Source organism: Chiloscyllium plagiosum, unplaced genomic scaffold, assembly GCF_037043375.1.
Source record: "Chiloscyllium plagiosum isolate Xiang-an unplaced genomic scaffold, Cpla_swu_hap1 HiC_scaffold_6, whole genome shotgun sequence".
Taxonomy (NCBI): domain Eukaryota; kingdom Metazoa; phylum Chordata; class Chondrichthyes; order Orectolobiformes; family Hemiscylliidae; genus Chiloscyllium; species Chiloscyllium plagiosum.
This window is the reverse complement of record NW_028270144.1, coordinates 115953015-116097193: the sequence shown is the minus strand read 5'-3', so window position 1 is coordinate 116097193 and position 144179 is coordinate 115953015. Positions and strand designations below refer to the sequence as shown.

General features: G+C 42.6%; 1 protein-coding gene across 1 annotated transcript; it reads left to right on the top strand.

Annotated features, from left to right (window-relative positions):
• Positions 1–40250: 40250 nt before the first annotated feature.
• LOC122551079 (cytokine receptor common subunit gamma-like) lies at positions 40251–100512 on the top strand. The gene is made up of 10 exons (XM_087988557.1): positions 40251–40443; positions 51864–51981; positions 59421–59587; positions 65021–65156; positions 65534–65718; positions 72583–72728; positions 76215–76374; positions 77383–77476; positions 90010–90094; positions 99805–100512. The coding sequence occupies exons 1-10, from the start codon at positions 40251–40253 to the stop codon at positions 100090–100092; spliced, it is 1572 nt and encodes a 523-aa protein (XP_087844683.1). The 3' UTR covers positions 100093–100512.
• Positions 100513–144179: the final 43667 nt, after the last annotated feature.

Here is a 144179-nt window from a genome sequence, read left to right as displayed (position 1 = left end):
CATCCAAGAAGTCCAATGAGGTCTATCTCTACATTAGGAGCAGTTTGACACAGCTTTTAACTAAGATCTAGATATCAAGGTGAAATTTTTCTTACTCTTTCTTTTTTAACCCCTACACTACCATCTAACTGCAGTAGTACTTATATTTTCCCCAGCACCCACGTGTGTGTGCAGGCAGGTGAAATTTTCCCTTTTTTTTCTTTTTTTTTCTAATTTCTCTAAGAGCAAGTTATTAGATAGGCAGTTGCTCTCCCTCTAAATTTTAAAATACTGGGTTTCTTTTTTTTTCTCTATAAAACCTCCAAACTGCTGCCTAACTGCGGTAGTGCTTATATTTTCCCCAGCACCCATGTTGTGTGTGTGCAAGAAAGTGAAATTTTCATTGGGCAGATTGCTCATTAAAGAGGATTGTTACTTGTTAATGACCTTATTAATTGCATCTCACCTCATTAACATGTATGTTCCTAGCCGTATTCTTGTGTTATGGACCAGGCCAGCCCCCTCAAAACATTTCAGCAAGGTAGCCCAGACCCTAACATTATTAGTTGTTTTAAGCAAGTGTCCAGTGGATATGCCAAAAGAGAATCAGCTGGTCAAATCACTTCGTTTTAAACAAAACAGAATTTATTTACAAGATTAATGAATGAAACACAAAGAACAGAAAACAGAATACTGACTAACCTATCCTATCCAAAAACCCAACAGACTACCCTGACTTAATGATGCTGTCCCAAAATACTTCCAACAATTCCCATATATACCCCTTGGCATAAAAGGTAAAATCAAACAAGTTCATACAGGGTAGAAGTCAGAGAGAGAGAACCAGCCTCAGCTCACTTCCAGCAACACCAGGTTATAGCCGTTTTAATTGGAAACACTAGCTTTTGGAGCGCTACTCCTTCATCAGGTAGTTTGGGTATAAGATTGTAAGGCACAGAGTTTATAGCAAAAGTTTATAGAGTGATGCGACTTAAATCACACTGTAAACTTTTGCTATAAATTTTGTGTCTTACAATCTTACACTCCACAAACAGCTGATGAAGGAGCAGCACTCCAAAAGTTAATGTTTCCAAATAAACCTGTTGGACTATAACCTGGTGTTGTGTGATTTTTAACTTTGTCCAGCCCAGTTCAACAACGGCATCTCCAAATCATTGCTTCCGGCAGCTTTTCTTCATGGCTACTAAAACCAAACTGGAGATTAGCTGAGCTGGGAGACCTGGCCACCACCCTTTCATTATACAAGTTTTTTTCTTTAAAACCTGAAAGCTTTCTGCCTGAGACAGTATCTGTTAGCTATCAAATTGGGCTCAAAACCCATTCAAACTCAGACTTTTCGGAACCTGTTTTTTTACAACCTCCTGAAGAAAAAACCAAGGAGAACCTAACCTTGTTAAAGGAGCTGCTTCATCATACCTTCCTGCTAAAAAATGAGCCATCAATATCCAAAGATGGCTTCATTTTAAAACCCCTTAAAAGGTAGTTAGTACTCGAAAACACTCGAATACATTATACTGACCATAAACATGCAAACATGCGCAACTACATTCCACCTCAGCCTGTTGCATTCCCACCACTGAACGCCTCTGTTTCTCATTCGTGTCTCAACAATGCATTGGCAATCACATTAACTCGTGCTGCCACATGCACAATTTTCACATTGACTGGCTGTATCAACCAGCTCCACTGAAACAGTCTGGCATTTTTGTCCTTAAATTTCTACAGAAATTTCAATGGGTCATGATCAGTATATATGATTGTCTCAGATACATCACTGGTATCATAAACACTGAAATGTTGTAATGCCAACACCAGCTCAAAGTCTCCTTCTCAACTGTCGAATATTTCAGCTGTTGAATGTTCATTTTCCTGGAGAAATACCTGATAGGTCTTTCCGTCTTCTCATGATCTTCCTGCAGGAGCACAGCACCGACATCCATATCACTCTAATCGATAGCCACTTTGAAAGGCTTTGTGTAATTAGGTGTGGCTAATACCAGGGCAATGATTCACGCAGCTTTCAGGCTGTTGAATACCTTCGGACAGACCGCTCCCCGCTGACACTTCATGCCTTTCTTTCGCAATTCAGTGAGTGGAGCAGCCACACTGCTAAAATTCAGCACAAATTTTGATAAAATCCTCTCAATCACTGCTCTTTTTGTTGACGGTATGGGAAACTCCCCAACTACCTTTGCTTTTGCATCCTGTGGGGCCATTTGTCTATGTCCAATAACATGGCCCAGGAAGGTGACTTCAGCTTTGGAAAATTCACTTTTAACCCAGGCTTATCACCAAGCCTGCCTTCCAAATTCGATCAAACAAATCTGATAAATGCTGTAAATTTCTTTTCTATGTGTGACTAAAAATTACCAGGTCATCGATATAAATGACACAGTTGGGTAGTCCGACAATGACCTTATTGGTTAGTCTCTGAAATGTGTCTGGCACATTTTCATACCAAATGGCATGACTTCAAACTGATACAGTCCATTTGGTATTACAAAAGCTGAAATTGCCTTTGCTGTTTCTGACAAAAATACCTGCCAGTAACCTCTGAGCAAGTCCTCTTAGAAATAAAAGTTGCTTGTCCCACATTCTCAACACAATCATCCTAACATGGAATCGGATATGCATCAGTCTTTGTAACTGTGATAGTCCACACATAACCGTTGGTACCATCTGGTTCTGGCATCATTACTATGGGTGAGCTCCAGTCACTGTAACTCACTTCAATTATGCCACCCTGGAGCAGGCGTTCAATCTCCTTTTGAACCTGTGCCAACTTTAAAGGGTTATGCCTGTAAGGATGTTGCTTAATTGGAACAGAATCTCCTATATCTACATCCTGCATAATTAGGTTCGTACTTACCAGCTTATTTCCACATATCTCCCTATGTGATAGTAATAACTCTTTCAGGTCATTTCGATTTTCCTCAGGAAGGTAACTCAATACGTTATCAAAATTTTTGACAACTTCCTCACTGTGCAATTTGATTTGAGGAATGTCCAGCTCAGAATCCTCTGAACTTGGTTCTTCCTTCTGTGCTGTAATCAATGATACCTTCTCCTCTTGCTTTCCTTCCCTGTCAAAGTACCTTTTAAGCATATTTACATGACTCACTGTGATTTCTTTCTGTCTGCAGTCCGTATCAAGTAGTTCACCTCACTCAATTTCCTTTCAACTTGAACTCCTGTAAAAGGTTCCTCAAATGCAGGAATAGGTATTAAAGGTGTATGTTTTCTTACCGCCTGTGGTCTTCCAATTACCTAACATGTATGACATAGAGTCACAGAGTCATAGAGATGTACAGCACAGAAACAGAACAGCACAGGTCCAACCCATCCATGCCGACCAGATATCCCAACCCAATCTAGTCCCACCTGCCAGCACCCGGCCCATATCCCTCCAAATTCTTCGTATTCATATACCCATCCAGATGCCTTTTAAATGTTGCAAATGTACAAGCCTCCACCACTTCCTCTGGCAGCTCATTCCAAACACATACCACCCTGTGTGTGAAAAAGCTGCCCCTTAGGTCTCTTTTATATCTTTCCCCTCTCACCCTAAATCTATGCCCTCTAGTTCTGGACTCCCCCACCCAGGGAAAAGACTTTGTCTATTTATCCTATCCATGCCCCTCATGATTTTATAAACTCATATAAGGTCACCCCTCAGCCTCCAATGCTCGAGGGAAAACAGCCCACTGCCTATTCAACCTCTCCCGATAGCTCAAATCCTCCAACCCTGGCAACGTCCTTGTAAATCTTTTCTGAATTATTTCAAGTTTCATAACATCTTTACGATAGGAAGGAGACCAGAGTTGCATGCAATATTCCAACAGTGGCTTAACCAATGTCCTGTACAGCCGCAACATGACCTCTCAACTCCTATACTCAATATTCTGACCAATAAAAGAAAGCATACCAAACACCTTCTTCACTATTCTATCTACCTGTAATGCCACTTTCAAGGAGCTATAAACCTGCACTCCAAGGTCTCTTTGTTTAGCAACACTCCCGAGGACCTTACTATTAAGTATATAAGTCCTGCTAAGATTTGCTTTCCCAAAATGCAGCACCTCACATTTATCTAACTCCCATTTGCCACTTCTCAGTCCATTGGCCATCTGATCAAGATCCTGTTGTAATCTGAGGTAATGTTCTTTGCTGTCCACTACACCTCCAATTTTGGTGTCATCTGCAAACTTATTAACTATACTTCTTATGCTCACATCTAAATCATTTATGTAAATGATGAAAAGTAGTGGACCCAGCACCGATTCTTGTGACACTCTACTGGTCACAAGCCTCCAGTCTGAAAAACAACCCTTCACCACCATCCTCTGTCTTCTACCTCTGAGCCAATTCTGTATCCAAATGGCTAGTTCTCCCTGTATTCCATGAGATCTAACCTTGCTAATCAGTCTCCCATGGGAAACCTTGTCGAACGCCTTACTGAAATCCATATAGATCACATTTACCGCTCTGCCCTCATCAATCATCTTTGTTACTTCTTCAAAAAACTCAATCAAGTTTGTGAGACATGATTTCCCATGCACAAAGCCATAAATGTTGACTATCCCTAATTAGTCCTTGCCTTTCCAAATACATATACATCCTGTCCCTCAAGATTCCCTCCAACAACTTGCCCACCACCAACGTCAGGCTCATTGGTCTATTGTTCCCTGGCTTGTACTTATAATCTTTCTTAAACAGTGGCACCACGTTAGCCAACCTCCGGCACCTCACCTGTGACTATCCAGGGAGAGTTACCTGGACGCTTTGTTTCAGGAGGCAGTCACACCCTATTTATCCTCTTTACCTGGGAGATTAAGTAATTCACATTCAGTTAGTGATCAGGGACATCAGAGTGTGACTGTAAGTGAGGCAGGCAGGGGGAACTTGAGTTCAGGAGTGCAGGAGCCTCAACCCTTGACCTTGTCCAACAGATATGAGATTCTTGCTCCCTATACGGATGAGGAAAAGGGCTCTGGACAGGATGAGCCAGCTGACCACGGCACCATGGTGCAGAAGGCCATTCAAGAGGGGAGAGCAAAAAGACAAGTAGTTGTTATAGGGGATTCTATAATTAGGGGGACAGATAGTATCCTTTGCAAGCCGGATCGGGAGGCTCACATGGTGTGTTACCAACCCGGTGCCAGGGTGCGGGACATCTCCGACCAGCTTGAAAGGACATTGGAGTGGGAGGGGGAGGATCCAGTTGTTGTGGTCCACGTTGGAACTAACAACATAGGCAAAGCTAGGGTGGAGGACCTGTTTGGGGATTATCAAGCACTAGGAAGGAAATTGAAGTACAGGTCCTCAAGGGTCATAATCTCTGGATTACTGCCCGAGCCATGTGCCAATTGGCATAGGGATAAGAAAATTAGGGAAGTAAACATGTAGCTAAGGGATTGGTGTGGGAAAGAGGGATTCCATTTCATGGGGCATTGGCATCAGTTTTGGAACCGGGGGGATCTGTACCGTTGGGACGGTCTCCACCTGAACAGATCTGGTACCAATGTTCTAGCGAAGAGGGTACATAGTGTGGTCAGTAGGACTGTAAACTTCTGAGTTGGGGGGAAGGGAAAGTGAAAGCGACAGGGAGTATGGAGATAAATGGAAAGATAAGCAGGAGGATAGCATGTGTGCAGGTGGATTTAACCTTGAGGCAGACTAGGAATGCAACAAAAAGGAAGGATAACTTAGGACATCTTATCACTTTCAATATCTCTAATGAAAAGAATGTTAGCATTAAGGCACTTTACCTGAATGCTCGTAGCATTCATAACAAAGTAGATGAACTAACGGCACAGATCATCGTGAATGATTATGATGTGGTAGGCATCACAGAGACGTGGTTACATGGGGGTCAGGACTGGCAGTTAAACATCCAAGGATTTACAACTTATCGAAAAGACAGGGAGGTGGGCAGATGGGGCGGGGTGACCTTGTTAGTTAAGAACAAAATTAAATCTATGGCACTGAATGACATAGCGTCAGATGATGTGGAGTCTGTGTGGGTGGAATTGAGGAACCACAAAGGCAAAAAAAACAGAATGGGAGTTATGTACAGACCTCCTAACAGTGGTCATGACCAGAGGCTCAACATGTACCAGGAAATAGAAAAGGCATGTCAGAAAGTCAAGGTCATGGTGATCATGGGAGACTTCAATATGCAGGTGGACTGGGTAAATAACATTGCCAGTGGATCCAAAGAAAAGGAATTCTTGGAATGCTTACAGGATGGCTTTTTGGAACAGTTTTTCATGGAGCCCACAAGGGAGCAGGCTATTTTGGACCCAGTGCTATGTAATGAACCAGACTTTATAAAAGATCTTAAAGTAAGGGAACACTTAGGAAGCAGTGATCATAATATGATAGAGTTCAGTCTGCACTTTGAAAGAGAGAAGGCAAAATCGGATGTAATGGTGTTAGAGTTAAATAAAGGTAATTATGAGGGCATGAGAGAGGAACTGACGAAAATAGACTGGAAGCAGAGCCTAGCGGGGAAGACAGTAGAGCAAAAATGGCAGGAGTTTGTAGGTATAATTGAGGACACTGTACAGAGGTTCATCCCCAAGAAAAGAAAGATTATCCGGGGAGGGATTAGACAGCCATGGCTGACAAAGGAAGTCAGGAAATGTATTAAAGAAAAAGAGAGATCCTATAAAGTGGCCAAGAGCCACTGGGAAATCAGAAGATTGGGAAGGCTACAAAAACAAACAGAGGATAACAAAGAGAGAAGTAAGGAAGGAGAGGATCAACTATGAAGCTAGGCTAGCCAGTAATATTAGAAATGATAGTAAAAGTTTCTTTCAATACATAAGAAACAAACGACAGGCAAAAGTAGACATTGGGCCACTTCAAACTGATACTGGAAGCCTAGTGATGGGAGATAAGGAAATAGCTGGAGAACTTAATAAGTACTTTGCGTACATGAGTAATATCCCAACAATGAAAGGGAATCAGGGGGCTGAATTGAATATGGTTGCCATTACAAAAGAGAAAGTGCTAGAAAAGCTAAAAGATCTTAAAATTGACAAATCTCCTGGCCCTGATGGGCTACATCCTAGAGTTCTGAGGGAGGTGGCTGAGGAAATAGCGGAGGCATTGGTTGAGATCTTTCAAAAGTCACTGGAGTCAGGGAAAGTCCAGGATGATTGGAAGACCGCTGTTGTAACCCCCTTGTTTAAGAAAGGATCTAGACAAAAGAGCGAAAATTTTCGGCCAATTAGCCTAACCTCGGTTGTTGGTAAAATTCTAGAATCCATCATTAAGGATGAGGTTTCTAAATTCTTGGAAGAGCAGGGTCGGATTAGAACAAGTCAACATGGATTTAGTAAGGGGAGGTCACTGTTAGAATTCTTTAAAGAGGTGACAAGTAGGTTAGACCAGGGAAACCCAATGGATGTGGTCTATCTATACTTCCAAAAGGCCTTTGATAAGGTGCCACACGGGAGGCTGCTGAGTAAGGTGTGGGCCAAGGTGTTCGAGGTGAGCTACTGGTATGAATTGAGGATTGGCTGTCTGCAGAAGGCAGAGAGTTGGGATAAGAGGTTCTTTTTTGGAATGGCAGCCGGTGACAAGCGGTATCCCGCAGGGTTCAGTATTGGGGCCGCAGCTGTTCATGTTATATATTAATGATCTGTATGAAGGGACTGGAGGCATTCTAGCGAAGTTTGCCGATGATACGAAGATAGGTGGACAGGCAGGTAGTACTGAGGAAGTGGGGAGGCTGCAGAAGGATCTAGACAGTTTGGGAGAGTGGTCCAGGAAATGGCTGATAAAGTTCAATGTGAGCAAATGCGAGGTCTTGCACTTTGGAAAAAAGAATACACGCATGGACTACTTTCTAAACGGTGAGAAAATTCATAAAGCCAAAGTACAGAGGGATCTGGGAGTGCTAGTCGAGGATTCTCTAAAGGTAAACATGCAGGTTGAATCCGTGATTAAGAAAGCGAATGCAATGTTGTCATTTATCTCAAGAGGGTTGGAATATAAAAGCACTGTTGTGCTACTGAGACTTTATAAAGCTCTGGGTAGGCCCCATTTGGAGAACTGTGTCCAGTTTTGGGCCCCACACCTCAGAAGGGACATACTGGCACTGGAGCGTGTCCAGCGGAGATTCACACGCATGATCCCTGGAATGGTAGGTCTAACATACGAGGAATGGCTGAGGATCCTGAGGTTGTATTCATCAGAGTTTAGAAGGTTAAGGGGAGATCTAATAGAAACTTACAAGATAATACATGGCTTGGAAAGGGTGGATGCTAAGAAATTGTTTCCGTTAGGTGGGGAGACTAGGACCCGTGGGCACAGCCTTAAAATTAGAGGGGGTCAATTCAGAACAGAAATACGGAGACATTTCTTCAGCCAGAGAGTGGTGGGCCTGTGGAATTCATTGCCGCAGAGTGCAGTGGAGGCTGGGACGCTAAATGTCTTCAAGGCAGAGATTGATAAATTCTTGATGTCACAAGGAATTAAGGGCTACGGGGAGAATGCTGGTAAGTGGAGTTGAAATGCCCATCAGCCATGATTAAATGGCGGAGTGGACTTGATGGGCCGAATGGCCTTATTTCCACTCTTATGTCTTATGGTCTAACTATATCAGCAAGAAGCCTACCATTCACTTCACTAGCTTCCCACAGAGTTCTAGGGTACACCTGAATAGGTCCTGGGAATTTATCCACTTTTATGCATTTCAAGATATCCAGTACTTCCTACTCTGTAATATGGACATTTTGCAAGGTGTCACCATCTATTTCCCTACATTCTATATCTTCCACGTCCTTTTCCACAGTAAATACTGATGCAAAATGCTTGTTTAGTATATCTCCCCCATTTTCTGTGGCTCTACACAAAGGCCATCTTGCTGATTCTTGAGGGGCCCTATCCTCTCCCTAGTTACCCTTTTGTCCTTAATATATTTGTGAAAATCCTTTGGATTCTGCTTAACTCTATTTGCCAAAGCTATCTCATATCCCCTTTTTGCCCTCTTGATTTCTCTCTACTGCCTTTATACTCTTCTAAGGATCCACTCAATCTATCCTGTCTATACCTGACATATGCTTCCTTCTTTTTCTTAACCAAACCCTCAATTTCTTTAGTCATCCAGCATTCACTATACCTATCAGCCTTTCCTTTCACCCTAACAGGAATATACTTTCTCTGGACTTTCATTATCACATGTCTGGCAAAATTCAACTACATCCTTGTGCAGTCCCGGCCAGTGAAGATGTTTTTGTATTTTAGCTTATGTTTTCCTCACTTGTTAATGATCCTCAAGTGGTAACTCATGCGCCACTTGCAATACCTCCTTTCTATAACCCTCCTTTCTATAACCCAATACAATTTGATAAATATCTGCCCATTTATCATCTGCCTGAATATGTGATGGCATACATTTCCTTATTAAGACATAACTTTTAAGCTAATAACTTTCAGGGATACATTCTGATTCTTTTTCTGTGTATGCATTTGATATAATTACTTTAAATTTTCATCTTTCTGCTCTAACTCAGTTAATTTATTCGAACTAAAGATGTCTGCATTGTCATCTATCTGCTCCTGCTTTGTCTCCACTATCTGATCAATGGGGTCTCTTGCTAATTCCACTTCAACTTCCTTATCTGTACTCTTGGATCTTCCCTGTTTCAACAAGGGTTTCCTTTTGACCCTGTGGTAAGTTTTCTTTATGACCTTCATCGAGATGTACCTTTCCCTTTCAGCATGAGGATTTCTGTTTTCCCCAATTACTATCCCTCATGGATTGAAATTGATTTTGGAAGCCAAACTTTGCTTTATTGTCCAACTCATAATCATCAGCCACTTCAGCTGCTAATCTTGCCGTTTTAACTTTCTGTTCTTCCACATGAGTTCTCATTCCTCCTGGAAGTGAATTCTTGAACTCCTCAAATAATTGTCTCTCTAGGAGTGTCATGGGTTTGCTTTATTTTTAATGCTCTTATGCACCTTCAAAATTACTTTGTTTGATCCTTTCAAACTCAGGAGAAAGTGAGGACTGCAGATGCTGGGGATCAGAGCTTAAAACTGTGTTGCTGGAAAAGCGCAGCAGGTCAGGCAGCATCAAAGGAGAAGGAGAATCGACGTTTCGGGCATAAGCCCTTCTTCAGGAATTCCTGAAGAAGGGCTTATGCCCGAAATGTCGATTCTCCCTTTCTTTTGATGCTGCCTGACCTGCTGTGCTTTTCCAGCAACACATTTTTAAGCCTTTAAAACTCAGTGTAGGCTTGACCAAGGTCCCTCCTTAGATTCCTGAAACATTGTCTGTAGGCTTCTGGCACAAGTTCATATGCACTTAAGATGGCTTTCTTCACTCCTCATACTCCCCAACGATATTCTCTGACAGAAATGAAATACCTTCAGCTTTAGCTGCAAGTTTTGTTTGGATCAATAAAGCCCACACGGTCACTGGCCACTGCATTTGTTTAGACACTTTTTCAAATGAGATGAAAAAGGTTTCCACATCCTTCTTATCAAATTTAGGCAATGCTTGAGTATATTTAAAAAGATCCCCACCAGGCCTTTGGCTGCCATGGATTTGCTCACCCTCACTCTCTTCCTCACTCAGCTTACCTTCAGCCTTCACCTCCATCAATTTGAAGGTGACTTTCCTGTCTAAGTGCCAATTTCTGAAGTTCAAATACTCTCTCTTTTTCTCTCTCTTCTGCTTTTAATTGTAATTCAAACTGTTTCATTTCTGTTGCCCTTTCCCAGGCTTTTGCCTTTAACTCAAGCTGCCTCATTTTCAGTTGAACTTTAGCCATCTCGAAAGATTCTGATGGTGTTTCCAGTAAATGTAAATGCTGAGCTATTGCTGTAATTATCTCCCCTTTCCTCATTGAAGAAGGCAGCTCCAGCCTGTCCACTAACTCCAGCAGTTTGGCCTTAATCAGCTTTTATAAAACCCCCAAAGTCACTTATTCCACCCCCAGAAAACTCTTGGTGACTGAAAGAGCCATTGCTATCCCAAACACTGTTTGAACCAACCACATTCAACATCCGGAACAAAAGAACCAAAAACCTACAACTCGATGCCTTCATGCCCAGCAACCCGAATCCCAATTTGGAACTACAAAATAATTCCCGCAAAGAGCCCCCAATGTGTTATGGACCAGGCCAGACCCCTCAAAACATTACAAGAAGGTAGCCCAGACCCTAACATTGCTAGCTGTTTTAAGCAAGTGTCCAGTGGAAATTCCAGGAGAGAATCAGCTGGTAAAACCATTTCATTTTAAACAAAACAGAATTTATTTACAAGATTAATGAATAGAACACAAAGAACAGAAAACAGAATACCAAACAAGTTATCCTATCCAAAAACCCAACAGACAATGCCAACTTAATGATGCTGTTCCAAAATACGAGCAACCATCCCCATAAACACCCCTTGGCACAAAAGGTAAAATCAAACAAGTTCTTACAGGATGGAAATCAGAGAGAGAGAACCAGCCTGAGCTTGCTTCCAGCAGCTTTTCTTCACAACCACTAAAATCAAACTAAACCAGAGATAACGGAGCTGGGAGACCTGGCCACTCCCCTTTCATTATACAAGCTTTTTTTTTAACTTGAAAGCTTGCTGCCTGAGACAGTATCTGTTGGCTATTATCAAATTGGCCTGAAAACCCATCCAAACTCAGACTTGTCAGAACCTGTGTTTTTATGACCTCCTGAAGAAAAAACTAAGGACACCCTAACCTAGTTAGAGGAACATCTTTGTCACAATTATAAATACCAAGAATTCTCAATATGGGCAGCTGCCTGGAAACTTCAGCTTGGCATTGGCTGTGAGGCATCTTCATGTTGCTCCGCATGAAACAACATCTCAGGGCACAGTCCATGGGCACCAGCTGCATGCACTGGTCCTTGACAGACATTGCCATCTGACATTCCCAACCCCTTTTGCAATTGTCATGGTACCTCTCCAATCCACTTGCTGAATGATTTGGAAGGTGAGGGCGTTCCAGCAACCAGCATTGAAAGGCAGCTAAGGACACATTGTGCTCAGGGGCAGGTATCCTTAGATACTAAAGTAGACCATGTCCAAATACAGCAAGACCTGGATGTGTTCTCCCCTACATCGGGGACACAGGATGTCAACTCGCAGAGCATTTCAGTGAACATCTCTGGAAGACACACACCAAACAACCCTACCACCCTGTGGCTGAACATTTCAACTCCCTCTCTTATTCCACCAAGGACGTGCAAGTTCTGGGCCTCCTCCACAGCCAAATCAAAACATGGCTTGAGAACGCCTCATCTTCGACCTCAGGACCCTCCAGCCACATGGCATCAACATCGACTTCACCAGTTTCTAAATCTCCTCTCCCCCACCTCATCCCAGATCCAAACGTCCAACTCAGCACCACCCTCTTGACCTGTCCGTCCTGTTCATCTTCCCTCCCACTTATCCACTCCACCCTCTGACCTATCATAATCATCCCCTCACCTTCATCCACCTATCGCCTTCCCAACCACTTTCTCCCCAGCTCCTCCCCTACCCCCTATTTATCTCCACCACCTTCCCCCCACCATATTCCTGATGAAGGGCTTATGCCCGAAACATCAACTTCCCTGCTTCTCAGGTGCTGCCTGACCTGCAGTGCTTTTCTAGCACCACCCTTTTCAACTCTGACTCTCCAACATCTGCAGCCCTCACTTTCTCCAAGACCTGGGCAATTCTCAGCCTTGGACTGACAAATGGCAAGGAACAATTGTGCCACACAATTGCCAGGCAATGGCTATCTGCACAAGAGTAAATCTAATCATTGCCCCTTGACATTTAACAGCATTACCATCATTTTACCATGTTTCTCATGTCCCAGCTTGTCTCCAGAGGGTTGCAGCTATTAGTGCAATAAGTGGGGAAATGTGTTTCAGAAATCTATGTTCTGTCTCACCCTTTGCAGCATATTGTTATTGCCAGGGGTTAGTGTACATCTTGTTGAAGCTATAATTTGTGAAGTAGCTTATAGGAATGCGTGTTCTCCAGCTTAGTAACAGGCTGACATGTTGTTATGCATTTACAGATATTCCTGCTCCTCAGATACTGCCTGAACTGCTGTGCTTTTCAAGCACCACGCTAATCCAGAATCTGGTTTCCAGCATCTGCAGTCATTGTTTTTACCTGTTAGGGGCTTTGGACTGTCATAAGAGTTACTATATAAATGCAAGTCTTTTCTTCATTAATCACCATTTAAATCAGGACAGATGTAAAAATAGGCCGATGATTTGCTGTCACAAAAAACAAGTCACAGCGGAAATCTGGAAATTTTATCAGAAAGTGATGGAGAAACTCAACAGCCTAGGCAGCATCTGTGGACGGAGAAACAGAGTTAAGGTTTCAGTTTGGTGACCATCTTTCACAACTGATGGATGATTTGCTTTCATTTGCTTTACCGCCAAATTAAACCCCAGCATGATTTTGCAATTTGACCTTCAAAGATGAGACCAAGGTTGTTTTGCTTATTCAGGCTTATTCAGGTGTTGCACCTTCAGTTTTCCCAGAGATTGATCAGTCTGCGGGAGAATTGGCCCCAGTCAGTGATATTTTAATCAGGGAATCCCAACAGTGTGGAAACAGGCCATTTGGCCCAGCAAGTCCCCACTGACGCTCTGAAAAGTAACTCACCCAGATCCATTCCCCATTACTCTGCAGTTACACCTGACTAATGCACCTAACCTACACATCCCTGAACACTGTGGGCAATTTAGCATGGCTAATTCACCTAACCTGCACATCTTTGGAGTGTGGGAGGAAACTAGAGCACCCAGAGGAAACCCACACAGACACAGGGAGAATGTGCAAACTCCACACACATTGAATTGAATTGAACCTTGGTCCCTGGAGTTGTGAGGTAGCAGTGCTAACCATGAGCCACCGTGCTGTTTCTTTAATCAGGTAAGCAAATTATTTCAGGATGGCCTTAAGAACATCAGAAATTGGAGCAGGCCATTAGGGCCCTCAATCCTGTCTTACCATTCAAAAAGATCATAGCTGATTTGCCCTGGGCCTCAATTCCTATTTTATTCCAGTTCCTTATAGTCTTCACCCAGAAATTTCAAAATGTATCTACCTCCTCTAAATATTTCCAGTGAGCAACCTAGCCTCCACAGCTCTCTGGGGTTGAGAAGACCAGACATTCACTACACTCTGGGAGAAGAAATTTCTTCAACCACCGGGTTAATTCAATGTCCCTTTATTCTGTAACTATGTCCCTAATTCAAGATACCCTTCACTATGGGAAATCACTCAGCATTTTTGATTTAGATATAAGTGTTTTGTTCATGTGTACTCAAGTACAGGATACAAGTCTACAGTGAAAAATGTACCAAGTCGCCGTTTCAATGCCATCTTAGGTACAAAATCTTAGGTACTAAGTAGACAGAAAAAAAAGAAATAAAGTTACAAGTTCAACATGACAGCTTAACCATGCTGGCCTCACAATCCCTACAAGGATTCGATCTCCTCCACATTGGCCTCCCTCTCCCCCTGCTAGCTCGATCTCCCCATGCTCAACGTTGTTTTTTATTCAGCAACATGATGAGGGTGTCTCTGGCTAGGAATCATTTATTGCCCATCCTTAATTGCCCAGAGAGCAGTTAAAAATCAACCACTTTGTTGTGGGCCTGGAGTCACATGTAGGTCAGACCAGGTAAGGATGGCACTTTCTTTCACTAAAGGACATTAGTGAAGCAGATGGGTATTCCAACAATTAGCAATGGATTTATAGTAGTCATTAGATCCTTAATTCCGGATATTTATTGAATTCAAATTCCACCATCTCCCATGGTGGGATTCAAACAGGGATCCCCAGGACATTCCTTGGGTCTCAGGATTGACAGTCTAGTGATAATACCACAAGGCCATCGCCTCCTCTATGTTGCTGGGACACCTGTGGTTACCTGTTCTTGCCACCACTGCAGATGTCAGGGGACCTCTCTCGCTGCCAAACTGGCTTGATCTCCTCTGTGCTGCACAAACTCGCTCTCCACATCAAGTAAGTAGATTACAGTACGAAAGTAAAAAAGGTGAAAGAAGGAAAAAAAAGTACGAGCAGTCGGAGTAGATGAGCTCAGGACAGGAGCCTACGCACTGCACTGCTGCTCTGCCGCCATCTTTAATTAGATAGAAACAAAAGACTTGTCTGCCCATGAAGATTAGCTTGGCTTACAAAGAAAGTTATCTTTCTTGATATCATTGTGGGAAAAGGTATTCCTTCATCTAGTAGTCATCTTCTTTGACTGACCTGGTGAACGAAAGGCTTTCTGCAATTCAAATCAACATCACAAATCTAGAGAGGAAGAAGGTAAAGCAGAATTTGCTGGAGAAACTCAGCAGGTCTAGCAGCATCTGTGGAAAGAAGGCAGAGTTAACACTGTTAACAAAGCGAGGACTGCAGATGCTGGAGATCAGAGTCAAAAAGTGTGGCGCTGGAAAAGCACAGCTGGTCAGGCAGCATACCAAGGAGCAGAAGGTTCGATGTTTTGAACATAAGCTCTTCATCAGGAATGTTGGGGAGGGGGCCAAGGGGACTGAGAGATAAATGGGAGAGTGGTGGGGCTGGGGGAAGGTAGCTGGGAATGCAATAGGTAGATGAAGATGGGAGTGAAGGTGATAGGTCGGAGTGGAGGGTGGAGTGGATAGGTAGGAAGGAAGATGGAGAGGTAGGACAGTTCAAGACGGTGGTGCTGAGTTGGAGGGTTAGATCTGGGATAAGGTGGGGGGAGGGGAGATCAGGAAACTGGTGAAATTGACATTGATCTGTGTGGTTGGAGGGTACAAAGGCGGAAAGTGAGGTGTTCTTGGTCCAGGAGTCGGGTGGCTAGAATTTGGTGGTGGAGGAGGCCCAGGACTTGTATATCTTTGGCAAAGTGGGAGGGGGAGTTGAAATGTTTGGCCACAGTGCGTGTGTCCTGGAGATGTTCTCTGAAATGTTCTGCAAGTTGGCATCCTGTCTCCCCAATGTAGAGGAGACCACATCGAGAGCAATGGACATAGTAGATGAGGTGTTTGGAGGTGCAGGAAAATCTCTGCCAATCCACTGTACACAATATCACTCCCTCCTTCACTGCTACAGAGAGGCATCTGGGTACACCATCTATAAGATGCACCGTAGCAAATCACCAAGGCTCCTCTGATCACACCTTTCAAACTCTTGACCTCCAGCTCTTAGAACATGGAAAGCAGCGGATGCACCAGCCATGAATCAGTCCCCCACCAAGTCACATATTATCCTGACTTGGAAATATATCACCCTTCTTTCAATGGACTGTTAAAGTTCTGCAACTCCCTTCCTCACTGCATTGCAAGCACATTGCATCGTTACACACTGCAGCAAGTCAAGCAGGTGGCCTACCATCACCTTCTCAAGAGAATGTCTTTTACTTTTTCTTGCATATTCCTTGCATGATCACAAATCTAAGTCCCAAAGGTGGACAACCATCTCACAGCTGTGTGTGTGTGTGGTTGGACCACCTTCACTCCTGCAGTAAGTTGTCCGCCGACATTTGCACAGGGTCTGATCTATCTGACTACAGGAGGGGTGATGCCCCCACGTGGAGAGTGCAGATCTCCTTGAGTGTTCTGGGAGGCTGAACCCTGGATACTGAAGTGCTAAATGATTCATCAGATCTGTATTTCCGATATTGGTGTCGGAACCTTTGCCCTTTTGGTTAAATTGCAACATTGAGCTCCAGAAAGCTTTGGATGTTTTTGTTTAGGCTTAGTTAAAGTCATAGAATGATAGAGATGCACACAGTCTAACTTGTCCATGCCGACCAGATATCCTAAATTAATCTAGTCCCATTTGCCAGCACTTGGCCCATATCCCTCTAAACCCTTCCTATTCATATACCCATCCAAATGCCTTTTAAATGTTATTGCACCAGCCTCCTCTGGCAGCTCATTCCATACATGCCCCACCCTCTACATTAACAAGTTGCCTCTCAGCTCCCTTTTAAATCTTTCCCCTCTAGTGTTGGACTCCTCTACTCTGGGAAAAAAAGACTTTGACTATTCACCCTGTCCATGTCCCTCCTGATTTAATAAACTTCTATAAGGTCACCTCTCTGCCTTTGATGCTCCAGGGTAAATAGACTCAGCTTATTCGGCCTCTCCCTATAGTTCAAACCCTGCAACCCTGGCAACGTCCTTGTAAATCTTTTCTGAACCCTTTCAAGTTTCACAACATCTTTCCTATTGCAGGGAGAGCAGAATTGAACACAGTATTCCAATAGTGGCCTCATGCTCTTTGGTTTCAATGCAGTCATTGGCATGGGAGATGACATTTTTCATGTGATCCACCACATATTCAGGCCATAGGTGAAAGTGTGGACTGCAGATGGTAGAGATTAGAGTCAAGATTAGAGTGGAGCTGGAAAAACAGGCAGCATCCGAGGAGCAGGAAAATCAATGTTTCGGCCTATTCCACCACAGAACACACCAGATGGCCTCCTTCTTTAAAGACAGTAATATCCCCTCCCACACAGTTGAAGATGCTCTCCAACGCATCTCATCAATGTCCCACACCTCTGCCCTCAATCCCCACCCTCCAACCTCAAAAGGACAGAACCCCTCCCACCCCCACCCCCTGCCTCAGTCCTCACCTTCCATCCCACCAACCTCTGCATAAACTGTATCATCCACAGACATTTCCGGCAACTACAAATGGACCCCACCACTAGAGATATATATCCCTCCCCACCCCATCCACTTTCTGCAAAGACTGTTCCCTCCGTGACTACCTGTCAGGTCCACACTCCCCAACAACCCACCCTCCCCTCCTCACACCTTCCCCTGCCACCGCAGGAATTGTAAAACCTGCGCCCTCCCACCTCACCTCCATCCAAGACCCCAAAGAGCCTTCCACATCCATCAAGGTTTTACCTGCACTTCCACAAATGACATTTATTGCATCTGTTGCTCCCGATACGGTCTCCTTTACATTGGAGTGACTGAACACCTTCTCGCAGAGCGCTTCAGGGAACATCTCCAGGACACCCGCACCAATCAACCCCACCACCCTGTGGCCGAACATTTCAACTGACCCCCCCCCCCACCGACTCTGCCGAAGACATTCAGGTCTTGGGCTTCCTCTACCACCGTTCCCTCACCACCCGATGCCTGGAGGAAAAACGCCTCATCTTCCACCTCGGAACCCTTCAACCCCCCCAGGGCATCAATGTGGACTTCCCCAGTTTCCTCATTTCCCCTTCCCCCACCTCACCCCAGTTCCAAACTTCCAGCTCAGCACCATCCTCATGACTTGTTCCACCTGCCTATCTTCCTCCCCCCATCCCCCCGTCTGCTCCACCCTCCTCTCTGACCTATCACCTTTACCCCCTCGTCCATCCACCTATTGCACTCTCAACTACCTTCTCCTCAGCCCTACCCCATCCCATTTATCTCTCCACCCCGAGGTTTCCAGCCTCATCCTGATGAAGGGCTCCTGCGCGAACATCGATTTTCCTGCTCCTCGGATGCTGCCTGACCTGCTGTCAACACTTCAATACATGCAACTCAAGAACAATAACGAATGGTTCATAAGTGCTGGCTTAGCCAGCAAAATCCATAGTCCAACAGATAATAAGTTACAAAAAACATTTTGGGATAGCATGGTGGCTCAGTGGTTAGCACTGTTGCCTCACAGCGCCAGGATCCCAGGTTTGATTCCAGCCTCGGGCGACTGTGTGTGTGGAGTTTGCACTTTCTCCTCTTGTCTGCTTGGATTTCCTTCGCGTGCTCTGGTTTCCTCCCACACTCCAAAGATGTGCAGGTTAGGTGAATTGGCCATGCTAAATTGCCCATAGTGTTAGGTGCATTAGTCAGAGGGAAATTGGTCTGGGAGGGTTACTTTTTAGAGTGTTGGTGTGGACTTGTTGGGCTGAAGGGCTTGGTTCCACACTGTAGGTAATCTAATCAATATGGTAAAACCAAGGACTGCAGATGCTGGAAACCCGAGTCTGGATTAGAGTGGTGCTGGAAAAGGTCAGGCTGCATCCAAGGAGCAGGAAAATCGACGTTTTGGGCAAAAGCCCTTCATCAGGAATAGAGGCAGGGAGCCTGCAGGGTGGAGAGATAAATGAAAGGGGATGGGGGTGGGGAGAAAGTAGCATAGAGTACAATAGGTGAATGGGGGTGGGGATGGAGGTGATAGGTCAGAAAGGAGGGTGGAGTGAATCGATGGAAAGGAAGATAGGCAGGTAGGACAGGTCATGGGGACGGTGCTAAGCTGGAAGACTGGAGCTGGGGTGAGGTGGGGGGAGGGAAAATGAGGAAACTGGTGAAGTCCACCTTGATGCCCTGGGGTTGAAATGTTCCGAGGCGGAAGATGAGGCGCTCTTCCTCCAGGCGTCGGGTGGTGAGGAAGCGATGGTGGAGGCTATAACAAGTTGGCATTAGAGGATTTCCAGTATTAACATGAGGCAAACTTTCAGGGGAGCAAGAAAGATCGCAACGCATATTACAGCCTGAATGAGGTCTGGTAGTAAATGGAACATCAAAATCAAGTCATTGAACTGAAATGGAAATTATGACCGGAAAATTATTTTCTCAGATGTTATGACTGGAAATTATTCATGTCATGTGAATGAGATTTTATCAAGATCTGGGAGACTTAATATCATAACTTCTTTGAGTCACAAAGTTCAAAATAATAAATGGGTAGTTACAATGAGGATCGAAAGTCCAAACTTCAAGGCTGATAAAGAGAAATGCAGCTAATATTATTCTTATAAATATTGAAATCTGGCTCAGCCTCAGCTATGTTTCTCATAGGTCTCTAAAGTGATTTTAACAGCTTATTCAAAATTATGTCAGTCAATTGGCAGCCACAGTGCTCTGGGAGCTCAGCTTCCCAGCTATGACAAACAAACCCATTTATCTTGGGTGAACTAGAAGTTTCAATGTAAAACCGGACACAAGTTCGTAAAATGGTGTCAAAAACCTGAAAACAGAGGTGCATATACATCCTGTGCAGGTTGGGTGATAAAAGAAACTACGCTGAATTGTTGATTGAAGGCATAAAATATCACATCAGGTACTGAAAACTGTCAAAAGTTCTAAATTGAAGCATTCACAATGAGTCCCAATTGTGAAACAAGGCCGAAACAAATCTTTGCTACTTATCTGAGTTGAACTGATTTATCAATGTGGCTGGCTGTTTTAAAAGTATCTAAATAGCTTTAGATTGGGAAGGTGAAGATAAATATAATGCTTGATTGAAAATGGTTAAAAATCACACAACACCAGGTTATAGTCCAATCGGTTTATTTGGAAGTACGAACTTTCGGAGTACTGCTCCATCATCAGGTACTTCGGAAATAGAAGCAGTCTGACTCAGGATTGGGAGACAGGCAGACTCTAACCTTTTCCCTTTAATGCATTATTAGAGATGAGATGTCACCTTTTTTTATAAAACCTTATGTTATCTCGAGAATATGACATGAAAGAAGTTCTGGGATTTACATATTAATGAACCAAAACCTGCAACCCATTCTAAAAGATGAAAGACTTAACAGCAATTTAGTTATGTTCAATATATCGTATCAGTTACATGACACTGTAATCTTTTGCTATAAATTCTGTGGCCTATGATCGTGCTCCACAACTACCTGATGAAGGAGCAGCACTTTGAAAGCTAGTATTGCCAAATAAACCTGTTGGACTATAACCTGGTATTGTGTGATTTTTAACTTTGTCCACTCCAGTCCATCATGAGGTAACATCATGATAATGTCACTGGCCTTGTATTCCTGATCTAATCCTCTACCGCCATCAGGCCCCTGGGGAATTCAGTTCAATTACTTATTAACTCTGAAATAAAACACTAACCTCATTGTGAAGCTACCAGATTTTTTAAAAATCTCATCTGTCTCACTGATGAACTTTAAGAGGGGAGGCATGCTGGGTTTATGTGGTATGAACTACATATGATTCCAGTCCCATAGCAATATGGTTAACTGCCTTCTGAAATGGTCTCACAGACAAGCCACAAAGTATATCAAGCCACCGGAAATGAAAGCATTGTGAATGTCTACACCACACAGAGTGCAGCATTTCGAGAGCATGGGCATTTACTTCATCCAACACATCTTTCTGTGGGATGTGAGTATCCCATGCACAACCTGCATTTGCTCTCCATTACTAATTGCCCTTGAACTAAACAGATTGCTGTGCAATTTCAGAAGGCAGTTATAAATCAACACATTGCCGTGGATTTGGAGTCACGTAGACAGACCATGTAAGGACAACAGACTTCCTTCCTTGTCTTTCAACGACAATCAATAATGGTCAGTATTAGAATAGAGTCACACAGCATAGAAACACATCCTTCAGTCCAACACTTCCACGCTGACCAAGTTTCCCAAACTAAACTAGTCCCATTTGCCTGTTTCTAGCCCATATCCCTCTAAATCTTTCTTAATCATGTATCTGTACAAATACCTTTTAAATATTTTAACTGTACCTGCATCTACCACTTCCTCGGATGTTTATTCCACATATGCACCACACTCTGTGTGAAAAAGTTGTACCTCAGGTCCCTTTCAAATCTTTCCCCAATCACTTTAAACCTATGCCCTCTAGTTTTGAACTCCCCTAACATAGGGAAAATACCTTTTCTATTCACCTTATCTATACCCTCATGATTTTATAAACCTCCATACATTCATCCCTGAATGTCCTCCACTCCAGGGAAAGAAGTCCGTTATAACTGAAACCGTCCAGTACCGATGACATCCTTGTAAATCTTTTTTGCACTGTTTTCAATTTACCAATACTAACACTCCCCAGAGCTCCTCCATTAACTTTGTAAGTCCTGACCCAGTTTGCCTGACCAAAATGCAACACTTCACATCTATATAAATTAAACTCCATTGGCCGCTCTTCGACCTAGTGTCCCAGCTGATCGAGATTCTATGGTACTCTTAGATAACTTTCTTAACTGTCCACCTAAGCATCAATTTTGGTGTTATCCAAAAAAGTACTAACCACAGTTCCGATAATTCTCATCAAAATCATTTGTATGAATTATAATCAATGGTGGAGCCAGCATTGATTCCTGCAGAACACCACTGGTCACAGGCTTTCAGTGTGATAAGGAACCCTCTACCAGCATCCTTGGACTCCAACCATCAAGCCCATTTGGTATCCAATTGGCTAGCTGATCCTGGAGTCCACGTGATCTAACTTTACTAACCAGTCTACCATGTGGAACTTTGTTAAAGGTCTTACTAAAGTCTATGTAAACAATATCTACCACCCTACACTCATCTATCTTCTTGGTTACAAGTCTTTCAATGGATGAGGTAGGTGGCAGCAAGACCAGTGCTTGTTACCCAGGTGATATACTGAGCTAGGTCAGAGGGTAACTAAAGGTCAACCACATTACTGTGAGTTTGGAGTCACATTTAGGCCAGACCAGATCAGAACGGCAGTTTCATTTCCATGAAGGCTTTACTGCACCGGGTGGCTTTTTACGATAATCAATGATAGTTTCATGGTTACGAAAATAAATGCTGCTGAGCCCAATCATAGGAGAGCAACGTATTTCCCTGTAGTCTGTTGCTAGAAGGGACAGAACAAGAATAAATGCAAAGACAATGAGAAGGAAACCTTCTGTGACGGGCAGGGCAGAGGTCGTGGGGGTGTGGGGGTTGGTGAGGGGGTAGGGTGGGGTGGGAAAAATTCACGAGTTCTGACCAAATGACAAAAACTCTCCACTGATCATTTCAGCAAAGGATGCTGCCTGGACTGGAGGGCTTTCCTTATGAAGAAAGGCTGAATAAGCTCGGACGTTTCTCTCTGGCAAGTAGCACAACTTACACTTAACTTTGAGAAAGTTTATCTGTATTCCTGGCATGCTGCTTTCACTGTACGCAAGAAACCTGGCATTGATGATTCAACAGATTGCGACCTCATTTTGAGATTTATTTCATAATGTCCCTGGTTTACTCCTCTATCCTGTCAATCAGCTCAGCAAAGGCACAGCTTACAACAAGAAACAAAATAGAAGTGAATTATTTAATGATCTCAGGTCTCAATGAAGGTTGATTGAATTGCAGTAAGTGCAGCGCTATCCTTTCCCTGATAGAAATTACTATCTTGTAGACATGAAAAAAATTGTGATTCCCAAATGAAATTATGTCAAAGATTAAGCACTTCTCTAAAGGGTGGCATCTGCGCCCCATTACTGGCAGCTCTGCCAATGCTGCACTCATCGGTTTACACACCCATCCTTTCTCTGCAGGTTGCTTCATCGAGTTGCTCCCTTGAAGATATTGCAGCAGAAATCGCATGTATGTGTGCTCTCTGGTGTGCTGGTGCCTGTGCTACCATTTTCCCCAGATCTGACTTCATAACATTCATGCCCTGGGATTTATCACAAGCATTCATTGTCTTTAAGATACCCTTCAAATACAGTCAGTATCAGTCGGAGGCTGGTAGCTACAAACTTGAGAGAAACTGATAAAATCTTTTCAACATCTTCCTGCTTTTTCACCTCTTCCTGTTCCACCATTCCCTCACCAGGTTATAGCGCTTCAGATTAGAAAAGGAGAAAGGTGCAAGGGGAGGGTTGTGGTGAGGAGTAAATTGGAGAGGAGGTTCACTGGAAGAGCGCATAATCCTTTAACCACAGGCATCTTGCAAATCAGAGAAGTTTGAGGTACAAGGGGTAAGTGGGATGTGACAATGAGGATTAGGCAGGTATATGCCATCACCTTCAATTCTCGCAGTCCCAGTACAAGTCACCATCTTCGTCTTAGACACTCAAATGATGACGAGCACTTCCTTAGGGGTAAGGACAAGCAATTATATCTGTCTCCTACCAAGTAGCAGCTGCTGCCTCTGGGTGTGTAGCACTATGTCCTACAAGAGAGTGAGGCAAGTGTGTCAGTTGTAGTGTAAAGGGAATGCATATTCCAATGATGGTGATGTTGGAGCATGATGTTACTTTGACATCAACAGAACACAATTTAGAAAAACAGATGAGACAGAAGTATGCGAAGGAGCTGGTGTTAGAAACTCTATGAGGAGCTATAGTCAGGAACTTGCATTGCTGTATATATAGCTTAAGACCATTAGATTGAGGAGCAAATGCTGTTGAATGAGACCATGGTTGATCTGATCATTTTCTCCTTCACTTTTCTGCCCTTTCCTCAAAACCCTTGATTCCCTTACTGATTAAAAATTTGTCTGTCACAGTTTTGAATATACTTATTATCCAGCTTTTACAGCCCTCTGCAGTCAAGAATTCCATACAGTCACTAGCTTCCTCATCTCTATCTTAAATAGGCAACCCCTTATTCTGAGATGATGTTCTCTGGCCCTAGAGGTCCCAGGGTGACATCTACCATGCCAAGTCCTTTAAGAAACTTACTTGTTTCAAAAAGTTTGATTGTCTTTTTTTAAAAAAAGCTCCAGTGAGTACAAGCCCCACCCATTCAACCTTTTCTCATAAGACAATGTCCTTGTGGCATCATTGCGAGACCATTAATCTTGAGACCCAAGTAATATTCCAGGGACCTGTGTTTGAATTCTGTCGTAGCAAATGGTGGAATTTGAATCTTGGAATTAAGAGTCTAAAGCTGTGCATGAAAAGCATTGTCAGGAAAAATCCCTGCGGCTTCACTAATGTTCTTCAGGGAAGGAAATGTGCCATCCTCATCTGGCCTGGCCGACATGCAACTCAAGACCTACAGCAATGTGATTGATTCTTAACTGCACTCTTGGCAATTAGGGACGGGCAGCAACATGCCACATTCCATGGACGATATTTTTAAAATCCCTCCAGAATGGTGATCAACCGAGTGAACTTTCTTTAGTCTGTCTCCAATGCCAGTGCCTCCTTCCTTAGAAAAGGTGTGCAAAACTATTCACAGCACAATCATTTCTTCCATAGTGTGATAGTCACAATCCTGTGTGACCCCACACTATACAAGAATCATATAATACAAATAACACTTAAAACGTTGACGATGCCATCGCGCTATAGACAACACATGTTTTACAAGCTTGCCCTTTGGAAACAGCATCCCCTATTCGTCAATCGCATTAGTGAATTTGCACTGACAAAGCATGCGTTATAGCAAAATGACCTGTCTTTCAGCTCAGACTAGTGCCATGTGCAATTGCAGAAAAACCTCTCTATTTTCATACTCCTTTTCCTTTGAAGTGAGTTATATCTGATCATAAAGAGTCTACAGTACTAAAGAGACTAAGATATTGTGACTCTTAAGGATAAGGATGGTCAGGGTGAAACGATGTGCAAACATGGATGGTCTGGTCCCAGAACAAAGGTTGGCCGCCAGCAGGTTAGAAGTCGACCCCAAAGCCATCATTTCCTGTGGGTGGGTTAATTGACCTCCCAGTGGGACATTTACCCCTCATCGGGAGGCAGTCAACTGATTGGCTGGCAGCTCTAGACGTCCCAATAGCATCACACCATGGTTATGGTCACTGCTGGAACCGCAAGGAGCCCGATCAATTATTTATTTGAGGCAGGTTCTGTGACTTTGGGCTGAGGGTTATTGACAACTCAAGAAATGATGATGGTGGGTGGGGGGCGGGGTTGTGGAAGGATGGGTTTCAATGGATTTGTGGTTAAGAAGGGGGAGGGTGTGCAACCTCCTTGGGGATGTTCCCCCAATGGGCAAGGCATACTCCCTTCCTTCCTGCTGCTTAAAGACCACAGAAAAAAAGCTCAAGCCAACTGTAATATTAGCATAATATTGTGATCAATTGAGCTTTTAAAGAGCATGTTTGATCCTAATATTTTAATTACAACATAATGGGTGGGCTGCCAATTCTAGTGCATGCCCAGCCTCTGTATTATGGGGGTGCGGGTTGGGGTTGGATGGGCTAGGCTCCTGAACTGTGATATATTTCCCTTCCACCCAACACATGTCCGGTGGGGGCATGAAATATCTGGCCTTAAGAAGAATGCCAGCCTCGTAAGAAGGTAGCAGCCTCAGACAGTGAATGTGTAAGTACAGAACAGAAATTGCTGGAGGAACTCAGCAGGTCTGGCCGAATCTGTGCAAAGAAAATAGAGTTAACATTTCCAGTCCAGTGACCCTCCTTCAGAACCCTCTGAACCCTGTTTATCTTTCAGATTTCCAGCATCTGCGATGCTTTGGTTTGTAAGTGTTGGTGCAATGTGAGTCTCATGAAGCGTGCTGGAAACAATAATCATTTTGTGGTAACAAGGGAGACATCAAAACCATTGAATGAAAATGAGATTGCACTCCACTTGAGCACTGCAGAGTAGACAGCATCAAGGCTCCTGAGCCCGGGCTTGTTCCTTCGTCCACTTTTTCTTTTTCTTTTCCCTTTCTCCCCTTCCTTTCTTCTCAGTTTTAGTTTTCATTCAAACTGAGACTATAAGACATTCAAGTAGACATTAGGCCAGTCGGCCCATTGAGTCTGCTCTTCCAATCAATCACGGCTTCGAGGTTTTTAATCCCATTCTCCTGCTACCTCCTCAAAACTCTTGATGTCCTGGGCAATCAAGAACTTAAAGATACTCAATGACCTGGCCTCCCCAGCCTTCTGTGGCAGTGAATTCCACAGATTCACCATGCCAACCTGATAATGAGAGCTCTTCAGAAAGAAGGAAGCTGTGATGGGTTCTGGAGCAGCGGCATTGTATTCAGTGGGAGTGTGGCTCCGGAGTCATCTGGCCTGTGAAGCTGGAGCGTGGCTATAGAGTCATCCAGCCTGTGAAGCCTGGAGCGTGGCTACAGAATCATCCGGCCTGTGAAGCTGGAGCGTGGCTACAGAATCATCCGGCCTGTGAAGCTGGAGCGTGGCTACAGAGAGTCATCCGGCCTGTGAAGCCTGGAGCGTGGCTACAGAGTCGACCAGCCTGTGCAGCATGGAGCGTGGCGACAGAATCATCCGGCCTGTGAAGCCTGGAGTGTGGCTACAGAATCATCCAGCCTGTGCAGCCTGGAGCATGGCGACAGAATCATCCGGCCTGTGAAGCCTGGAGCGGGACTCTAGTGGTGGCATGGCATGAGCTGGGAAGACAGGAGCGGGCATGAAGCAGCGGAGAAGGATAAATTGGACTCTCTTAAGTTATTTTCTTTATTTTTTACTTAAGTTAACATGAATGGCACCTATGCAGATCGACATTACACTTTTCACTTACATTGAATACACAATAAATTATTCGGAAGGCTTGAGAATAAAAAGGAAAGGCTCCGAGGGATGGAGCAGACTCTTGGCAGACTTTGAAGGCAAAATAGCACAACAGGACATCTCCAGAAATCAGATAGACAATTGAAAAACTGTGAGCAAAGAAAGGAAAAGCTTCAAGCCCAGTGTAGTAATATAATCTATCAGAATGGCAGCTCCAGTCGAGACATTACAGTGGTTTGAAAATGTTGAGGGCCCACTAACAGTTCAGAAGTGGGAACTCAGGCAGTAGCCATTGCAGATCTGGGATTACATCAGGGTTGCATCTAAAGGGACAAAGACATGAGGTCAAGACATTCCTGAACCCAGTTGGGCCTACAAAAGGTGAAGTTCTCATAAGGCAGGGTGCCACAGAAAGTACTCCAGGCTTTAAAGCTGTTTTTGAGGCACTCAATACTTACCTTAGTCCAAGCAAAAGGCTGGTCATAGAATCACTGAGATTTAATTAATGGTTCCAGCATCAAGGAGAATGGATTGAACCGTTTTTTTCTTAATCCAATTTATACAGTATAGTAACGTGCTGCAGAACTGGAGACTTAAAAGGCAAGGTAATAACAAATTGCATCATTGTAGGCATCAAGATGAAAAGTTATCTGGTTTTCTTCAGTGAAACAAAGTGTTCACATGAAACAAATGACTGAACAGACTAATTAAGCTGAGATCTAGATCCATTCCTTGAATAAATGCTGCGGTTCCATCCAATTCACTCAGACAGGAGAGCCTCAAAATGCTGCCGTCACTTGGCCAAACACTGGGCAGAATGCCAAAAGATCCAGAAATAACATCATTGCTCAAATTCACACTTGCAAGGCTTACTGTAAGGTAACACCATAAGCATCAGGAGTGCCATTCAGGTAAACGGAGTGATATCAATGTAAATCTCTCAAAAACTGCCACAGCTCAGCAGTTCTTTCACAACAAGAGAACCAGTCGAGCATTCACACCTCGGGAGAAAATCCTGACAGATGTGAACCATTTAGAAGGGAAAAGATCCAACAGATCAAGGATGAAGATTGTCAAAGTAATCAATATTTCTAGGTGAAGATATCTTCATTGTTGGCCTAGGAGTGGTGGAGTGCCCACAGAGGTCTGGACTATTGTCTTACAAGTAGAAAGATTTTACACAGAATTTAAACTTGATCGAGGGGCAACAATGACTATTATGACAACTTGCCATGATTAAAGTCAGAGAATGCTCTACCTGTAAATATCAATCTGCAAGGTCCAGGGAGCACAGACCTTCAGGTACTTGATCAATGCACCATGGTCAATTTGGTGGTGGCATGGTGGCTCAGTGGTTAGCACTTCTACCTCACAGCACCAGGGACCAGGTTCGATTCCCATCTTGGGCAACTTCTGCGTGGAGTTTGTACATTCTCCTCGCATCTGCATGGGTTTCGTTTGGATGCTCCGGTTTCCTCCCACAATCCAAAGGTACGCAGGTCACGTGAATTGGCCATGCTAAATTGTCCATCGTGTAGGTTATTTGTCAGGAGTAAATGTAGGGGAATGGGTCTGGGTGGGTTACTCTTCGGAGGGTCGGTGTGGACTTGTTGGGCCGAAGGACCTGCTTCCATACTGTAGGGAATCTAATCTAATCCATCACCAAACCCAGTCATTAATGTTGAGAAATCAATTACAGTCTTGACATATTGAAGAACCAGTACACATCATTACTAAGTAGGAATGAAGGCTTTCAGCTAGATCTCTTCAAGCCAGTGGACATAGTGCTGCAGGATGAAAATTTTGTCAGGTGTTTTCAATATTATTCAGAGGCTTAAACGAACTAAACAGGGCAATATCTTTCATCCTGATGGCTACAATGATGTAATTTCTTATTCATTGAATCCCTACAGTGTAGAAGCAGGTCATTCAGCCCATCGAGTCCACACCAACCCGCCAAAGAACATCCCACCCAAATCTACACCCTCTACCCTATTCCCATAACCCTGCATTTCCCATGGCTAATCCACCTAAACATCCCTGGAAACCATGGACAATTTAGTGTCACCATTCCACACACCCTGCACAAAGAAATGCTGAGCCCATGTAACCATATACTCCCTGAAGAGTCCTTCAGTCACTATTTAAATAAATAATGGCTCAGCCATGACACAAAGATAGATGGAGGAACAAGTTGTGTTGAGGAAGCGTGAAGGCTGCAGAAGGATTTGGCTAAGCTAGGAGAATAGACTTGCCGTAGGGATAAAGCAGAAACCGGGCAAAAACAATATAACGAGCATCCTGCCCCACCAATGCCCCACCCACCTCTTCCCATAACCATCTTCTGCACCAAGTGTGGCAGAGTCTGCAGAAGTCGCATCGGTCTGTACATCCACCTACAAACTCAGCCTGAGAGTGGAAGAGAGGCATTCTCGTTTGCGAGGGACCACCAGTGACAATGATTGCATGTATATAATGTAAAAATAACTTACATAAACATAGAACCCAGACAACATGCAAGAATGAGATGTCATATTAGCGTACATAGTTAGTTGTCAATACACTTCTAGGTCGAGAGTGTGGTGTTGGAAAAGCACAGCAGGTCAAGCAGCATCTGAAGAGCAGGTGAATCATTGTTTCGGGCATAAGCCCTTCATCATGCCCGAAATGTCGATTCTCCTGCTCCTCGGATGCTGCCTGACTTGCTGTGCTTTTCCAGCACCACACTCTTGACTCTGACCTCCAGCATCTGCAGTTTTCACTTTCTCCTAATACATTTCTAGGTATCCATCTCAATACGAACCTGAGATTTTATGGATATTCTACATGGGTTTACATTTAGAGAACAATATATCAAGGTGGTCACCTTAAGTAAGATTATAACTCATTAGTAGACAAAGGTTATTTGAAAATTATTCATGGAATGTTAACCTTCATCTCTAAAGGGTGAACATACAAAGGATAGAATTCATGATACAACTATATAGAGCTCTTTTGCAAGCACAACTGCATTAATTTCAGGACATTCTACTTCAGGGGGAGTATATTGGCCGAGGAGTGGTGGATTGGAGGTTCACCAGAATTGTCCTGGGGCATAAAGTGTTAATCTAGACCGGAATATTCATCCTTTGAATATAACTTAAGCAATAAACTAACTGATGTGGTTAAGGTGATTAAAAAAATTGGGCAGGGTATGTAGAAATTAACAATACTGTTCTTCCAGGATAAGAAGTCACAGTCTTAACATTACAACCAGACCATCTAGGAAACATGGATTTCATTCAAAGCATAGTGGGAGCCTGGAGCCCTTTCTCTCAAAATGGTTTTGAGGCTGGGGTTCCTCTTGACACTGCGATTGTTGTGTGTTCGTTAGACAAAAATGTTATTAGCTACGGACCAAGGGGGCAAATTAGAGCTAGGATATAGATCAGCAATGAAGTAATGGAATAGCTCAAAGGGCTGAATGGCCAACGCATGTGGCTATGTTCCTGTGTAGCTATCCAGGGTACCCCAATGGACAGTCTCCATTAAAATTTCCATGACAGCGTGGAAATATTTATCGAAGGACCCAGGCATCTGAGCACATCAAGCATTAGACAGAGAGGTTAATCTTCATTAAGAGGAATCCTGCTATCTTAGTTACCTGTGAGACATGAACAGAGAGTTGACTGTTCAGTTGCATGCAGAACGTTTAGTTAATGTACCATTAAACAAGGATTCAAATGGTTCTATAAATATAAATTATAATATAAATATGTTAAATGATGCAAAATTACAGTAATTCATCAAATGATTTACCTCCCGGGGCAAGTTAAATTAAAGCCATGATGAAATTATTTCCTTACAAAGGCTTCAAGATTGTGTTCCAGATGTTTGCTGTTACTATAAAAGCATTCAGTTGAATTCTCTGGTAATAGCTGTTAGGTGGTTTCTGTACTGAATCAGTTCCATGCCTGTTTGATTCCAAGGAATTGGTTTGATTTGCATAAAACATACAATAGAGAAAAGTTGGAATGCATAGTTGTAACATAATCAAAGGCTGGAGCTGATATTTCAAGTTGACATGAGTGAAGCTATAGTGATTTACTAGTGTTGTCTAAAATCCTGAAATTGAATTGTGACCTTTAATTCAATCTGAAGTGTTGTTAAGTCAGGAAACTACGAACACGTATTTGAATATTTTATGTCCTAAAGCTATTTGTGATTGAATGGTTTGTGAGTTGAGTTTATTACTGGCTGAGTTTATTACCATTTAAATAAATGAACTAACAAAGATAGAGATCTAAGTAAGGATGGAATTGACCATTTCCCCCTGCATTCCACGCCCCCACCTCCTGCAAGTCCAGCAACCCTTCTCACTTTTGCTTAAGATGCTTCCTCTAGCTACAGTTATGATCCCATTCACAAATAGAAACATTGAACCAGAGAAATATAGAAAATAAGAGCAGGATTAGGTCATTTTTGTTCTTCAAGCCTGCACCACCATTCAATAAGATCATGGTCAATCATGAAATGTCACCATCCCATTTCCACTTTCTCTCCATACCCCTTTAGCCGAAAGAGCTATGTCCAGCTGTCTCTTGAATATATCTAATGAACTGGCCCCAACCTATTCCTGTGAGAATGAATTCCACAGGTTCACAATTCTCTGAGTGAAGGAATTCTTCCTTCTCTGAATGGCTTGCTCATTATTCTGAGACTGTGACTCTTAGTTCTGGACATCCCCAATATCGGGAATATTCCTCCCTCATCTAATCTGTCTAGTCCCATCAGGTTTTTCTATGTTTCTATGAGAGCATTCCCCTTTCTTCTAATTCCAGTGAGTACAAGACCAGTCGATCCTGTTGATATAATCCGAGTGATCTAATTTGCTGGCAAGCACTTTTAAAAAAAGATTTGCATTTACGTAGCCTCTTTTGAGGCAGCCCAAATATTGATACAGCCATTTGAGTTCTTTTGATTTCTTCAGTTCATCTGATAATGACATATATCCTGACCTCTGATACTCCTTCCCACCTTACAATCCACTGAATCCAAGATAGGATTATGACACTCAGTCAAATAGACTGACTGATGCAAGGCTCATTGAAAGAACAGTTCGTGTTTGGAAGAACAAGAGGGGCTGATTGAGTGACAAACTCATCAGATTTTTATCATTAGCACTTTCCAAATCTTTGATCTCTACCAGCCAGAAGGAAGGGGCAACAGATACATGGGAGCACCACCACCTACTAGCTCCCCTTCAAGTCACAGATTATCTTAATTTGGAGCTATGTCGTCTTCCCTTCGTTGTCACTGGGTCAAAATCCTGAAACATTTTCTCAGGCAGCATTGTGGTGATACCTCAGAACGTGGACTGCAGTGATTCAAAGAAACAGTTCACCACCACCATCTCCAGGGTAATGAGGATAGGCAATGAACACTGGCTTAGCCAATGAAACCCAAATATCCTGCGAGTTACTTAAAAATACAAACGCAAAATAGCTAATCCGGTTTGCAAATTCCAAGAAAAAGGGAGACTGACATTCATTTAGTATTATTTCATTACCACTGGATCTCTCAAAGAGAGATTTGTTTTTGGACAATGAGACCCATTTTGAACTTTGGTCACTATTATAATGTTGGAAATGTAGCTGTTAATTATGCACACAACAAACTCCCATGAATGGCAATGTGAGAATGGGAAGTTAATTTGTTTTGGTCATGTTTATTGGAGGATAACTATCGACTAGGACAACAGGAAGAACTCAACTGGTGTTCTCTGGACATTCTTGATGAAGGGCTTTTGCCCAAAACATCGATTCTCCTGCTCCTTGGATGCTGCCTGACCTGCTGCGCTTTTCCAGCGCCACATTCTCAACTCTGGTGTCCTTCAAATTTGTAACTCAGGATCTTTTGTACTAAATCATGCAAGCACTTGGGGTTTCCTTTGAACATCTTATTCAAAAGACAGAATCCCTAACAATGACACACTCTCTTACTACAATCTGTCATTCATCCAGATTTTTGATCTTGTGCTCTGGAGTGGAGAGTTGATCCTGGAATCCTGTCACTTAGAGGTGAAAGTGATGATGGCTGATCTATTGAAAAGCACTTTCATGTAGTGAAGTGAGTTCTGGAGTGCATTATTTAAACAGGAAATGGGAGCAGATTCAATGGTAACTTTCAAAGGCAAATTTGATAGATACTTGAAAAGGAAAAATATGCTGGTCAATAGGAGAAGATGATGTGGAGGTGCTGGTGTTGGACTGGGGTTGACAAAGTTAAAAATCCCACAACACCAGGTTATAGTCCAACAAGTTTATTTGGAAGAACAAGCTTTTAGGGCGCTGCTCTGTCATCAGGTAGCTAGTGGGGCAGGATCACAAGACATAGAGTTTATTGCAAAAGATGAAAGTGTCATGGAACTGATGTGATGTATTTTACAAACCTAGATTTCTGTTAAGTCTTTAATCACTTAGAATGGGTTGCAGATTTCAATTCATTAATATGTAAATCCCAGGACTTCTTTCAAGTCACATTCCTGAGATAATTTAAGATTTTATGAAAAAAGGTGACAGCTTAGCTCAGACAATGCTTTAAAAGGTGTGAGGTTAGATTCTGCATCTGGTTATGATCTCAGCAAAGAACAAGTACTTTTTATATTAGATGATTTGAAAAATACCAGTTATTTACAAAGAAGTCTTCAAGATTTCATGGTTTAAAAGAAGAACAAAAACAAATATTAAATACAATGTATATTAAACTCGAACATCCAGAATTAGCATGAGTTAAATATGAATTATGTAATTTACACTTAATTGTAAATCATGATATTCAGATTTTTAGTGGGAGATACTGTAAGACAAATCCTATGAATTATTTTAGAAGACCACACAAATCTTGATCACTCTAACACTCAGTCATGAAGTCCATTTAATTTTGTCTTTGTCATGCAGAATTTTAGCTCCTCTGCATCTCAGAGCTAGTGTGATCCCAGCTGAGATCAGCACACAACCAGATTGAGTTCTGCAGGCATGGGCTTCACCACAAATAGTACAAATCTACAAAATGTGTTCAGTTTGTTATCAAAAGCATAGATTCACCAAAAGTAACAACAGAAGCAGTGAGAGAAGTTTATTTTGGGCTTTGGAATCTGAACTTCCATTTCTTCAACTTGCTTATTCTGAACTCATGAGCTTATACTGCTGCCACCTACAAAATGCGTTGTTGAAACTCAGACTCCTTTGACCGCACCTTTCAAAGCCGAGCCCTTTACCACTTTGAAGGGCAGGGGCAGCAGAAACGTGGGAACACCAAGTGCTGAACATGTACTCATAAGCTTCACAGCACCCTGACTTGAAGCCATTTCTTCATTGTCTGAGGGATGAGTACTTGGGGGTCCCGATCTTCCAGGGCAAAATCCATCAACTCAACAAACAACTTTTTGGTTTCATATCTGATATTTAAAAATCAGAATTTGCAAAACTCCAGTTGGAGAACTCATTTGCTGTTCAAAATCCATGCCTTCATTTTGGCTGCCTCCAGAAACCCCACATTGCCGCCGTCATTACCCAAGTGGAAACGTTCCAGTCCAAAGCTACTTCCGGGTCAAGTGCCACTTCCAGTTCCAAGTTGGTACCCCAGTTTTTGTGACCACCTACCGGAATCCCCAAGTACTCACCATTTCTTTATTGTGGTTGAATAAAACCCTGGAACTTCCTCCCTAACAGCACATTAGGTATAAGCTTCCCACGGACTGCAGCAGTTCAAGGTGGCAACTCATCACCCGCTTCCAAAGGGCAAATGTGGATGAGCAATAAGTCTTGCCTTAGTCAGCAATGCCCACATTCTATCTTGAAGGCAATGTGTTCATAAGAAAAATAATTTGTTCATACTGTGTCTGTCAGTTTCTGAACCAGGAGATTATTCCAGACAAGAGATGACAATATTAGAAACATTCAAAGGAGAGAAGAACAAGTGGAGTGAGCACATGACCATCATAGAATCACTACAACATGGAAGCCGGCCCATTTGGCCCATCCAGTTCACACTGACCCTCCAAACAGCATCCCATCCAGACCCACCCCCTACCCTATTTCTATAACACTGCATTTCCCATGCTAACCCACCTAGCCTACACATTTTGGACTTTGGAAGAAAACCCGGAGCACCCGGAGGAAATCCATGCAGACACAGGAGAGAATGTGCAAACTCCACACAGACAGTTGCCCGAGGGTGGAATCAAACCTGGTTCCCTGGTGCTGTGAGGCAGCAGTGCTAACCACTGAGCCACCGTATTGCTCCTTAATGTATTTCACCTGGTGCAGGGTAGCATTGGTTCCATGCATGAGAGTCTGATAGTCCTGAGTATTCATGCTGATGTCTGCTGCAACTTCAAAGACACTCACTCCATCAAGATACATCTGGGGAATGACTCCTCTTGTTTCATTAGGAGCAAGGTGTTTATCAGGTGCCCAGTCAGCTATACCCAGCACTGGGCCACCATAAGGAACCCATCGATAGCTGTGCTATCTTATCTACTTCAACTCATGACAACTCTCTACCACCTGACCACCCAAGGACAACAGAAAAGAAAAAGATTCATGGAAACAAATATAGGTCCCTTACAATCAGAAACAGAGGAATTTATAATAGAGAACGGACAGGTGGAAGATCATTTAAATGCATGTTTGGGTTCTATCTTCACAAAGGAAGACATAAATAACATCCCAGAAAGATTTGGAAACACAGGGTGTAGTGAGAGAGAGGAACTGAAAGAAATCAGTAACAGTAGGGCAATGGTGTTGGGGAAATTGATAGGATTCAAAGTTAATAAATTCCTAAGGCCCAATAATCTATACCCCAGAGTACTTAAGGAAGTGGCTCTGAAAATAGTGGTCATCTTTCAAGATTCTATTGACAATGGATCATTTCCCATAGAAGAAGGACAGCTAATGTAACCCCACTATTTAGAAAAAGTAGAGAGAACAAAGGAAATTATAGGCCAGTTAGCCTGAAATTTGTAATGAGGAAAATGGTACAGTCCATTATAAAAGTGTTAATTGCAGAGAATTTGAGAAACAGTGACAAGATCAAACAGAATCAGCATGGTTTTATGAAAGGGAAATCTTGCTTGACAAATCTACTGGAATTTTTTAAGGATATAACGAGGAGAGTTGATAAGAGGGAGACAGTAGATATGATGTACTTGAACATTCAGAAAGTTTTCAATAAGTTCCAAAATAAGAGATTAGCATGTAAAGTTAAAGTGCATGGCATTGGGCTAGTGCACTGGCATGGATAGAGAATCAGTTGGCAGACAAGAAACAGAGTATAATACATTTGTTATTTTCCAAGGAGCAAGCAGGGCATCACAAGAATCAGTGCTTGGACCCCAGCTTGTTATTTATAGTCATAATATATTTTAATGATTTAGATGAAGGAAATAAATGTAACTTCTTGAGGTTTTCAAATGATGCAACGCTGGGTGGGAGGGTGAACTGAGAGGACAATACAGAGATGCTTTGGTGTGATTTGGATAAGTACATTTAGAACATAGAACATAGAACATTACAGTGCAGTACAGGCCCTTCGGCCCTTGATGTTGCGCCGACCTGTCATACCAATCTGAAGTCCATCTGGGCTCATGCATGGCAGATGAAGTATTAAATAGATGAATATTAGGTTATCCACTTTGGTAAGATGAAATAGGAGCAGATTATTATCTCAATGGTAATAGATTGGGAAAGAGGGAGGAGCAATGAAACATAGGTCACTGAATGTAAGCGTGCAAGTGCAGCAATGGATGAAGAAGGCAAATGGTAGATTGGCCTTCATAGAGTCCTAGAGTCAGAGAGCATGGAAACAGACACTTGGTCCAACCAAGCCATGCCAAACATAATCCCAAACTAAACTAGTCCCACCTGCCTGCTCCTGGACCATATCCCTCCAAACCTGTCCTATTCATGTCTTCTAAACCTTGTAATTGTGCCCACAGTCACCACTTCTTCAGGAAGTTTATCCCACATGCAAACCATCTTCTGTATAAAAAAAATGCCCCTCATGTCTTTTTTAAATCTCTCTCCTTTCACCTTAAAAGTGTACTCCCTAATCTTGAAGTCTCCCATCCTAGGGAAACGACACCTAACATGAACCTTTCTACACCCCTCATGATTTTACAAACTTCTATAAGGTCACCTCTCAACCTCCTATACTCCAGTGAAAAATGTCCCAGCCTATCCAGCCTTCTTGTATAACTCAAATCTTTCAAACCCAGCAAAATCCTGGTATATCTCTTCTGAACTCTCTCCAGCTTAATAATATCCTTCCTGTAACAGGGTGACCAATGTCCAACATAACTACAACATGACTATTCAACTTCTATACTAAAAGAACTGAATAAGGACGATTTGGGTGCTAAACACCTTTTTAACCATCCTGTCTACATGAGACACAAACTTCAAAGAATTATGAACCCTGGGTCCCTCTATTTTACAACACTGCCATTAATTGTACAAGCTCTACCACTGTTTGTGGTATCAATATGCAATACCTCACATTTGACAAGATTGAACTTAGTGAGAGGATTCGATCCAAGAGTGATATTCCTGAAGATGAGGAAATTTCAGAACAAGGGGTTATATTCTAAGGCCATTTTGGACTGGGATGACGTGAAATATTTTCACCCAGGGAGTGGTGAGCCTTTGGAGCTCACTACCACAGTAAGTTGTTAAGGCCAAAACATGGAAAGTTTTCCAGAAGAACTTAGATATAGCTTAAAGGGAACAAAGGATAGGGGGAAGGAAGCAGGAGTAGGAGCCTGAGTTGGATGATCAGCCATCATCATGCTGAATGGTGAAGTAAGCTCAAAGGGCCAAAGGGCCTACTCCTGTTCCTATATCCTATGTTTCTAAGTGACATGTCAAGAAGTAAGACACATCCAACCACTAGGAATATTCTAGCTTACTCACAGTGACTAGGTTTGAACAATCAACTGCATCGGTCATGTTGGCAGTACTATTCAGTCATTGTTTAAGTTAAAAACGTATCCTGTAATTGGTACTTTTTGGACAATCTTGGGAATTAAGCCAGTTACAAATAGTAAACCAAGATTTTCCATGCAGGCATTTGAAACGAACGTATGCCGTAACTAAAGCTTGGAAACACAATTGTTCAATTGAGGGCAAAGGCCCTTTCCTTAATTGAGTCTCACTCATTTCATGCACTTGATTTTTAATAATGTATTGATGGTCTGTACAGATGAGCAATTGAGGGCTTTGAAAGGGTAAACCCTAATTGCTAACAATTGGAGTCCTCGTTTATGAAGTGTTGACTTTAGCTGGTACACTATTGATTTTGATCTTTACAGAATGAGCACAATGACAGTGGTTTGAAGTGGACTTTTTTAACTTTGTCATCTGTGCCATCCAGTAAGCACCTCCTCTGAGCAAGTTGATTGTATCTCTTAGATAACTAAGATGACAAAAATGCAGAGGTACGCTTCTCTCAGCTGGTTGCATTCTGAGTCACTGGCTGAATTTTAAAAGTCAGAATTAGGTGGAGTGAGCTTGGCTCAGGTGCTAACACTTAAAAAATCTGAACCTGACTCAATACCTCCAACTTCCAGACTTCACCGAAGAAAATGCGACTAACCATTTCTCATTACTATGACCATCATTATAAAGGTTTTGTTCAAATATACTTAGCACGCTGACTATCTTCGAGCAGTTCAATAAATTTTGGTGCTTGGTTTACTGATTTTAAGGAAAAATTAGGTGTTCAGGAAGTTCAGTAAGAAGCCTTGCTAACTTGCTGTATTGTTTCCTGCATTGTTTGATGTCTATAAGATGCACTGCAGCAACAAAGCAAGGCTTTTTGTTTTGACCCTAACTCCTTCACCAGTGTTCTCCACCACTTAGAAGATCATGGTAGTTTGTGTTTAGGAATGATATCACCTCCAAGCTCTCCTCCCATTCACACACCATCCTTACTTGGTCCTATTCTCCTCCTTCATTGTCTCTGAGTCAAATTCTTGGGAGTTCCTATTTGGAACTCAGTACATTTCAACAGAATGCATGCTGCAAATTTTCTGAAAGATCTAATAAGATGCATAATAGCATCTGTAACATTTTCTTCTTTGTTCTTGTCTGCTTCCAGGCAATGCGATTCTTTGCAGTGGTAGATAATCTGAACTAAGTCTGCAAAAAAAAAGGCCCATGCAATTTGTTTTTTTTTTTAAAAAGAAACAATTATCATAGAATCCCTACAGCGTGGAAGCGGGCTATCCAGCCCATACCAATCCTCCGGAGAGCATCCCACCCAGCTGAGCATCCCATTCCTGTAAGCCTGCATTTCCCATGGCTAATCCACTTCATCTCTGGACAAATAAGCAAAGCCAATCCACCTAACCTGTACATCTTTGGATTGTGGGAGGAAACACATGCTGACACAGGGAAAATGTCACCCGAGGGTGGAATCGAACCCAAGTGCCTGGTGCTGGGAGGCAACAGTGCTAACCATTGAACCACTGTTTGATGTTCAGATTCATTCATTCATTCTTCCATTCATTGCAACATTTTGGAACCTAATTTCAAAGTTCCTATCCTAGCAACAACAAGTTAATCTGTCAGATTTTCAAGATGGGCAGTGCAGGTTTGTTTGACTTTAACTGCTTGAGAGGGACAGTAATGTAGTTAATGGAGCTAGTGCTCTGGGGACCAAGAACCCAGCAGTTGGTGGGATTTAAATTCAATTAATAAATTTGGAAGCCAGCCTCAATTATGGTGAACATTGTTGTAAAACCTCATCTGATTGAGGAAGGAAATCTGTTGTCATTTCCTTGTCTGGTCTACCCTGTGTCTGCACCCATGACAAAATGGCTGACCTTTAACAGCCTTCATATGATGACAAGATGGTGGTATGGGCAAAGTAGGCTGCGTTCAGGCTGCTGGGCTGGTCTGCTCCAGGCGGTCACTTCCTCTTTTCTTTCTTCAAACTTTTTGTCTCCTTTCCTTTTCTTTCTCTTCCTCCTCTTCCTGTCAGCGGCAGAGGAGGGGATGGCATTGTGGAGGGCAGCAGCTGGAGCAAGACTCTTGGCAAGGTGATGGCCTGGCCTGGCAATGGAACCAGTGACTCCCTAGTTGTGGTGGGCTCAGAGTGTGGATTCCAGGCATCAGTGATGCAGCAGCTCCTGGTTGTGGTGGGATCAGAGTGGGGACTCCAGGCATCAGTGATGCAGCAGCTCCTGGTTGTGGTGGGCCAGGAGCTGAGAGCTCCTGACTGTGGGGCAAGTGAAGGTCTGGTGTGGAATCCGGCATAGGCAGCCCCTTAGCAGGGTGGGCCCAGTGACAAAAAGATGGGGCCTGAAAGGTGGCAACTCCGACGTCGGTGGATCTAGCACAGGTGGTGGCACAGGTGGCACTGGTCAGCTGACTCAGGGCTCGAGATGCACGGTGGAGGCAGCGGAGTGAAGATGGACTTTCAACTTTGTCTTTTTATTCTTGATGTATTTGGATGTTGCTGAATTGTGGCGACAATTGAAGCTTTTCACTGTATTTGTCATTTGCACTCAGTACAAGTGACAATAAGCCAGATTCATTCACAGATAGTTGAACAGGCAAGGGCAATTAGAGATGGACAGCAAATGTTGGCTTGGCCATTGATGCCCACATTCCATGAACAAATACAGAAAAATGTCCCCTGCATTTAGTTAAATCCTGAGGACAATTTGTGAATCAACAATGGGGAGTAGAGACGATTTGAATTAGCTGAGCTAACCTGTAGGGGACGTGTTTGTAGCCCCATAACCTGGGCTAATGGATGTTTGTGGAGGTCTGGGAGTGGTTTCTGGGAATGCTGAACAAATTCATGGACTGGATATTCCAAGGATTGGCAATCACACTCAGCTCGTTTTTATGATAAGAAAGAGATCTGCATTTCTCAGAGGAGATTCCGATCCGAGGTCCTTCAGAAATGCGGAGGCATACTTTAGTTCTGAGAGGTCCTTTCTAATACAAGATAAATGGGAGCTGGGGTAGGTGGTAATGGCAAACATCATCCCTACTTCACATCAGCCACTTGCCATGCTTTGTGAGTGAAAGGTCCAGCAGCACAGATAGACAGTTTGATAGCTCCTGTGAACGGGTAAGTATCTAATGTAAGAGTGAGATCAGGGTGCCAAATGAGTCGGCTGCCAGAAGGCTAAATAAGTGATGGAGAGTTTAGGGCAGGTCAGGTTTGATGGGAGATATTGGATCTGGTGGCTGGGGAGGTGAATGCTCCCTTGGGGGATGGGGCTGTTTGTTCCTGTGAAGACAGGAGGAGGCAAGTGCCTAGTGGTATTATCACTAGATTGTCAATCCAGAGACCCAGGTAATATTTGGGGGTACTTGCTTCAAATCCCACCATGACAGATGGTGGAATTTGAATTCAATAAATATTCGGAATTAAGAGTCTAATGGTGACCATGAATTATCGATTGTCAGAAAAATCCACTTGGTTCCCAAATGTCCTTTAGGGAAGGAAATCTGCCATTCTTACCTGGTCTGGCCGACATGTGACTCCAGAACCATAACAATGTGGTTGTCTCTTAACTGCCCTCTGGGCAATTAGGAATGGGCAATAAATGTCCTCATTCCATGAATGAAAAAAATGTGTCCAGCAGTGAGGAAGAGAGTATGAAGTCCTGAATAGAGAGGGTGATGTTGTATCCTATGGACAGGGTTTCAGATCCAGAGATGGAAGGTCTATGGGCTGTTGGAGGGGACTGAGGTGCTGGGCAGAAGAGGTTGGTTGAGTGTGTAAATGAGAAGAAGCATTATATTCTGGGCAGAGATTGTATTGTCAGATGGGATTGTGCTTCTACCATGTTGTTTGAAATCTTTCAAATTGCATTATATGTAAAGATTTTGGTTTATTCTACCTTCACTCCATTTGTTATGTGCAATAAATTTCTCTTTTATTGTTAAACCTAAATCTGCAATAATGTGTGCTTGTGTTCCAGTGAAAGACCACCTTGTTATGGAATCATAGAGATATACAGCACGGAAACAGACCCTTTGGTCCAACTCATCCATTGTAATCAGGCGGCCTAAATTAATCTAGTCCCATTTACCAACATTTAGCTCATATCCCTCTAAACTCTTCCTTATCATGTACCCATCTAGGTGCCTTTTAATTGTTATAATTGTACCAACCTCCACTACTTCATTTGGCAGCTCATTCCATATATGCACGTGCCCCTTAAGTCCATTTTAAATCTTTCCCCTTTCACCTCAAACCTCTGCCCTCTAGTTTTAGACTCTCCAACCCTGAGGAAAAGTTCTTGTCTATTTACCCTATCCATGCCCCTCATAATTTTATGAACCTCAGTAAGCCTCTGACAATCCTAGGAAAATAACCCCAACCTATTCAACCTCTCCCTATGGCTCAAACTCTCCAACCCTGGCAACATCATTATAAATCTTTTCTGAATCCTTTCAAGTTTCCCAATATCTTTCCTATACCAGGGAGACCAGAATTGCACACAAGTTTCCAATAGTGGCCTAAACAATGTCCTGTACAGCTGCAACATTGCCTCCCAACGTCTATGCTAAGTGCACTGACAAATAGCAACAAGCATACCAAACGCCTTCTGAAATAAAAGCAAATATTAAAAAACAAGCTATCAAGTCAGATTTCAGCTTGAGATCTGAAATGATCTCTCGTCCTGTAATAACTTGATCTAGGATTATAATGGCTTCCAAATGCTTTGATTTAGAATGATACTTCAGAGAGTTAGAGGCATTAATGAGTTGCTCATTGGAATCTGCAATTTCCCAGGTAATCTCCTTGGAGTTTGTTAGTCAGGGATTCCACAGGATCCTGATGTGCTACTCCCAAAAATCTGTTCATCAGAAAATCATGACCCATATATCCAGTAAATCAAATATATATGATAAAAATTACATTCAAATAAAATGAGACCTACCAAAACAGACAGCAGATTTGGTAATAAAATCTGTTTGAGAATGTTAAAGTGAAGTTATAGAATGTGACAGCAATAATTAACATGAAGACACATTTTTATCAAATTCCTGTTAAATTTTAATGATGGTACCATTGGTTTAAGATGACTGAATTCATAAAATAGCAGATATTTTGTCTGACTGTGGTCAAAAGTTTGTTATCACCAACCCACAGGGTAATTGCAAGACATTTGTGTTAGTTTCTACATTTGTCTCTTCCTTAATTTTGAGAGCATTTAGTAATATTGACAGCACCAAGTACATATAATAGCAAACAAAATAAAATATATGGTGCTCTTTGCAGCCTCAGGACATCCCAAGGTACTTTGCAGCCAATGAAACACATTTGAAGTGTAATGTAGGAAAATAGGAGCCAATCTGTGAAGAACAAGCTCCCAAAACTCTCAGTGAGATAATCAAATAATCTATTTGCAATCTTGGTTGAGGGATGGACAATGACGTGCTCATCAACTCTAAGTCACATAATCTTCTTTAAAATAATGCCATGGAATCTTTTATTTGTCCAACAGGACCTTAATTTATTGTCTGATCTGAAAGATGATACCCCTGTGTATCACCCCTGTGTGTCAGTGTAGCACCTCCGCAGGACCGCACAAAAATATCAGCCTTGATTTTTGAACCCAAGTGTTAGACTAAGACTCAAATCCACAATCCACAAGCTGAAGTGTGGTAATGTTACCCATGGAGCCACAGCTGATATCAATAATCTGGTCAGCTACATTGGTGTTGAAAGAGGGAGCTGTTGTGGTACAGTGGTACAATGTCGCGACAGATGCTGCCAGATCTAACTTTAAGTTTAATAATTCCAACCTAATTCTAAGCATGGAGAAAGTGAGGGCTGCAGATGCTGGAGATCAGAGCTGAAAATGTGTTGCTGGAAAAGCGCAGCAGGTCAGGCAGCATCCAAGGAACAGGAGAATCGACGTTTCGGGCATGAGCCCTTCTTCAGGAATTCTAAGCATGTCAACTTAACAAGTAACCTTGCCATCTGCAATTTCAAAGGTCTGATGCTGTTATCTCCAATTTTAACTCGATTGAATTCTATTCTAACGTTCACCCTTATAATATTTTCACTTGCCTCACTTTTCAGCTTTATTCCTGATGAAGGGCTTTTGCCCGAAACGTCGATTTCGAAGCTCCTTGGATGCTGCCTTAACTGCTGTGCTCTTCCAGCACCACTAATCCAGAATCACTTTTTCATCTGTTTCATGAACACAATCCAAATGAAACCAGCATAAAGATTGCAAAACTTCAAGTCTAAGATACATATATCAAGTGCAAATTTTGTTTCTGTTATCTTCAATGTTGTTTTTAAAAAAAAAATCACTCAAGTACAAGCAAAACATTGCAGACATTGGAAATCTGAAACAAATTCAGAGAATGTTGGAGAAACCTATCAGGTCTAGCATCATTTGTGGTGAGCGAAATAGTGCTAACGTTTCGATTACGGTATGATTCTTTAGACCTTCAGACTCTTATGAACAAGAGTCTTATCAGACTTGAAACATTAAATCTATTTCTTTCTCCATAGATGGAGCCAGACCTACTAGGCTTCTTCAGCATTCTCTGTGTCCAACTCACCAAAGCGGTCTCCATGCAGATAAAAAACAAAAAAAATCAAGTTTCCGCTAATTATAAGCAAAAATATTTGTGAGCTATGATTTGAGTCAAGTATCATAAAAAGACAAAACCATTCAGACGAAAAGTTAGTGTGTAGATTCAGTCAGAGAGAAAAGACACTGTTGGTTAAGCAGTCTCCAAAAATAGCCCTGAGTTGCCTAAGAGAAATACATACAGAAATGCAATGAGTCTACAGCTGTCATTACCAAACAATGGATGCTGAGGTACAAAACCAGTAAGAAGAGCGGCCAGAAAACTGATAGAAGGTGAATGTGTGGAAAACCCATGAGTTTGTTCCGCAAGTGCTTTGAAGTCATTAAGAAGAAAGCTTCAGAAACCAATTATATCATGCCAGCTGAATGAGGTATTTTAGCCTGAGAGCCTCAGCAGACATTTATATGTTTCTTACATTGTTGTTGAAGTGATTAATCTTTATTTCTGATATTTGTAAGACTGTTTCAAATAGTTCTTGTATAATATATAGTTTGTGGGTTTTTTTTTCTTTTTTGTACAATAAACTTTTAGGTTCTTTTATTGAAAGTACAATGGCAGTCTCTTGTGAATATGTTCAGTGACTAGAATAACACATTGCAAAGATAAAACCTATGGTTTATCAAGACAGATTTCATTCTGGGACCTGACTTGTCCAGTTTGTCAGCTTGAATCAAAACAACAAATGAAGTTTCAAAGGCAATTGCAGAGCAACTTTAGGCTTCACATTAGAATTCATAGGACTGTAGGAGATGTTCCCATTTTGTACATGTCTAGGAGATTAGGCCCAAAGTTACTCTGAAAAATTAAGTCAGTTTCTCTCCACAGATACTACCCTACCTACTGAGTTTTTCCAGTTTATTTTGATTCTATTTCTGATTTGGGCACCTGCAGTATTTTGCTTATGTAATACTGAAAGATGTTCATGATCTTATTCTCCACAACCACCTGATGAAGGAGTGGCACTTGAAAGCTAGTACTTCCAAATAAACCTGTTGGACTATAACCTGGTATTGTATGGTTTTTAACTTTGTCCACCCCAGTCCAACAGCAGCACCTCTAAGTCATTCTAATACTGTTCCTTTTAACTTAAAAGCTCTTGCACATACCATAAATGGTTATTTTCAATATTACACATTTTAATTTAGAACTTAACAAATGTGTTGCATTTGATGTACATGATACGGAGATGCTGGTGTTGGCCTGGGGTGGACAAAGTTAAAAATCACACAACATCAGGTTATTGTCCAACAGATTTATTTGGTAGTCTTAGCTTTCAGAGCGCTGCTTCTTCATCAGGTAGCTCGTGGAGCAATATGACAAGACACAGAAATTATAGCAAAAGATCATTTGCATTTGATGGAGCAAGCACAAGCTTTTAGAAACCACAGTAAAAATCCGAAATAAGATACTTTATTTGATTAAAGTGACGAGTTTGTAAAACAGGAAATGAGTTCAGGAAGCATGACAAAGTCAACATTTATCATTTAAGGATATAATGATAAGCCACAAGCTCCTCCATGCTAAACCACTAGCAGATGAATGAATTAAGTGAAGAGTGTAGTGGCAATCCATGTAGAACTAGACTTGAAAATCATTTCACTTTTCAAAAATGGCTTTGATGTTTCCTCTTTGTGTGGCTTTCCTTGTCAGTTTGCAACAAATGGGTGCTCAGTCCACCAAGAAAGGTAAGTACTGAATGATTTTTTCTATGGGATGAAGGTAGGACAGTTTGGACAAAGGTAAGGTGATTTGGTATTTGCCGTTGTAATTAATGTTTTTTTTAATGACATTGCTTTGAAGTCATGTCATATTTATTGATTAAAGAAAAATCCAGAGTCAAGCGATGTATGTCTACAACTTTCACATTATCACCATACACACTCTGGAGAGAAAGTGGACAGATCTTTGATTCCAAAATGCTTGAGTAGACATCCCTGAAACCTAGACATAGTAGAACATGCCTTGTTCAGCTTGGGTTCATCAGTAAGGAGAAAGTTGAACTCAATGACCTTTCACAAATTAACCGAGGAATGTGGATAGGTGGGAAACATGGTATGCCAATGCTTTATTGCCATCCCTGGGAGGTGCTGGTACAGTGGTAATGTCACTCAATTCGCAATGCAGAGTCCCCAGGACAATGTTGTGGGGACAAAGGCTCAAATCACACCATGGCAGTTGGCAAAATCGGTATCCAATACAAAAAAAAACTGCAATAAAGAGTTGGTTAATTGTGGCTATTGTTAATTAGCATAGAAACCCTCCTGGTTCACTAATGTCCTTTAGAGAACAAAATCTGTTGTTAACCGTCTGTATAACATTTAACTCCAGACCAATGACAATGTGGTTGACTCTTTATTGCCCTCTGGGTAATTAAGGATGGGGAACAAATGCTGACCTAGCCAGTGATGCCCAGATTCTGTGAAAGAATAAAAGAAAATTGTATTGTTGGTAATATTTATATTTTATGTTAATTTAGTGTAGCAAGTGAAATAAAAGTCATATGCTATTGGTATTTTTTTTCTCTATTTTACCCAATGTCCAGATACATCACTAAACTTTGGCTCAAAAAATAACTCTTTTAACAAACTCAAGACAAGCATGGCCCTTATTTAGAAATGGAATTCTCTAGAGCTGTCACAGTGGCACAGTGGCTCAGTGGTTATCACTGCTGCCTCACAGTACCAGGGACCCCATTTTGATTTCAGCCTCGGGTAACTGTCTATGTGGAGTTTGCATATTGTCCCCGTGTCTGCGTGGGTTTTCTCCCGGGTGCTCTGGTTTCCTCCCACAATCCAAAGATGTGCAGGTCAGGTGAATTGGCTGTGCTAAAGAGTAACACCTATAGTGTTAGGTGCACTAGCTAGTGATAAATGTAGGGGGGTGGGTTACTCTTCAGAGATGAGGACTTGTTGGGCCAAATGGTCTGTTTCCACACTGTAGGGAATCTAATCTAATCAAAACATTAACTCTGTTTCTCTGTCCACCGAAGCTACTGGACCTGGTGAGTTTATTCAACAATTTCTATTTTTGTTTCAGATTTCCAGCTTCTGCAATATTTTGTCTTTATTCTATGATAACATCGTTCTCTCTCAATACTGTGCTGGTGTGTGAAGGGATGACGTAGACAATCCCAACAGTGTGGATGCAGACCATTCAGCCTAACATGTTCACACCAACCCTCTGAAGAACACTCCACCCAGACCCATGTCCCAATCCTATAGCCCTACATTTTCCCATGGTTAATCCACCTGGTTTGCACAACCGTTGACATTATGGGGCGATTCACCATGGTTAATCTATCTAACCTGCACAGCTTTGGACCATGGGAGGGAACTGAAGTGTCCACCGGAAACCCACACAGACACAGGAAGAATGTGTAAACTTCACACAGACAGTGGCCAGAGGCTGGAATTAAACCTGGGTCCCTGGCATTGTGAGGCAGCAGTGCCACTAATGTCTGATGCATTAGTTAGTCTTTATGATGATAGTTGATTTAATGTTCTTTGCGTTTTTATTTTCACAATGCTTTAAGACCAAATCAGTTTTGTTTTATTATGTACCTGACATATGGAGCAATAGAGATAGTGAATTACTTTCTAGGTAATCTGATAATATTCTGCACATATAATTCATATATATTGCTCAGAAATTTCCATTGCAGACTAATGCACATCAAGGTGTGAATCATTGGTTTCTTGCTAATCCTTCCCCTGTTTGGAGGTTAAAATCAATGAAGTTTCTTTTTTCAATAGAAACCATCGTTGCGTGGAGACTATTGAATATTGCTAGATAAATTGTGGTGTTTCAGAATATCACGAAATGTTATATAGGCACTTTTATGAAGTGTTTACTTTTACGTCAGCAACATTTAATGTCAAAAACCTGTGAAGAGCTGTGAATGCTGGAAAGCAGAAACAAAACCAGAAACTGCTGGAAAACTCTGCTAGCATTTGTGGAGAAAAAGCAGAGTTAACATTTCAGATCCAGTGACTCTTCTTCAAACTCTATTTGCCCTCCCCAGTACCCACTGAGCTTGGGGGTTGCTTTCTGTGGTTCATGCACAAGGAAGCCCAAACCCCTGTGTGCTGCGCTCCCTGCAGTCACCATTTAAATAATATTCAGCTCCTCTATTCTTCCTGCCAATGTGCACAATCTAACATTTCCCCACATTATAGTTCATCTGATAAGCTTTATTTTCCCACTGTGTTAACCTGCTTATAACCTTCTGTAAACTCTTTGGGGTCATCCTCACTACATGCCTTCCTACATATGTTTGTGTTAACTCCAAACTTAGATGATGACAAATTCACTTCCCACATTGAGGTCATTAATTTTGTTTGTAAATAATTGTAGCTTCAACACTAATCCCTGTGGCATGCCATTTGTTAAGGCTACCATCCTGAAAATGGCCCCTTATCTCAACTCTCTGTCTTCTATTAGTTAGTCCATGTTAATATACTACCTCCCACACCTTGGGCCTTGTTATTATTAAGTAGCTTTATCTACAGTACCTTAACAAACAACTTTGAGAAATCCAAATATATTGCACCTACTAGCTCCCCTTTTTCTATCCTGCTCACTTTCTCTTCAAAACAAATTGATTACATTTGTCAGGCATGAAGCCATGCTAATTCTACTCAATACTATCATGTGTTTCTAAATGCCCTGCTATTACGTCCCATACAACAGACTCTAATACTTTCCCAATGATAAGTGTTATGCTAAATGGCTTATCTATACTTTTTTTTCTTAGCACTCTCCCTTTTTGAAGAAGAGTATTACATTTACAGTTTCCTAGTCTGCTGGGACATTACAAAACTCTAAGGGTCTATTGGAAATTGAAAAATTGCTAATACTACATTCACCATCTCTGTAGCTATTTCCTTTAAGATCATAACCAGCTACCATGATAAAACTTGCATCAGTGCATTCAGGGCATATGTGATTAAGACATTTGCCTGGGACTCTCGGCAATTGGTCAGTAGCAACGCCACGATACCACCATCTCCACTTTGGTCTTATGGTCAGGTTTTTGGTACATTTAAAGGGAAAAAAAAAGTGGGTTAAGGAGATGGAGATGTTAAAGGAGAGAATTCCAAGTCTTAAACCTTGGCATATTGTCCATTGTCAGAAAAGGATCCGAAAGAGACTAGAAATAGAGCAGTACAGGTTGGATCAGAGAGCACATAGGTAATATGGATAGGGCTTAGTGTTAGTCAGGACCTCAGCAATCATTGACCTTGCAGTTATGGAAGATAATCAGCCAAGAATACACTGGAATTGTCAAATCCAGAGGGAACAAAGGCACGGATTATGGTTCCATCAGCAGTTTTAACAACACTTCCAGTAGAAATGGATGATCTCATTAACAAGTGTTCAGCTGACAGTTCAAACTTGTATAAAAGGATTTTTTTTAAGCAGGGCTCTGTATTGACAGTTGGAGACAGCTGTTGAAAGACCTTTGCTTGCCTGTTGTATTTTCGTCAATATAATGCATTGTTCTTCCAGTGATCTCTTATGTCATTGTCTCAATGTTCATTTACACAAGGTCAAAAGTTATGAAGTGCTTGAAGTCTCTGTTGTTAATACTTTAATAGTCTGTCTGATTGGCTTTTACAGAAGTTGTGTGAACAGCAGTTTTCTTAAAGAAGATTTGTGAATGAGCATTTCATTTCTGAACAGCTCCACACTCATCAGTGTTACTTCTTGGAGGGCAGGTTCCTAGCTCCTTGAAAATAGAGTCACAGGTAGATAGGATAGTAAAGAAGACGTTTGGTATGCTTCCCTTTACTGGTCAGAGTATTGAGCATAGGAGTTGAGAGATCATGTTGCGGCTATACAGGACATTGATTAGGCTTCTTTTGGAATATTGCATCCAGTTCTGGTCTCCTTTCTATCGGAAGGATATTGTGAAATGTGAAAGGATGAAGAAAAGATTTACAAGGATGTTGCCAGGATTGCAGGATTTGAGCTATAGGTAGAGGTTGAAAAGGCTGGGGCTATTTTCCCTGGAATGTCAGAAGCTGAGGGGTGACCTTATAGAGGTTTATAAAATCATGAGGGACCATGGATAGTGTAAATAGACAAGGTCTTTTCTCTGGGGTCGGTGAATCTAGAACTAGGCGGCATGGGTTTAGAGTGAGAGAGAAAAGATATTAAAGGGACCTAAGGGGCAACATTTTCACGCAGAGGGTGGTACGTGTATGGAATGAGCTGCCAGAGGAAGTGGTGGAGGCTGATACAATTACAACACTTAAAAGGCATCTGGATGGGTATCTGAATAAGAATGGCTTAGAGGGGTATGAGCCAAGTGCTGGCAGATGGCACTCAATGAGGTTGGGATATGTAGTTGGCAAGGACGAGTTGGACCGAAGGGTCTGTTTCCATGCTGTACATCTCTCTGACTTTATAACTCCATGATTTCACGCATACTGTATGTTCAGTGAATAGGCCTGGAAAAGAAAGGAGAGGCATGGACAGGATGTGGAGCTATGGGAGTGCTTGTAGGAAAGAATTGGCATGTGTTGACAAGGTAGCTGTAAGGATCCATGAGATTAAAAAGGAACGTGAGTTAGTGTGGAGATGACAGAAGGAAGGGGTATTATGGTGAGAGCTAGAGGGCCAAACAGCCTTTACTACAACTGTGATTGTATCTCAGAGAACTCAGGTGGTCCTCCTAACCAGTCTATCCAGTATGCATCTACCCTGTGGCTCTGCTTTTGGCTTTTGCAAGCCATACCTCATCACACACTTACCCCTCTCTATTTAACCCCTCCACTCCTTTCATAAAGATCATGAAATTCAAAGGCTTGTCAACTCAGACTGTCAGACTTGGTTATTGAAAATCTGGTCTGTGCTGCCAGTTCTGTATTGACCTAGTTTTAATGCCATTTCACACCAGCAGAAGACTGGTCGAGTCTAAGCGGGAATATGTAATCCAGGAAAACGTTCTTAAAACCAATATTTCGAAATGAATCAACAAAAGAGAACTGTTATGAAACTTTTTTTAATCTTGTGTGTACTGCATTCCTGTCATATTTCAAATAATGCTTTATATCTGCCTAAACTGCTTATAGGAGAAAGTCTGATTGCTAAGCAGGTCAATTGTATTTATCACAATATGGAGTATGTAAACTGCACATGGAAATTGAAGGAAGGGACTGCACCTGATGTTAATAACACATTTTATTATGGGTGAGTAGCAGTCTTGATTAAATGTATTAAAATTTAAAATGTTCATATTTATCTCTTTCTTACACCTAGTATCTCTGTTGCAATCCTCGATAGCATACAACAGAAACTTTCTTCAAAAGACAATTCTTCTCTCATGTTCAATTTGTCTTTGTGACAGAATTTGACCCCATTTAACTCTTCATGTCATGGTCCATGTTCTTTTCATTTTCTCTCCTTGTTCATTCTTTGTTTAAAATTTGCTCCTTCTGCTCCCTGTGTCACTGCAGTGTTGAAATCCAGAATAATTGCTTGGTCCTTTATTTGGAATCATCTTATTCCAAAGAGTTGCTCACATCAACTGATGACCTCAATTCTGTCAAAATTCTATAAATTCCATTTCAAAAGAAACCATCAGTAAAAACTACAACAGCCATTCCTAGAAGTAGGATTGCTGTTTCATAAGAGAACGAGCAATAGAATAGAAAATAGTACTGAATCCTTGAATGGAAATCTAAAAGCATTTAGATCAAGTTCTGTTTTTGTTTCTGATCCTGTTGTCAAAACTTCTCCAAAAGGCATCATGTGAATTGATATGAATATCGAGAAATGTTACATAGAAGAACATTTAGTTCATTTTTTTTCCTGTGTAGCCCCTGAAAACCTAATTATTTCTATTCCTCTGGCTCTTGGAACATAGAACACTAAAGCGCAGTACAGGTCCTACCGGCCCTCGATGTTGCGTCACCCTGTAAAACCAATCTGAAGCCCATCTCACCTACACTGTTCCATACTTGTCCATATGCCTATCCAATGACCATTTAAATGCCCTTAAAGTTGGCTAGTGTACTACTATTGCAGTTAGTGTGTTCTACGCCCCTACTACTCTCTGAGTAAAGAAACTACCTCTGACATCTGTCCTATATATATATATATATCACCCCTAAACTTAAATATTCATCCCCTCATGCTAGCTATCACCATCTGAGGAAAAAGGCTATCACTGTCCAAACTATCTAACCTCTGATTATCCTATATGTCTCAATTAAGTCATTTCTTTACCTTCTTCTCTCTAACGAAAGCAGTCTCAAGTCCCACAGCCTTTCCTTCTAAGGCCTTCCGTCCATACCAGGCAACATCCTAGTAAATCTCCACTGAACTCTTTCCAAAGCTTCCACATCCTTCCTATGATGTGGTGACCAGAACTGTACACAATACTCCAAATGTAGCTGCACCAGAGTTTTGTACAGCTGCAGCATGATCTCATGGTTCCGAAGCTCAATCACTCTATCAATAAAAGCTAACACACCATATGCCTCTTAACAACCCTGTCAATCTGGGTGGCAAATTTCAAGGATCAATGTACCTGGACACTGAGATCTCTCTGCTCATCTACACTATCAAGAGTTTTACCATTAGCCCAGTACTCTGCATTCCTGTTACTCCTTTTAAAGTGACTCACCTCACATTTTTCCACATTAAACTCCATTTGTCACATTTTAACCTAGCTCTGCAGCTTATCTATGTCCCTCTGTAACTCACAACATCCTTCATCACTATCCACAACTCTGCCGACCTTAGTGTCATCCACAAGTTTACTAACCCATCCTTCTAAGCCCTCATCCAGGTCATTTATAAAAATGACAAATAACAGTGGACCCAAAACAGATCCTTGTGGTACACCACTAGTAACTGAAATCCAGGATGAATATTTCCCATCAACCAACGCCCTCTGTCTTCTTTTAGCTAGCCAATTTCTAATCCAAACCGCTAAACTACCCTCAATCCCATGCCTCTGTATTTTGTACAATAGCCTCCCGTGGGGATCAAACACCTTATCAAACACCTTACTGAAATCCGTATACACCACATCAACCACTTTACCCTCATCCATCTGTTTGGTCACCATCTCAAAGAACTCAAGAAAGTTTGTGAGGCACGATCTACCATTCACAAAACCGTGTTGACTATCCCTAATCGACTTATTCCTTTCTAGATGATTATAAATCCTATCTCTTATAACCCTTTCCAACACTTTACCCACTACAGAAGTAAGGCTACCAGGTCTATAATTTCCAAGATTGTCTCTACTCCCCTTCCTGAACAAAGGAACAACATTTGCTATCCTCCAGCCTTCTGGCACTATTCCTGTAGACAATGATGACATAAAGAACAAAGCCAAAAGCTCAGCAATCTCCTCCCTGGCTCCCCAGAGAATCCTAGGATAATTCCCATCTGGCCCGGGGACTTATCTATTTTTACACTTTCCAGAATCACTAACATCTCCTCGCGGTGAACCTCAATCCCATCTAGTCTAGTAGCCTGTATCTTAGTATCCTCCTCGACCACATTATCTTTTTCTGGTGTGAATACTGACAAAATTTATTCATTTAGCACTTCAGCTATTTCCTCTGACTCCACACACAATGTCCCACTACTATGCTTGATTGGCCCTAATCTTACTGTAGTCATTCTTTGATTCCTAATTTCCCTATAGAAAGCCTTAGAGTTTTTCTTGATCCTATCCTCCAACAACTTCTCATGTCCGCTCCTGGCTCTTCTTAGCTTTCTCTTTCGGTCTTTCCTGGCTAACTTATAACTCTCAAGCACCCTAACTGAGCTATCACATCTCATCCTAACATGAGCCTTCTTCTTCCTCTTTACAAGAGATTCAACTTCCTTAGGAAACCACAGCTCCCACACTCGACAACTTCCTCCCTGTCTGACTGGTACATACTTATCAAGGACACACAGTAGCTGGTCCTTGAATAAGCTCCACATTTCAACTGTGCCCATCCTCAGCAGTTTCCTTCCCCATCCTATGCATCCTAAATCTTGCCTAATCACATTGTAATTGCCTTTCCCCCAGTGGGTGGCATGGTGGCTCAGTAGTTAGTACTGCTGCCTCACACTGCCAGGGATCCAGGTTCGATTCAACCTCAGGTGACTGTCTGTGTGGAGCTTGCACCTTCCCCCTGTGTCTGTGTGGGTTTCCTTTGGGTGCTTTGGTTTCCTCCCACAATCCAAAAAGGTGCAGGTCAGGTAAATTGGCCATGCTAAATTGCCTGTAGTGTTAGGTGCATTAGTCAGGGGTAAATAGAGGGCAGGGGAATGGGTCTGGGTGTCTTACCCTTTGGAGGGTTGGTGTGGACCTGTTGGGCTGAGGGGCCTGTTTCTATATTCTAAGTAACCTATATATTTTGCCCCATGATATATACCTATTCCTTTCATCACTAAAGTAAACATAATCAAATTGTGGTCACTATTACCAAAGTGTTCACCTACCTCCAAATTTAACACCTGGCTGGATTCATTACCCAGTACCAAATCTAATGTGGCCTTGCCCCTTGTTGTCCTGTTTACATACTGTGTCAGGATACCCCCCAACACACATTTGACAAGTACTTGAACTATAGTATTCCCAGTGAATATTTGGAAAGTTAAAGATCCCCATAACAACTACCCTGTCACTCTTGTTCCTACCGAGGGTCATGTTTGCTATCCTATCCTGTACATCTCTGGAACTGTTTGGCCCTTTTGAAAACTCCCAGCAGGAGTTTCCTGTTTCTAATCTCCGCCCATACTACCTCAGTAGACGAGTCCTCAAACGCCCTTTCTGTAACTGTAATACATTCCTTGACTAACAATGCCACACCACCCCCTCTTTTACTATTTTCTCTGTTCTTACTGAAAAATCTAAATCCCGGAACCTGCAACAACCATTCCTGTACCTGCTCTATCCATGTCTCTGAAGTGGCCATAACATCGAAGTCCAAGGTACCAACCCATGCCGCAAGTTAACCCACCTTATTCCAGATGTTCCTGGCATTGAGGTCGACACACTTCAAACCAATTTCTTGCTTGCTAGTGCCTTCTTGCGATCTTGAAATCTTAGTTCTGTCTTCATTACTCTCAAACTCCATATACTCGAACTACAATTTTGGTTCTCATCCCCCTGTTGAATCAGTTTAAACCCACCTGAAGAGCATTAGCAAATTCCCCTCCAGCCCAGGATATTGGTACCCCTCTGGGTCTGGTGGAGACCATCCTGTTTGTAGAGGTCCCCACCTACTCCAGAAAGAGCCCCAATTATCCAGGAATCCAAAACCCTCCCTCCTGCACCATCCCTGTAGCCACGTGTTCAACTCCTCTCTCTCCCTATTCCTCACCTCACTAGCATGACAGCTAGCTCTTTTGCCCCCAAGTTTGGAATTTCTTCCCTTTTAAACAGGGCTCAAATTTCCTTTGAAAATGACTACTCTGCCGGCTTACATTGTTCTTCCAACTTATGACAATGTTTCTGTATAAGAAAAGGAACTCCCTCTCCTCCCCTCTGGTTTGTTGTCAATTGTTGTAAATCAGTGTATAGTGAAGGTCAACGACCCTCCTCCCAGGCAAACCATTTCCCCCACTTGGCTTTGGATCACTCAGCTCCTGACCTCATGACAGCCTTAGTTCAATACTGGACAAAGGAGCTAGACTCTGGAAGTGAGGTGAGAGTGACAGCTCTCGACAACAAGGCAGCTATTGACTGAATGTGATATCAAAGAACCTGAATACACCTGAAATCAATGGGAATCAAGGGGGAAGTCTCTTAGAAAGCGTGCAAGGGGGAACATTTTCACGAAGAGTGTGGTCATGTAAGGAATGAGCTGGCAGAGGAAGTTGTGGAGGCTGCGCCATTACAACATTTAAAAGCCATCTGGATAGGTGCATGAATAGGAAGGGTTTGGGGGATATGAGAATCTAGATTAGAGTGGTGCTGGAAAAGCACAGCAGTTCAGGCAGAATCCAAGGAGCAGGAAAATCAACGTTTCGGGCAAAAGGCCTTCATTTCGGGGGATATGGGCTAATTACTGGAAATGTGAATAGATTAATTTAGGATATCTGGTCGGCATGGATGAATTGTTTCTGTGCTGTATAACCCTATGACTCTATGATTCTTCACTTATTGGAGATCATGCCTTTGATTGTGTTTATTAAAAGCAAATCATCACAGCTCCAATGGTCATGACAGGAATTCCTCAGATTAATATGGAGGCCAACCCATTTTCAGCTGCTTCATCGATGATCTCCCCCTTATCATAAAGTTGGGAGTAGAGATGTTCACTGATGATTGTGCAATGTTCAGCACCATTCATAACTCCTCAGATACTGAAGCAGTCCATGTCTACACGCTGCAAAGACGTGGACAATATCCAGACTCTGCCTAATAAATAACAAGGAGAAAGTGAGGTCTGCAGATGCTGGAGATCAAAGTTGAAACTTTATTGCTGGAACAGCACAGCAGGTCAAGCAGCATCCAGGGAACAGGAGATTCAACGTTTCGGGCACAGGCCCTTCTTCAGGAAGGGCCTGTGCCCGAAACGTCGAATCTCCTGTTCCCTGGATGCTGCCTGACCTGCTGTGCTGTTCCAGCAATAAAGTTTCAACTAATAAATAACAAGTCATATCCACACCAGTTCGTTATGAAGATAGATTGGATAAACTGGCATTGCTTGTGTTGGAGCCGAGGAAACTGAGCAGGGTCAAGATTGAGATGTATAACATTATGATGGGCATAGATAGAATAGACAGAAAGAAACTTTTCCCTTCAGTAGAGGGATCAATGAGCAGAGACCATAACTTTAAGGGAAGGGAATGGAGGTTTCGAGAAGATTTGAGGAAAATCTTTTTTCACTCAAAGGGTGGCAGGAATCTGGAACTCCCTGACTTCTAAGGGTGGCAGAGATAAAAAGCTTCACATTATTTCAGGTATTTAGCTGTGCACTTGTGATGCCAAACGCAGCCAAGACTAGGGCCAAGTGCTAGAAAATGGGATTGGAATAATTACAAAAACAGAATTTGCTGAAAGAGCTCAGCAGGTCTGGTGGCACCTTTGGATAGAAATCAAAGTTAATATTTGGGTCCAATGACCCTTTCTCAGAAATTGGAATAGTTAGTTGGTTGTTTTTAACCTACATGAACTCAATGAGCCAAAGGGCCTTTTTTCTGTACTGTAGTCCGATATGACTCGATGACTCCTTAACAAAAAGGCCACCAAATGAGAACTTCATATCAAACAACTTTCACTTGAGATTCAATAGCATGAATATCTCTGCAACTCCACTATCAATATTCTGGGGATTAACATTGACCAGAAACTAAACTGGGCAGGCTATGTAAATACTGTGGCTACAAGAGCAGATCACAGACTTCAAATTTGGCAACATTAACTCACCTCCTGCCTCCCCAATACCCATTCACCATCTACAAGGCACGAGTCAGGAGTGTGATGGAATATTCCCCAATTACCTGGATGAGTGCAGCTCCAACGACACTCAAGAAGCTTTGATGTGGATTTGCCAGTGTTGAGATTGGGGTGAACAAAGTCAGAAGTCACACCACACCAGGTTATAATCCAACAGGTTTATTTGAAATCACAAGCTTTCGGAGCACTGCTCCTTCATCACCCATGATGAAGCAGCAGCACTCCAAAAGCTTGTGATGTCAAATAAACCTGTTGGACTATACCTGGTGTTGTGTGATCTCTGACTCAAGAAGCTTGACACCATTCAGAACAAAGCAATCTGTTTGACTAGAAGCATATCTGAGGAGCAGGAAAATCAACATTTTGGGTAAAAGCCATCATCAGGAATGAGCCCTTCCTCATTCCTGATGAAGAGCTTTTGCCCGAAACATCGATTTCCCTGCTCCTCGGATGCTGCCTGACCTGCTGAGCTTTTCCAGCACCACTCTAATCTTGACTCTGATGTCCAGCATCTGCAGTCCTCACTTTCGCCTAGAAGCATATCTACCACCTTCAAAAGGCATTATCTCCACCACCAAAGCACAGTAGCAGCTATGGTACCATGACATATAAAATGCACTACAATAACTCACTACACCTCCTTCAACAGCAACTTCCAAACCCACAACCTCTATCACTGAGAAAAGCAGTAGACACGTGGGAACACCAAAATATGGAAGTTCCCATCTAAGCCACACAATATCTTGACTTGAAAGTATATTGCCTTCCCTCACTACCACTGGGCGAATGTCCCAGAACCATCTCCCTTCTTAATAGCTACGTGGCTGTAGTTACAACTCAAGAGCCACAGCAGTTCAAAAATGCAGCTCACCTCCATCTTCGCAGGGGCAATTAGTGATGGCTAATCAACACTCACATCTGCGGTGAAATATTTTTAAAATTTCAAAATCCATCTTATTGTTGATGACCTTTATTAAACCTCTTAACTTTGACTGCTCTAAGGAAAACAATTGCAGCATGTCCAGTCTCTCAAGAAAATTGTCTGCTCCTTCTTGCTGACAATGGACATCAAGTAAATTCTCTCCATTTTCTCCTTGATTTCCTCTCTGTAAACTGCTTATGTTGCTATTTAATTCCAGGGTGTGTATGATTATAACAGTTAAATGTATGAAGGAGCCACTAAAATTTCTTGCACAAATAAATTCTCCTACAGGTTTGCAAAGTCTAACTTCCACAGAAAGTTCTGCAGTTTGAATAAAGAGAACCAAAGTTGTGGATTGAAAAAGAGAAAGAAAGCACAGAAGTGGTTGTGGTTATATATAACAACTCTGAACAATTCCATGCTGCTGGCAGTGGATAGCTTCCGACTTCAGAACCATGGTATGAAGAATTTGTGCTTGCAGCGAATTTACTCTGTGCGGTCATAATTTTCTTGTGCCCAGCTATTACACCATAACTTGCAAGCTACCCCATGCCACTTTGTCTTGGAATAAAGTCATTGTTCCTTCACAGTTGCTGGATGAAAATCCTGGAACTCACTTCCTAACATCGCTTTTAGATGCCCTGTGCTCCAAAGACTGCAAAAGCTCATTAAAGGAGCTCACCACCATCTTCCCCAGGGCAATTAGGGATGGAGAATAATTCTTGACCGAGCCAGAAGCATCTACATTGTGTGAATAAATGGTTTAAAAAATGGCATTCCAGTTGGAGTGGGATGTTTATGTATTACAGTTCACAGAAAAGTGCAATAGTTTGTGAGAGGCGAGATAGACAAAGTTAAAAACACAAACACCAGGTTATAGTCAACAGGTTTAGTTGGAAACACTAATTTTCGAAGAGCTGCTCCTTCAGCAGGTAGTGATGAAGAACCACCTGATGAAGAAGCAGTACTTCAAAAGCTCGTGCCTCCAAATAAACCTGTTGGACTATAACCTGGTGTTGTGTGATTTTTAACTTTGTCCACTCCAGTCCAAAACAGCATCTCCAAATCATAGAAAGAATAAGACTTTTCCTTATTTAACAGTAATCAATGATGCTCTCCTTTTAAGATCCTTTCTGAGATATGTTAGTCAGAATTGATGCTCCACATGAGGCCTAACCAGTGATTGTAATGATTAAGTAGAATTGCTTTTATATTCCATGGTAATTTTTTCATATTCCTGAGAGACAGTGAAAGCAAACCGATGTTTTCACAGCGGAATGGGACTATTTGGCACCGCCCTTTTGGCGCTGATCATTTGGCCCCGCCATTTTGGCTCTAAACTGTTTTGGCGCTCATTATTTTGGCGCTGAGCTGTTTTGGCAACAATTGAGAATTTTAAAAAAGTCTTGTAGAGCCTGTAAGAAATTTGTTTTTATTGCATTGTAAGAAATAAATCTAATTCTTTGTATGCATTATTTTTAACCTATTCATTATAAAAACGAAATTCTACATTTTGCTACATTTATCAAACACATATAGATAACCATCGTGTGAAAATTTTGGTTTGTTTCTCTTGCTTAGAATGTTTTCAGCCATTGATGGTATGGGCTCGACAAGACTTCTTTTAAATTCTGAATTGGTGCCAAAACAGCTCAGTGCCAAAGTAATGAGCGCCAAAACAGTTTAGAGCCAAAATGGCAGGGCCAAATGATCGGCACCAAAAGGGCAGTGCAGAAACGTACCCAACCCTTTTCCCAGAGGGCTAACAAGGGAGTGAGAAGTCAGGCGACACATTAGTTTCAAATTGAATTAATTGTACAGAGGCTGGTATCCCATCACCAAGTCCCCCTTTGTTTACACAAGCACAGCACATGGACTCTGGCCGGCTAGCTTAGAGCACAGCACCTAGAGTGAGGAGACACCCTAAGACTCCTGTTTATATACTGTCAGTCCGGGCTCCCTGATTGGACTTGTTAACAACCCCAATCAAGGATCTCATACTTAATGAGATATATGTGGCCAACCTCATTACAATAACCAAACAAATGAACATATGAACTCAGCCCCTCAATCTTGCTCATCAGTAAACAAGATCATGGCTGGCCTGATTATTTCACATTTTCACCTTCCGCTAATAACCTTTCATCCTCTTTTATTTATTGAGAATCTATCTACCTCTGCCTTAAAAATATTCAAGGAATTTGCTTTCACTGCCTTCTGAGGAAGGGGGTTACAACAATCTCATTGCTCTGTGTGAAAGAAAGAAAATCTTCTCACCTCTGTTTTAAATTTACGATTCCTTCTTTTTAAACAGTAACCTCTAGTTCTATATTCTCCCACAGAGGGAAACATTCTTTCCGCGTGTATCTTGTCAAGACCTCTCAGGATCTTATATGTTTCGATAAAGCCATATCTTAAGTTTCTAAACTTCAGCAGATGCATACCTAGACTGTCCATGTTCTCCTCAAAATCCAATCTACCTACTCCAGGTTCCAGTCTTGGAACCATTCTCTGAACTGCTTCCAATGTATTTACATTCATCTTTTAAGTACGTACTGTACTTTATATTCCAAACATGCTCTGACTGATGCCCAATATAATTGAAGTATGACTTCCCTAGTTTTGTATTCATTTTCCTTCACAATAAACAATAATTAGATTAGATTAGATTAGATTACTTACAGTGTGGAAACAGGCCCTTCGGCCCAACAAGTCCACACCGACCCGCCGAAGCGCAACCCACCCATACCCCTACATTTACCCCTTTAACCTAACACTACGGGCAATTTAGCATGGCCAATTCACCTGACCCGCACATCTTTGTGGCTGTGGGAGGAAACCGGAGCACCCGGAGGAAACCCACGCAGACATGGGGAGAATGTGCAAACTCCACACAGTCAGTCGCCTGAGTCGGGAATTGAACCCAGGTCTCTGGCGCTGTGAGGCAGCAGTGCTAACCACTGTGCCACCGTGCCGCCCAAAATATTCTACTAGCTTTCCTAATTATTCATCTTACTGCATATTAACATTTTACAATTTACGTAAAAGGACACTCAGATCCCCCGGCATCTCAGAGTTCTGAAATCTCTCAGCATTTAGATGTATTCTTATTTTCTTCATTCTTCCAGCTGAAATGGACAATTGCACATTTTTCCAGATTATACTTCATTTGCTGGTCCTTTTCCTAACATATTTTTGTAGTCTCCTTATGTTATATTCACAATTTATCTATCTGCATTTCTTCATCCCATCTTTAAATTTAATGGCTATACCTTCAGTCATATCATGCAAATCACATCATAGAGTCATAGAGTCATAGAGATATACAGCATGGAAACAGACCCTTCGGTACAACTCGTCCATCTTGACCAGATATCCCAACCCAATCTAGTCCCACCTGCCAGCACCTGGCCCATATCCCTCCAAACCCTTCCTATTCATATACCCATCCAGATGCCTTTTAAATGTTGCAATTGTACCAACCTTCACCACTTCCTCTGGCAGCTCATACGTACATATATTTTAAGAATTTGAGGCCCTAGCACTGATGCCAAAACAGAAATTGATAGAAAAACTCAGCAGGTCTGGCAGCTTCCGTGGAGAGAATGTTTCATGACCCTTGCTCAGAACTTCCTCAGCCTCTCTGGTAAAGGAAAAGCTCTGCAAATTAGTTAACCATGATTTGCCTTTACCAATTCCATACTGGTTTTCTTTAATTAATCCATATTTGCTTATGCCATAGCTGCATGCAGGCTTTGTCTCCCCACCGAAGAAAGAGAGTGCAGTACAGGCTCATTAACATCATCACAGAGATGGCAGGACTGTCTGGTCAGCTTTGAATGGGCCTCTATTCACCAGAGTTTAAGGATAAGAGTGTACCTGATAGAAATACTTAAAATTTCAACAAGGCTGGAAAGACTAGATGCTGGAAAGGAGTTTTGCCTGGTTGGAGAGTCTGGAACCATGGGACATAATCTCAGGATAAAGGGTAGGGCTTTTGGGACTGAAAGCTTTTTTCACTCGAAGGGTAATGAACTGATGGAATTCTGTACCAAGGAAGGCTATGGAGGCCATGACATTGAATTTATTCATGAAAGGGATAGCTTTTTTTTTTAGATTTTATAGCCACCAAGAAGTATGGAGAGAAAATGGGAATACGCATTGAGATAGAGGATCAGTCATGATCATATTGAATAGTGGAGCAGTCTTGAAGGGTTGAATGATCTACTCCTGCTTCTACTTTCTATGACTACATGAATCTTGTGCTACTTCTCGTCAGGATATCTGGTCGGCATGGATGAGTTGGACTGAAGGGTCTGTTTCCGTGCTGTACATCTCAATGACTCTATGTCATATGGCATTCTGGTAATGATTTTGGCCTAGAAATCTACAGACCCTGATAAGCACAAGTGAAATAGATCGAAATTCCATTTTGGCTGATGAAATTTATGAAATCCAGAATATAAATCTTACCCTAAAACTATCATTAATTGTTGCAAAGATCCATATGGTCTACTCATGTCCTTCAGGGCAGGAAATGGACCATTCTTACCTGGTTGGGTTAATATGTGTCTCCAAACCCGCAGCAGTGTAGCACATCCTTAATTTCCCTCTGGAATGGCCTGCTACTTGGTTATACCAAACTACTATTAGGTGTTTTCCTGAGTTCCCTATCAGATTTATGACTTGATGTCTTCAGAATTTTTTTAATTTCAAAAATATACTTTATTCATAAAAAATCTTTACATACATAGTCACTGAAGTAGTTTGGTTCTGTACAGCAACATGTGAAGAATCAAATCAAACACTGGAGTTTGACTCTATCCAACAAACATTTCTTACTTATACAAGATTATACTTATATATATTTGAGGCAGCAGAGGGTCTGATAACTGAACAGACCCCCATTTAACTTTGGACCTTGGGATGTTCCGGTCAGCAACATTCAATCAGGGTCAGCTTCTTGTTTTGGAAGAGCAACAAGTTTCTGGCAAACCAAAAAGCATCTTTCACCAAGTTGATGATCGTCCAGGCACAGTTGATGTTTGTCTCAGTGTGCGTCCCAGGGAACAGACCATAGAGCACAGAGTCCTGCGTCACGGAACTGCTCAGGACAAACTTTGACACAAGCCATTGCATCATCCTTCAGCCTTCTTTTGTAAAGGCACATTCTAGTTGAAGACGTGTGACAGTCTCTATCTGCCCCTCTCTCCCCTGCAGATGCTGCGAAGGCAGTGTGTGGGGGCACAGAGAGTCCAGGCATTTATTTTAAAGGATGTTACATGCAGACCACATCCTGAAGAACTTGTGGTCAAAGGTGTTTTTCTTTGCAAATTTCTCCACAAGGGACAGGTGATACAGAACAGTCCAACTACTTGGAGCATTCCAAGGGAACGAGGCCAGTCCCATCTGTTGCAACACCAGGGCCAGGTAGAATCTCAGTAGATGGTGACACTTGGTGTTTGTGTACCCAAGGTCCGTGCACAACTTGATGATGCTGCATGCAAAGGTGCCCATCAGGACGAAGGCAGCACTGGGTACGTTCTTCCTCCCTTATCCAGTGTTTAGTACATGGTGCCCCTAGGGACACAATCTATCTTCGACCTCCAGATGAAATGGAAGATGGCCCGAGTGACTGCAATGGCACAGATTAGGGGAATGGGCTGGACCTGCGCCATGTACAACAAAGAGGGTCCCACATCTGATGACCAGGTTTTTTCCCACAATGGAAAGTGACCAATGCTCCCAAAAGCCCAGTTTCTGCCTCACTTTGGTGATCCATTCCTCCCAAGTTCAGAATATTATTGCAGTTTTAGGAATTCACAGTCAAATATGGAATACTTCATTCTGCTTTACCTGTCTAATGCTATGTTTTTCATTCCATTGTACAGGACCACATAGATTGATCAATAAAGAAACAAACACTTCCAATTTGAATTGTACATATTATGATGATGGAAATCTCAGTTGTATGTGGATACAAGACAAAGATACAATGTATACTAGCGAATATGAAGTTAATTACATGTAAGTTACATTCCAGAGTCTGGGGTGACAAAGCAATCTGTTAAAATGGATTTAAAGAGCCGTTCAAAGGCTCAGTCAGAAATCCCTGGAGTTTAGAGGAATGAGCTGATTGAGGTCTTTCGGTTACCTCGGGTCAAAGAGGCAGCATATAAATTTAATTATTTTTTAATTAAAAATTAATTGGGAACTTCAAGCTAATCACATTGGAAATTCTGCTTCGTCCACGTTTTAATGTGTTGATTAACTCAGGTATGTGAAACCTTTTTTAAAAATAATATTATGGATCTACTGACAGTACTTGAGAAAAGACCATTAAAACTATTCCTGTGAACAGTTAACTTTCTCATTTAACTAGATTAACAAATTGTGCATTCCAGGTTCTCAGAAACTCCCTTGCATATGAAACAATGCAGCAGATACTTGCAGATCCAAAGATTCAATGGTGGCTGCCTTTTGTTTGAGGATTCAAACATTTTTACATCCAACTGGCTCTATGTATACATCACTGACGTCAACAATTACACCATTGTGAAACCATATACATTTATGCTTGTAGAAGAAGGTATGGCCAATAACTTTTAACTCTTCACAGTTTGGTAACTCCATTTATGGACAGGCAGCAGTGCACTGGCTCTTTACTACTCCTGGCTTCATGCCTCATCTTGGAAGATATTTTTGTTGTAGGGTTGGAAGAAAAATGGGGGATAGGCAAATAGGCTACGCTGTCTAGTCATGATGCTGACTCAAAACATTGACTTCGCCACCTCATGATGCTGCCTGGCTTGCTGTATTCTTCCAGCCTCTTGCTTGTCTACCTTGGAATCCAACATTTGTAGCTTTTTTTTTCTCTAGTCATGATGCTGCAGCCATCTTAACAGGAGGTTGACATGATCAGTCAATTGGTCCTTCCAAGCCAGTACTTTCTTTCACTTGTAATGAGTAAGTGTTGAAATGCCTGGTTTGCAAATGGGTTCCATTCTTGAGACTGTTTGCAAGTCGATTTGTATTCAAGCCAAAATGCAATGCAGGAGAATATAGAGGAGCCATTCATGAGTACAGGTGATGTTTTTATACTGGATCTTTAAAACCAGTATGAGATCATGCTTACAGTGTGAGTGTTCCTAAGTTGGATTTGCATAAATCAGGATTCCTTGTATTCCTAAATACGATAGGCCACGGGAAGGCTGACTGTTTATGGAACACAGGCTAATATATTATATTACTACTTTAAAGGGTGCAATAAGGTTATTAGGGTGCTATAGTAAAGGAAATCTGCTGTCCTTTTCTGTATGTAACTCTAGACTTATGGCATTGTGGTAAACCCTCAATTGTCATCTGAAAATAGCGTAACATTCAGTTTGAGGAAAATTAGAGATGAGCAACCAATCCTTGCTTTACTAGGGATGCCCACATTTTGAGAAAGCCAAAGAATATTTCCTTCACTTCCTTTTAGATCTATCCTCATTTGACATAGTTGCTATTAATATTTTACAAGGGATTTAACTAGGGATTCTCAAGTATTCTCTATTAGGTTCATTTGACTCCATTGTATGAAAATAGAACAATATCTTGTGCTTAGCCAATACCTTTGTGCTGCTGTTATGGTTCACCCTGAACTTCCACAGGACACTATCCATCAGTCGTCTGGTAGAATATGCTTAGAGACATGCTTGGAGGGTGACATGATGACTTATATTTAAGCGCAATTGCCTCAGAGGACCAGGGATTTGGGTTCAATTCCTGCCTCGAGCAACAGTCGGTGTGGAGTTTGCACATTCTCCCTGTATCTGTGTGGGTTTCTTCCGGGTGCCTTGGTTTCTTCCCACAATCCAAAGATGTGCAGGTTAGGTAGATTATCCATGGGGAATGCAGGGATAGGGTATCTGGGTGAGACACTCTTCAGAGAGTCAGTGTGGGCTGAATGGCCTGCTTCCACACTGTAGGGATTCAAAGCTTCTATGTTACTTTTGCAATGTTTTCTTTGCTCAGTCAGATGAAATCAACGATAGTAAAGATCCAACAGACAGCCTGAACTCCAGAAGTGAGGGGAGAATGATTGCCTTTGAAATCAAGACTGCACGTTCCCCATGTATCAAAAAGGAGCCCAAGCAAAACTAGATACATTGTGAATTGGGTGTAAAAAGAATCTCCTTTGAGTTGGTATTTATCTTGGCAATAAGGAAGATGGCTTCAGTTATTGGAGACCAGTCCCCTAGCACATCTAGGGACATTTCTGCAGGAGTTCTTTCGGGTATTTATTTTACTCAACCTGTTCAGGGATGTTACGACGTACCTTGGAACAGGTGGCAACTTGAGCCCAGGCTTACCTGGTTTTACATGTGGGGATACTACTCAAGGGCCCTCTCCACTCTTCAGGATAATGTCCAAGACTCAACCATCTTCAGCTGCTTCATCACAAGGTCAGAAGTGAGGGTAGTCGCTGATGATTGCACAATGTTCAGTTCCATTAGGGATTGCTCAGATTCTCAAGCATGGCTTGACAATAGCCAGGCTTACTTTGACAAGGGACAAGTAAAATCTGCACCACAGAGATGCCAGGCAATGAGCATCTCCAGCAAAAGAGAATCTAACCATAATCCCTTGACATTCAAGGGTATTATCATCACTAACTCCCCAGTTATCAGCATCCTGGGAGCTGACATTAACAAAAAACTGAACTGGACTAACCATATGCATATTGTGGCTACAAGACTAGGTCAGAGGTTAGAAATCCTCCAATCAGTAACTCACCTCTTGATTCCCAAAACCTGTCCAATATCAACAAGTCAGGAAAGTAATGGAGTACTCCCACTTGCCTGGGTGGGTCCAACTCCAACAACTCTCAAGAAATTTAACAAAATCCAAGAAATAATTGCCCATTTGACTGTCATCACATCTACATTCACACTCTTCAACAGTACATTCAGGATCAGCAGTACATGCTGAATATAAGACACCCCCATAATCATTTGTTCCTTTTCCTTTTAAACCTTTAGTTAATAAAACACTATCTAGCCCTCCAGTTTTGAAATTGCCATTTGATCTAGCAGCTAGCAGCTTGATTGCTTAATGGTTAACACTGTTCCCTCACAGTGCTGGGAGCCCTGGTTCAATTCCACTCTTGGGTAATTGTCTGTGTGGAGTTAGCACATTCTTCCCACATCTGTGAGTGTCCTCCGGGTGCTTCGCTTTCCTCCCACATCCAAAGGTTGTGCAGGTTAGGTGAAGTGGCCATGCTACATTGCCCAAGGATGTGCAGGCTAGGTAGATCAGCCATGGGAAATGCAGGGGTACAGGGATAGGGTGGGCCATGGTGGGATGCTCTTTGATGTGAACTTGATGGGCCTAATGGCCTGCTTCCACACAGTAGGGATTCTATGAATTGCAGAGGTCAGTTCTCAACTCTTACTACCCGTGGTGCAAAGAATATTTTCCTTGGTTAGTACTGAACTCTGCAACAATGACACCATTTGCAACAAAGCAGTCTATCTGATCAGCAGTATCCACCCTCCATCCACTTTCTCCACCTCCATGTACTATCGACAAGATGCACTACCACTCCTCTCAGCACTTTCAATCAAACCTACAATATCTGATTGATTGATTGACTTGAGCTATTGTCATGTGTACCTAAGTACAGTGAAAAGCTTTGTTTGCGAGCAGAACAGGCAGATCATAGTACGTGAGGAAACACAGATCATGGGGTGAAACACATCTTGGACAGAATGATGCATACATCTATCATTCAGAAGAGCAGTAGGTACACTCCAATTTCCCTTCCAGTGCACCGATCATTTTACTTTTGGCAAACACATGCTGCTCTTTCGTTGACACTGGTTCAAAGTCCTGGATCTCCCTTCCAAACAAAACCAGGGTTCACCATCGCCTCAGTTTTTTAAACTGTGCTTTGATAGACATTTCTAACAATGTCAGCACTTGCCATCCATAAACTAAATGATGTACAAGGTCATTTCAGAAGCCAGATTGCTGTGGATCTGGAGTCATATCAAGATTAGACTGTTTCAGGATAGTGGATTTCCTTCCCTAAAGGGTACTAGTGAGTAAGGTGGCCAAATTATAGCAACTAATGCTTGTTTCATGATCACTGGAATTGGAATAGAAAAAGAGAGATCCTGTAAAGTGATCAAGAGCACTGGGAAATCAGAAGATTGGGAAGTCTACAAAAACAAACAGGGGATAACAAAGAGAGAAATAAAGGAAGGAGAGAATCAAATATGAAGGTACGCTCACCAGTAATATTAGGAATGATAGTAAAGGTTTCTTTCAATACATAAGAAATGAACAAGAGACAAAAGTAGAAACTGGGCTGCTCTAAATTGATGCAGGAAAGCTAGTGATGAGGCTAGTGATAAAGAAATAGCTGAAGAACTTAATAAATACTTTGTGTCAGTCTTCACAGTAGAAGGCATGGGTAATATCCTAACAATTAAGGAGAGTCAAGGGACAGAGTTGAGTATGGTAGCCATTACAAAAAAAGAAAATGCTAGAAAAGCTAAAAGGTCTAAAAATTGATAAATCTCCTGGCCCAGATGGGCTATATCCTAGAGTTCTGAGGGACGTGGCTGAAGAAATATCTGAGGCATTGGTTGTAATCTTTCAAAAATCACTGGTGTCAGAGAAAGTCCCAGATGATTGGAAAAAAGATAAGATCAAGACAAAAGATGGAAAATTATAGGCCAGTTAGCCTAACCTCAGTTGTAGAATCCATTGTTAAGGATGAGGTTTCTAAATTCTTGAAAGTGCAGCGTTAGATTAGAACAAGTCAGCCTGGATTTAGTAAGGGGAAGTTGTGCCTGACAAACCTGCTAGAATTCTTTGAAGAGGTAACAAGAAGGTTAGACACAGGAAACTCAGTGGATGTTATCTACTTAGATTTCCAAAAGGCCTTCGATAAAGTACCTCAGGCTGCTGAGTAAGGTGAGGGCCCATGGTGTTTGAAGTGAGCTACTGGCATGGATTGAGGATTGGCTGTCTGACAGAAGGCAGAGAGTTAGGATAAAAGGTTCCTTTTCGGAATGGCAGCCGGTGACAAGTGGGGTCCCCCAGGATTCAGTGTTGGGGCCGCAGCTGTTCGCGTTATATATTAATGATCTGAATGAAGGGACAGGGACATTCTGTTGAAGTTCGTCAATGATACGAAATTAGGTGGACAGGCAGGTAGTCCTGAGGAGGTGGGGAGGCTGCAGAAAGATTTAGACAGTTTAGGAGAGTGGTCCAGGAAATGGCTGATGAAATTCAATGCGAGCAAATGTGAGGTTTTGTATTTTGGAACAAAGAATACAGACATGGACTATTTCCTAAATGGTGAGAAAATTCATAAAGCCAAAGTACAAAGGGATCTGGGAGTGCTAGTATAGGATTTTCTAAAGGTTGACTTGCAGGTTGAGTCCGTGGTTAAGAAAGCAAATGTAATGTTGTCGTTTATCTCAAGAGGGTTGGAATGTAAAAGCAGTGGTGTGCTACTGAGACTTTATAAAGCTCTGGTTAGGCCCCATTTAAAATACTGTATCCAGCAGAGATTCAGACAGATGATCCCTGGAATGGCAGACCTAACATATGATGAACAGCTGAGGATCCTGGGATTGTATTCATTAGAGTTTAGAAGGTTGAGGGGAGATCTAATAGAAACTTACAAGACAATGTATGGCTTAGAAAGGGTGAACGCTGGGAATTTGTTTCCATCAGGTGGTAATACTAGGACCCATGGGCATAGCCTTAGAATTAGAGGGGGTAAATTTAAAATGGAAATGAGGAGACCTTTCTTCAGCCAGAGAGTGGTGGGCCTGTGGAATTCATTGCCATGGAGCGCAGTGGAGGCTGGGACGTTAAATGTCTTCAAGGCAGAGATTGATAAATTCTTAATCTCGCAAGAATTAAGGGATACGGGGAGAGCGCATATAAGTGGAGCTAAAATGCCCAACAACTATGATTGAATGGTGGTGTGGACTCAATGGGCCGAATGGCCTTACTTCCACTCCTATGTCTTATGATCTTCTGGAGACGAACATTATACTCCAGGTTCATAAATTGATTAGACCAGTATCTGTAACTTTAAGACTAGTATTTTGTCCTAGTTTCTTTTAAAAGAGAGATTGAGCTAGAGGGGATGAGCAGTCTGTGGTAACATAAACAATTTTTGAGGCCTTATGTTTTTTTTTAAAGTTGGAACAATAGAAGCAGCCTGGATGGGTGTGGTCAGCTCTCACAGACCAGGCTTTCTAATTTCCTTTTATGTTTAAGCAGTTGCTGTTGTGGGCTTGAAGAAGTGGAAGCTATTTTTCCCTCTCTTGATTGCAACCGAAAGATAGAGTTTCTCCTCCTTCTATGGGCATTGCATGTGAGAAAGTCTGATTTCTAAATTTGCCTTTTGACCAAAGGGTGTGTTTATGGAAAGTTACTATTTTGCAACAGGTTAATGTGTAATAAGTACTGCACCTCTTATTCTGTTAAGTATTCCAATAGAATTATGTTATTTTTAATTCTTCTTTCTTTTGTTGTATTTTTAGTAAAGAGTTTGAATAAATTGTGTTTTGCTTAATGTCAAGTAGTTTGACCGGTTGAACTGTGTCTGGAACATGGCATGTTACATTTACTTTTAAAATAAGGAAACATTAAGGTCCAGGCTACCATCTTAAAATATCTTGCGGCACAGTGGTGAGCACTGCTGGCTCACAGCGCTAGGGACCCGGTTTCAAATCCAGCCTCGGCTGACTGTCTGTGTGGAGTTTGCACATTCTCCCAGTGTCTGCGTGGGTTTCCCCCATGTGCTCCAGTTTCCTCTTGCAATCCAAAGATGTGCAGGTTAGGTTAATCGGTCATGCTAAATTGCCCATAGTGTTCAGGTTAGGTCCATTAGTCAAGAGTAAATATAGGATAATAGGGTAGGGAAATAAGCCTGGGTGGGTTACTCTCTGGAGGGTCAGTGTGGACTCGTTGGGCCAAAGGACCTGCTTCCACACTGTAAGGATTATATGGATTCTATGGGCCTAGTCTGGTTTATAACAGCTTCCATGATGGTGTTTGAATGTACATACCCACATTGGTAGTCTGAATGTTAGACCAGTGGCATTATGACTAATGCATTATCTTCTACCCACTCTTCAAGAAGGTAGCTCATTACCATCTTCCCCAGGAGCAACTAAGGAATGGACAGTAAATCATTGTCTTTGCTGATATACTATGACCCAGGGATTAAGTCCAATGCATTCAAATAGCCAGCATAAATACGGGAATACCAGTTTATTAAAACTTTAACCTTTCGGAAGAAAATGTTAAATGGAGGATTGGTCTACCATAAGTAAAGTGTATTACGTTGAAAGGAAATGTTTTGCTTTTCATCATGCAAACAATGTTTAGGTTATATTTCATTGGTATTTTAATTTAGTTATGATTCTTATCATTCCAGTTAAACTGAATCCACCCCAAAACCTGAGTGCTAAACTTATTGGAAAGGAGGAGATTTTGTTGACCTGGGATTTACCAAAAAGCCAGAAGCGAGAGTGGCTTCAGTATGCAATAAAATACAAAAGCAACATGGACTCAAAATGGAAGGTTTGTGCTTTTCACATTGAGAGGCAAGAATCCTTTGTATTCTGCCCTTATGTGTGTTCTTGTGACTTTTCAAACCCTACCCATCGCATTGACATCCCTGGCTCGATAACTAAATGTAATTTCTGTGCTGTTGTACTTCTGGACTTGAGCTCATTCCTGCTTCTAATTGCTTCACCATTAGTGGCAATCCACTCAGCTGCTTGGACCCGATGCTAAAGGAGAATTCTCTCCCTATATCTTTCCAATTCTCTACCTTGCTCCTTAGTGTCTACCTTATTAACCACATTTCTAACTTCTTGTCCTAATACCTGTTCAGGTGGCTTCTTGTTAACATTATTTCTGATAGCCCTCCTGTGATGTCCTACTATGTCCAAGACACTACATAAATGCAGGCTGCTTTTTTGTTGGGCAGGAAAGAAGTTAGCAAGTCAAGGTCATGTGATGTAGAAAGGAACCTCTTGGTGTGTGAGTTAAGAAGAAATAGATGACACAAAATAACCTCAACAATTTGCAGTGAATTATTAAAATGCAATGAAGTAAGATACATTAAAATAAGATAGATTTTAATTCAAAATCATCAAGTTTTACTCCAAATGACTGACCGATATTTACTTGTAATTCATAAACACTCACAATGGACAGGAAAGAGTGTTCAATTTTCCTTGATCAATGCACTATCACGAAACTCCTTTGACCATTATTATAAAATTTAAAATAGAAATGATTTCCTCTCCTGTAGTGTTTAAGAAATAGCAGTCCTTAATGTCCTTTATAATTCCATCTCACTGCAGCATAATTCTCCTTGCATGATTAACGAAAGAGGCTTCGGAAAGAGGATGAGGAGAAAGTTAAAAAAAATTCAATAGATGGAGAGTTAAATATGTAAATTCAGCCCTTGAGAGAAGTTTCAATTCATTGCAGGCAGGAAATGTTGCAGGTTGTCCTGCTACACTAGAATTTCTGTGGTTAAATATCTATTAAAACCTCTTTTTATATATTTCGAGACTGAATAGGCTTAATTTTGTCTCCAGATGAGAATGAAAAACAAGCTATATTACGTAACTCTCCTGATTTTCGTTTCCATCATTGTGAATGGAACTGTAACTTGGGTGAGGTTCACAGATCATAGTCATTGTAGAGATGTCCAGCACGAAAATTGACCCTTCGATCCAACTCATCTATGCTGACCAGATATGCTACACTAATCTAGTCTCATTTGCCAGCACTTGGCCCATATTCCTCTTAACCCTTCCTATTCATATACCCATCCAGATGCCTTTTTAATGTCGTAATTGTACCAGCCTCGACCACTTATTCTGGCAGCTCATTCCATACACGCACCACACACTGTATGAAAAGGTTGCCCCTTAGGTCCCTTTTATATCTTTCTCCTCTCACCCTAAACCTATGCCCTCTAGTTCTGGACTCCCCGACCCCAGAGAAAAGACCTTCTCGATTTATCCTATCCATGCCCCTCATGATTTTATAAACCTCTATAAGGTTATCCCTCAGCCTCCAACACTCCACAGAAAACAGCCCTAGCCTATTCAGCCTCTCCCTATAGCTCAAATGCTTCAGCTTTGGCAACATCCTTGTAAATCTTTTCTGAACCCTCTCAAGTTTTACAACATCCTTCTGATAGGAAGGAGACCAGAATTGCACGCAATATTCCAAACGTGGCCCAACCCACATCCTGTACAGCTGCAACATCCTTGTAAATCCTTACACGGGGCGGCACGGTGGCACAGTGGTTAGCACTGCTGCCTCACAGCGCCAGAGACCTGGGTTCAATTCCCGCCTCCGGCGACTGACTGTGTGGAGTTTGCACGTTCTCCCTGCGGCTGCGTGGGTTTCCTCCGGGTGCTCCGGTTTCCTCCCACAGTCCAAAGATGTGCAGGTCAGGTGAATTGGCCATGCTAAATTGCCCGTAGTGTTAAGTAAGGGGTAAAATGTAAATGTAGGGGTAGGGGTATGGGTGGGTTGCGCTTCGGCGGGTCGGTGTGGACTTGTTGGGCTGAAGGGCCTGTTTCCACACTGTAATGTAATCTAATCTAAAAACATGACCTCCCAACTCCTATACTCAATGCTCCAACCAATTCTTTTCATGTTTTTGACATCCAGTGAAATAAGGAAGCCCTGCTTTGTGATCTTTAGGTCGTCCATGAGTTCAAATCTCACATGTCATGTATGAAATTCTTGATCATTTCATGACCATAATATTCTCTTCTGAGAGTGTATGTTGTATACATCTCTGCAGGAAACTCCAGGAAAAGTGTTTGTGAACTGCAAATGCCACAGGATTTTCACATTCCCAGCTCACAACATATTAAATCAAGTGGATGGAATTTGTAAGCTGAGGGCTGACGATGTTTTCAGTTTTTGTTCCAGGATGCATCTGGAAGTAGGGCATTTTAATTTGAAGCTGTTGCTTTGTGGTCCATTCTGAAGATGTTATCTACCATGTATTTTTCTGCTGTGTTCAAATACCTCACTGATATTCACTATAAGAGTTTGTACATAAATAGCTTCCACAGAGGTCACAGATGGAGTTTGGCACCTATGGCACCCCATACTTAAAGTCCTCAATCCCCTAACCTAATGACGACAATATTGTTTACTTATTTAGGGGTGGCATGGTGGCTCAGTGGTTAGCACTGCTGCATCACAGCACCAGGGATCTAGGTTCGATTCCTGCTTCAGGCAACTGTCTGTGTGGAGTTTGCACATCCTTCCCCTGTGTTTGCATGGGTTTCCTCCCACAATTCAAATGTGTGCAGGTTAGGTGAATTGCCCATAGTGTTCAGGGATGTGTAAATTAGTCAGGGGAAATGTAGAGTAATAGGATCAGGGAATGGGTCTGAGATGTGTTGCTCTTTGGAGGGTTGGTGTGGACTTATTGGGCCAAGTGGCCTGTTTCCACACTGTATTCTATGATTCTGATATCCATCATCTGGGGTGTTTGTTGGGGTTCCGATGGATATGTAGGTGACTGTCGAGGTTCATGTGTGCCCAGAAGGTTCTACTGCAACTAGAACAGAGTGCCACAGATGATTGAGTTTAAGATGAGCTGCTGCCTTGGGAATTATATCTAACATGCTTTCTCTCTGTCTCTGACATTCGCTTACTTTCAATGGAGGCCACACCATTTTTTATTTGGTTGTGCCAAGTGCAGAGATACTGAGCAAATATCTCAAAGGATGTTAATAGCAAAACTCCAAAGTGAAGCTTTCAGAGTATTCCTGTGTGTGTGTGTGTGTGTGTGTGTGTGTATATATATATATATATATATATAAATAATTGATCATCATGAAAGACCACCCAGATTCACACTCTCCACAGAAGACTCACTTTGGTAAGTGAGGGGTCCGTGATTATAGGAGAGGAACAAGGTGGAGAGAAAAAGGTTATGAGTATCAAATGAGTATTAAATTTTGCTTCTTTTGCGCTGATGGCGTAGTCACTCTCAAATGTTGTTCTTCGTTGTAGGTCGAAGAATTTAAAAGACAATCTTTTACCTTGGCAAGTGTTGATCCGACGAAGTACTACACGTTATATTTAAGGTCCCGGTTGAATCATATGTATGCGCAGAAGTGTTACTGGAGTGAATGGGGACCCATGCTTATTTGGGAGCAAAAGACTGCAGCAGGCATGTATAGAATTCTGGAGGTTTTTTTCTGATTTTATAAATGTTTACCTGGAAAATTGGAAGAGTGGTGTCCATTTTATAGGTGTTTCAGAGCCTTGTATGTGGGAGGTAAGAAGTGGCTGCTCATTACCAACTGGAACAGTGCCTCCTATTGCTAAAAAACAAAAAATAGGGGTGCAGTGCATGTCCACCATTTCTTTTTTAAGTTGTTCATTTGTAGTTGCCCATCCCTAACTGCCCTTGAGAAGGTGGTGTTCAGCTACTCCATTGAACCACTGCTGTCCTTAGGGTGTAATGCTGTTAGTGAAGGAACACCTGAAACAGGCATTACAGCCTTAAGAAAATAAGGGAACCTGATGGGGTTCTGTCACTGGAACGTAAATGCAATACAGTGGGTAGCATTCCTACCTCTGGAAAAGAATTTCCAGATTAGAGTCCCATGCCAGGACTTGTTGGTTTTTAAAAGAGTATTTGTAATGTGACCAAATGGATTGACTGTCAACCTATAAGGCAACTCAACACATATGGTACCAGGCAGTAAGAGTGGGTCAATGTCAGACTGCTCCAGTAATTTTGCCATAAATGTAGACCAATACAATGGGAATCCTGGGAACTGAGGGCAGGAGATAAGACAGACAGCCCAGAAGGGAGTTGAGAGTGTGGTGTTGGAAAAGCACAGCCGGTCAGGCAGCATCTGAGGAGCAGGAGAATCGATGTTTTGGCAAAGGCTCTTCATCAGGAATCAACCCTCTCCTAGCTGATCTCCAGCAACTGCAGTCCTCACCTTCTCCTGGCCCAGAGTAAAAAGCCAATATCAGTGAACCAGTAAAAGACGAATGTAATATGATTTGTACGACTGGCACCAGTGGCATTAGCCATCACAGTAATAGAATGCCATCTTGAGGCCCACATTACAGGACCATTAGTCACATCTGGATTTTCAAGATTTTTAAAACCTGAAATAATTGCTTTTTAATGTGCTATTGTTTTGTTTATTTCTTCCCCAAGACTCACCAAGGTTTCATTCCTTTATTCTGGTTTTAATACTGGCAGCACTTCTGGCCATGCTTGTAGCTGGATGCGTGGTGTATAAAATAAAGAGGTGAGTGACTTTTTCTTCAATAGGAAGTTTATCCCTCAAGAGTGCTGCAAGTTGGATTTTATCATTGCATACTTCAAAAGGATCAGTAAGACAGTTTTAGGACAGTGGATTGTGGAAGATTGAAAGGAAATATTTTCATCTCGAAGTATCTCACTCCCCTTTTGTCTCTGGAATGATACTATAATGATGCACAAAGCCAGCAAAGATTTTCAAGGAAAGCAAATTTCATCTTTCATTTGCTTAACATATCCCTGTTTCAACAGAGGTATATTTTCATCAATTATAACTCCCTTCCAAATAGGTCATGAAATTCATGAGGGAAGTGTCGAGATATCAGACATTAATCTCACCCAGTCCAACTTCACCTCAACTGCTTTGTTTGACTGTCATTGTTCAAGCTGTCACCACATACAATGTGGTTCATCCTCCAGAGGCAGGGAAATGTTGATCCAGATTGTGTATGGGCTGTGAACCTACCCACATCTCTTTGGAAATGGTGTGCCGGGATATGGGAAAAAGGCAGGAGATTGGCACTAGTCGTAGAATCGGTGCAGGCATGATGGGCCAAATGGGCTCCTTTTGCATCTGTACAATTCGGTGAATTTCAGGATCTGAGTTTTTAGATTAGATTCCCTACAGTGTGGAAACAGGCCCTTCGGCCCAACCAGTCCACACCGACCATCTGAAGAGCAACCCACCCAGACCCATTCCCCTTCATTTACCCCTGACACTATGGCCAATTCACTTGACGTGCACATCTTTGGACTGCGGGAGGAAAGCGGAGCACCCAGAGGAAACCTACGCAGACACGGGGAGAATGTGCAAACTCCACACAGACAGCTGACCAAGGTGGGAATTGAACTCGGGTCCCTGGCATTGTGAGTCAGTAGGGCTAACCACTGAGCCACAGTGTTGCTTGCAGAGAGACTCACTGAAGGTGGATAGGCTTTCAAGCTGGGGGAAATGTCAAAGATCTTGCATCTTCAGAGAAGCAGCAGGCTGTGATGTACACTTCCTCCAATTTATTTAAAGTATAATTTAAATATATATTCAGCAGCTGGGCCAACATTATGTGGTCTATGTCTGTTTTTGCACTGAGGCAGCCATTTAGGCTGGTCTGTACCATAGGCCCCTCCTTGGCATGCACTGGGAGATCAGCTCCAAGCAGTCAAACTGACCCATGGAACAATGGAACAATTCAGTCCAGATTAGATTAGATTCCCTACAGTGTGAAAACAGGTCCTTTAGCCCAACTAGTCCACACTGACTCTCCGAAGAGTAACCCACCCAGACTCATTCCCCATATTTCCTCCTGACTAATGCACCTAACTCTATGGGCAATTTAGCATGACCAATTTACCTAACCTGCACATCTTTGGACTGTGGGAAGAAACCAGAGCACCCAGAGGAAACCCACGCAGACACGGGGAGAATGTGCAAACTCCACACAGACAGTCACCCTTTTATCTTCTCCTGCTGAACACTCTCTGCTCATTCCTGAAGAAGGGCCTGTGCCCGAAACGTCGAATCTCCTGTTCCCTGGATGCTGCCTGACCTGCTGTGCTGTTCCAGCAATAAAGTTTCACCTGAGGCTGGAATCAAACCCAGGTCCCTGGCAGTGCTAGCTACTGTGCTGCCCTTTTAGTTTGCCTCACTTCGGCTCATAGACTCATGATAGGTCAGTCGCTACATATGTGGATAGGTAATCCTTTCCTGCTCCCAAACTGAAGCCCCATTCCCCCAAGTCCCATTACAGAGGTGTCCCAGAGGTGAAGTAGAGCTGAGAAACTGATGGACTGAGGCCTGGTGGATATTTTAACACCTGCCCATCTCCAATGCCAACCCATGCAGACTCCAAAGAATGCACTCCACAGTCATCAATGTTGCTCAGTGGTGTCACATACTTTATTTATCGCAAAACTACCAATCAAGCAACAGGATCGGTAGATCAATAATATGCGTCCTTTAGGGGAGTTAAGGATGATCAGTTCAGCCATGCTCTCATTGAATGACTTAAGATAGAACAGACCTAATGGGCCAAATGGCATACTTTTGCTCCTATGTCTTATGGTCTTATTGCAATTAAGCCATGCTCACTGACAGAGAACAAAAATGCCAAGCATATAGTGGGGATTTACAGCTGCTAAAATACTCAGTCTAGGATCCATGGCTGGTACTGTTACCATGGAAGCCGTGACCCTACAATCTTGATTTATGACCCATTAGACATGGTGACACACATTTCAGGAACCCTGATGCTAAGAGCTACTGCTGCTTGACAATGTTAATATTTATATTTAATTAGAATGTTTATAACACAAGTACTTTTCCTGAAGTTTGGGGAACTTCCTGAGGAAGTGGTGGATGTGGACACAATTACAATACTTAAAAGCCATTTGGATAAGTGCGTGAATAGGAAAGGTTCGGAGGGAAGTGGGCAAGGAAAACGGGCAGGTGGGGCTAGTTTAGTTTGGGATTATGTTCAGCATGGACGAGATGGATCGAAGGGTCTGTTTCCATGCTGTATGACTCTGACTGATTTAATGTCGAATCAACATGATATTTATTATTTGTTGGCAACCTACGTGAGTAACGAAAAGATTGTAATCAGTGACCTCTGGTTTTGAAAACTACAGAAATATGAAATGCAGAATCTTCCTACCTTGCTTCTGCCTGCTCTCTGGAAGAGCTTTCTACTGATTTCCCATCCACAGTTCTTCCCTGTTGTCCTCTGTAGTTATGTGCACTTTGTTTCAATCACAACTGCACTTTCTACGAAACAACAGCAATATGCGCGCAGAGTTCAGTTTGGTGGAATCCTGCCTGTTCATTTCCCACCCCCGGATCATAGTTTCATATTTGTTTCTCAACTCATGTCAGTTTCAGCTGAAAACCTGGTCACTTTCACTTAAGAGGTGACGGTGAGTAATGAAGATCTGCAACTATTTTGTGCACAGTGCACTACAATTTAATGCAGTACATTCAGAATTGCGAATGATTCGCCTCTGCATTTTATTTTCAACTAAACAGGAAGCATTGGTTTGCAGTCGAACCCACAATTTATTGATTGGTGGCTTATTGGAGTCCATGGACTGCCACCTGTTTTTTACTTGTCTCAGCAATTTTGGGTGCAGAGATACAGCGTTAAGAGCTTGGATTGTGCAAGAGTTCCGAGAAGGAACACTGCAGTGGTAAAGGAATCAACAGAGGTGGAAAGACCATTCATTGCTTTGTGCAGAGAGACACAGTACTGGATTTTCTGTCTGTAGTTGGGTGTGCGTTTCCTCTTTAGGAGAGTGGATCAGGTGACAGAGCTAGGTTGGCAGTCTAAGACCGATTACGGAACTGAGAGAACACACAAATTTTCCTGTTCAAGTCCACCCTCTCTCTACCTTGTGTTCTATTTATTGTTCTAGTGAACCATAAACTGGACACCAAGATGGACCAATGTGATGGAATGGAGAATCTCAAGATTGACTTATCTTCGACGGCAACGTAGATGACTTAAGAGGCTAGATTAGTTCCGAACTGACAACTAAAAAGTAAATTCACTTGACTGCATCAAGTGAGCTGATGAGCTGATGTACTGTAATTTCAAAACAACACTGGAAGAGTCTTGTTACATTGTTAAAGCATTGGTCTCCTTCATGAAAGAAAGATGTACATGGCGAGAAGCAGTTCAGAAATGGTTTACATTACTATTACCTGGAAATGGTGGGTTGTCTAATGAGGAGAGATATTAACAAGTGCTTCTATATACAAAGACTGGTAAATGTTTTGACCTGTTTTCCACAGTTGTTCTGTTTATTCATTTTTGTGAGATGTAGGCATCGTTGATTGGGCCAGCATTTATTGTCTGTCCCTAGTTGCCCTTGAAAAGGTAGCAATGAGCTACCTCTTGAACCACTGCAGTCCATCAGATGTGGATTGACCCACAAAGTCATGAAGGAGGAAATTCCAGATTTTGGACCTAGCAGCAGTGAAGGAATGGCAATATATTCCCAATACAGGGTGGTGAGTGGCTTGGAGGGGAACTTGAAGATGATGGTGTTCCCCTGTACCTTTTGCTCTTGTCCTTCCAGATGAAAGTGGTCTTGACTTTGGAAGGAGATGGCTGAGGATATTTGCTGAATTTCTGCAGTGCATCTTGTAGATAGTACACACTGCTGCAGGGTGTGAATGTTTGTAGATGTGGTGCTAATCAAGTGGATTGCTTTGCCCTGGATGGTGTCAAGCTTCTTGTGTTGTTGGAGCTGCACCCACCCAGACAAGTGGGGAGCATTCCATTACACTCCTCACAGTTTAATGCTAGATCAATTGTTAATTTTAAATCTGAGGGAGATAAAAGTTCTGTTAAGCAAAGGGATAATGGGATATGGGCTAAAAACAGGTATTTGGAGTTAGGCCACAAATCAGACTAGATGGGCTGAATGGTCCACTCCTGTTCCAAGAATGAACAGGCTGCAGTTTCTAAGACTAAAAGACATCTTGATTGAAACTGATTGGGCCTGAGGAGTTTTGACAGTGTGGATGTGGAGAAGATGTTTTCTCTCTGGGTGGCACGGTGGCACAGTGGTTAGCACTGCTGCCTCCCAGCGCCTGAGACCCGGGTTCAATTCCCGCCTCAGCCGACTGACTTTGCACATTCTCCCCGTGTCTGCGTGGGTTTCCTCCGGGTGCTCCAGTTTCCTTCCACAGTCCAAAGATGTGCAGGTCAGGTGAATTGGCCATGCTAAATTGCCCATAGTGTTAGGTAAGGGGTAAATGTAGGGGTATGGGTGGGTTGGGCTTCGGCGGGTCGGTGTGGACTTGTTGGGCCGAAGGGCCTGTTTCCACACTGTAATGTAATCTAATCTAATCTCCTTTGGGGAGAATCAGGAACTAGAGGTCACTGTTTATAAACAAGTGCTCTCCTATTTAAGGAGAGATGAGGTGTCACTTTCTCTCTGCGGATCATGTGCCTTTGAGACTCTTGTCCTTAAAAGGTAGTGGAAACAGGGCTTTTGAATATTTTAATACAGGATCGATAGATTCTTGGTAAGCCAAGAAGACGAAGCTCCAGAGGGTATGTGTGAATGTGGACTTGAGATCAGGGCCTGGGGCAAGGGCTACTTCAGGGTTTGTGGTGATGTATATGTATCTTTAAGAGAGAAGATTGTAAATTGCTGTCTATCACTACTTCCTGTCTTGTGGAAGATAATGTCAAATACAATGGTCCCTGTAGATATGACAGGCAGCAGTCCTACAGCTCAGCTGTTGGCATAGCCTCCCGATGACAATATGCTGTGGATGTGGAGGAGCCAGTGTTGGACTGGGGTGGACAAAGTTAAAAATCACACCACCAGGTTATAGTCCAACACCTGAATTTGGAAGCACTAGCATTGGGAGCTCTGCTCCTTCAGCAGGTGGTCTTCACAACCTATAACCTGTTTCCATGCTGAGGAGATTATATGAAAACACTCAATTGCCCCGAGGGTTGAACTATAACCACAGCCTGTAAAAAGCAGAGTTGTCACTTTGTTCAGGGCAAAGATGAGAGTTTTAAACCCCCTTCTACTCCATCTGAAATAACTGCACAGAAGCAGTATCCCATCACATTTATTTACATGTGCACAGTATATGGGCTCTGACTGGCCATCTCAGAACTCATTCCTAGACTAAGGGGAAATTTCAGTCTCTTGCTTAGTCTCAAAATATAAATCTCCTGTTTATACTTTTTTCCCCTCTTACCCTCACACTGCTACCTATCAGCAGTAGTGCTTACTTTTCCCCAGCACCCATGCCCTGTTTATGCATACAGGTGTAGGACAGTGAAAAAACAAGTATTTAAATCTTTATTTATATTCCACCACCAGGAAGAAAGAAAATACCTGAGTGGCCAGTGACAACCAATGCTCTTCTCAAAGGGAATCTCCTGTTTATCATCTTTCTCACTGATCTAGCTCCCTCAGTCAACTGTCAGAGCGAATTCTCCCCCCACACTACCACCTGACAGTAGTCGTTATTTATCCCAACACCTATGCCATGTGTGCACACATGCAGGTGTCAGGCACAAAGAACAACAAGTGTTTAAATCTTATTTATATTCCACCACCATGAAGAAATGAAATACCCAAGTGGCCAGTAACAAGCAATGCCCTTCCCAAAAGGGAAACTCCTGTTTATTATTTTCTTCAAAACAATAAACATTAACAGTTGTATACAGAAACAGCAATTTTACAAGGGAGGGGAATGGCAAAGCCAAGCCCCAAACCCTGACATTCAACCAGTTTTCAGGGAAATGAGGACAAACCTCAAATTCTAGTTTGTCATTACAAACAGTAACAATGACATTTGTACATACAAGACAGTCCAATTACTTAAGAAACCATGCATACAATACAGACCCCCAGAAAACCCAGCAAGCCCCCTCCCACCTTCCAGCCACTCTAAAGCAGCCCACCCCACACATCTTCCAGCTCTGTCCACCCCATGCCCCTTCCAGTTCTGTCAGCCCTGACACTTGATCACCTCTAGGTGAGCCAGCCCTGGTACCCACCCAGGGTGATAGCACTGAGGACAGCCTACCCACCTTCCAGTCCTTTGTCTGCCCCTACATGCCATTGGGCACTCACCCATCCTGATGCACTATCTGGCCTGTGGACTACCCTGACACACCTTCCGGCCACCTCTAGGACAACCCATCCCCTTGGGTGACAGGTTGCAGGGCAGCCCACAAGCCTTCCAGATCTCAACCTGCCCCTACACACCTTCTGGCTCTCAGCTGCTCAGACACCTTCCAACCACATCTAGGACAGCCTGTCCCAATTACCCCTTCTCAGGATGACAGCACTCAGAACAGCCTACCCACCATCTAGCTCCCAGGGAGACTGGTATCAGAGTGTCCTACCCACCCTCCAGGTCTCAGGACAACCTGAGCCTCCCAGCTCACAATAAGGCCTGCCAGACCCAGGGACACAAGACAGTGCAGGTGCTAACCCCAACAAACCACATGACAGTTAATCATGAAATAGAGTCTTTCCTGGTACATAAGAATCCATTAGCATAGACAGTTCTCTTCAAAACTGAGTCCATTCCCAGGAACAGAGGCAACTCCAGTATACAAACTACATTGTCAGAAATTGAGTCCACTCCAAACTGCAGAGTTCATTGCTAAAGACAGACAACCACCAAGGGCAGAGTCCACTCCTGAAGACAGAAAATGCATAGTACGCAGGTGTTCAGTCTCATGGAGTCCTGGCCCATCCTTGGAGAACCAGGCCCACTCACAGGAACACAGTATATTGTAAAGGTGCAGTTAACTCACAGGAGTTTGGTCCACTCAAAAGAAAAAAAGTCTTTTCCCAAACTGCAGGATGCAGCAAGTGCTCACCTCCCACCACACAGGTGTTCAGCCTTTACAGAAGCCTAGTCCAAGGGCCAGGCCTACCCACAGGTAGTTTCTCACAAGGGCTCAGTCCAAGCAAAAATAAAAAAGTGAAGACACATAAAAAACAAAAAACTAGAATCCAAGGGCTAAGCCCTGCCACAAAAAAAACATTTGTCCTTTTCTCAAAAGTGAAAGAGAAAAGAGTTACACACAGCATGTAACCACAGTCAATGAAACAACAATCCCCTAACAAGAACTGAGTTACACCTGAAACACTGTGTGCATCAGGAGTTTAGTTTCCACACTAAAGGAATACCAGCTAACAAACTGGCTAAATAATAATCAGGAATCAGGAATCAGGAATCAGGAATCAGGAATCAGGAATCAGGAATCTGGAATCTGGAATCTGGAATCTGGAATCAGCCCCCCCCCCCAAAAAAAAATAAATGAAGCAGTAACACACTGACTATAGCACAGAGTTAGTCCCCTAAATTGTGGGGGTTCTGAATCTCTTGTTTATATCTATCAGCCAGGGCTCCCTGATTGGCCCAGGTTAACGATCCCAGTCAAGTAGCTCATAGTCAATGAGATCCACCTAGCCATATTTCCAATCACTACACCATCCCGCATGCCAGTTTTCACTCAGAGGTTATGGGGAGTCTGAGGCTTTAAAATGAGGCAAAGTGGGATTATGAGGGTAAATCACGATGCTTGCTCACCCCTAAAATCAGGGTGCTCTGAAAGCCACACACCAGTTGTGCTTCTTTGAGAGCCCCTCATATCATTCGATTGAGGCCTGTTCCATTTTTTAAGTAACTGAAACACTGTGGTTATGGTTATTTTCTTTCAATCCCTGAATGTAGACATTGTTGGTAAGCCTCAGGATCTATTGTTTGTCTGCTATTAGCCTTGAGCAGGTAGTTGTGAGCTTCTTCCCCATGTCGTAGTTATAGACCCCCTGTCATGTCAAGAATTCTAGGATTTTGACCCTGCAATGATGAGCAGTGATATTATTTAAAATCAGGATTGGTGTGTGCCTTGGAGGGGACTTATGGGCCAAATGCTGGCAAATGGGGCTAGAACAGTTTAGGACATCTGGTCCATCCGGACAAATTGGGCCGATAGGTTCATTTCCAAACTGTAAACCACCATGAGTCTGTGGTTTATAGATAGTGCGTCTTCTGGTTATTCTGGGTCGAGAATGTGGTGCTGGAAAAATGCAGCAGGTCAGGCAACATCCGAGGAGCAGGAGAATTGACGTTTCAGGCATAAGCCCTTCATCAGGACTCTACTGTTGAATATACAAGCAAGGAACAAATGTGGACCATCTAGTCTCTTGAGCCAGCTCTGCCATTTAATAAGAAACCAAAGATATTTAGGAGCATAGTTAACAGGAATTGGGCATTCAATCCTTAAAACATGTTCTACTTTTCAGATTGCTAATTATCTGGATACCTTAATGTTGACTGTAATCTCCCATCTCTTTTCCATTTAACTTTACTAATTCTGGATAATACACCGTGAATCAGAAAGCATCTTTATTTCAGGAAGAGGCAAGTGATGGCTGCAGCTGAAAAGATGTACACTGTTTGCTCAGATGTAGCTTTCAGTATCAGTTACCTCTGTTCCCTCAGTGAGGAAGCTCAATAGCTCTATTTATGTATTACTTTAGTATGTACTTCACCAATACATGGGTGTGGCACAGTGGCTCAGTAGTCATCACTGCTGCCTCACAGCACCATGGGCCTGGGTTCAATTCAAGGCTCAGGCAGCTGTCTGTATGGAGTTTGCACATTCTCCCTGTGTTTGCATGGGGTTGCTCTGGCCACCTCTCCCTCAGTCCAAAAATGTGCAGGTTAGATGGATTGGCCTCGGGAAATGCAAGGTTACAGGGGTAGGGGAGGGACTCTGGTGGGATGTTCTTTGGAGAGTCAGTATGGACATGTTGGGCCAAATGGCCTGTTTCCTCACTGTAGGGGATTTATGATTATAAAGACTTGTTCTTGTCTTTTGATGTGAGTTCTTGTAAAAACATTGGAAAAAAAATAACAAATAAGTTGAAACAATGTCCAAAGCAAGTGTGAAATAGGAGAAGGAGACCAAGTTACTTGTATTTATACAGAGACCTTTATGACTGGGGATATCCAAAAGTACTTTTTATCTGTGGTGATATCATGTGGAAGCTCTGGATGAATGAGAATTGGACATCACTTAAGTGGAAATAAATCAACTATTTACTAAACGAATAAACTATTTACATCAGGTACAGAGCACATTTCACTAGAAGCTTCTTTAATACATTCTAATTCCATGTAATCTGATGTCACAATCTCACTACTAACACATTATAAAATTCCTACATTATGGGAGCAGACCATTTGGCCCATCAGGTCTACACCAAACCTTCAAAGAGCATCACACCCACACCCATATCTAATCCACCTTGCCTGCACATCCCTAGATACTATAGGCAATTTAGCATGGCCAATCCACCTGACCTGCATATCTCTGAATTGTGGGAGGAAACCCATGAGGATGTGGGGAGATTGTACGAAAGCCACACAGACAGTTACCAAGGCTGGAATCGAACCTGGATCCTTAAGTACTATGAGGCAATAGTGCTAACCACTGAGCCATCACGACATCCATAAAGTCTATCCCATATATTATCAATATCCAACAAAGTAATTTTGAATCTTAGTCACAGTTGTCATAAAGGAAACAAGGCAACAGATTATCTTGCAGGAAGGTTCTGTTGGATAAGGCATATAGTAACTGAAAGGGTTAAATGACAACACAAGGTACATTGCACCCATCAAAATGTAAAGGTCTGTTCTCAGAAACATTTCTCCAGTATGTGTTCTCCATTTGGTAAAAACAATGACTGCAGATGCTGGAAACCAGATTCTGGATTAGTGGTGCTGGAAGAGCACAGCAGTTCAGGCAGCATCCAAGGACAGGCAAAATCCGAGGACAGGCAAAATCGACGTTTCGGGCAAAAGCCCTTCATCAGGAATAAAGGCAGAGAGCCTGAAGCGTGGAGAGATAAGCTAGAGGAGGGTGGGGGTGGGGAGAGAGTAGCATAGAGTACAATAGGTCAGTGGGGGAGGGGATGAAGGTGATAGGTCAGGGAGGAGAGGGTGGAGTGGATAGGTGGAAAAGGAGCTAGGCAGGTCGGACAAGTCCGGACAAGTCAAGGAGACAGTGTTGAGCTGGAGGTTAGAAACTAGGATGAGGTGGGGGAAGGGGAAATGAGGAAGCTGTTGAAGTCCACATTGATGCCCTGGGGTTGAAGAGTTCCGAGGCGGAAGATGAGGCGTTCTTCTTTCATGCGTCTGGTGGTGAGGGAGCGGCGGTGGAGGAGGCCCAGCACCTCCATATCCTCGGCAGAGTGGGAGGGGGAGTTGAAATGTTGGGCCACGGGGCGGTTTGGTTGATTGGTGCGGGTGTCTCGGAGATGTTCCCTAAAACGCTCTGTTAGGAAGCGCCCAGTCTCCCCGATGTAGAGGAGACTGCATCGGGAGCAACGGATACATTAAATGATATTAGTGGATGTGCAGGTAAAACTTTGATGGATGTGTTCTCCATTTGTTCACCAGAGTTGTGTAGTACATCCTAAAAAGTGATTTAATGATAATTATTGATGTTAACATCATGTAGCTAAACATAGTAGTGTCTACCTACTCTTAATTCTGATTTCTCTCCATTGATGCTGCCAGACCTGCTGAGCTTCTCCAGTAATTGCTTTTTTTTCTCTGATTTACAGCATCCACAGTTCTTTCAGTTTTTATAATATTAGCCCTGCTGGCAACTAATACTGTAAGAGGTTCTACAAGCAATAGCAAGAAAACAACCAGCTCCTTTGTTTTAGTGATGTTGTTTGAGAGCTGAAAGTAGACAAGGAAACTGGGGAACTACCTGTTTGTGGGCAAGTGCCACACAATCATTTCCATCCATCTGAGAGAGCAGTTATCAAATTTCTGAAAGGACCAGTCAAGTTTTAAACTTAAATGTCATTCTCACGCTTTGCGTACCTTCTCTGCAGCTTGAACATTGCACTCCTCACTCCGTTCTATTACCCTAATGTACTTTGTAAGGTTTGATTTGCCTGTACTGCATGCAAAACAAAACTTTTCACTGTTCCAACGTACATGTGACAATAATAAATCCTATCAAGTGAATAGCCATATTTCTTCTGAAAGGCAGCACGTCTGACTCATGGAGTCATAGAGTCATAGAGATGTACAGCACGGAAACAGACTCTTCGGTCCAACTTGTCCATGATAATCAGATAGCCTAAATTAATCTAGTCCCATTTGCCAGCATTTGAAACATATCCCTCAAAATCCTTTCTATTCATGTACCCATCAGGTGCCTTTTAAATGCTGTAATTGGGCCAGCCTCCACCACTTTCTCTGGAAGCACATTCCATACATGTACCACCCTCAGTGTGAAACAGTTGCCCCTTAGGTCTCTTTAAATTTTTACCCTCTCACCTTAAACCTATGTCCTTTAGTCTTTGATTCGCCTACACTGGGATAAAGAGACCTTTCTAACTTATTTTCTAACTTATTATTTGCCATTTTCTGTATCAGATGTTTGCCACCATCCAAATCTTTTGCAGCAATCCTGTTAACACTGAGTTGATTTTTAAATATTTTAGTGTCTCTCTCTTTAAAATTTAAACTTATTCCTCCACTTTTCATTGAGCATATATCCTGTTTAACATTTTGCTTTTAATAAGTGCTGTGTAAAGGTTTTCATATGATTGTCCTTTTGAATAAAATGAGTATGGGTCCCAGCTCAAAATTACTTCTCATTCCGCACACTCACTCAGAAAATCCATGCCATTTTAGGGTTGGGAACATATTGTTTTAATAAGTCATTGAAAGATGCAATCTCTACCAAGGTAGAATTCCCTTAGCATTGCTCAGGAGTATTAACATTGATTTTGTTCTTCAGATGGATCTTGAAACTGTATCCTTTCTACATAAAGAATGCAGCCACAGATGATGGATATATATTCATGAACGTGTTAGATGTGGCAGATCTAGTTACTAGGCTTACTTTATTTTTTCAGTTCATGACTTCCTTCATTTTTCAGTCCATGGTTATATGTTTGTCTCTGATTATGCACTCAAAACATTGTGTTCATATCTTCTAGAATAAATACTCATATGTTACCAGGAATACCAGACCCGAAGCATTTATTTGTGGAACTCTTTGAGGATTACAATGGAAACTTCCAGGTAAATTTGGAAGCAGTTTGTTTAAATGTTATCTCAATTCATATGTTAACCTGAACCTTGAAAAACCAGAGTTTGACAAGAGATAGTCAGCATGGCTTTGTGAGGGGCAGGTCATGCTTCACAAGCCTTATTCAATTCTTTGAGGATGAGACAAAACACTGATGAAGATAGAGCAGTGGGTGTGGTGTACGTGGATTTTCGCAAGGTGTTTGACAAGGTTCCCCACGTTAGGCTCATTCAGAAAATAAGGAGGGATGGGATACAGGGAAACTTGGCTGTCTGCATACAAAATTGGCTGGTCAATAGATGACAGAGGATGGTAGTAGATAGAAAGTATTCAGCCTGGAGCTCGGTGACCAGTGGTGTTCTGCAGGGATCTGTTCTGAGACCTCTGCTCTTTGTGATTTTTATAAATGACTTCGATGAGGAAGTGGAAGGGTGGGTTAGTAAGTTTGCCAATGACACAAAGGTTGGGGGAGTGGTGGATTGTGTGGAGGGCTGTTGTAGGTTGCAACAAGACATTGACAAGATGCAGAACTGGGCTGAGAAGTGGCAAATGGAGCTCAACCAGGAAAAGTGTGAAGTGTTTCATTTTAGAAAGTCAAATTTGAATACAGAATACAGGGTTAAAGGCAGGATTCTTGTGAAAGAACAGAGCGATCTTGGAGTCCATGTCCATAGATCCCTCAAAGTTGCCACCCATGTTTATAGACTTGTTGAGAAGGCATATAGTATATTGGCTTCATTAGTGGGGATTGCGTTTATGCTCAAAACATCGACTATCCTGCTCTTGCTCCTTGGATCTGCCTGCCCGACCGTGCTTTTCCAGCACCGCACTCTTTGCCTCGGATTGAGTTTAAGAGCTGCGAGATCATGCTGTAGCTCTGTAGAGTCCTGGTTAGACCACACTTAGAATATTGTCTTCAATACTGGTCACGTTATTATAGGAAGGATATGGAAGCTTTACAAAGTATACAGAGGAGATTTACCAGGATGCTGCCTGGACTGGAGGGCAGATCTTATAAAGAAAAGTTGAGGGAGCTAAGGCTTTTCTTATTGGAGCAAAGAAGGGTGAGAGGCAACTTGATAGAGGTGTACAAGATGATGAGAGGCATAGATAGAGTGAATTGTCAGAGACTTTTTCCTCAAGTAGAAATGGCTATCATGAAGGAGCATGATTTTAAGGTGATTGGAAGAAGGTTTAGGGAAGATGTCAGAGGTTGTTTTTTTACACAGAGACTGGTGGGTGCGTGGAATGCACTGTCAGCAGTGGTAGTAGAGTCAGATACATTAGCGACATTTAAGTGACTCTTGGATTGGCACATGGATGATAGTAAAATGAAAGGTATGTAAGGTTAGTTTGATCTTACAGTAGGATAAAAGGTCAGCACAGCATCAAGGGCCGAAGGACCTGTACTGTGCTGTATTGTTCCATGTTCTATGTTCTATGGACAGTGGGTACTGGAAATTCATAAAGTATGATCACTTGACAAAAAGGTTAATAGTTGGTTGTGCAAATACTGACTGCTATTTGTCAATCATAGCCCATCAACGGACTTCTACCACAGCCTTTATATGAGATTAAGTTACAAAGAATATGCAACACAGATGCAAACTATTTCACCCATCTAGTCTGTGCTGATGCTTATATGCCACAAGAATCTCATTTTACACACCCCTATTCCATTTATCTCCTCTCAGTCGAGATTCCTTTCAAAATTATTTGCTTCAATCACTCTTTCGCTATTCACAAGTTCCACATTTTAACTCTTGAAGCTTGTTCGTCAATGGACAATTCGGGAGGTGATGGCCTAATGGTTTTATCGCTGAACTGTTAATCCAGTGACCCAGATAATGTTCTGGGGACCTGGGTTCAAAACCCACCACAGCAAATAGTGGAATTTAAAGACAATTTTAAAAAAACTGGAATTAAGAGCTTGATGATGATCATGAAACCATTGCTGATTGTCAGGAGTAACCATCTGTTTCACCAATGTCCTTTAGGAAGGAAATTGCCATCCTTACCCAGTCTGGCCTATATGTGACTCCAGACCCACGGGAATATGGTTGATTCTTAACCACCCTCTGGGCAATTAGGAATGGGCAACAAATGCTGGCCTAGCCAGCTACGCCCTCATCCCACGAATGAAAAAAAAAACTAGAAAACCCAAATAGATAAAATCTTCATGAGAATATTTCCAATCCTGCTACAGGTGGGGTTAAATTTTACAAGTTAGCCATCCCAGCAGTGAACCCTAAAGGAATGCACATCCAGCAAAAACAAAAGTAAATGGTGTGGAGGGATCTTGAGAAAAGATGGAAATTGGCCCTAGTTAATGGAATTGGTGCATGCACAATGGGCTCAATGGACTCCTTCTCCATGGTAACAATTCTCTCAAATAGTACCTGCAACACAGAAAGATGTCCAGCAACACTTCACAAAGGAATTAGCTGGGGGAAAGAGTAGACCCTGACTCACAAGTAACAACAGGAGCATTGACATAAACCTTAGATCTGAAAGTTAGATTTTAAGGTGGACCTGAAAGGTTGAGAGGGAGGTAAAGGAGTATTGGGGGTTAAGAAAATACAGATCATGGAGTTCAGGCAGCTAAAGGACTATCTATTAGGGAGGCAGAGGGGGTCATAGATCGGAACTTTAGGGAAGTAGTAACTCCAAAGATGGCAGATAGATGGGTGACAGTGAGGGGGACTGGGAGGAAGCAGCCAGTGCAGGGACCCCCTGCGGCCGTTCCCCTCAAGAACAAGTATACCGTTTTGGATACTTGTGGGGGGGACGACTTACCAGGGGCAAGTAACGGGGCTCAGGCCTCTGGCACGGAGCCTGTCCCCGTTACTCAGAAGGGAAGGGTGGAGAAGAGCAGAGCAATAGTAATTGGGGACTCGATAGTTCGGGGCACAGATAGGAGGTTTTGTGGGAACGAGAGAGACTCATGTTTGGTATGTTGCCTCCCAGGTGCAAGGGTACGTGATGTCTCTGATCGTGTTTTCCGGGTCCTTAAGGGGGAGGGGGAGCAGCCCGAAGTCGTGGTCCACATTGGCACCAATGACATAGGTAGGAGGAGCGCTGAGGATGTTAGGCAGGCTTTCAGGGAGCTAGGTTGGAAGCTCAGAGTTAGAACGAACAGAGTTGTTGTCTCTGGTTTGTTACCCGTGCCACGTGATAGAGAGTCGAGGAATAGGGAGAGAGAACAGTTAAATGCGTGGCTACAGGGATGGTGCAGGAGGGAGGGATTCCGGTATTTGGATAACTGGGGTTCTTTCTGGGGAAGGTGGGACCTCTATAAATAGGATGGTCTACACCTGAACCTGAGGGGCACCAGTATCCTTGGTGGGAGGTTTGCTAGTGCTCTTGGGAGGGGTTTAAACTAACTCTGCAGGGGCATGGGAACCCAGACTGTAGCTTTAGGGTGCAGGACCTGGAGTGTAGGGAGGTTAGGAACATGGCATCAATTTCAAAGGAGGGTGCCTGTAAACAGGAAAGTGGTTTGAAGTGTGTATACTTCAATGCAAGAAGTATACGAAATAAGGTAGGTGAACTTGCAGCGTGGGTTGGTACCTGGGATTTCGATGTTGTGGCTATTACGGAGACATGGGTAGAACAGGGACAGGATTGGCTGTTGCAGGTTCCAGGGTTTAAATGTTTTAGTAGGGTCAGAGGTGGGGATAAAAGAGGGGGAGGTGTGGCATTGCTTGTCAAAGATAGTATTACAGCTGTGGAAAGGATGATGGATGAAGACTCGCCATCTGAGGTAGTTTGGGCTGAGGTTAGGAATAGGAAAGGTGAGCTCACCCTGTTAGGAGTTTTTTACAGGCCTCCTAATAGTCCTAGAAACGTAGAAGAAAGGATTGCGAGGATGATTCAAGAGAAGAGTGAAAGTAATAGGGTGGTTGTTATGGGGGACTTTAACTTTCCTGATATTAATTGGGAAAGCTATAGCTCAAGTTCGTTAGATGGGTCAGTGTTTGTCCAATGTGTGCAGGAGGGTTTCCTGACACAATATGTAGATAGGCCAACAAGAGGTGAGGCCATACTGGATTTGGTTCTGGGTAATGAACCAGGCCAGGTGTTAGAATTAGAGGTAGGTGAGCACTTTGGGGACAGTCACCACAATTCGGTGGTGATGGAGAGGGATAAGTGTGCACTACAGGGCAAGAGTTATAGATGGGGGCAGGGAAATTATGATGCTGTGAGGCATGACTTAGGATATGTGGCCTGGAAAAGTAAGCTTCAAGGCAAGGGCTTAATTGATATGTGGAGCTTGTTCAAGGAGCAACTATTGAGTGTCCTTGATAAGTATGTGCCCGTCAGGCAGGGAGGAAAGGGTCGTGTGAGGGAGCCGTGGTTTAATAAGGAATTGGAATCCCTTGTTAAATGGAAGAGGGCGGCCTATGTAAAGATGAGGCGTGAAGGTTCAATTGGGGCGATTGAGAGTTATAAGGTAGCCAGGAAGGACCTGAAGAGAGAGCTAAGAGCAGCAAGGAGGGGTCATGAAAGGTCCTTAGTTGGTAGGATTAGGGAAAACCCTAAGGCTTTCTATAGGTATGTCAGGAATAAAAGAATGACTAGGGTAGGAATAGGTCCAGTCAAGGATAGTAGTGGGAAGTTGCGTGTGGAGGCTGAAGAGATTGGGGAGACACTGAATGAATACTTTTCGTCAGTATTCAATCAGGAACAGGACATTGTTGTCAATGTGAGTACTGAGTCACAATTAAGTAGAATGGATGGCTTTGAGGTATGTAGAGAAGAGGTGTTGGAAATTCTGGAAAGGGTGAAAATAGATAAGTCTCCTGGGCCTGATGGCATTTATCCTAGGATTCTCTGGGAAGCAAGGGAGGAGATTGCAGAGCCATTGGCCTTGATTTTTATGTCCTCTTTGTCTACAGGAGTAGTGCCAGAAGATTGGAGGCTAGCAAATGTGGTTCCCTTGTTCAAGAAGGGGAGTAGGGATAACCCTAGTAACTATAGGCCAGTGAGTCTCACTTCTGTTGTGGGCAAAATCTTAGAGAGAATTGTAAGGGATAGGATTTATGAACATCTGGATAGGAATAATGTGATCAAGGATAGTCAGCATGGTTTTGTGAAGGGCAGGTCGTGCCTCACAAACCTTATTGAATTCTTTGAGAAGGTGACTAAGGAGGTGGACGAGGGGAAAGCAGTAGATGTGGTGTATATGGATTTTAGTAAGGCGTTTGATAAGGTTCCCCATGGTAGACTACTGCAAAAAATACGGAGGTATGGCATTGAGGGTGAGTTGGAGGTTTGGATTAGGAGTTGGCTGGCTGGAAGAAGACAGAGGGTAGTAGTTGATGGCAAAGGTTCATCTTGGAGTGCCGTCACTAGCGGTGTTCCGCAAGGATCTGTTTTGGGACCATTGTTGTTTGTCATTTTTAAAAATGACCTGGAGGAGGGGTTAGAAGGTTGGGTGAGTAAGTTTGCGGATGATACGAAAGTCGGAGGAGTTGTAGACAGTGAGGAAGGATGTGGCAGGTTACAGCGGGATATAGATAAGCTGCAGAACTGGGCAGAAAGGTGGCAAATGGAGTTCAATGTAGCTAAGTGTGAGGTGATTCACTTTGGTAAGAGTAATAAAAAGATGGGGTACTGGGCTAACGGTCGGATACTTGGTAGTGTGGATGAGCAGAGGGATCTTGGTGTCCATGTACACAAATCTTTGAAAGTTGCCACCCAGGTAAATAGTGCGGTGAAGAAGGCATATGACATACTGGCTTTCATTGGTAGAGGAATTGAGTTCCGGAGTACTGAGGTCATGTTGCAGTTGTATAAGACTCTGGTGCGGCCACATCTGGAGTATTGTGTGCAGTTTTGGTCGCCATACTATAGGAAGGATGTGGAGGCACTGGAACGGGTGCAGAGGAGGTTTACCAGGATGTTGCCTGGTATGGTAGAAAGGCTGAGGCACTTGGGGTTGTTTTCATTGGAGAAAAGAAGGTTTAGGGGTGACTTGATAGAGGTGTATAAGATGATTAGGGGTTTAGATAGGGTCGACAGTGAGAATCTTTTTCCACGTATGGAGTCAGCTATTACAAGGGGGCATAGCTTTAAATTAAGGGGGGGTAGGTATAGGACAGATGTTAGGGGTAGGTTCTTTACTCAGCGAGTCATGAGTTCATGGAATGCCCTGCCAGTAGCAGTGGTGGACTCTCCCTCATTATGGGCATTTAAGTGGGCATTGGATAGGCATATGGAGGATAGTGGGCTAGTGTAGGTTAGGTGGGCTTGGATCGGCGCAACATCGAGGGCCAAAGGGCCTGTACTGTGCTGTATTCTTCTATGTTCTATGTTCTATTACTGATGCGGCATTGATGAACGATATCACAATGATATCACATCCTGGGAACACAAGGTATGAGTCAGCCTGACATGATGCCCAGGGAAGTGGATTTTGATGGAATTAGTAGCAAGAATATCAAATTCATGGCACGAATGGAAACTGATGGCTGTAGTCCTCATAATATTTAGCTGGTGAAACTTCAGACCCATTTTAGACTGGATGTCCAATACAGGCAGTGGAGAGACTGTGTCAATTAGTTACTTGTGTACCTTGTGGATGCCATTTTTTATTAATTCACTCATGGGACTGAGGCATTGCCGATTAGTTCAGTATTCATTACCAAGTTGCTCTTGAGATGGTGAAAGAGGCAAAGGACCAGGAGAACAGGTGTAGGCCATTCAACCCATTGAGCCTACCTCATCATTCAATTAAATGAGACACTTTAATACCTTTTCTCCATTCCATGTCCATAACCCTGTGCCCACTGGTATGCAGAAATCTGTCAATCTCTATCTCTAAAATACTCTAACACAGCCCTCTGTGATGGAGAAGTCCAAAGATTCACAACCCTCTGAGTAAAAAAGATTTGACTCATCTCGGAGCTCAGTGGCATCTCTTTATTTTTAAATTGTGCCCTTGGCACTAGACTCCCCAACCAGGTGAAACATCTTACCCGCACCTACCCTGTATATCCCTTTATTTTGTAAGCTTCAACAAGATAATTTCTCATTTTTCAAAACTCTAGAGAATAGAGTTGCAGTTTGCCCAGTCTCTCTCCATAACATCCCAGGAATGAGGTTGGTGAACCTTTGTTGCACTCCCTTGACAGCAGTAATATCTTCTCTGAGATAAGGAAACAAAACTGCACATTGTACTCCAAGTCTAACGGGGCTCCTTTACAATTGAAATAAGACCTCACTTCTTTTCAGCCATAATATTTTATTCCTCACTCTGTTCAATCATCCTATGATCTTTGTATGTTATGACCTGCTGTACTGCACACAAAATAAAATTTTTCACTGTACTTCGGTACATGTGACAAATCAAATCTACCACACTCAAATCCTCTTGCAAAGGAAGGCTGGCATTCTATGAGGCTTCCCTAATGGTTTGCTGCACTTACAAAGAACAAAGAACAAAGAGCAAAGAAAATTTACAGCCCAGGAACAGGACCTTTGGCCCTCCAAGCCTGAGCTGATACAAATGTACTGTGTAAACCTGTCGGTCAATTCCTAAGTGTCTGTGTTACAAGTTATGTTTGGTGACTTATTGATAATGATGCCAATGTCCCTTTATATGTCTACATTTTCGAACTTCTTATGATGTAAGAAATATGTCACATATCTATTTCTCCATGAAAAGTGGATATCTCACATGTGGCTATGATAAAGTTAGGAGTCCAATGATAGATCCTGGGCAACTCTCCATATAAGTCGAGAGTGTGGTGCTGGAAAAGCACAGCAGGTCAGGCAGCATCCGAGGAGCAGCCCCCCGAACCTCACCCGTCTATCCTATTTATCTCTCAGCACCCCCCGGCCCACAAGCCTCATTCCTGATGAAGGGCTTATGCCTGAAACGTCGATTCTCCTGCTACTCAGCACCACCCTCCTGACCTGTCCATCACCTTTCCCCTCTATCTGCTCCTCCATCCTCTCCAGCCTATCACCTTCTCCCTCACCTTCATCTACCTATCGCAATGTCAGCTATCTTCCTCCCCGCCCTCCCCAAGCCCATCCCCCTCTCATTTATCTCTCAGCCCTCCGGCCCACAAGCCTCATTCCTGCTCTCTCAACTCTGATCGCCAGCATCTGCAGTCCTCACTTTCTCCTAGAACTCTCCATATAAACCATGCAAGAGTGGGCAATGAAGGGAAGCTTTGTGGTCCTTCTGTTATCTCAATTAGATTAGACCACCCTGTTCGGACGTTTTCCAAAGTTGAGGGCCACAATCCAGAAGCACAGCATGGGAGTCCTTTCTGCGAGAGAATGGATCGAATAAATGTTTAATTCCTAGCCCTCCAAATTTTCCAATTATTTTTAATGATCAGAAAATTTGCTTTCTGTAGCTGAGATATCTTCCTGTCAGTGATTAGTAAAGTTTACCTTGTATAGAGTATCAACCTTGTGGGAGTAAAATTAAGAAAAGACAGTGCAGAATCCCTTAACTGTTAATAAAGCTACAGGGAGCTGAAATATATCTATGGGAATGCAAGCCAAGAAATTATTGCTTTTAATATTAGCGCACAGATACTCAGAGTTCATGTGACACCGCACTGTCTGTTATATTAACTGAGAAGACAACTCATTTAAAATATGTGCATTATAAGCAGTTAAAGTGGATAGGGAGATGTCATATGAACATGTTAAGCATTTGTACCTCATTATCTCACGCAGCAATTTTGAGGCGACAGTCATTATCATGGGCTTCTGCCATATATGCTCATTCAAATCACTTACACTAGCCTGGTTCAGAAACCTCTTTAAGCTTGCTTCTGCATGATGTCAATGTCGCAGAACGCATTTAAACAGAAAAAAAAGGCTAATAGGCATTTTCCTGGTCGTGTGGGAGCCACGTGTACCACTTGGTAGCGTACTGAGAGAATATGTTACGGTTACATGTTCAATTCCTGGGGGTACCTTTGCGGCGTCAGCTGATCTTGCCTGTGCATCAGTAATAAATACTACAATTGATCTAAGTGTTTCTAGGGGAGAAAAAGGGTGAGACAAAAAAATCATCCAAGGTTTCTGCACTTGATCGATGGAGGCTAACTAAATGTTTACCTGCATACAGAAGGCAAAGGATTCAGACTTAATTGTTACACATCACGTGATATCCTGCCAATACTTACTGAGCTCTTTCATGCAACATCTTCTGTTGAGTGAGATTTTCAAGGGAATTTGGCCCCCAGTTAACTGAACGTAAAAAAAGAGGGAATAAAAGGATGCTAAGGCACTACTATGTTTTGTGTTACTAATAGTTCCTCTTCACAGAAGTGTGGACTAACAGTGCTGAGTCTAGGAACTGACTAGAATGATGTTGAAGTTATTTTTAGATTATCGGCAGTTAACTGTGTGAATAAGAAATAGTGAGAGACTAACACCTTGTGATCTCTGTTCAATTAATAACGTCCCTTTATCAGCGTTTGAATGACTGTATATCAGTCAGGCTGTATTTAGTGAACTAGCACAGAACAAAAATGATATTGGACTGACACAAAATCTACTATATGACAGGGTATTAAATAGTATCCTTCCAGTAAAGGCGAGTGGCTGATCTACTATCCAAAGCAAATTGATCGATCCAACTATTATCAAGTGACATTTGGAGTGGGATAGAGATGTAGTAAATATGAAGACTTAAAGAATAAAATACTACAAAATCCTCTTCTTCCAAAAGGAATGGATTGGTGTATCTAAGTATCTCATCGTGGACTCGCAATCAGAGTGTATTCCAATGGAATGTCAAATTGAAGAGGAATCAGGGAGGCTGAAATTAGAGCAAGAGGATTCTCAACAGCTTCCATTAGACAAGCCTGGGAGGCCTGATTCAGTCTCTGAGAGCATTAATGAGAAGAAGGAAAAGTCTGTTAATGATGCAGCAAATTCACAATTACTGGTTCCAGAGAATGCAATGATCGATATGTCCAAGGTGATCATGGATGAAAATATGTATGTAAGACTATGAATGACAAGTTCAAACATGCAGTTCTTCAGCTGTGAAGATACACAATACATGTTAAAGGGAAAACAAAAATCTGAACAACAATCCCTGAACTGTGTACTGATGGCACACTGGTAAAGATTATGCTTGAATAAATGTTTACAGACTAATAGCCTCATACCTCAAGAGAACAGCCGATTCTCCATTGCAGATCACTTGATTATCCCCTTGCTCAATCACTGCTTAAACTGTGTCAGTAATTAAATCGATGTGTTGGAAATTGAAGTGGAGAAAAAATACTATTGTCCATCATATAAAATTGTCTGTTGATTCAGATGTTAATAATTGTATTAAATAAATGCAAATGTATATAAGCTCAGTCACTCGATAAATGAAATCTCAGCTCAATCTAATGGAACAATTCAGTGCCAAACTGTGGGTGTGAAAATGTAACACAGTAAACAATTCAATAAACCATTAATGTTACTCAAACTTAACATAGTGTTCTTGTATAACAATGGAGTATAATGTTGGAAAATATGAAATTATCCATTTTATCAGAAAAAAAACACATAAACATATTTCTAAATGAGAGATCAGAGGGCTTTAAGATGCAGAGGGATCTGAGAATCCTTGTGGATGAATAGCAAAAGGTTAGTATGCAGGTACAGCAAATAACTGAGAAAGCTAATAAACTTATTATTTCTCATTAGGGCAATGAGTACTAAAAGTTGTGCATCAGTTAAAAAATGTATCTGGAAGGTATTAAGAATGTATCTGGAGTATTGGACACAGTACCAGCCACCTTATTTAAGGAAGGATGTAAGTAAGGAAGGGTGTACTTTAGAAAAGGTTTACTAAACTAAACAGAGGTTGGGAGAGATTCTTTCTCTGAGGCTTATGAGTCTTTGAGGTAGAGCTAGATGGATTCTTGTGAAGCAGGCGATTGAAAGACTCTCAGAGCCATGATCTTATTGAATAGCAGACCATGCTGGAGAGACTGACTGGCCTACATCTGATGCTAGTTCATATGTTCACATGCAAATAGCAACTTGTTGAGAACCACAATCATTATCCATGTCATACCCAAGGATTCAAACTCTGCAGTGCATTACAACATATCAATCAGAGAGTCCTAAGACATAGATCTATGCCTGGGATAGAAAAGCTACACAACAAGAGTGTTGTTGCTCATGGATGCAGGTCAACCCCATTGTTCTTTGCAGCTATTGAAATGCTTTTGAAGTCTAGTCACTTATGTAATGTAGCAAATAAAACAGCAACTTGTATGCAGCAGTCCCTGCAAATGAGAGAAATGTCCAGATTATTTGGTTTTTTTAATGTACTTGATAACAATGGCCAGAGCACTGAGTACGACACCCTGACTATTTTCTGAATGGTGAGTTGGAAATTAGTACTCTGCTTATTGAGAACCAGATAAAGTTAAAGTCTTGGTAACAGTGAGATCATCAGGTCCATCAAATTATTCTTACTTTTATAGGTCAGTCAACTGACGCATCATACTAGGCAAAAGTGAGTACTGCAAATGCTGGAGATGGTATCCAATACTCCAGATATAGAACATAGAACAGTACAGCACAGAACAGGCCCTTCAGCCCACGATGTTGTGCCGACCACTGATCCTCATAGAACATAGAACATAGAACATAGAAGAATACAGCGCAGTACAGGCCCTTCGGCCCTCAATGTTGCGCCGATCCAAGCCCACCTAACCTACACTAGCCCACTATCCTCCATATGCCTATCCAATGCCCGCTTAAATGCCCATAATGAGGGAGAGTCCACCACTGCTACTGGCAGGGCATTCCATGAACTCACGACTCGCTGAGTAAAGAACCTATCCCTAACATCTGTCCTATACCTACCACCCCTTAATTTAAAGCTATGCCCCCTTGTAATAGCTGACTCCATACGTGGAAAAAGATTCTCACTGTCAACCCTATCTAAACCCCTAATCATCTTGTACACCTCATGTATGCACCCTCAAATTTCTGTGACCATATGCATGTCCAGGAGTCTCTTAAATGTCCCCAATGAACCTGCCTCCACAACTGCTGCTGGCAATGCAATCCATGGTCTAACACCTCTCTGTGTAAAGAACCCGCCTCTGACATCACCTCTATACTTTCCTCCAACCAGCTTAAAACTATGACCCCTCGTGGAGTCATTTCTGCCCTTTATTGTTAATACATATATATTCTTAATACATTCCAGATACATTTTTTAACTGATGCATAACTTCCCTACTTTTAGTACGCAATTGCCCTAATGAGAAATAATAAGTTTATTAGCTTTTTCAGTTATTTGCTGTACCTGCATACTAACCTTTTGCTATTCATCCACAAGGATTCTCAGATCCCTGTGCATCTCAAAGCAGATGCTGGAGATCAGAGTCAAGATTAGAGTGGTGCTGGAAAAGCATAGCAGATCAGGCAGCATCCAAGAAGCAGGAAAATTGATGTTTTGGGCAAAAGCCCTTTATCAGGAATGGTGAATTCCTGATGAAGGGCTTTTGCCCAAAACATTGATTTTCCTAACACATCATATTACTCTATTCCCTCCCTCCTGAAATTTACCTCTTGCATCCATTTATCCTGTCTATTTCAATTGCCTTACCCACTGGCATATACCACAAACATAACACATTTTACAAGAAGTTCTGTATCATCTTTACCTTGTGTCTCTGATATTCGAATTTCACCATAAATACTTTACCTGGACAATTTTGAATGAGCAATTAGACTCAACATAAGGTGAGATCTAGCATTTTTTTAATGTTTCATTCCAGCCTTCAAACACAAACTCATCATTCACTCAGCTAGGACTGATAAAAAAATTGAGAGTTTATAAATGGAAGATTACAGCTACATATAGATGCTGCTGGAGAGCACTTACTAATATTTTAATTGGTCAATTAACACATTTCAAACTTGTGTCAAATGGCAGGTGGGGACTTGATGATATCATAGCTGAAAATGTGTTGCTGGAAAAGCGCAGCAGGTCAGGCAGCATCCAGGGAACAGGAGAATCGACGTTTCGGGCATAAGCCCTTCTTCAGGATTGATTCTTGAAGAAGGGCTTAAGCCCGAAACGTCGATTCTCCTGTTCCCTGAATGCTGCCTGACCTACTGCGCTTTTCCAGCAGCACATTTTCAGCTCTGATCTCCAGCATCTGCAGACCTCACTTTCTCCACTTGATGATATCATGGCAATGAAAGCAGATGAGTGGGGCTGGCAAGACGGATACAGAACTGGCTTAGTCATAGGACCCAGAAGGTAACGTGGAAGGATATCTTTCAGAATGGAGGACTGTGACTAGGGTATTCCAGAGGGATCAGTGTTGGGACATCTGCTGTTCATGATCTACTTAAGTGATTGGAAGGAAATAGTTTGCAGATTAATTACTAATTAATAAGTTTGCAGATGAGGCAAAATTTGATGGAGTTGTGGATAGTGAGGATGTTTGTCAGAGGATTCAGCAGGATATAGATCAGTTGGAGGCATGGGCAGGAAAATGGCAGATGGAGTTTAATCTGGACAAATGTGAGATGATGCATTTTGGAAAGTCAAGTACATGTGGATATTATACAGTGAATGCAGAACCCTTCAGAGTATTGATTTGCAGAGGGATCCGGGTGTGCAGGACCACAGATCACTGAAGGTGGCAGTGCAGGTAGGTAAGGGCGTAAAAAAGGCTTATGGCATGCTTGCCTTCATTGGAAGGAGCAATGAGTATAAGGACAGACAAGTTATGCTGCAACTTTATCGAACTTTAGTTAAGCCATACTTGGAATATTGCGTGCAATTCTGGTCACCAGACTACTAGAAGGTTGAGGATGCTTTGGAGAGAGTACAGAAAAGGTTTGCCTGGTCTGGGGGATTTTAACTGTGAAGCAAGGTTGGATAGACGGGTTTTGTTTTCACTGAAATGCAGGAGGTTGTGGGGCGACCTCATAGAAGGTTATAAGATTGTGAATGGGCATGGATAGAGTGGAAAGTACGGGGCTTTTTCCCGGGGCGGAGGTGTCAATTACTAGGGGACGCAAGTTCAAGGTGCAAGGGGGAGGGGGGTGGGATGTTTAAAAGAGATGCATGAGGCAAGTTCTTCACATAAAGGGTGTTGAGTGCCTGGAATATGCTGCCAGAGGAGGTGGTGGAAGCAGACACAATTGCAGCATTCAAGAAGCACATGGGTGAATACATGAATAGGAAGGGAATAAAGGGATACGGATCCTGTAAGTGAGGACAGTTTTAGCATGGAAGGGCAAAATGTGCAGTGCAGGCTTGGAGGGCCGAAGGGCCTGTTCCTGTGTTGTATTAGAACATAGAACATTAAAGCGCAGTACAGGCCCTTTGGCTCTCGATGTTGCGTCACCCTGTGCAACCAATCTGAAGCCCATCTAACCTACACTATTCCATTCTTGTTCATATGCCTATCCAATGACCATTTAAGTGCCCTTAAAGTTGGCGAGTCTACTACTGTGGCAGGCAATGCTTTCCATGCCCCTACTACTCTCCAAGTAAAGAAACTACTTCTGACATCTGTCCTATATCTATCACCCTTCAATTTAAAGTCATGGCCCCTCATGCTAGCCATCGTCATCTGAGGAAAAAGGCTCACTGCCCAACCTATATAACTCTCTGATTATCTTGTATGTCTCAATTAAGTCACTTCTCAACCTTCCTTTCTCTAACAAAAACAGTCTCAAGTCCCTCAGCCTTTCCTCGTAAGACCTTCCCTCCATACCAGGCCACATCCCAGTAAATCTCCTCTGAACCTTTTCCAAAGCTTCCACATCCTTCCTATAATGCGGTGACCAGAACTGTATGCAATACTACAAGTGCGACCGCACCAGAGTTTTGTACAGCTGCAGTATGACCTCATGGTTCTGAAGCTCATTCCCTCTACCAATAAAAGCTAACACACCATATGCCTTCTTAACAACCCTATCAACCTGGGTGGCAACTTTGAAGGATCTATGTACATGGACACTGAGACCTCTCTGCTCATCTACGCTATCAAGAATCTTACCATTAGCTTAGTACTCTGCATTCCTGTTACTCCTTCCAAAGTGAATCCCCTCACGCTTTTCCGCATTAAACTCCATTTGCCACCTCTCAGCCCAACTCTGCAGCTTATCTACATCCCCCTGTAACCTACAACATCCTTCATCACTATCCACAACTCTACTGACCTTAGCATCATCCGCAAATTTACTAAACCATCCTTCTAAGCCCTCATCCAGGTCATTTAATAAAATGACAAACAGCAGTGGACCCAAAACAGATCGTTGCGGTACACAACTAGTAACTGAACTCCAGGATGAATATTTTCCATCAACTACTACCCTCTATCTTCTTTCAGCTAGCCAATTTCTGGTCCAAACCTCTAAATCACCCTCAATCCCATGCCTCTGTATTTTGTGCAATAGCCTAACATGGGGAACCTTATCAAATACTTTACTGAGATCCATATACCACCATATCAACCATTTTACCCTCAGCCACCTGTTAGGTCAACTTCTCAAAGAACTCAATAAGGTTTGTGAGGCATGACCTACCCTTAACAAAACCATGTTGACTATCTCTAACTAGCATATTCCTTTCTAGATGATTATAAATCCTATCTCTAATAACCCTTTCCAATGCTTAACCCACAACCAAAGTAAGGCTCACTGGTCTATAATTCCCAGGGTTGTCTCTATTCCCCTTCTTCAACAAGAGAACAATATTTGCTATCCTCCACTCTTCTATAGTTCTTTGTTCTAGTAATCCAGAGAGGGACAAGGGTTCAATTCCCACCATGGCAGCTGGTGGAATTTCAATCCAATGAAAATATATCTGGACTTGATTTATTGTCTGGGTAACACTGACCATGAAAGCATTGTCCTAAAAATCCATCTCATTCACGAATGCCCTTGAGGGAAAGAAGTCTGCCTGACATGTGACTCTGAATCTATAGTATCTGGTTGACTCTTAACTACTCTCTGCAATGATTTGGCAAGTTTCCCTGTTTAATGGCAATTAGTGATAGGTACCAAATTCTGGTCTTGTCAGTGATGCCTATACCTTATGTAAGAATGAATGAGCAAAAGATAGCATCGTATCCTGTCTGATGATGGACAATGGTAGAAGTTTGTATCAAAGTCCGTGGGGCTTGTGTGATGAAATGCTAGTGCCACTATCTCTGGACCAGGAGGCCTAGACTCAAGTCCCAATTGGGCTCGGGTGAGTGTCAGAGCAGGTTGATTACAATTGGGATACCACTGCATCTTCATTTTCTATATCATCCCTCCACTATTAAAATACTGTATTGTGATGTGAAGCAGGAGAAGACTTGTCCATAATAGAAAATGGTTAGAGACCACAACTTCTATTTCATATCAGCTGCTAATAGAAACTCATGCACTTGTGGAACATTAAATCATCATTGAAGAGAATAAGTTTTGTTTAATAAAACTAAATGTGATATTTTCAGTTGTTTCTGTGGCCTTTGTCCAGGCAAACCAGATCAAAATTCATAAAAACTTTTCATGTTTCTTTTGTTAAATTTGTGAGCAAATGTTGTAAATTTTAACGAACAGGTCTGAGACAAAAAGTAGCAGAAATTAGAGCAAGTATTATAGTTACTAAGTTAAATTTCAATAAAGACTTTGAAGATATGTTGTGAGATAATGATATATGAACACCTAACAGTTGATGGTTGTGTTACATATTTCACTTGGGGTGTTAACCCACATCAAATTAATTACTTTCTATCTTTGCTGAAATGACTGGAAGATGTATTTGTGATGATTGCGTTTAGCATTTATCCTTTCATACTCCCCAGCATGATTGCAAGACCAAGGAATTATTTTTGTATTCACTGCCTCAGCCCGAAAGGCTGTTAACAGCCATGAAGCCATAGCCCACTATTAACCTTCTATAAGGAATGAAGGAAATTATACTTTAAAAAAACCACTAAAAGTGAAACCACGTTTTCAATGGCTTTCTTGGTATATTGGTTGCTCATTGTGAAGTAAATCAAATAAATAAGGAAAGGTTTAACTTCATCTGTGAATTACTGAAAAAGAGGCATGCTATTGAAGATTGTAAAGTTCACAACAGATGCAAGATTGCCGAATTTCAAAAGGAGCAGCGACTTGCACTGCGTGAGAAGAAGGTGGTGATTGGTTGACAAGCATTTGGGATGCAATGATGCTAACAGTGTGGGTTCAATTCCCACACTGGCTGAGGTTACCATGCAGGACACTTAGAGTCATAGAGTCATAGAGATGTACAGCATGGAAACAGGCCCTTCGGTCCAACCCTGTCCATGCCGACCAGATATCCCAACCCAATCTAGTCCCACCTGCCAGCACCCAGCCCATATCCCTCCAAACCCTTCCTATTGATATATCCATCCAAATGCCTCTTAAATGTTGCAATTGTACCAGCCTCCACCACATCCTCTGCCAGCTCATTCTATACACGTACCAATCTCTGCGTGAAAAAGTTGCCCCTTACGTCACCTTTATATCTTTCCCCTCTCACCCTATTCCTATGCCCTCTAGTTCTGGATTCCCTGACCCCAGGGAAAAGACTTTGCCTATTTACCCTATCCATGCCCCTCACAATTTTGTAATCCTCTATAAGGTCACCCCTCAGCCTCCGATGCTGCAGGGAAAACAGCCCCAGCCTATTCAGCCTCTCCCTATAGCTCAAATCCTCCAACCCTGGCAACGTCCTTGTAAATCTTTTCTGAACTTTTTCAAGTTTCACAACATCTTTCCAATAGGAAGGAGACCAGAATTGCACCCAATATTCCAACAGTGGCCTAACCAATGTCCTGTACAGCCACAACATGACCTCCCAATTCCTGTACTCAATACTCTGATCAATAAAGGAAAACATACCAAACGCTTTCTTCACTATCCTATCTACCTGCGACTCCACTTTCAAGGAGCAATGAACCTGCACTCCAAGGTCTCTTTGTTCAGCAACACTGCCTAGGACCTTACCATTAAGTGTATAAATCCTCCAATTGTCAAACTCTCCCCTCACTTCAGGCATGTAACCCTTAAGTTAAGTCACTACGTGTCGTGTCTATCTAATGGGAATGTCGCTTTGGTTAGGTAAGAATATGGTGACTTCAGCTTACTTATAACTTCCATTGTGAGAGGTGTATCTATGGAGTGCCTCAGGAAACTATTTTCCTCCATGCACTTGTTTACTTCAAAAAGCACAATGCCTGAGACATCTCCCTTCTTCCCTGCTAAGGACAATTCTCTTCATATGAACATAAAAAGAATGCTTAAGTGAAAGGCTGGCTAAAAAAAAATGAAATATGTGGTGTATATAAATCTTAAAATTAATCTCAGAAAGATATTTTAGGATTCAGTAAGCATGACATTAGGGAATGAAAGGACCAATGTTCTCACCCCTCACTACTGTCCAGCAACTGGAGAGGTGATGGCCTAGTGGTATTATCACAGTCAACATTTCGGGCATAAAGACTTCATCAGGAACATCATCATAACCCTTCATCACATTCCTGATGAAGGGCTTATGCCCGAAACGTCAACATTCCTGCTCCGTGGATGCTGTCTGACCTGCTGTGCTGTCCTTATGCCACATTTTACAACTCTGATCTCCAGCACCTGCAGCCCTCGCTTCCTCTTCCAGGTATTATCAGTAGACTATTAGTCCAGAGACTCTGATAATGTCCTGGAGATCTGGGTTTAAATCCTACCATGGCAGATGGTATTCAGTAAATCCAATAAATATCTGAAATTAGAAGTCTAATGATGACTATGAAACCATTGGCAAAAATTGCCAGGAAAACTATTTAAGGAGGAAACTGCCATCGTTACGTGGTCTGGCCTACATGTAATTCCAATGTGGTAGAAACTTAACTCCCCTCGGGCAATTAGGAATGATTAATAAATGCTGGTCGAGCCAGTGATACCCATTTCCCATGAAGGAATTTTTAAAAAACAAGCTCGCTACTGCATGTGCTGACTGTAATGATAGGATTGGATACAGTTATGGTTTAATTCTAATTAAATGCTGACTTTGAATACAATATCTTAACCATGACAATCAGCCACATGGGGCATTACCTCAAATATTGACAGATCTCCAATGTCCATGGAAATGTTCTCAAGAAAGACATTATTTTAATATCCATAGAACCCCTACAGTGTGGAAGCAGGCCATTTGGCCCATTGAGTCCACACCGACCTTCTGAAGAGAATCCCACCCAAATCTACCCCCACTACCCCATCCCTGTAACTGTGCATTTCCCATGGCTAATCCAGCTAACCTTCACATGCTTGGCCATTATTGACAGTTTCGCCATGGCCAATCCATTCAACCTGCACACTCTTGGACTGTGGGAGGAAACCGGAGCACCCAGAGGAAACCCACATAGACACAGGGAGAATGTGCAAACTCCATACAGGCAGTCTCCCAACTCTGGAATCAAATCCAGGTAACTGGCACTGTGAGGCTGTCGTTTTCTTCATATCACATGGAGTGAATCAAATTGGCTGAAGACTGGTTCCACAAATTGTGACTCAGAAGTGAGAGACAACCACAGAGCCACATGTGCACTGATTTGTGGTCTTTCTGGTTGAACAGAAAATATGCTTCTAAATAATGTCCATTCAAATGAGATATTCAAGAAAGATGTGCTACAATCACCACAAAACCAGCAATTTTTCAAAACGAATTCAAATTTCGCGTGAATGCCTGAATGGATTGAACAGTATTTCTCGTACTAAGATTTTACAGTAACACAAACGAGAAGTAACATTGACTGCACAATATTTCGGTACAGAACCAATAGTAGAAAAGATACCATACATTTTATTTCATTCATTCATGCAATGTGAGTGTCACTAGTTAGGCCAGCATTTATTACCTCTCCTTAATTGCCCTTGAAAAGGTGGTGGTGAGTTGTTTTCTTAAACCGCTGTAGTCCCACAATTCCCTTAGGGAGGCAATTATAGATTTTGACCAAGCAGCTGTAAAGGAACTGCAGTGATTGTAATGATATCAGCCAGATGGACCTCACAGAATATGAGTTCCCTGATTGGGACTGTTAATCTGGTCCAATCAGGGAGCCCTGGCTGACAGATATAAACAGGAGTGTCCACTCGAGTGTTTCCTTTCTTCCTGGTGATGGAACATAAACAAAGATTTACAAATGTGTTCTTCACTGTGTCCAACACATGTCTTGAGTGCTGGAGAAAAATAAGCACTACAGTGGGTAGTGTGGAGGAAAAAAAATTAAAAAATAAAAGAAGCGTCAGAGCTTCTGAGAGTTGGCTCTGAGGAAGCTGGATCAGTGTCAATGACTCTCCACATGAAAATGAAGAGTTAAAGAAAATAAACAGGAGTGTCAGAGGTTCTATTCACTCCAAGAGCTGCCCCTGAGAGAGCAGGATCAGTGCCAAGGAATCTGCACATGTTGATAAAGGGTAACTTGGTGACAAGATACCGGCCTGGGTGGAGTTAGTTCAGTGGTGACGAGAGAAAATGAGTGCTCCTGAAGAAATTTGTTCGCAATAATTGATTTTGATTTGGGGTAAGCATTTCTGGCATTGTGCCGTTATTTGCGAAGCGTAACTTGTTCAATCCTGCCATTGAAGACTGGGCCTCCATATGTGGAAAGAATGCTTTATCTTTTATGGGCAAATGACATTGGGGCAGATGAAAAACAAAGAGGAGTTCTCCTGACAGCTTGTAGACCTGCAGCTTTATCAGTTGCTAGAAGCCTAACATTTCCTAAGGCACCAGACACTAAAATCTTTCAAGAGTTGACAGATTTAGTAAATGAATATTATAACTGCAAATCTCCTCTAATTCTGAGACACTATAGGTTTTACTCAGCAGTTCGAGAACCTGGGAATCCATATCAGGGCTTTTGACAAGGTTAAGACAACTGGCAGAGGCATGTGACATTGGTTTAACCCTTCATGAGATGCTGAGAGATGATTTGGTATGTGGAATTAATGATGTAACCATGCAAAAGTTCCCACTAGCAGAAGTCCAACTGGATTTCAAGCAGACACTACAACCAGCCTTATTATTGGAAAATGCAACCAGTGGAGCAATGAGTTAGAGGGTATTCCAATGGAAGTGGACACCCTTGCCAGGCTGAGCTGAAGGAATTACATGGCCTCACTCAGGACATATCCTGAACAGAGGAACTCTAGGTCAGCCCCTAGCAAAACCCCTAAACAAAGTCAAGCCTTGACCAAATGGTTAAAACTTTCTTCAGGATCCGGGCTGAAAGCATGCCAGTATGCAGACTCGAGATAGCAAAGGAGTCCTATTAGCTCTAAGTTGAGCAGAAGTACTCACAGGCTGGTATCCATGACAGTGCAAACCTGGGAAGTCAACCTATAATTGGTTTGGAACAGTTAAATTGCTTACCGAATCAGAACCAATCAAAATAAACGTCTGATTAAATGGTCATCCAGTTCGCATGGAGATGAACATCAATGCGACTACTGCAGTGATCACAGAACTGGACTTTAACAAAGTTCACCCTGGACTCCAACCTTAACATTGCACAAGACCCCAGCCAGACTGAGAAACTATACCGGGGTGCCATTACAGATTAATGATACAACTTCCGTTCCAGTCTCACATGAGAATCAGTTGATTCAGTTAGCAGTGATTGTAGTAAAAGGCCTGGGCCCAAGCTTAATCGGGTGAAAATGGTTGAGAAAGATTCACCGAGATTGAGTTAACATTCTTCCATTAGAAAATGGCCTGAGTGAAGTCCGAATTAAAAACAGGACGTTTTTCAGCAAGGTTAAAGGTGGGGAGAAGGCATGTTGACCAGGAAGCTATTCCATGATTCTACAAGCCCCGCCCAGTGCCATTTACCTTACAAGCAAAAGTGGAGGCAGAAATCAGGAAGCTGGAAAGTGAGGCAATCATCAAACCAGTCCAGTTCGTGGAATGGGCAGCACCTGGAACGGTTGAAGCCTGATGGGTTGGCTTGCATTTATGGGAATTTTAAACAAATGATAAACCACTTTTTGCAGCTGGATAAGTACCCAATCCCTTGCATAAAGCATCTCTAGCAAAACTGGCAGGGGATCTGTCCTTCACAAAGCTGGACATGAGCAATGAGTACTTGCAGTTACCATTAGATGAGGATTCCCAGAAGAATGCTACAACTAATACCCACAAGAATTTGTCTCAATATACGAGACTGCCATTTGGGGTATTGTCAGTCTGTGTAATTTTTCAGTGGACGATGGAGAACATTTTATAAGGTCTACCCCAGTCTGCTCCCCATTGTGAGCTGGCTCTGAGGCAATTGGATCGGTGTCAAGGACTCTCCACATATAAATAAAGGGTGAGTTGTGGATGGGATACCTGCCTCTGACGAAAGAACAGTGTTCTGCAAGCTTGCACTTCCAAATAAACCTATCGGAATATAACCTGGTGCTGTGTGACTTTTAACTTTGTCCACCCCAGTCCAACATTGGCACCTCCACATCAGAGTTGTTTCAGAACAGTGATACATTTCCAAGTCAGGAAGGTAAGTGGTTTGGAGGGGAACTTGCAGGTTGTAGTGTTCCTATGTATCTGCTGTTCTTGTCCTTTTGGATGTTACTGGTCATGAGTTTGAAGGTGCTGTCTAAGGAGCCTCAGTGAATTTCTGTGGTTCATCTTGTAGATACAATGCACTGCTACTACTGAGCATCAGTGGTCGAGAGAGTGGATGCTTGCAGATATGGTGACAATCAAGTGGGTTGCTTTGTCCTGGATGGTGTCAAGTTTCTTGAGTGTTATTGGAGCTGCACACATACAGGCAAGTGGGGAGTATTCCATCACACTCCTCACCCTTGTAGATTTAAAGTTTAAGACTTAAAATCACCAAAGTCTCTCTCAATGGTCATACTTGATTCTCTCCGCAAAGCATCTTTTCATTCTCCATGATCCAATCCAGAGTGATTCAGAACTCTTTTGTTTCTTCACTCCTTCAAACCAACAGGAAGACCATTTGGTTTTACTGGCAGGTAAGACTGTCATTGTGGGAAGGAGTCAGCTTAAAGAGGACTATGATTAATTGACAACTTACAGGTTTCAATTAATGTTAGTCTGAATTATTAGTTGACCATGTAAGGAGCTGTGTGGTTCTGGAAAAGCACAGCAAGTCAGGCAGCAACCACGGAGCAGGAGAATCGATGTTTCAGATGTAAGCATGGCTTATGCCCTAAACGTCGATCCTCCTGCTCCTTGGTTGCTGCTTGACCTACTGTGCTTTTCCAGCGCCACACTTTTCAACTCTAACTCTGCAGTCCTCAACCTCACAACATTTAAAAAGTACTTAGATGAGCATGTGAAGGATCATGACCTTCAAGGTTATGGGCCTAGTGTGGGAAAGTGGGATTAGCGCAGGTAGTAGAATATTTCTATTGGTCCAGGCTCGTTGGACTTAAGGGCCTCTTCAGTGTTGTATGATTCTATGACTTTATGAATTAGTCATGGCACTGGTAGGCCAGTTCTTAATCCATTTGGTGGCAGGTGGTGGACATTGCCCTCTCGCCAACTCACTCAATTATCCTCCCCTCCCACCACCTTCCTTGTTACATTTCAAGAGGGGAATATTCTGCCTGTAATCTCCAAATCTTACAAAACCTCAATTTGGCATCATGTAACAGTGGCATCATGGCACATTATTTACTTGCCATTTGAAAAGATTATGGCTCCTTATGTGCATGTTTCCATCTTTAGTGGATGATCTTCAGTCCTGACCCTGTGAGCTCCTCAATGGAGTTAGGACCCCGCAGATAAAGGCAGTGTTCAGTTTTCATTAGAGAAAGGAACTCTCAAAATGGCTGTGATTAATTAAAGGCTGGAGGCAGACGGGAATTATACCTGCAATCATTCTTCCCCAAGGGTAATTTCTTATCCATTTCTCCTATTTCTTTATTAGGCTCATTCCTTTTTTCGCAGAAAGTACTGTTGGCCCTGGATTCATACCATTTTTAATACCTCACAGTTGTAGAGCTATGTTAGTGTGTCCGATTCTGCTTTTATTTCATTCCAACCTTACCGATTTCTTGGTCTTCATAGAAAATATGCTTGGCCCCTGGATCTACACCAATTTGCAGTCACAAAACTAGACTTATGCTGCTGGTTCCATTTTCATTCAGCATTTCCATTCCTAATTCCCTAAATGCACCATCCTACACAGTCTTCCGGTACCTTGTAACTTCCTAATGTTGCTCAAGTGATTATTTCCTGACCTCCCTCAGCCTTCTCTTCATCTTAACAATCTGGAGATTTTTATAACAGTTGGTGATTTATCTTTCTTTCACTCCCAGTCTGTTCAAACATTGGTGGTCTCTATTATAAGAGTTAGTTCTCCATTTAGCATTGGAAGGAAGTTCACATTTTTAAATCAATTGACTGATCCAAACTTCAACTGCATTTGTTGACTTTAGCCTGTGACCCTTGATATCCTGACTAAACAAAACTCTGGCGATTAAAACAAAACAAAGAACAGCATCGGAAATCAAAAACAGAAGTTGTTAGAAAAACTCAGCAGGTCTGGCAGCATCTGTGGAGAGAGAGCAGAGTTAACAGTTCGGGTCCATTTAACCGTCTTCAGAACTGATGGTAGCTGGGAAAAGGTTGGTGTATATACTTAGATTAGATTAGTTACAGTGTGGAAACAGGCCCTTCGGCCCAACAAGTCCACACCGACCCACACCTAATACTACAGGCAATTTAGCATGGCCAATTCATCTAAGCTGCACGTTTTTGCACTGTGGGAGGAAACCGGAGCACCCGGAGGAAACCCACGCAGACACGGGGAGAATGTGCAAACTCCACACAGTCAGTCGCCTGAGGCGGGAATTGAACCCGGGTTTCTGGCGCTGTGAAGCAGCAGTGCTAACCACCGTGCCACCCAGAATGAAGATGAGTGGGGGAAGGGGAAAGGAGGAAACAATAGGTGAACGTGGAACTCAGAGAGAGTGAAAAACAGTCAGCAGACAAAGGAATGGATAAAGGGCAGCCTGGAAATACCTGGTCACCCTGCTTTAGGAAGGATATTATTAAATTAAGAAGGTTCAGGAAAGATTTACCAGGAGGTTGCCAGTTATAAGGATAGGCTGGGTTTTTTTTTTCAATGGAGTGTATGAGGTTGAGAAGTGACCTTATAGACATTTATAAAATCATGAGGGGTATAGGTTAGGTGATTAGCGGAGGTCTTTTTGTGAGGGTAGGGGAGTTTAAAACTTGGGGGCATATTCTTAAAGCGAGTGAGGAAAGATTTAAAAGGAACCTGAGGGGCAACCTTTTTACACAGAGGGTGATTCGTGTGTAGAATTAACTGCCAGAGGAAGTGATAGATGCAGGTACAGTTACAACATGTAAAAGACATTTGGACAGGTGCATAACTAGGAAAGATTTAGAGAGATATGGCCCAAACACAGGTAAGTGAGACTAATTTTGGTTGAAAACTTTGCCAACATAGATGAGTAGGACTGAAAGATCTCTTTCCGCGCTCGACAACTCTGTGACTCTGTAATGGGATTGATTCCTGGGATGGCAGGACTGATGCATGGAGAGAGATTGGATTGGTTAGGACAATATTCACTGGCAATTTGAATAATGCAGGTGGATCTCATGGAAACCTATAAAATTCGAACAGGAGTAGACGGAGTAAACGCAGGAAGGATTAATGGAGACCCCAAAACCAGGGGTAACAGGCTAACAATTATGGGGTAAACCAGTTAGGATTGAGATAAGGAGAAATTACTTCACCTAGTGAGTAATATGCCTATGGAATGTTTTTCCACAGAAAGTAGTTGAGGTTAAACATTGAACTTTTGAAGAAGGAGCTAGATATTGTTTTCAGGGCTAAAGAGATCAAAGAGAATGGGGAGAAAATGGGCTGGATGGTCAGCCATGATCATATTTAATAATAGAGCTGGCTGAGATGGGTTACCACTGCTGCTTTTTTCTATGTTTCTTTGACCTGGCACCTTTGCAACATATTTTTGTTTTTAGTGTCCACTGCATTCACATTCATAGATTCCCAAAAGCTAGAGTGTAATGACTAGTGGCCCGTCAGTGGAGTCGCTGGGGTTAATGTGGGACAGATAATGTTGTGCAGGTTGGAGTAGCAGGTCTTAATGAAGGCCAGCTCATCTCAGAGTTAGATACAACAAATTTGAGAACTGTCTGATTCAGCCTCAGATCGTTATCAAGGAGTTGGATGGAGTCAGTGCCAATGGAGCAGTTTGTGATAGAAGCATCAGTGTTCGCAATAATAAAAAATAAGTGGGTCCTCGGATATAAAAGCAAAATGCTAAAGATAGTAGATTATTCACTGAAACAGATGCAGAGATTCTGGAGAAACTCAGCAGGTCTGGCAGCTCCTGTGGAGAGAGAAACAGAGTTAACATTTCGAGTTTGATATGACTTTTCTTTAGAACTGGATTCATACTGTCCTTAGGATGTTAACTATGTTTGTCAAGCTGTTTGGCAATTTGAAGACAGGTGAAAGTGTTAAGAGTATGTGGAGACTGCACACCAAAAAAACCTTTTGAGCTGTTATCCGCTTTGTATTATCCTGAGGAAGTGAAGAAGGCTGCATAAACACAAGGTCATTCATTTTGTTATTCACTTGATAAAAATGAAAAAAAAATGATTTTACATCAATGACTTCATTCCTTTAGAGTCATTGTTATATCTAAATAACAGGCCCTTTGGCCCACTATACCTATGCCGACCAACAAACATCAAGCTACAATACTCTGAGGAGGGATCACTGAACTTGAAACGTTAACTCTGATTTCTCTTCACAGATGCTGCCAGACCTACTGAGCTTTCCCAGCAACTTCTGTTTTCGCTTCTGATTTCCAGCATCCAAAGTCCTTTCAGTTTTTATCAAACTACACTAATCCCATTGACCTGCACTTGGTCCATAGCCTCATGTGCCCTGGCATTTTAAGTGCTTAATCCAGATGCATTTTAAATGTTATGAGAGAACCTGCTTTACCACCTTCTCAGGCAGCATCTACCACTCTCTGAATGATAAAAAGTTTCTAAGATCTATTCGAAACCACTTACTCCTCACCTCGAACCTCAGTCATGGGGAAGAGATCCTCAAGATCTATCATTTCAATGCCTCTCAAGATTTTGTCTTCCTCAATCAGATGCCCCCTTAGCCTCCTCTGCTCCAAAGAAAAACAACCCAGCCTTTAATATAGTAAACCACCCCAAAGTGTAAAAAACAAACTGTGGCACATTCCCCATCAGAAGATAGAGAGACAGCACCTTTAGAGATTGGGGGGTGAGGGGCATCACACTACAGCTAATGGCACTGAAGAAACGAACGGAACGGGTGACCAGCTGGCAGTCAGAGAGTGTCAGGCAGGTAGTGCAGGGGTCCTCTGGGGACCCCTTTCAAACCAGGTTCCCATTTTGGAAACTGAAAAGGGTACTGGTTCCTCAAGAGAGTGTGGTCAGATCCTGGCTTCTGACACCACAAGCACTGACTGTCCAGGAGGGAGAGAAAGCAGCAAACAGGAGCAGTAGTGATACACGATTCATGAGTAAGGGATATAGACAGACTGCAGATGTAACTCCAGGATGGTGCGTTGCCTTCTTAGTGCCAGGGTTAGGCATGCCACTGAATAACTCCAGGGCATCCGGGGGGGGGGGGATGGTAAGACAGAGGCTGTGGTACACATTGTTACCAATGACATAGGTAGAATGAGGGATGAGGTCTTGCAGCAAAAATTCAAGGGACTGAATAGTTGATTAAAAAGCAGGACCTCAAAGGTGGTACGCTCAGGATTACTCCCAGTGCCACCGAGTAGTAAGTACAGAAGTAGGAGAATGGAGCAGATAAGTGATCAGCTGAAGTGTTGGAGCAGGAGGGAGGGTTTTAGATTCCGAGATCACTGGGACTGTTTCTGGGGAAGGTGGGATGTCTCCAAATGGGACAGTCTGCACCTGAATCAGAATGGGACCAACATCCTTGCAGGAGGGTTTGCTTGGGCTGGTGGGAGGAGTTTAAACCAGTTCGATACAGGTTGGGAACACTGCATTAATTCAATAGCGATAAATTAGAATTCACAGCATAAGTTAGAAAAAGAACGAAGACAGAGCAAGATTAGTCATGTGGTGTCTCAAAGGAGTAAGGCAAGGCTGGATGACTTCTAACTTCTACATGGTTGGATTGACATGTGGAATTGTGATCTGAGAGACATGGTGGAGGGATGGGCAAGACTGCCAACTCAACATTTTGGGACATAAGATCTTCCGGTGAGACAGAGGAGAGTGCAACAACAGAGGTGGTGTTGCAACATTACTTCGGGAGACTATTATTGCAGCAAGGATGGATGATATCTTGGAAAGGCTGTCAAATGAGGCTTTGTGGTAGAACTGACAAATTAAAAAGGGAGCAGTCACATTGTTCAGAGTGTATAGGAACCCAAGTAGTTAGCGGGCAATTGAGGAGCAGTAGTCAATTCAATGATATGTGTAAAAATAACAACAGGACAATTATATTAGAGAACTTCAACTAAACTGATATTAATTGGGATAACCGTAGTATAAATTCATTTTAGGGGGCAAATTCTTGGAATGTACATAAGAGTGCTTTTTATGTCAATATGTAGATGCTCCGTGACAGTGCAGTGCTGGACCTAATTCTGGGGACAAATGTTCAAGGTAACTGTGGTGGAGCGTTTTTGTGATAACGACCGCTACACCATATGTTTTAAGTTTGTTATAGAAAAACAGAAAAATAGTCTGTTTAAGAAAAAGGTTTGGATTGGAGTAAGGCAGATTTTATTAAAATAAGACAGGATCTGGCCAAAATAAACTGGGAAAAGCTACTTCAGGGTAAATCTACAGCAGAACAATAGGCACTTTCATAAAGGCATGGGGAAGGGGATAGCTAGGTCGGAGAGGTGACATAGACCTAGCGTATTCCCTCTAGGGAGAAATGTAGGAGCAACAAGCCCAGAGAACCATACATGTTTAGGAACATTCAGGGTGGAATAAAAAAAAAACACGATCTACATCAGGTACAAAGAGAGCAAAACAATGGAGACTCTAGAGAAATTTGGGAACTGCCAGAAGGAACTCAAGAAAGTAATTCAGAAAGCTAAGAGGGGCCGTTGCTGGCTGGCAAGATTAGGGAGCATCCCAAGATAATTTACAAGTATATAAAGGAGAAGAGAATAACCAGGGAAAGAATAGGGCCCATTAGGGACCAATCTGTGTGTGAAACAAGAGTGTTTTAGTTGAATGTTAAGTGAGTACTTTACATATTTGTTTTGTGGGTGGCACGGTGGTACAGTGGTTATCACTGCTGCCTCAAAGCACCAGAGACCTGGGTTCAATTCCCAACTCAGGCGACTGACCGTGTGGAGTTTGTACATTCTCCCCGTGTTTGCGTGGGTTTCCTCTGGGTGCTCCGGTTTCCTCCCACAGTCCAAAGATGTGCAGGTCAGGTGAATTGGCCATGCTAAATTGCCTGTAGTGTTAGGTAAAGGGGTAAATGTAGGGGAATGGGTGGGTTGCATTTCGGCAGGTCGGTGTGCACTTGTTGGGCCGAAGGGCCTGTTTCCACACTATAAGCAATCTAATCTAATCTGTCTTTACAAGAGAGGAGGATTCGGCAAGTACAGAATTCAGAACATGGACTGTGAATTTCCTAAGCAGAGTGACATAAGAAAGGAGGAAATATTGGAGGTTTTAGCTGATTTAAAAGTAGACAAATCCAAAGGAGTAAAACGGTTTCCTTCGGGTGCTCCAGTTTCCTCCCACAATTCAAAGATGTGCAGGTTAGATGGATTGGCCATGGGAAATGAGGGATTACATGGCTAGGACGGGATGCTTTTTGTAGTGTCGGTGCCGATTCAATGGACTGAATGGCCTCTTCCACACAGTAGGGATTCTATGATTCTTGATCTGGATGAGTTGTATCTCAGGCTGCTGTGAGACCCAAGGGAGGAAATTACAGAGGCCCTGACCCCAAACTTTTAAATTATCTCTGGCCACAGGGGAGTACCAGAGGACTGGAGGATACTTAATGTGACCAGACTTACCAGTAAGGGTAGTAGGAATTGACCAGGGACAGTAGACAATTGAGCAACATGAATGGTCAGGAAACTATTGGAAAAAATACTGAAGGATGAAATTAATCTCCATTTAGAGAGGCAGGGTTTGATCAGGGATAGTCAGCATATCTTTGTCAGAGGGGCACCATGCCTATCAAAAATTGGCTGAATATTTTGAGGATTTGACGAAGTGAGTAGATGAGGGCAGGTCAGTTGATGTAATTTATCTGGATTTCTGCAAGGCCTTTGACATGGGAGACTGATAAAGAAGGGAAAAGCACATAGGGTCTAGAGCAACCTGGCAAAGATGGATCCAAATTTGGCTTTGTGGCAGGAGACGGGAGTGGTGGTTGGAGGGTGTTTGTGTGACTGGAGCTCAGCGTGCAGTGGCTTACCACAGGGTTTGGTATTATTCACAAACAATGTAGATGAGAATGTGGGAGGAATGATAAGTAAGGTTGCAGATGTCATACAGATTGGCTGAGTGGTTGAAATTGAAGAGGAAGGTGTTAGGTTGCAGGAAGATATAAATAACTAATCAACTGGGCAAATCAGTGGCAGATGGAATTTAACCTTGATAAATGTGAGGGCGTGAAGTTTAGAAGAAAGAACAGTTCAAAGCACTACTCAATGATTGGCAGTGGACTAGCAGCCAGAGAAGAATAGAAGGACCTTGGGTGTGCTTGTTCACAGATCCCCTGAATTTGACAGGACAGGTTAATAGAGCAGTTTGAGTCGATAAATTGTGGAGCTGGAAAAAGCACAGCAGATCAAGCAGCATCAGAGGAGCAGGGAACTTTTCATCAGGATTGGGTAAGAAGGTATAAGTGACGATTGCCTTTATCAGGCATGGCAGGAATTATAGGCAACAATTTTGGAGTTGTGCAGAACTTTGGTTAGGCCACAGCTGGAGTACAATGTGGAGTTCCGGTCAGTGCACTATAGGAAAGATGTGATTGCACTGGAGATTGTGCAGTAGTGATTCACCGGGATGTTACCTGGGATGGAGCAGTTTAGCTCTGAAGAGATGCTGGAGAAGCTTGTGATGTTTTCTTTGGAGCAGAGAAGATTAAAGGGAGACCTGATAGAGATGGATAAGATTATGAAGGGGCATGGACAGGGTAGATAGAAAGCAGCTGTTCCCCATAGTTGAAGAGTCAATAACAAGGGGGCATCATTTTAAAGTGAAAGGCAGGAGTTTTTAGAGAAACTTGAGGAAAAACCTTTTTACACAGAGAGTGCTGGGAATCTGGAATGCACTGGGAGGGTCTTGAGACAGGAAATCTCACAAGCATTAAAAAGTGCTTGGATGAGCACTTGAAGTGTCAAAATGTTCAAGGCTATGAGCCAAGTGTTGGCAAGTGGGACTGGTGTAGGTAATAGTATATTTATGTTAGTACAGGCTTGATGAACCAAAAGGCCTGTTCTGTACTGAAGAGTTCTAAGCTATTAGTCCACATACCTAATTGTTAAATGGAGGTTTTGTTTATCTGGGAACCAAAGTAGGTCAATGAGTGCAGGGGTAATGGGTGAGTAGGACCAGACTGTTTCTATAATCAGATAAAGATATCGTCAGTTGGAAGATATTGTCTGAATTCCCCTTTATCTATCCTGTATCTAGCTTACCCGAAATATTAGATCGGCTATCGGTTTCTGTATTATCATTAAAAGAGGATGTGTCATTATAAATTGTATTTTGTTGCAGTTTGTGACTTTGATAACAGCCTATCTTGTTCAGAAAGTAAGTGCACGTTAATATTTAAACCTTTTAATCTGGTTGGTAAGTGAATGCTATGGAAATCATATACAAGCAAGTAAGTTCCAGGAATATGACCACATTGCGATCATCATATCTATGCTGGCTTCAGTCTGCGTAGAAACTAGCAAGTCTAATAACACAAACAGAAGTTGCTGGAAAAGCTGGCTGTGCCTGTGAACAGAAATCTGCATCAAACATTTCAGATCTGGTGACCTTCGGATCCAAGCTGCCTGACCTGCTGAGCTTTTCCAGCAACTTTGGTTTGTGTTTCTGATTTATGGCATCCACAGTTCTTTCAGTTTTTATCTGCCCACTCTAATAATATTGCTACCATTTCCTTACAGTGTTTCATCTTTTTTGTTTTTAATTCCCTGTTCGAAATGATTGCTTTGACTTCAACACTACCAAGTAGTCCAAAGATTTGCAGGTCAGGTGAATTGGCTGTGCTAAACTGCCCATTAAGTTAGGTGCATTAATCAGGGGTAAATATGGGGAATAGGTCTGGGTGGGTTACTCTTCAGAAGATCAGAGTGGACTAGTTGGGCTGAAGGGCCTGTTTCCACACTGTAGGGAATCGAATCTAATCAAGTATTCTCCAGTAAAATCATAGATTCCAGGAGCAGGAGTAGGCCATTCGGCCCTTCAAGCCTGCTCCACCATTCAATATAATCATGGCTGATTTTCTCTCCTAATGCCACATTCTCATTTTCTGCCCATACCCCTTTATACCTTCAATATCTGAAGGTTTGTCAATCTCTTTCTTGAATATATTCAGTGACTTTGACTCTACAGTCTTTCTGATAGAGAATTCCTCATCTTCACTCGCCTTTGTGTGAAGAAATCATTCTTCATCTCAGTCCTAAATGTCTTACCCCACATCCTGAAAGTGCGACCCCTGGTTCCCAACTTCCCAACACAGAAAAATATCTTCCTTGCATCAAGTTTGTCCAGTCCTGCTAGACATGTATGCGTTTCAATCAGATCCTCTCTCATCCTTCTAAACTCTAGTGAATACAGGCCCAGTCAAATCAATCTTTCTTTAAATGAAAATCCTGCCCAGTAAGCTTTTGGCACACTGGCCTTCATCAATCAAGGCAGTGAGTATAGAAGTTGGGAAGTTATGTTGCAATTGTGCAGGATGTTGGTGAGGCCGCACTCGGGAGTATTGTGTTCAGTTTTGGTCACCTTGCTATAGGAAGGATGTTATTAAACTGGAAGAGTGCAGAAGATATTTACAAGGATGTTGCCAGGACTCAAGGAACTGAGTTATAGGGAGAATTGGACAAGCTAGGACATTTTTCTTTAGATCGTAGGAGACCAAGTGGGGATCTTATAGAAGTGTATAAGATCATAATGGGTGTGGATAGGTTAACTGCATCAAGTCTTTTTCCCAGGGTTGGGGAATCGAGGATAAGAGGACATTTGGAGAAAGAATGAAAGAGAACCTGAGGGGCAACATTTTTATAAAGAGGATGGTACGCATATGGAATGAGCTGCCAGTGGAAGTAATTGAGGTGGGTATATTAACAATATTTAAAAGGTATTTGGACTAATACATGGGTAGGAAAGGTTTAGAAGGATTTGGGGAGAAAGTGAGGACTGCAGATGCTGGAGATCAGAGCTGAAAATGTGTTGCTGGAAAAGCGCAGCAGGTCAGGCAGCATCCAAGGAGCAGGAGAATCGACGGAATTCCTGAAGAAGGGCTTATGCCCGAAACGTCGATTCTCCTGCTCCTTGGATGCTGCCTGACCTGCTGCGCTTTTCCAGCAACACATTTTCAGCTTAGAAGGATTTGGGCCAAGTTCAGGGAAATGGGGTTAGCATAGATGGACATCTGGGTTGGCATGGACCAGTTTGGGCCGAAGGGCCTGTCTCACTGCTGTAGGACTCTATGACTCTATGACTCTATCAATACTCCCTCTGTGGCAAATATGTTCTCTCTTAGTAAGAAGACAAAGTTACAGACAATACTCCAGACATGGTTTCAATTGCTATTTACATTAAAAACTCTTCCTCTTCCCTATACTTTTAGCACTAATCACATATATATAATGTTCCTACTTACAGATTATTAAAAAAGTAATATTTTAATATTTAAACCTTTGAATTCTTATTAACAGTTAAGCATTTCTAAAGGGTTTGGCCATAACCTTCTCTATTCAACTGGTTACAATGTCAACTATTTTGATTGCCTTATTCATGGCGAGGATGTTGGTATCCTTGTCAAGTTTGATATTTCTTACCTTTCTTGAGTTTCCTTGAATAAATAATGTTGGGCTCTCCTGTAAAACCATTACATTATATGATGAAGAAAACGCCTACATTGCTGTTTGAGAAAGAGTTCCAGGATTTCAACCCAACTATAAAAGAACAGCAACACATGTCCACATCAGGACCGTGCTTGATTTGAGTTGGGACTTGGAGTCACTGGTATTCTCAGACAATTGTTGCTTTTGTCTTTCTGAGTGGTGACAGCCAATGGTTGGAAGTTACTACTGAGTATGTCTATGTGAGGTGGACTGTGCAATCACGGTGTGCACAGACCGGGTGAATGTTTTGGGTAATGGATGAGAATCCTTATAATGGGGTGACAACTGCATTTTACTTCAACTGAAGTCCAAATCATGTTTTGTATACTTTTGTTATCAACTCAACCTAAAATACAAAATCCCACTGGATTTTTCACCGTAATCTTGCTTTTAAAGTTTTCTGCAGACAGCCCGATTTTTTTTTTATTGATAAATCACCCTTATCATAAGGGCAAACTAACAGGCTGTGCTCTCATAATGAAAAGTTACATACTCTGGATGTTAGTGACCTGAAATAAAAACAGTAAACGTTGAAGAAAGTCAGCAGGTCTGATAGAATCTGTGGAGTAAGAACAGTTCCAAAGAAGATTCTTTTCACTTGAAACATTAACTCTGTTTCTTTTTCCACAGATGCTGCCAGATCTGCTGAATGTCTCCACCACTTCCGTTTATATTAGGATTCACTTTTCTGCTCATTCACTCCGATGTAATCTTTACCTTTTTGAATATATTTTGTTCACCACCTATTGTGCAGAAATGGGAAGGTCAGAATAGACAAGGAGATTTGATCACTTTGGGGCGGCATGGTGGCTCAGTGGTTAGCATTGCTGCCTCACAGCGCCAGGGACCCAGGTTTGATTCCAGCTTTGGGCAACTGACTGTGTGGAATTTGTACATTCTCCCCGTGTCTGCGTGGGTTTCCTCCGGGTGCTCCGGTTTCCTCCCACAGTTCAAAGATGTGCAGGTCAGGTGAATTCACCATTCTAAATTGCCCATAGTATTAGGTGCATTATTCAGAGGGAAATAGGTCTGGTTGGGTTACTCTTCGGAGGGTCGGTATGAGCTAGTTGGGCCAAAGGGCCTGTTTCCACACTGTAGGGAATTTAATCTAATCTGATGAAAAACTAAGTTTAGCAACAAGCGTGCATTGCTCAGACTATTGAGTATACGAATTTGGACATCATGTTGAAGACATCATGTTGTACATGATGTTGGTGAGGCCACCTTTGGACCACTGTGTACAGTTCTGGTCATCCTATATAGGAAAACAACATTATTCAGCTGGAAAGGGTGCAGACAGTAATTAGAATTAGATTTTATTGTTACATGTGCTCAAGCATAGGGATACAGGAGTACAGTGAAAAGTTCACAATATCACCATTCCTGGAGTCAACTTAGGTGCAGAATCTTAGGTGCGAAATAGAAAAAAAAGGAAATAAAGTTTAAAAAACTTGACATTAAAGTCCTTCTTAAGTGCTTTTCCATGCTGGGCTGGCAATTCTCTCAAAGGTTCAATTTCCTCCAAGTTTGGCTCGCTCTCCTCTGCGTTGGGCTCACTCTCTCGCTCTCCCCCATGTTGGACTGGATATCCACCACACTGCACCAGAGTCAATTCCAGCCACCGCCATTGCCACCAGGAAGAAACCTTGCTTCAGACCCATTGAGTGTCAGTAGATTAAAGTAAGCATTAAAATGTGGATAGAGCAGAGGAACTTGATGCTGGAACCTGCATTCTGTGCTGTTACCAGGATGTTGCCGGGACTGGATGGCTTCCATTATAAGGAGTGGCTGGAAAGGCTGGGACTCTTTCCCTGGAATAATCTGTAATGCTGGACTTTTATTTCTGTAGTTTTCTTTCTTTTTCCCTTAGAATTTATACTGAAGTATCTGTACCTAGGAACCTTGTGGGGTAACCTCATGCCAACCTGATGGAGACCAAGGGTTCATCCATTTCCTTTTTCCTCATTTTTTTTGTGGTTTTTTTCCTTCTTTCTTCTCAGCAATATCTTGAACAATTTGCCTCAGCGCAGACTCAGACTTGGCCTCAGCATGGATGCGGTATGGCAATCGCAAGGCCCAGCCTGGTAGCCTCATCGCCCATTGTGGTGATCTCTCGGCCCGGCGTGGCAGTCTCCTAGCCCAGCTTGGTGGTCTCTTGATGGCCCAGCATGGTATTCTCCCAGCCCAGCATGGTGGTCCCTCGGCCTGGCATAGTGGTCCCTCGGCCTGGCATGATGGTCTCTCGATCTGGCATGATGATCTCTCGGCTCAGTGTAGTGGTCACTCAGCCCATGGCGATGGTCTCCTCTCCCAGCATGGCAGTCTCCTGGCCCAGTGTCTCAACCCAGGAGGTTGGTCTCTCACCCTGGCGTGATGGTCTTTCAGCCTGGGGTGGCAGTCTCCCAGCCTTGGCTGGCAGTTACTCGGCCCAGGGTGGTGGTTACTCAGCCTGGGTTGCTGGTCTCTCAGCCTGGAGTGGGGGTCTCTCAGCCTGGGGTGGCAGTCACTCAGCCTGCGATAGCGGTATCTCAGCCTGGAGTGGCAGTCCCTCAGCCTGGCGCAGTGGTCTCTCAACCCAGGGTGGTGGTCTCTCAGCCTGGGGCGGTGGTCGCTCAGCCTGGGTGGTGGTCTCTGAGCCTGGGGTGGTCGTCTCTTAGCCTGGGGTAGCAGTCTCTCAGCCTGGCATGGTGGTCTCTCAACCCAGAGTGGTGGTCTCTCAGCCCGGTGTGATGAAATTCTGGCCCAGCCCGGCATGGCCTCAGTGTGGACTTGCAGCCTCGAGGTGAAGCCAGCTGCGATACAGAGGCTGGGTACCAGGTTAGACTGAGTTGGAAGGACTCTTATTTTAATTTTTAATTTTTTTTCTTATTTTTTCTAATTTATTCCTATAATCTGTAATGCTGGACTTATATTTCCCTGAGAATTGATAGATGGTGTCATAAGTGGCGATTTGTAAACTTTTCACTGTACTCATCTGAGTACATGTGACAATAAAGCTAATTCAAAATTCTAAGGTGAATAAGCAAGGTTTGTTTCCCAGGATGGGGGAGTTCAAAACTTGTGGGCATACTTTTAAGGTGAGAGCAGAAAGATTTAAAAGAAGTCTGCGGGGCAATCTTTTCATACAGAGGGTGGTACGTATGTGGAATGAACTGCCAGAGGAAGTAGTAGATGCAGATACAGTTACAACATTTAAAAAACATTTGGACAACTACACAAATGGGAAAGGTTTAGAGCAATATGGGCTAAAACCAGTTTTGTTTGGGAAACTTTCTGAATATGGACTAGTTGGACCAAAGAGTTTGTTGCTGTATGACTGTATGACTCTAAGCCTGTCATTTTGATACTGTAAAATGCATGTACTTTCCTTAAGTTCTGTGCTTCTGTCTGTTCCAGACAATACTGACACAAACAAAAAAAAACAAGCACTTCTAAGAATCTACTGAACTGTCTTTCAGTTTTATTAGTTTGAGATCTTAGATACAACAGGCGATGTCTGCAGTTTGCATAAAGACAAACAGTAGACTAAAAGTTCATCGCTCGCTTTTAGATGCGAAGGTAGTTTGATATGAACTAGGTGAACTGAGAAGCCTGTGAGTCTTGTGTAAGTTAACTCAGAGAACTTCTGGTTCTTAACCAAGTAACTCAGTCTTCTGTCGCACTGAATTTCAAGCTGCCTGCCACTTTGTCAGTGGCTGCAGCGATGTGCTGGGTTGGGGTACCACAGTTAGGGGGGGGGCAGAATTTGACTGAATTTGGGAATGTCCATGATTCCTGCTGTTCCTGGCTCCTTGTCAAACAAAAATGTTGTTCATAAGAGTCATTTTAATGCCTGCCATGATCTTGCTGTTTGTACACCTTCTCTGCAGCCGTAAATATTGTATTCCTCACTCTGTTCTATTACCCTATCGCACTTTGTATGGCATGATCTGCCTGTACTGCACGCAAAACAAAACTTTTCATTGTACCTAGGTATGTATGACAATCATAAATCAAACTAAATTCGCTACATGTCATCCCCATGAACAAACCCAGAGGACAGCTCAATTTTTCAGATGTGGCATGGGGCTCTGCACTTACTGAATGTGTCTGTTGCTTATCCTTGGTTCCCCACATATTTGTCCACAACACCCACCCTTATTGAATCCGTTTTCCATGTATTAAGAAGCACAATGAAATCTAATTGTGGGATATGGTTCTGAATCTTCTAGCTCTTTGACAGCCAAACTGTCCCTACCTAAAGATGAGGGCAGGGTTCATTTTTAAAAATCTAAAAGACAACCCGAATGTGCTGGAAAATTTCAGCAGATCTGGCAGCATCTGTGGAGAAAGAAACGGAGTTTGAAGTCCAGTGATCCTTTACCAGAACCTGGGAAAAGATGCTATCTCTGCTGATGACGTGCGAGACATGGAGACTATGCCTAGAGAGAGGCAAAGAAAGAGATAGACAAACAGAGAGATTGCTGATGATGAGCTGAAATGCTACTTAGGAAGGTTACAAGAAGTGTAGATGGTTGAAAATGGTTCAGATATGTTGGGAGCAGCCATTCAAAATACTCAGGTCTCTCCCCACAACTCTTTCTCTGCTGCATCAATGAAATAATCAATATTGCTTCTCTCTCATGTTTGGAATTGGAAAAATTGATCAATTTTTCTTCCAATTTGCACTTTGCTCTCACCTTCACCTAGTCCATCTCTACTCCTTCCTTGCCTTCCTCGACATCTCTCTTTCCATTTCTGGGAATAGACTGGCCACTAATATCCATCACAAATCCACTGACTCCCACAGTTACCTGAACTATACATCCTTCCCCTGCCACTGCAGGAATTGCAAAACCTGCGCCCACACCTTCCCCCTCACCTACATCCAAGGCCCCAAAGGAGTCTACATCCATCAAAGTTTCACCTGCACTTACGCACATATACTGTATCTGTTGCTCCCAATGTGAACTCCTCTATGTTGGGGAGACAGGACACCTCCTCGCAGAGCGCTTCAGAGAACGTCTCCGCAACACCTGCATCAACCAACCCCACCACCCCATGGCCCAACATTTCAACTCTCCCTCCCACTCTGCTGAGGACATGCAAGTCCTGGGCCTCCTCCATTGCCACTCCCTCACCACTCAATGCCTGGAGGAAAAATGCCTCAATTTCTGCCTCTGTACCCTTCAACCCCCCAGGGCATCAATCTGGACTTCACCAGTTTCCTTATTTCCCCTCCCCCCACCTTACCCCTGTTCCAAACTTCCAGCTCAGCACCATCCTCATGACCTGTCCCACCAGTCAATCTTCCTTCCCACTTATCCGCTCCACCCTCCCCTCTGACCTATCACCTTTACTCCTTCCTCCGTCCTCCTATTGCACTCTCAACTACCTTCTCATCAGCCCCACCCCCTCCCATTTATCTCTCCACCCCCGAGGTTCCCAGCCTCATTCCTGATGAAGGGCTCCTGCTTGAAACATCGATTTTCCTGCTTTCGGATGCTGCTTGACCTACTGTGCTTTTCCAGCACCACTCTAATCTAGTCCTCACTTTTGCCTGGACTATGCATCCATCCACCCTGCTTCCTGGAAGGATTCAATTCCATTCTCCCAAGCCTTCCATCCCCGTTCACATCTGTTCTGATGATGCCACCACCTCAGAAATGTCCACCTTTTTCCTCTCATACCATGGTTAAAAGGGCCCCTAGCCATGTTCAACGCATTTCCAGCATTTCTGCCCTCACCCCTTCCCTCTCCTCCTACAATACCAATAGGTACCCCTGGTCCTCACTTTCCAACCCAGCAGCCTCTATATCCAAAATATTATTAGCCACCATTTCTGCTACCTCCAGACACATATCCTCCTCTCTCCCTTGTCAGTGTTTCATAGAGACTGTACCCTCTAGTCCACTTTAGTCTACACCTCATCCACTCTTAACACCTCCCCATAGGCCCACATTTACCCATTTACCTCCAACATTTGCCCATTTACCTCCTCCCTCCTCACTATCCAGGGCTCAGATATACTTTTCAGGTGAAGGAGCGATTTACCTGCACTTCACTCAATCTAGTCTACTGTATTCGCTGTTCAAAAGGTGGTCTTCTGCATTTCAGCAAGACCAAATGCAGACTGGGTAACCACTTTGTTGAACATCTACACCCTGTCTGCAAAAATGGCCCTGAGGTTCCGGTTGCCTGCCACTTCAACACACCGCCATGATCCCTTGTCAACTTTGGGTGATATGGTGGCTTAGTGGTTAGCACCGCTGCCTCACAGCACCAAAAACCTGGGCTCGATTCCACCCTTGGGTGACTGTCTGAGTAGAGCTTGCACATTCTCCATGTGTCTGTATGGGTTTCTTCCAGGTGCTCCGGTTTTCTCCCACAGCCCAAAGATGCGCAAGTTAGGTGGATTGGCCATGGGAAATGAAGGGTTAAAGGGATATGGTAGGCTTGGTCTGGGTAGATGCTTTTCAGAGAGTTGATGTGGAGTCCATGGGCCAAATCACCTGCTTCCACACTCTAGGGATTCTATGATTTCTGTCTCAGGACTACATCATTGCTCCAATGGCACTCACTGTAAGTTGAAGGAACAATACCTCATCTTCTGCCTGGGTATCTTAGCCCTTAACACTTAACTTTGAGTTTAACAATGTTAGAGCATGAACAGCATCCTCTATGTTTGCTACCCTCTTCCTCACCCCTGGGTCCTGGTTGGTATGGTTTGATCCCAGCATAGCCAACCTGTTTTTAACAATTTATGCTCCTCGTTCGCACCCTACCCAGCATTTCTCTCTCTCCCGACATATAATCAGAAATCTCTTTGCTTGCTATCCCTTTATTCTCTCTTTTTCTCTTTCTCTCTCTCTCTCTCTCTCTCTGGGCACCAACTTCAAAAACCCAGTTCACTCCATCCCATATCAACACTGTGAGTCTCACTATGCCACATGGACTGCAGCAGATCAAGAAGGCATCCTTCTCAAGTGCAATTCAGGATAAGATAGAATGCTTTCTGTGGTGCATCTGGTCATGTGGGCTGAATGGGCCCTTTCTGTGCTGTAACCATTCGATGATTCCACTTATGTAATTCCCATGAACAGAAGGGGGAGGCAGAATTAGCTAAAATTCTAATGTAGCTTTAGTGACTCCAAAGGGGTGAGTCGAGCATGGGCGGCTGTGATTCCCCTCATTGTCAAATAGTCTGCTGGCATTCCCCTATCTAGGCAAAAGGATCAATGCCAGACATGGGCGAGCTAGTCGAGGACATGAAGGATGAGGTATTGGAAACATGATAGGAGAGGAAGGGAGAGAATTACAGGTGGAATGGTTTGTAAATAGCTTTTAGGCCAGGCCAATGTTTTTAATCTCAAATTAAAGTTGTAACAAAGCCATTCTATAGTGCACCTTCACTAATATTTCAGACTAAAATCTGCAGTCACACCCACCGTCTGGAATGTAACTACCCCCCCCCCCAGGCTCACTTCTCTGGATCTAGTTATTTTAACATTGCTAATCACCACTCCTGCCATATGAAAATAACAGTAGGGCTGAGGGCATTAAGGCAGCAGGTGAAAAGTTAACAAAATCACTTTGAAAATTAGGTTGAGAGTAAGCATTTCCTGAAAGAAAATGTCCCTCACTGGCCTGAGTGAATTAGCTTTTCGAAACAGATGGCAACTCTTGCTGATTAAAACCGTACCGTTTCATTTTGTACGTCGTAAGAGATGAAACATCTTTAATGGATTAGCCATGGCATGTGCTGTTTGATCGACTCATAGGTCAGCTGTTTTTATAATTGCTTTATTGTTATAGGGAAGAAAAAGTTCAGGCTCAATATTAAGCGCAGGCTAACAGCAGCGGAAACGTCAATTACTTTATATAGTCTCAGCGGAGCTTGTTAATTATATATCAGTGAATTTTTGCAGGACTTTACTATTGATGTAATGTGCATATTAGAGATTGCTTGAGATTAAGTGCAATTTTCCATGAGAAATATGTTCCATTTCTCTCTCACTCGCAGGTTTGTTGTGCAACATAATTTGCAGAGTTCACCAATCTTTTTTCCAGCTTTAAAGATTGTATACTGATATACGTTATATTTTTCACCCCACCCTCTCCTCAAGATTGTATCCAAATGGTGATAGGGTTCTAAGAGTGCCGCTGAGACCTAGCCCAAACAGCTATTTTACAAATGTTTGTCTCGACAGTGTAGATTAGGCTTGCAAATTGCAGTGCTGAACTAATATGGTGTCTCAGAGTATGGTAAAGAAGGAGACCATTCAGCCCATCAAATCCATGTCAGTTTTACAAAGACAGAGCAATCCAGCCATTTATGCACACAGCTTTTCTGACTGAATTAAGAATTGTTTTAGCTTTATTGTCACACTTACAAACATGAATACAGTAAAAAGTTTACAAATTGCCACTTGTAGCATCTTCTTAGGTACCAAGGTACCTAGGTAAAGATTTTTAAGTACAAAGTGTCAGGGGAAAAAAATTGAAAAATAAAGGAAAAGAAAGCCCAGCAATAAATGAGAAAAAAAGAGAAATATGAGTTCAGAATAACAGTGCCTCTAAACCACACTGCATTGCATTGCAAGTCCGAGTCCACACTGAGGCTGAGAGTTCGAATCCACATTGAGGCCAGAGGTTCAAGTCTGTGCTGAGGCAAGATGGGGTTCGAGTCCACGCTGCGGCTAGGATTTAGAGTCCACGCTGAGGCCAGGAGTTTGAGTACACACTGAGGCCAGGAGTTCATGTCCACGCCAAGGCCAGAGGTTTGTCACCATGCTGAGGCCGGGCATTGGAGTCGATGCTGAAGCTGTGAGTTTGAGACCACGCTGAGGCCAAGAGTTCGTGTCTGTGCTGAGGCTGGAGGTTTGTGTCCACGATGAGGCTGGGAGTTCGTGTCCACACTGAGGCCGGGAATTTGTGTCCATGTCAAGGCTGGACGTTTGAGATCACACTGAGGCCAGGGATTTGAGACCACGCTGATGCCGGGAGCTTGAGTCCACACTGAGGTTGGGAGTTTGAGTCCACACTGAGGCAGTGAGTCCAGTTCCATGCTGAGGCAGTGAGTCAGGTTCCCACTGAGGCCAGGAGTTCAAGACCACATGAAGCAGGAGTTCAAGCCCCCCTAGCTTTCCCATAGCTGAAGGTGCCCGAGGATGGGAGGTAAAACGAAAAAGAAAAAGGAAAGAAATGTGAAAAGAGAGTGAAAAAAGACAAGAAATGGATGGAGTGGACAAGCTCCAGCTCAGGAGTCATATTCCAGCGCCATCTTGATATATATCTTGGATTGATGGGTGTTGGAAATAAAATTGAAGCAGTTGTAACAATGTTCAGCCAGAAGTGCCAAATGGATGATCCATCTTCGCTTTCTGTAGTCCCCATCAACACAGATGCCAGTCTTCAGTCACTTTGATTCAAAGAACAATGAACAAAGAAAATTTACTGCCCAGGAACAGGCCCATCGGCCCTCCAAACCTGAGCTGATTCACTTCTCATGAAATCAAGATATGGCTGGAGGCAGTGATTACTGGAAATGCAATGGGCCCTGGCAACACGCTGGCAATATTACTGAAGACTTGCTCTAACGTTGCCAACGCCATAGCCAAGCTGTTCCAGCATAGCTACAACACTAACATCTGCCTGATACTGTGGAAAGGTCCCCCGGTATGTCCTGTGCAAATCCAATTCATCCAATGACCGCCCTTTGGTCTACTCAGTCATCAATAAAGTGATGGTAGGGGTAATCAACTGTGCTGTCAAACAGCATATGCTCAGCAATAACTTGCTCAGTGATACTCAATTTGAGCTCCACCAGGGCCACTCAGCTCCAGACCTCATTTCAGCCTTGGTTCAAATATGGGCAAAAGAGCTGAAGTCCAGAGGTGATGTGACAGTGACAGCCCTTGACATCAAGAACATTTGATTGAGTATGGCATTGAGGAACACAATCAGACTTGAGTCAATGGGAATCATGGGAAATAGTCTCTGCTAATTGGAGTCAAACCTGGCCCAAAAGAAGATGGCTGTACTTATTGGAGGTCAGTCACCTCAGCTCCAGAACATATCTACATGGGTTCCTCAAAGTGCTATTTTCTGCTCAACCATCTTCAGCTACTTCAACAATGACCCAACCTGCATCATAAGGCTTGAAATGGGGATATTTGTTGATGATTGTGCGAAGTTCAGCTCCATTTGTGCATTCACAGATACTGAAGTGATTCATGTTAAAATGTGGCAAGTGCTGTAGCTCACAACATTCAAGTGTCATGAATGACCATTTTTAACAAGAGACAACCTCACCAATGTCCCTTGACATTCAATGGCATTACCATCACTGAATTCCTCACTATCAACATCCTAGAAAATGACCACAAACTCCACTGCACTAACTATGCAATTGCTGTGACTACGAGAGCAGAGTCACAGAGTCGGTCCAACTCGTCCATGCCAACCAGATATCCCAACCCAATCTAGTCCCACCTGCCAAAAGCTAATCCATAGCCCTCCAAACCCTTCCTATTCATACACCCATCCAGATGCCTCTTAAATGTTGCAATTGTACCAGCCTCCACCACTTCCTCTGGCAGCTCATTCCATACACGTACCACCCTCCAATAAAGCATGAAAAGGTTGCCCCTTAGGTCTCTTTTTTATCTTTCCCTTCTCATCTTAAACCTATGCCCTCTAGTTCTGGACTCCCCCATCCCAGGGAAGAGACTTTGTCTATTTGTCCTATCCATGCCCCTCATGATTTTGTAAACCTCCAAAAGATCACCCCTCAGCCTTCAACACTCCAGTGAAAACAGTCCTAGCCTATTCCACCCTCCCTATAGCTCAAATCTTCCAAACTTGGCAACATCCTTGGAAATCTTTTCTGAATCCTTTCAAGTTTCACAACATCTTTCCAATGGGAAAGAGACTAGAATTGCACGCAATATTCCAAAAGTGGCCTAACCAATGTCCTGTACAGCCACAACATGACCTCCCAACTCCTGTACTCAATACACTGACCAATAAAAGAAAGCATACCAAACACCTTCTTCACTATTCTATCTACCTGCGACTCCACTTTCAAGGAGCTATGAACCTGCACTCCAAGGTCTCTTTGTTCAACAACACTCCCCAGGACCTTTCGAAATTAGGTACTCTGCAGTGAGTAACTATCCTACTGATTCCTCAAAACGATCTAACATCGACAGGCAGAAGTGAGAATGTGATGGAAAACTCCCCCACTTATTTGGATGATTGTAACTCCAATAAAGCTTAACACCCATCCAAGACAAACCACATCTACAAACATTCACACCCTCCATCAATGATGCTGAGTAGCATCAGTGCATACTATCCACATGATGCACTGCAGAAATTCACCAAAACCTCCATGGATAGCACCTTCCAAACTCATGACCGCTTCCATCTAGAAGGACAAAGGTACAAACACATAGGAACACAACCACCTGCAAGATCCCATCTGAGCCACTCACCATCTTGATTTGGAAACAGATTGTCATTCCTTCACTGTTGCTGGGTCAAATCCTGGAATTCCTGCCTAACAGCATTGTGGATCTACTTACACATCTACTTACAGTGGTTTGCAAGGGTAGTTCACCACCACCTTCTCAGGGGCAACTATGAATGGGCAATAAAAGCCAGTCCACCTGGCAGGCTTTGAATGAATTAATGCCCACATCCCATGAATGAATAAAGATATCCCTGTTCTATTCTATTGCCCTCATCTCTCACTTGCTGGTCCATTCTCGTTTCCTTAGTGTCTCTTCACCCGAATGAAAACAGTGTTTCAGGAACACAGCTCACCACCACCTTCTCAAGTTCTGATTGGTTTGTTCCAAACAGCAATTTCCCACAATAACTTGGTGTTGTGAATTGACTATACATTCTGGAAACATCCCAATATTATTTTTTTCTCTAACTCTGTGAAGGGAAGATCAGGTGGCTTCTAATAATAGCTAGTGTGTCAGAGATTCCATATCAGGAAGCAAGTTGAAAATCTGCCCTGTTGTAAATGTTGCCTGCAAGTCTGCACCATCAATGAGATGAGTCTCAGTGATCTAATTGTATATTTGATCGTGGAATGGTTTCTTTAGACAAAGTCTCCCACTGGCAGGTATATGGTCATCAGCAAAATAAATACAAGAATAGTTATTCAGTCTCTTGAACCTGCTCTGTTATTCCAGGTGATTGGGGTTGATTTATATCTCAACCTTACTTCCCTGGCCTTGGTACCCTTTCCCAACTAAAATCTGTTGCCACTCTTGAAATCTTCACTTTAGCCTGTATCCCCAGAATGTGGACGGTGTGGATGGATGTCATGGGTTCATAGGAGCTCAGTGCTGCTGTTTTCCAATTGCAAGTATTCTGCTGACACTCACTGTTTGGTGAGGGTTGACCATAATAAAGTGTCACATGGATCAGGAACGAGCCATTGTCCTTTCAGTCATGTACCATGCCCTGGTCGAGACGGTGGAGGTGTGACCTACTTTTATGGCTTCTCTTGAATTGTTCAGTCATTTTATTTGCCTTCCTCCTCCTCAGGGAGGAAGGATTTACTCCCACGATCTTCTTGCTTTCCCTTCTCCACCCCCATATCCACCCACCATCTCCCAGTTACTGCACTGGTGTCTGTGGTTGATGGGGTTTTCACTTTGCGATATCTCTCCATTTGCAACTTCAAAGTTGCCATGAGAGTCAATGATTAAGGGTTGGCCTAACCAACATGCATGACTTGATTGAAGGATTTGATAATTGAAATCTCTGCTGGTGGGAAAGTCCAAAACAAGTGGGAAATACGAACAAGAATATTCATGGGTAATTTCAGTAAATATCAGTTTGATGAGACTCAATTTGCAAAGGACTGTTAATGTTTTTTTTAATCCACCTGACATTCAGGCATGTTATTATACATCTCTGGAGCAGGTCCAATTTGTACCGAGGCCTTCTGGAACAAAGGTACTGAAACTACCACTGCAGCACAGGAGCCTCTGTTGAAGGTTTATTTCAAACAGAGCTTGTAGGTAAGCAATTGTAATAAAGCTAATGGAACTAAAGCAAGTGGGTAGATGTTAGATAGAGATCTGTCATGATCTCATTGGATGGCAGAAGAGGGTCAAAGGGCTGAATAGCCTACTCCTGTTCCCATGTTCCATCATTTTGTTCACCCTAAACCATTTCAGACTGAATGACAAGGAAATTAATAACTTGGAGGAAAGTGTGAAAATAAACTGATTGTAACTGCCGATGAGATGAAACACTTTGCCAGTTGGTTTCAGTGCTTGTTGTATTTGCTTTTGTTCCCACACCAGTCATTTGATTTTTTGCAACTGGAACAATGCACTTTCAACCATATATTTTTAAAATGAACTGATACTGTCTCTCTCTCTCTCTCTCTCTCTTGCTCACTCACTGTCTCTAATGTAAACACTAACTCATGGTGGCAGATCCCTTTCCAGCAATATTTATGTTAATTTCCTCATTGCCCACTCCGAAATAGCTCTCACTCTGTACAAACATTGGGGTAATGGTAACGTCAGGGGCTTTGTAATTTGGAAGCTCAGGTTAATACTTCAAAACCACAAGTCTAAATTCCACCTCAGGAGGTGATACAGTTTGTATTCAGTTAATAAATCTGGAATTGAAATCTCGCCATATTAATGGTGACCCTAAGAACCATGAGTTCTTATGGTTATGAATATTGGCCCAGCTGGCAATGCTGAAGTTCCACAAAGAGACCTAGGGGTGCAGGTGCATAGTTCCTTGAAAGTGGAGTTGCAGGTAGACAGAATGGTGAAGGCAAATAGTACGTTTGCCTTCCTTGGTCATAATGTTGAGTATAGGCATTGGGACGTCTTGTTGCCTTTGTACAGGACATTGGTGAGGTCACTTTTGGAACATTGCATGCAATTCTGGTTGCCCTTCTATAGGAAGGATGTTGTTAAACTGGAGAGGGTACAGAAAAGTTTTAAAAAGACGTTGTCGGACTGGAGGGCTTGAGCTACACGAAGAGACTGAGGGGTGACCTTATTGATATTTATAAAATCATGAGGGGCTTCAATAGGGTGAATAGCTAAGGCCTTTTTTCCAAGGTAGGGGAGTCTAAAATGAGAGGGCATAGGTTTAGGGTGAGAGGGGAAAGATTTGAAAGGGACCTGAGGGACAATTTGTTCATGCAGAGTGTGGTGTGTGTATGGAATCAGCTGCCAGAGGAAATGGTGAAGGCTGGTACATTTACAACATTTAGAAGGCATCTGGAAGGGTATATGAATAGGATGAGTTTAGAGGGCTATGCTGGCAAATGGAATTAGGTCAGATTGGGATGTCTGGTTGGCACAGATGAGTTGGACCGAAGACCCTGTTTCTGTGTTGTGTGACTCTATGACTCTATGAAATTCTCAGCCTTTCATATCTATCTTGTGAAATGAATCAGCCTGCTTTCTTTTTAATGTCCTTGTTGTTCTTAATTTTAATGATTTATGATTGTGTCTAGCACTCTTTGTTTCTCCACCCCATTTACAAAATGATTTCCCAGGAGGATGTGGTTTCTTCTTACCAATACGTGCTAATCGACATAAATCTATATTGAGGTTCATTTCCAATACAGGTTCATAGCTTAACATATGTTCTGTTATATGCATGCGCGCTTTTTGATGATTCTTCAAAGAACTAAAGAGGTTTGGTAAAGATAACCTTTACTTTTTAAATCTGTGCTAACTATTCTTTGTCACAATTGAAATTTCTCTTTCTCTATTACGTCCTTGAACAAGAGTCCCATTCTCAAGCGGCCTTTAGTTTCCTCAACTCTGCCTTTTTTACACATGCACATTATCTGATCCATTAGTCTCTGGTACTAATGCCTTTTTTGAGCATTTTAATGTATTCATGCATTACTGCTTCTGTGCATTACTGCTTCTTGTCACCAACATGTGTTCTGTGGGCAATTCAAATGCAGCTTCTGATACCATATGCTGAAAAGTTGATGCATTTGTAAGAATGGTATGGAATTGGCAAAAGCAGTTGTGCATGTGTGACACGGCCATTTACATTTCAAGAGGAGGATTCTGCTTGGCCACAAATCTGATCAAAATACTGTGACATTGAGGTAGCAGCCCCATCTACTGGAAATAATTGGTAAGCGAGGGAGAAAACTAGGTCAGAGGTCATAAAAATTATGGTGGAATCATTGCTTTCGAGTCATTAGGTATTTTTGAATGAATACAGGTGTGCAGAAAGTGTGAGGAACTTTGGGCTTTCTCATGCTGTAATAGGACAGATTCGCAAGCACAAATAAACTAGTATAAGCGAGCAACAGTTTCAAAACTCCAGCAAGTCTATCTATAGAATATGATTTGGAGATGCTGGTGTTGGACTGGGGTGAACAAAGTTAAAAATCACACAACACCAGGTTATAGTCCAACAGGTTTAATTGGAAGCACACTAGCTTTCGGAGCGACGCTCCTTCATCAGGTGGTCGTGGAGGGCTCGATCGTAACACAGAATTTATACAAAAATTTGCAGTGTGATGTAACTGAAATTATACATTGAAGAATTGATTGTCTGTTAAGCCTTTCATCTGTTAGAATACAGTGATAGTTTCACTTCTTTCATGTGTAAATCACAAAACCTTTTTTTTAAAGTTGCATTCTCGGGTTAGCGGTTAACAATGGTGTTGGCTAGACAATATGTTGAAGGTGTTAGCCCTGGGAGTACTCAAGGATGCCCACTACCACCTGATGAAGGAGCGTCACTCCGAAAGCTAGTGTGCTTCCAATTAATCCTGTTGGACTATAACCTGGTGTTGTGTGATTTTTAACTATCTATAGAATAGGCATTACAGCCTGTAAGGACAGGAAGTTAGACTGAAACTGCAGTGGGACTTGGTATTGTGTGAACATTTGCTCCAGGTTTACCACCATTCCATTATTGGTGGAATTGCAACAAACCTTCTGCAATAGAAAAATGGATGAAGGAGTTACTGAAAGGGTATTGGGTACTGATGGATAAGATTTACTTGCTACAGGGCTGTAGAGGTGACGAACAGAAGCATTTCATTTTTTTTAAATAACGCATTTTCTAACATATTGAAGTAATTCTGGACAATGGTTTATCTTAGTAAAAATCACAAAGCCTTTAATTATTTTTAAAAAGTAGTTGTCAGAACTTCAACAACATAGAGTGCACAAGTATGTTCATTGGAATTGTACCCCAGACAGCTCAAGCTCAAAAACATGGTTGGCACATGTGATATAAGGCAGGTGCACATCTCCTCAGGAAGCACAGTAAACATGTTAATTGGGAGGAATATTTTCTTTAGCCAGTTTGTTAGTAACCTCATAAAAACAGTGGGAAGGTTCCTTATCTGTGTTTTATCATACAAATTGTAAATGTGTCATGAAAAGAGTTTACAGTTTTACTAGAAACAGCAAAGGGAGAACTTCCTGGTTCATGAACAGTGGCCTGGATTTGCCACACTGCCTTACAGGTGTGAAACAGAGCTGTTAGCTATTTTTGTTCTCAAGCTGGTTGTACTGAATTTTCTGCCCTGTCTTTGGGATCCAGGAATAATGTTTCCTTCCTATAATCCACCTGCCAAGTGATCAACAGTTGACACCACAATAAAAATTTCAGCTTTTGATTTCCGTAAAACACTTTGAATAGCTGAGACTGGGATTTAAAAGGTACAGGAGAAAGTGAGGACTGCAGATGCTGGAGATCAGAGCTGAAAAATGTGTTGCTGGAAAAGCGCAGCAGGTCAGGCAGCATTAAAGGAGCAGGAGAATCGACGTTTCGGGCATAAGCCCTTCTTCAGGATTTGAAAGGTACAGCCGAGACAGCTGGAAGTGACCATTTCCTGAGTGCGGACTGAACTTGGAGGACATTATCAAATTTGCCACAATATGCAGCATTGTTTTTACATGTGCCAGGTCTTGCTTCTCAACACTTTGAACCCACCAGGAAATTTTCAACTCCTTTTCCTTCCCAACTCACAATGACAACTTTTCTGGAAATGCCACAGCCATTATCTCTGAACATACTCTTGGATTAGAGTCATGGAGTTGTACAGCATGGAACAGACCCTTTGGTCCAACTCCTCCATGCTGACCAGATATCCTAAATTAATCTCGTTCCAGTTGCAAGCATTGGGCCCATATCCCTCTAAACCCTTCCTATTCCTGTACCCATTCAGATGCCTTTTAAATGTTGTAATTGGACCAGCCTCCACGATTTCATCTGGCAGTTCATTCCATACATGCACCACCCTCTGTGTGAAAAAATTGCCGCTCAGGTCTCCTGATAAATCTTTTCCCTCACGCCTTAAACCTATGCCCTCTAGTTTTGGATTCCCCATCCCTGAGAAAAAGACCTTGTCTATTCATCCTATCCATCCCCCTCCTGATTTTGTAAACCTCCATAAGGTCACCCCTCAGCGTTCAGTTTTCTTTTGCAGCCAGATCAGTTGAGTTTCTCTGGCATTTTCTGCATCTGTTTCAGACTTCCAGCTCCTGCAATATTCTGCATTTAGTCAGATGCCATGGAGGGATTTGAACTCAAATCATTAACACAGCCCTCCACACTGCTCCAGGGAAAATAGCCCCAGCCTATTCAGAAACTTCCTATATGTCAAACTCTTCAACCCCGGCAACAACCTTGTAAATCCTCTCTACGCTTTTTCACGTTTAACAACATCTTTCCTATAACAGGGACCAGAATTGAACGTAGTATTCCAGAAGCGGCCTAATCAATGTCCTGTACCACTGCAACATGACATCCCAACTCCTAGACTCAAAGCACTGACCAACAAAGGCAAGCATACCAAACGCCTTCTTCATCTCCCTGTCTATCTGCGGCTCCACCTTTCTGTTAACATGGAGAATAAGGATGGAGCAAAGAGGTGTAAGGCACCCATTGCTGCCCTCACTCTCCCCCCTATAAAATATACAGTCCATATCAGGACCATAGTGTGGCGATGTGTGTGATGTTACCTGACTAAAGAAGCACAGTGGAGTTCTGCCACCAACAACATCAGCAGCTCCAGCCATAGGAAGTGCTACAGTGGCAATGTCACTGCAGCAGCAGTGTGGAGGGCTGTGCTAATGATTTGAATTCAAATCCCTCCATGGCATCTGACTAAATGCAGAATATGGCAGGAACTGGAAGCCTGAAACAAATGCAGAGAATGCCAGAGAAACTCAACTGATCTGGCTGCAAAAGAAAACCGAGATCTGTGAATTGCTGGAAAAACAGTGGAGGTTTAGCAGCACCTGTGGAGAGAGAAACAGTTAAGGTTTTGATTGTGATATGACTCTTTTTCAGGAACATAAAATATCAGAGTGGGGTAGGCCATTGGCCTGTCGAGCCTGCTCTGCCATTCAATACGATCATGGCGACACGGTGGCTCAGTGGTCAGCACTGCTGCCTCACAGCCCCAGGGACCTGTGTTCGATTCCAACCTTGTGCGACTGTCTGTGTTGAGTTTGTACATCCTCCCCGCGTCTGCATGAGTTTCTGCCTGTTGCTCTGGATTCCTCCCACAGTCCAAAGATGAGCAGGTTAGGTGGATTGACCATGCTAAATTGTCTGTAGTGTCCAGGGATGTGTAGATTAAGTGTATTAGCCATGGGAAATGCAGGGTTACAGGGATAGGGTAGGGGAATTGGTCTGGGTGGAATGCTCTTTGGTGAATCGGTGTGGACTTGTTGGGCTGAATGGCTGGCCTGTATTGACACTGTAGGGGTTCTATGATCACACACAGTCCACTGTTCCCACGGTCCTGTAGGAGGGCCATTTTGGACTCGTAACAAGGCCAGATGACTACCAGAACCATTGGGGCATTGTTCTATCTATAAACCTCATGTAAAGTCTTCTCCTGTACATATGTTCTGAACAAGGGTCATTCGACTTGAAATGTTAACTCTGCTTTCTCTCCACAGGTTCTGCCAGAGCTGAGCTTTTCCAGCAATTTCTGTTTTTGTTTCTGATTCTCACATGACTCTTTCTTAGACACACTGGAGATTTATCACCCAGCAAGAGCAGAAGATTTCTGGACAAACACCTAAAGAGCTGTTTCAATGTGACAGATTCTACATTTTTTTTATTCTTTTGTGGGATGAGCCAAGACAAGTATTTATTGATCATCCCTGATTGTTCTTGACTTGCTGCAGTCCTTGGGGTGTAGGTACACCCATAGAACTGGTCGAAAGGGAGTTCCAGGATGTTAATCCAAGAACAGAGCATGGCAGGCAATAAAATCCTGAGTCAGGATGGTGCGTAACTTTGAAAGGAACTTGCAGTTGGTGGTATTCCACATGCATCTGCCATAGTTGTGAGTCCATGTTTGTCAAAGGCACCTTGGAGAGTTGTTGGCAATGCATCTTGCACACACACTGCTGCCCTCGTGCATCAATACTGGAGGGAGGGAGTGTTTATGATGGTAAAAAAAGATGCTGGCTATTTTGTCCTGGATGACTTTGAGCTTCTCGAGTATTGTTGGCACTGCCCTCATACAAACGAGCGGAGTATAAGTATAAGACTCTGGTGCGGCCGCATCTGGAATATTGTGTGCAGTTTTGGTCGCCATTATATAGGAAGGATGTGGAGGCACTGGAACGGGTGCAGAGGAGGTTTACCAGGATGTTGCCTGGTATGGAAGGAAGATTGTATGAGGAAAGACTGAGACACTTGGGGCTGTTTTCATTAGAGAAAAGAAGGTTTGGGGTGACTTGATTGAGGTGTACAAGATGATTAGGGGGTTAGATAGGGTTGACAGTGTGAACCTTTTCCCGCGTATGGAGTCGGGTATTACAAGGGGGGCATAGCTTTAAATTAAGGGGGGGTAGATATAGGACTGAAGTTAGGGGTAGGTTCTTCACTCAGCAAGTCGTAAGTTCATGGAATGCCCTGCCAGTAGCAGTGGTGGAC

Bases quoted from the DNA above. Each gene is read 5' to 3' on its own strand.
- LOC122551079 (XM_087988557.1), top strand. From the start codon at position 40,251: ATGGCCTGGCCTGGCAATGGAACCAGTGACTCCCTAGTTGTGGTGGGC. The intron at 59,588-65,020 runs GTATGAAGAATT...TCCATTGTACAG, and splicing joins CTTCCGACTTCAGAACCATG to GACCACATAGATTGATCAAT. The intron at 90,095-99,804 runs GTAAATTTGGAA...TTCTTCCAAAAG, and splicing joins ATTACAATGGAAACTTCCAG to GAATGGATTGGTGTATCTAA.